The sequence below is a fragment of the Cyprinus carpio genome, chromosome B8 (assembly GCF_018340385.1).
Source record: "Cyprinus carpio isolate SPL01 chromosome B8, ASM1834038v1, whole genome shotgun sequence".
NCBI lineage: Eukaryota > Metazoa > Chordata > Actinopteri > Cypriniformes > Cyprinidae > Cyprinus > Cyprinus carpio.
This window is the reverse complement of record NC_056604.1, coordinates 19,732,401-19,876,579: the sequence shown is the minus strand read 5'-3', so window position 1 is coordinate 19,876,579 and position 144,179 is coordinate 19,732,401. Positions and strand designations below refer to the sequence as shown.

The 144,179-nt window shown below is 35.4% G+C and overlaps 6 protein-coding genes and 1 long non-coding RNA gene across 9 annotated transcripts; 2 read left to right on the top strand and 5 right to left on the bottom strand.

Annotated features, from left to right (window-relative positions):
- Window positions 1-42,793: 42,793 nt before the first annotated feature.
- si:ch211-158d24.2 (multiple epidermal growth factor-like domains protein 9) lies at window positions 42,794-72,364 on the bottom strand. Its single transcript, XM_042730039.1, has 7 exons — window positions 71,711-72,364; window positions 65,461-65,659; window positions 56,881-57,020; window positions 51,776-51,925; window positions 48,108-48,377; window positions 45,285-45,780; window positions 42,794-43,698 (listed from the first exon to the last, which is right to left on the bottom strand). Exons 1-6 carry the CDS (start codon window positions 72,153-72,155, stop codon window positions 45,293-45,295), a joined length of 1,692 nt encoding a protein of 563 aa, XP_042585973.1. The 5' UTR covers window positions 72,156-72,364; the 3' UTR covers window positions 42,794-43,698; window positions 45,285-45,292.
- A 4,942-nt stretch (window positions 72,365-77,306) lies between these two features.
- LOC109076955 (golgin subfamily A member 1-like) lies at window positions 77,307-94,074 on the top strand. Of its 3 annotated transcripts, XM_042730035.1 has the most exons (23): window positions 77,307-77,481; window positions 78,074-78,360; window positions 80,013-80,103; window positions 80,774-80,848; window positions 82,558-82,688; window positions 82,834-82,962; window positions 83,185-83,354; window positions 83,583-83,694; window positions 84,223-84,318; window positions 84,845-84,970; window positions 85,062-85,157; window positions 85,734-85,829; window positions 85,898-85,993; window positions 86,253-86,405; window positions 86,499-86,594; window positions 86,870-86,959; window positions 87,067-87,169; window positions 88,109-88,269; window positions 88,365-88,517; window positions 90,048-90,107; window positions 90,204-90,470; window positions 90,941-91,027; window positions 92,541-94,074. In XM_042730035.1, the coding sequence occupies exons 2-23, from the start codon at window positions 78,235-78,237 to the stop codon at window positions 92,616-92,618; spliced, it is 2,592 nt and encodes an 863-aa protein (XP_042585969.1). In that variant the 5' UTR covers window positions 77,307-77,481; window positions 78,074-78,234; the 3' UTR covers window positions 92,619-94,074. The 3 variants fall into 3 exon arrangements, with proteins under 3 accessions (XP_042585969.1, XP_042585971.1, XP_042585972.1); XM_042730037.1 differs by lacking the exon at window positions 80,774-80,848; XM_042730038.1 differs by lacking the exons at window positions 77,307-77,481; window positions 78,074-78,360; window positions 80,013-80,103; window positions 80,774-80,848 and adding an exon at window positions 82,187-82,227.
- A 1,916-nt stretch (window positions 94,075-95,990) lies between these two features.
- arpc5la (actin related protein 2/3 complex, subunit 5-like, a) lies at window positions 95,991-99,268 on the bottom strand. Its single transcript, XM_019069475.2, has 4 exons — window positions 98,929-99,268; window positions 97,272-97,344; window positions 96,663-96,839; window positions 95,991-96,582 (listed from the first exon to the last, which is right to left on the bottom strand). The coding sequence occupies exons 1-4, from the start codon at window positions 99,066-99,068 to the stop codon at window positions 96,520-96,522; spliced, it is 453 nt and encodes a 150-aa protein (XP_018925020.1). The 5' UTR covers window positions 99,069-99,268; the 3' UTR covers window positions 95,991-96,519.
- A 2,670-nt stretch (window positions 99,269-101,938) lies between these two features.
- LOC109104105 lies at window positions 101,939-105,408 on the bottom strand. The gene is made up of 2 exons (XM_042730034.1): window positions 105,087-105,408; window positions 101,939-102,686 (listed from the first exon to the last, which is right to left on the bottom strand). Exons 1-2 carry the CDS (start codon window positions 105,257-105,259, stop codon window positions 101,939-101,941), a joined length of 921 nt encoding a protein of 306 aa, XP_042585968.1. The 5' UTR covers window positions 105,260-105,408.
- Window positions 105,409-106,463: 1,055 nt separating this feature from the next.
- Window positions 106,464-108,399, bottom strand: LOC109104412. The gene is made up of 2 exons (XM_042729122.1): window positions 107,823-108,399; window positions 106,464-106,804 (listed from the first exon to the last, which is right to left on the bottom strand). The coding sequence occupies exons 1-2, from the start codon at window positions 108,145-108,147 to the stop codon at window positions 106,479-106,481; spliced, it is 651 nt and encodes a 216-aa protein (XP_042585056.1). The 5' UTR covers window positions 108,148-108,399; the 3' UTR covers window positions 106,464-106,478.
- A 1,879-nt stretch (window positions 108,400-110,278) lies between these two features.
- Window positions 110,279-122,136, top strand: LOC122138257. Its single transcript, XR_006155455.1, has 2 exons — window positions 110,279-113,177; window positions 120,739-122,136. It is a non-coding gene; the product is annotated as an uncharacterized LOC122138257 (long non-coding RNA).
- LOC109094906 (alpha-2-macroglobulin-like protein 1) lies at window positions 119,999-140,108 on the bottom strand. The gene is made up of 36 exons (XM_042730033.1): window positions 139,953-140,108; window positions 137,237-137,420; window positions 136,802-136,958; window positions 136,641-136,693; window positions 136,488-136,508; window positions 136,215-136,383; window positions 136,035-136,119; window positions 135,725-135,845; window positions 133,896-134,001; window positions 133,705-133,814; window positions 133,321-133,488; window positions 133,017-133,238; window positions 132,608-132,671; window positions 132,333-132,478; window positions 132,049-132,198; window positions 130,728-130,919; window positions 130,499-130,622; window positions 130,254-130,422; window positions 129,875-130,100; window positions 129,639-129,765; window positions 129,419-129,540; window positions 129,051-129,102; window positions 128,594-128,677; window positions 128,283-128,459; window positions 127,769-127,850; window positions 127,474-127,630; window positions 125,963-126,037; window positions 125,647-125,809; window positions 124,473-124,666; window positions 124,150-124,365; window positions 123,814-123,932; window positions 121,607-121,697; window positions 121,447-121,515; window positions 120,775-120,880; window positions 120,419-120,467; window positions 119,999-120,188 (listed from the first exon to the last, which is right to left on the bottom strand). The coding sequence occupies exons 1-35, from the start codon at window positions 140,024-140,026 to the stop codon at window positions 120,427-120,429; spliced, it is 4,416 nt and encodes a 1,471-aa protein (XP_042585967.1). The 5' UTR covers window positions 140,027-140,108; the 3' UTR covers window positions 119,999-120,188; window positions 120,419-120,426.
- Between the last annotated feature and the right edge of the window lie 4,071 nt (window positions 140,109-144,179).

Here is a 144,179-nt window from a genome sequence, read left to right as displayed (position 1 = left end):
ATTGGTTCACATAAATACAGTGATCTGATCATTAAAGTGATATTATTGTAAGAATTATTGTTTGTGTTTATTTATATTTCTGATTTTGAAAGCTGAGACTTCTATTAAAAGTAGGTCTATCAAAAGCACAAATCTTATTGCTATTGGGTGGCTGGCAAATAATGAATGCAATGGAAGATATGAAATATTATTTCCAAGCATAGTGTCCCCGCGAGTATGACACATGGTATGATTTCTGCTAATAATCCCACATATATTTGTAGTGTATAAAATATTAAAAAAGCGGTAAATAAGAGAGCTACAGGTGTCCCCCAAAGGAATGTCGATTGGGTGTGTGAGTTGATGTTAAGATAAAAAGTTGTTCCTGTTCAGTCTGTTAATAAATATCATATTCTTGATATTAAGCTGTTTCCATGTGTCCTTAAAATTGACCCTTTCTCATCCCAGTAAGATGCTGCAGCTGCTCGGACAAATCAATTCCGGTGGACTGCAACTTCTCCCGGTGCTCTCAATCTGGGCCATTTGCATGCGCAATAAAGGCCTACTCTCAAAATATTATGACTTTAATTTCTATGATTCAAATTCTCAAATCATTTCGACTTTATTCTCGTAGTATAATGACTTTATTCTCGTAATATTTCAACTTTATTCTCGAAGTATTTGGACTTTATTCTCGTAATATTTCGACTTTATTCTCGAAACATTTCGACTTCATTCTCATAATGTCAACTTTATTCTCGAAGTATTTTCGACTTTAATCTCGTAATCTTAGATTTTTTTTTTTTCAACGTGGCACTAAAACACTGTCGTACAATTTTTATAAACCTTTATATAATGTGGGTTTTTTTTCTGGATTTTTTGGTTGATATTCTGTCACTATTTGTTAAAATAAACCTACCATAAAAATAACAGACCCTTCATTTCTTTGTAAGTGGACAAACTTACAAAATCAGCAGGGCATCAAATAAATATTTTCCCCACTGTATTGTAACAAATCTGAGATTATGATAGGGCAGTGTTTCCCAACCCTGTTTCCGGAGGCATATCATCAGTACACATTCTGGAATTTCCCGTATCCAGTCCGTTTTTTTTTTTAGGTCTTTGATTCTCTGTTAATGAAATGATGGATTGAATCAGCTGTTTTTGATTTACAAAAGAGTTTGAAAATGATTGATGTGCCTCCAGGAACAAGGTTGGGAAACACTGGCTGCATCCAAAATCAAATACTTCCATACTATGTAGTAGTTTAAAATGAGTATTTGACAAAAGATATATCGGTAAATTCACAGTATTTTCACTATTGACATGCTTTCTACAGTCCTTATACGTTATGGTTATGTATACATAACAACAGTGTACTAAAACTTAAAAAAGTTTTTTCTTTGCATTTAAAAAAAATGCATATGGATACTAAAAATGCTTTCAGCATGTATAAAAACAACAGGAACAAAAGCCCAAAACGCCATCCTTTTATGGAATTATGGTATTTCGAAATCCTGGCTGGGAAAAGAGGTCAACCTAGTTATGAGGTTTGAGATCAAGTTACAAAGCTACAAAAACAAGTTACTGTGGTTTCAAGAAAAACATCATTGATTAGTATTTCACTTTCTCTTTTCTTATTATGTTTCCTAAGAGACAACACCAAGTAAAAAGGCCCAGGCCTTATCTCAGAATGCCGGTCTTTGTTGCAGTGCATGCTGGAATTTGTTTTATTTTGCAGATAGTTCACATAAAAATAAACATTCTGTAATTGTTTACTTACCATCATGTCATTCTAAATCTATATAACTTTTTTTGTACTATGAAATATATACATTTTGAAGAACGTTCCCACTGTTTTTGCCAATTGAAAGTGGCGTCCAAAATCACATAATAACAGTAACAATACAAATATTTTCTATTGCATCACATTCATCCCCAAAACAGTTTCATAAGGAAGGAATTGTAGTTTCTGTCATGCATTTCTGTCATAATCAAGGAAAAGATCAGCAAGCACAATCCTTCTACAGCATTTATTAATCTCAGTTAATGTTAATTTCAACATTTACTAATGCATTATTCAAATCAAAAGTTGAGCTTGTTAACATTAGTTAATGCACTGTGAATTTGCATGAACTAACAATGAATAACTATTTTCATTAACTAACATTAACAAACATTAATAAATACATTAATAAATGTATTGTTTATTGTTTGTCCATATTAGTTAATACATTAACTAACATTTACTAATGGAACCTTATTCTACAGTGTTACCTAATCTAGGTATTGAGTTTGTTTAGATATAAACAAACTGGAAACCATTATATTCTCATTACATAAGAAAATGTAGAGAATGCGGGGATTTCCGAATAAGCATGGGTAAAAATGTGACGCCCTTTAAACAGGACAGAGCTAATTGTGTTCCCACACCTACACACATGAATTTGCTTTATAGGAAGAGCATAGTTTAGACTAATGAATATTTTTAAAGGCTGTTTGATGCTTCCAACTTCAAAATTCCTTTCCTGGGAAAAGTCACTGATACTCTTATACAATACATTGAGAAATCAAGTTTCACTGAGTATACTCATATAAAAATGGTTTATAAAATATTTTCAATTAGAATTTGCTAGTAAATTTCACAGTTACAAAGAAATGGCAAGTAACATTAAATTAAACATCACATTTTGAAGTAGAAAAACTAATTGTAATTTATTATTTATTGTAAAAGATACTGCAAAAATCTTTTTGCTTTATTTACAGCTTTGAAATTTCATTAGTGCACACATGATGTTTGATAGTTTATATAGACAAAAATCTTTTGGCAGGAAAGGCATACTAATAGGTTATCCTGCACTAATGTGTACAACATTGCAACCTTTTTTTGTGCTTTTTTTGGGTTTAAATATTTAAAATTAAATACTGTAGAACTGTGGGAAGTAGTTAACCAGGGTTGTTATAAAATTATTATTAAATAAATTTCATAAACAAAATTAATGTACAAACTTTAACTTGTAGCAGGTAAAATAAATTTTCATCACAGTTTGACAAGGATTGCATAAAAAAAACAGATATTAGCAAGTGGTATCAACAAATGTCATTTATTTTAAAGAAACTCTTTTTTTTATTTAATTAAAAAAGTATGTTGTTTTGTTTTGCTTGAAATATTAAAAAAAAGTGTTCAAAACTATAACAAAATCTATATGGACACTTCAAATGTTTGCCAAACATTAGAGGCACATGGTTACAGTTATTTTGATGACTTCATACATGCAGCCAATAATAATTAAGAGACCAGCTGTTGTTATCTTATTTTGCAATCTAATTCATTGATAAATGTAAGTCCAGATACTGTATGTACTTTAGAATTCAAGTTTTTTATATATTTGAAAACAAATCACATTTGAATTTTGCACTTAAAGTATATATATATATATATATATATATATATATATAATATATATATATATATATATATATATATATATATATATATATATATATAATACCACACTATATATACACATATATATATAAAGATATTGAAGTAATATCCACAACAAAATTATTTCATCATGATTCTCACTGCATTATATCACAGATTCCTGATGTTGCTGGTCTGAAAGTATGGGGAATCCCCATAAGCAAAGCACAGGCCTTGAAGCAATTGTGTAGCCTTACAACTATACAGACACCTACACACAGTACAGTGACATGCAGAGTGATGGTTTCACTCATACTAGTTTCTGTTTTGTTCAAGTGCATTAAAAGAAAGTGCTTTGATTCAATCAGACAATCAGCACTGTAGGTGTACATTTTTCCTCAAAAAGCGAAACAATGTTTAGAATCCAGAGCATGTTATTACTGTAAGTGAAGTTTCTGGGACATTCATTCACAATGAAGGAATTTAGGATATTTTTTTAAACGAACGAATCTTAAAACCTTTTGATCTGAATGTTTGTTAGAATTGGTTACATGCCTTACCTAATGAGTTTCACATTTAGAGTGAACAGGAAAATACTTTAAATCTTTTGTTTCGAATAGATTAGAGTTATATTCATGTTGATTTCGTGTACTTTTGAAAAACTGCTACAAATTTCCGAAAAGTTTAATCAACATTATAACACCAAAAAAGCTCAAACACAAATGAAATTTCTATCTGTTACTCACTATAATGCCTTTTTAAACCTGTACGACAAATTGTGATGAGGAAATAACAGACTTTTGGGGCAAATGTCACCTTATACTAACTTATTGAACCTTGAATATCACTGTAACCCTTTATGCTATTTGTCTTTATTTTATCTACTAAAGTATTTAAAAATAAAAAAAGTAAAAAAAAATAAAAGGTTTATTTATTAATGTCAAATACAAAATAGAGTTGTAACAATAGAAATTATGACCATTTTAATCTTTGTGCATTTTTTGTGTGATGTTATATATCAAATACAAGTAGAATGTGATCAAAAATCATATTATAATCCAAATTAAATCAAGTTATAATCCAGACTTATTCACAGATTTATTTGTTATTACTTTTACAAAATTTTCAGTAACATCAGGGGAGTTGTGGTCTGTGTATATTCCCTGTCATTAATTTCCAAGTTCCTGTTTTTGCTCATTCACCTACATTCCCCAGTCCCCCACACAATACTGACAGTAAACTGCACGTATATTATATAATGTATACATTTTTTTATATCTTAAAATGCATCTTTAATGCAACAATAACACTTAATGTTATATCATATGATAGCAAATGTCAAAGTGTCTGCAAAAGCAATGCAGAAAGTATGTCATCTACAGCAGGATGTTATTGCATCACACCTTATAGTGACTCATGTGCTTGAAATCCTTTTCATGCCATTCCACACTAGAAAGGGAGTGTCACTTTTTAATTACTCAGTTCACCATGTCAGACAATGCAAACCTTTATCAGTCAGCTGTCTATGTATAAAGCTTTAAAAACTAAATTAAAAACACTAAGCCCCAGTTTCACAGAGAAGAAGTAAACCTAATCCCAGATGAAATGCATGTCTCAGCTCTGTCAACTGAATCAATCATCAGCTGAATCACATTCAATCATAACTTTGAGAAAACCATTCCAGAACGTTGCCAAAGTTCTGAGAACGCTCTGTTAGCTGGACCCCTCTTAACAACATCTCATATGAGATTGCATCAATTAGCAAACGACAACGATCCAATCAATTCCTGATGGACAAAACCAAATCCCATCGTTCATTTTTCATCTTTTGAGAAGCCATTCACTCTGATATACATCAGCATAGGGAAGAAAGATGACTTTATGCCAAATTTAAAGCCAAATTAGTGAAACTTAAACTTTTTGAAGTTCAAGTTTAGTGATGCATGAAGCAATGTTGGTCAGCATGATGAATTCACAAGTTCAAAGTTCAACTAACTTGAATCCAATGTGAAACCAGTGGAAAAGTTCCCAATCTCACATATTCTTTGACCGAAATGAGTTAAACTATTACATTCTCCCTGGGGAATTTTACAGCTCAAAGGGACATTCTAAACGACTATAAACAACCAGATCCCTTCAGGAAGGGCCCTTCTACAAGGTTGCTAGCTAATTTTACATGCAATGGTCACTTCAAGGAAGTAATTTGTAGTCAATTTGCCATTTGTAGTCATGTTGTGCAAAAGACCATGTTTAATTTAAATTTAATTTGATATAGTTGTTATAGTTGCACAGCAATCTATTTGATTATTGCATCTCCTGAGTAAGTGTGGTTCCAATACTCAGTGGAGAAATGACAAAGGTAAAGATACTGTGTCCATTGTACACTATCAAGGTGAGGCAGAATGAGGCCATCAAGCTGTGGATTGGTCATAAAGCATACAGACTGTGAGCAAACAGATGTTACAGGCCGATGTTGTGTGATTGGTTTGGAGTTCATTGGGATTCTACGTTGAATTTCCCTGTGTGCGTCATTAAAGACTGTAAGTGTTATTCATCGTTATCTGATATGTTGTTATTTGACATATTTCCTCAGTTATAAAAAGAAGTGCTGAAATATTATTTTTCACATATCTGGCTGTGTGAAGTGATAATGACTCAAAAGGGATCTTAGTAGAAAGTCATTATCTCATGATACATACAAGGATGCATATCCATGGATATCTGCCTAAGTCCCCACGCCTATCCCTTCCGTCAAGTGGGTGTTGCCTTTAAACTTTTGGGAATGAAAACTTTCATTTCCACTAACTCAATGTCAGAGCTGTTCTATGCTAACAAGTACAAGCTTGCGTAACTAGTACATTCTCAATTTGTGAATCTGTCATTACTCTAGCGCTTTACTCTTCTTCTGGTCACTGGACATTTGTTGGATATTCGGATTGGTACCATAACAGCACTTGTGCATCGTGCACTCTGTGTGATGAATACTGTGTGTCTTTCTAAACAAGAAAAAATGTGTCTTTATAAAAAAGGCTTTCAACATTATTATATATAAAATATATACCTTTTTGATAAAGCTCTAGTTGGTTTTTTTTTTGGAAATATGTTTCAAATTCATCCTGAATGCATTTATGACTGTAAAGCATATCTGTGTGTGTGTCAAAATCAATAAAATCGAAAAAAATTGAAATCGCAAAATCGTGTAAAAATCGAAATCGCAAAATTGATCAAAGAAATCGCGATTATGCATTTATGACTGTAAAGTATTTTTTTGTCACTATCGCACAGCCCTAGTTCATTCAATAAATACAGTTAACAATCTTGCTTCTGAGTACTAAGTTGTTAACCCAACAATAGCGGGGTCAGTTAATTTTTTTGCAGTGGGCCGCGCTAACATATGTGTTTGGCTGTGTGGGCCGCCAGTTGGAAAAGGTTGGGAACCATTGAGATATATATATATATATATATTGTGTTTGGCTTATATATATATATATATATAGATATATATATATATATATATACAAAGGATGAATAACATCATGTGTATGCATGTCCCATCTTTCCCCAGCAATTAACAACAAAGTTTGACATTTTATAATTGGAATTTTACAGTAATAGGAGGATGAAGTTAATCAACAACCAAATGGGATTTTCCAGCACACTCACCCAACCTCTATAATTATGACTGATTTTTCATTTGAGGATTGAAAAGTATGACTGTATTGCTTTGAAAAAAACAAGCAGCTAATTCCAGTTTTGAAATATTTGCATAACTGTGATTAAGTTATTAAAGGCAACAGTCATGCTGTTGATTTTTTCAATAAAATAATATATTCTGTTCTTGTGCTATTCACTGATTCTTTTACAATTACCTAACTGTGGGACATAGTATTTGTTTTAACTGTTTAACCCTATGAAGTGTGTAGGGTTTAGGCACCACAAAGGGGATCAGATAAGTTTCTAAGTAAGAGTTTCACCTCAACATTAAAGTGCAATCAAGGAAAATGGTTAAATAAATAAAGATAAAAATTACATTTCAACGTTAGAACATTGTGATTTCCTATGCATAATTCACTTTTCAAAAGAATTTTAGATTAACCTAGACGTGCTGAACACTCACAGTCCAAACATGATTGCAAAAAGTTGATCTTTCACCCAATCATTCATGTACTGTATATAGGTAAGTTTGTAGAGACTGATAATGTGTCACAAACAGCATTCATTTTGTGTCCGTTTTAGAAGTGTGTGAAGATCTGTGTTTCTGTTGGAAACAAAGCTTGTTTTTCCTGCTGGTTCTAAAGAATTTACTATCATTCACACTTGGGGAAAATAATCAGAGAGAGCAAAGCTGTTCCTGTTTTGGGGATCTCAGTGTTTGTTCTCCACTACAGGTTTGTCAACTTAAATGTAGGAAATATGCATCTGTTTATTTTCTACAGAAACCTGTTCCAATTCCAATTCATATTTCCCACTACAAAGGCTTATTGTATCATATTTGATACATTAATTTCTAAGGTCTCTAAATGATCTGAATGATCAAAACTGCCAAAACTGCTTATGTACTGTTGTAGATAATCCCCTTTTTGCAATTTGTTGTCTGATTGGTAGTAATTGATTGGTTTAGCAAGGCCTTTTAGTATGATTCTAAAAATCTCCCCCATTTTTTTATTTTTATCAGAGAAACTTAATAACTCTTATATATTTCAAGATTAACACTTACTTGCCTGAAGCAACTTAGGTTTACTTAATGACAACAGCTATTTTGCACTAGGCTAAGTGTAAATAGCGATAGATTCTATTTGCGCTATGTTAAAATAGCTAGATTTTCTGCTGTTTATAGGCTACTAGGCTACTTATTGCAAATAGTGGCAATTATCTGCACCTCAGTATTGTAGTACATTATAAAACATTATGCAATAGAAACTTATTGAGTTTCTAAGCCCTCCCTACACCTACCCTAACCATACCCGATACTTTATTTTCACATTTTTTTTATTATTTCCTTAATTTTTATTGAAAATAAATGCTTTTCTGATGTGATATAAGATTTGAAACTGATAGTTTATGAGCGTCTTCTGGAAGGTTGACTACTCCAGTCACATGTTGGTGGAGTTAGTGTACATGTCCTCTGCAACAAGGCGGGCTATTTTAATTTAGTGTAAATAAACACTCCGTTACTGAATTATACCCATACATAATTTCAAAATCATGTTAAAATTAATGAATTTGATACAACAGGCTTTTCAGAAATCTTTATTTGTACATCTCTCAAATATCATTGGATTGATTTTGATTATATATTTTGCCCACAATAAAAACAACAGGGCATCAATCATAAATCAAATATGATCTTATTAAGGCATATTATTGGGAGATATAGAGTGACAACTTATATGTGATGCGATCTGGGAAAACCCGTCGGATGTTGCACTGGGACATTGTCAGGAAATTAAAAAAAATAGGTCGAAAGGCAGTCTGTTATATGCATAGGTGTGTGAACAGTTACGCTGCACTCGCTTTTCTAAATGTAAACTTGTGTGTACAATATTCCTGCTGTCTAAACATACAAGGGGTGATCAAAAGTTCAGAGACTATGCCCATGATAAACAATGGAAAACTGTCCTCTTTAGGGTAGCATCAGTCTGTTTGTGTAATGATGCGGTATAACGCTCTTGAGACAGACAGCTCTCTATAACCCGTGAAGTGAAAGTGGAACCTGTCTCATTTTAACCCCTTTTTTCTTATTATTCCATTCCCGAAAAATCATAGCTATCAGCCAAATTCAGATAGCCATAAGTTTTGTTACGTTCAAGCTATGGACAAAATAAAATCAGTTTAGGAAAGGGCTTGAGCTTTCCAGCTTTCATATGAATCAAAACCTTTAAAATGTAAAATTTCACCATGTGGTGGGTTTTCCTAGATTGCATCACATATATCCTGTGGAATGCATAGGACCAAGAAATGTTCGTCCATTCAAAATGCTTGGTCCAAGTGTTTTAATTGGCTTTCCTACCTGCCTGTCAAATATGTATTAGCATACCTCTGTGCACCCTGTTCTTGCAGACATCATCAGCCCATTCTGCAGACAGAGCATGAATGGCAGGCAAACATCAACAACCTGATATTCCTTCCTGGTATTGTAATACTTTTACTAACTGTGCTATAAAGTTTTCTCACCAGTGAATGACACATGATGTATTGTAATAATTTTAGGCTTGTTCGAGATGAACTGCACTAGCCTGCCACGGGCTGCTGAGACCTGCCAGTTGTAGGCAGGGGAGGAGTAAAGAGACGGCCGTCAGGTCAGACATTTCGTGCTTTCCATACACTTCATGCTTTTCGTGCATATACAATAAGAATATATATTTACTAGATATCCTAATCTTAATTTTTGTTAATGTTTTGTGTGTTTGGTAACAAAACAAAACTTTTGTTTGAATATCAGATATATTCAATATCAAGATTGGTTAAATACAGGAACTTGTCTAAGAAAAAACACGCTACGCACATCGCCCTTGTCATCACAGAATCTGACCAATGAGAATCAAGTGTGTCATCATCAAGGCTTTCACAGCCGATTTTGAGCAACTGCAGTGCTTGACCTACTGTAGGTGGCTGGTCGTTTTGCTCTCACGGTACTTTGATGGCACGTGTGATCATAAAGGCTGATTTATACTCAACGCATCCGCAACTTCGCTTGGTTGTAATTGACGTCATTGCTGTGTTGGCAGAAGTTCCAAAGATGCATGAGTTAAAAGCAACTCTAGCCAATTTATACTCGACGTGTCTTACTTGATGTTAAGTTTAAACTCCGCCAGCGCGCACTCTCAGAGAACTTCCGCCAATATAGCGATGACATCATATTTGCCACGTGCACCCAAACAAATTTGCGGACGCGTCAAGTATAAATCAGCCTTCAGGTGGCTGCAGTAGGGGCGTGTCTACGTGGTGGCCAGGGGTGGCACCGGCCTCCCCTGAAATTTGGCTGGCCACTCCAGGTGCCCCCCTACCATATATCTTACGACAGGCTTGTTTCAAGTAAATTTCTAACTGCATCTGGCAGTAGCGGATCCTGGCATGTGGAGCTTCCTAGGACTAGGGCTGCTTTCTTCTCCTATTTAAACGTAATTTTAGACGGTTTCTATAGTGTGATAGCCTATATGACAAATATCGAGAGCGCTTAATGTTATGTGATCGTAATGCGCAAGAACGAAATATCTCCACTCACAAATGGATTTCCTTCACTCAAACAAAACTGGACACATGCTTTTAAATATAAATTGTTCTTTTATGAATTGGCTCTGTTCTCGCTCAGATATTACGTGTACGCTCAAATGTTGTCTTCGCATCAAGAGCTTTTTTTTCTAATTAAGGTGAGGAGTAGGCCTATCTCTCTAAATGGAAGTAAGCTGATTATAGTCAGCCTTCTCTAGTTATTTATTTTATTAATAGCCTACTTATTTTAGTTAAGTGCTTAAATTGTAAATATGCATTTATTCAAATATTTTATTTAGTGCATTTGTAGGCTGTTTTGTTGTTTTTTGTATATAGTTTTGCAATAAAAGTATATCAACCAGGTTCCAGAAATAATCACTAAGGGTGCTTCTGAAATTAGTGAGGGAGCACTAGGCTTAAAGGGGTCATATGATGCGATTTAAATTTTTCCTTTCTCTTTGGAGTGTTACAAGCTCTCTTAGTGCATAAAGAAGATCTGTAAAGTTGCAAAGACTAAAGTCTCAAATCCAAAGTGATACTCTTTATAAAAGTTAAGACTTGTCAAAGCCCTCCTAAAACGCCTCGTTTAAACATGCCCCCACATGTCCACATCACTGTGTAGGAAGATTTGCATAAATGTTCACACAAAGAAAGAAGGCATAACTTTTATTCTCGCTGTGGTATTGTTGTTGTCACCGCTGCCATGTTGTGGAGACGCTGTGTGTTTCATTGTGAAAGCGAAACTACTTTGTTTGGCCTTCCAAAAGAGGACGATATCCGCTTCGTTTCAAGATTCAAGATTTTTATTTGTCACATACATGGTTATATGTTGAGGATTTGTATTTGTGTGAAATGTAAGTCAGGTCTGCTCCATGGACAGTGCAATTATTAAAGAACACAAACACAAGAAAATTATACAAAAAAAAAATATGATATGGAAAAAGTAAGATAAAAAATAAGAATAAAATGCTTATAAAAAAAAAAATGTGCAGGACAGTATACTGAAGACTTAATAAATATTAAGATGAGCAGGAATGTACAAGAGGAGAATGTGCAAACAGGTTGTGCAGAGTATTTACATAGCAGCAATAGAGGTAAAAAAGTGAATCAATACACTTTCTATGGCCCCTGAATAGAAAGTTTTCAGGATTGCTGGTAAGACCCTGAATTTTCTCAGATGACACAGATGGTACAGTCTTTGTCTGGCTTTCTTAACCTGTGTTTAATTGTGGGTAGTCCAAGTCAGGTCCTCTGAGTTGTTTACACCAAGGTACTTGAAGCTCCTTACCCTCTCCAAAGGGGTCCCGCTGATCATAAGAGAAGCGTAAGGCTGCTGCTGTCTCTTCCTGAAGTCCACAATCAGCTCTTTAGTTTTACTCACATTCATAAAGAGACAATTGTCCTGGCACCATGATGTGAGTTTTTCTACCTCATCCAAGTATGCGGCTTCATTGTTGTTGGAAATGAGGCCCAGAACCACAGTATCATCAGCAAATTTGATAAAAGATGTGGAGCTGTGGGAAGACACGCAGTCATGTGTGTAGAGAGAGTAGAGCAGGGGACTCAGGACACAGCCCTGTGGAGCTCCCACGTTCAGGCTGATGGAGTTGGAGGTTTACTGGCCTACTTTTCATGACTGCATGGTCTTGTCAGTCATCTCTCCTTATTCTGGACCTGTGATCATCAAATCTAACTCCTGCAGCTCTGGTTGGATGCAGGGTTGCTAAGTCCGCGTTTTTTTCCACAGAATTGTCAAGTCAAGTCACTTTTATTGTCACAACACCACAGCACATGGGCCATGGTGAGTGAAATTCTTGGGAGCATGCTCCAGAAATTGCAGAAAAAATTTACATATAACCATACAGACTTCAACAGATGATAATGTGCAATATGCACATACATATAGTCAGTACACACAGTGTATTAGACATAAAAGCTGCAGGAGCTCCCACTAACACACTGGGTCATGCACCAGACACTTTGTACAGCACTGGTCTGCTCACTACCTCATTCAGCAGTTAACTGACCTCATTCAACCACCTCTTCTGTCAGTTTAAATAAAGAACTGCTCTCTGAGATTTTTGACACTTTAATCAGACTGAATAAGCTCTTTTGCACTACAATCATTATATCTGCACTGTTTACTTTACGGGTTTGCACTATATCTACCATGTGCCTTGTGCTGCTTTACTTATCTTTCTTTTTTACATGACTTATTTGTATATTTGTATAGTTGTACTTTATATTTTATTATCTGTATTTAATGTTTTACTGTTAGTGTTATCTGTATGCACCAAGGGTCTGAGAGTAACGCAATTTTAATTCTCTGTATGTATGTACTGTACATGTGGAAGAATTGACAATAAAGCAGATTTGACTTGACATACTTACAGTTAGCACTACACATTATACACTATACACAGTATGTACACATTCTACATTATGTAGACATATATACACATAAAAATATGCTAAGGTACAACAGATTATACATGAACTGGATACACAAAATGTCATGGATGTGCATTGGATGGTATCCAGTGGTAGCAGGTAGATTTTTGTATTAAATGCAGTGTGTATGTATAGTCTAGTGTTGAACTGTTGAAGTTAAAGTGCAGTGTGTTGCATATCATATTGTTGGAGTATGCTGTAGAGTGCTGTAGGGTGTATTAGTTTTGACTGTTCATTAGTCTGATAGCCTGAGGGAAAAAGCTATCCCTCAGTTGGCTAGTGCGGGATCAAATGCTGCAGAGATGTCTTCCTGAGGGCAGCAGAGAGAGCAGTCTGTGGGACGGGTGGCTGGAGTCACTGATGATCCTCCGGGCTTTCCTTATACACCGCCTGGTGTAGATGGCCTGAAGGGAGGGAAGTTCACCTCCAACAATGTGGCGGGCAGTTCACACGACCCTCTGTAGAGCTTTGCGGTTGTCAGTGTTGCTGTTTCCAAACCAGGCAGTGATGCAGCCAGTCAGGATGCTCTCCACAGTGTGGATGTAGAATGTTCTGAGGATGCTGGGACTCATTCCAAACTTCCTTAGCCGTCTCAGGAAGAAGAGGCGTTGATGTGCCTTCTTCAGCACTGCATCAGTGCGTGTAGACCAGGTGAGATTCTCACTGATGTTAACGCAGAGGAACTTAAAGCTGTTTACCCGTTCCCCAGGTGTCTTGTCAATGGTGATGGGTTTGTGTTCTCTGCTCTGTCTCCTGAAATCCACCACCAGCTCCTTGGTCTTGTCGTTGTTGAGTGAGAGAGGGTTCTCCTGTCACCATTTAGTCAGGGTGCTCACCTCCTCTCTGTAGGCCATCTCATCATTGTCGGTGATCAAGCCTATCACCGTTGTGTCGTCAGCGAATTTGACAATGATGTTGGAGCTGTGTGTGGCTGTACAGTCATGTGTGTACAGGGAGTACAGGAGTAAGCTGAGGATGCAGCCCTGATGAGCACCAGTGTTGAGGGTTAGCGGGGATGAAGTATTGTTGCCCATTCTGACCACCAGACTTCTGCCTGTCAGGACGTTCAGGATCCAGCTGTTTAGTCCCAGAGTCTGGAGCTTCGCAACAAGTGTGGCAGGCACTATGGTGTTAAATGCTGAGCTGTAGTCCACAAACAGCATTCTCACATAGGTGTTCTTATTTTCCAGGTGGGAGAGAGCAGTGTGTAGGGTGAAAGCAATAGCATCATCTGTAGAACAGTTGCTAAGATATGCAAATTGTAGCGGATCCAGTGAGGCAGGCAGCGCAGAGCAGATGTAGTCTCTCAAAACACTTGCTCAAGATGGGTGTAAGAGCAACATCCCTCCAGTCATTCAAGCATGTGATTTTTATTTTGCAATTGGTATGGGCACAATAGTGGATTTTTTGAAACATGAGGGAACCACAGACAGAGAGAGGGAGAGGCTGAAAATGTCTGTGAAAATACCGGCTAGTTAGAAATAGATGTGTCTTTAGATGTTGTAGCAGTTTAAAAATTGGGCTACTTTTAAACTGTTGCCATGGGTTGATTTTCCCAAGTGGGTTAAAGGTTTAAAATATTGCATAAATTAAATTTGACTGCAGTGCTTGTTTTGAAACATTTCGCATTCTGCCTATGATAAAACTGTCATGGACTTTTACATTAACTGTTTCCTCATGGTGGAATGATCTGCCCAACTCAATCCAAGCAGCTGAGTTCTTAATATTTTCAAGAAATGGTTGAAGACACATCACTTTCATATTCACTTGACCTTCTAACTCTACTCTAGTCTCAGTCTCAGACCTCACACTCACGGACCGTTGGCTAAACGTCTGATGCATATGGCACACTGTTAGATTATATTATGCTCTCTGCCAGATGTTTTTGTGCCTCTCTGCAATCCCTCCTCCCTTTCTGTGCTCTCCTCTCTCTCACACACTACTCTGTCTTACCTCTCTCTATCTCAATCTATACACACATGCGCACACATCTATATTTCCTCATGAGTTCAGATGTTCAGACCAGGACGGGGGCTATAGGCCCGAAGGTTATTGAGTTCGGTCTGTCCTTCTGCTCAGAGTTGAGGTATCCTTGGTCAAGTGTATGCCTAATATGTCCAGAACTTCCTGGCCATACTTCCATTCTATATAACATACAGATGTAATCTACATCCTATGGGCTCTAGAGGCAGCAGAAAGGAAAACCCATTGTTTGCTAGACATTCATATATGATGTAGTGTACAATGCTTATTGGATAATCCACTACACCACCCCTTGCAATGCAACTATATAATGTGTGAATGTAGTAATAAACGGGAAAGAAGTTTGTGAGCAGACTAAAAGGCTTCATGTTCATTTAGTTCTTTCCATGAGCTCATGCAAGGACTGTGAATGGTCGGACGGCATCGAAAAGATAAAGACAGAATTATGTGTTAACACACACAAAAGTTTTTTTTTTTTTTTTTTTTTTATGCTTTAAACGACATATACAAAACAATACAACAGACAAAATAAAGCCAGGGTAACAAAGGATAAAAATAAATGAAGTAATATAAAATAATAATTAAAAAAAAAAAAAATCCAATCATAGACAAGCATGACCTTTACAATACTCAAATAATTTTAAATATAGAACACAAACGGACCATTTTAATTGCCTTTCTATTAGTAATATGTTGGATAATACACAAGTAATTTTCCAACTCTTTATAAAACACTGTAAAACAGGTATTTTTTTTATTTATTTTTTTTAGAAAATTTACACTTATTAATGGGAAACTTAACTAACAAAATAAATGGATAAATAACAAAAACTTCGTTATTTACATTTCCATAATTAAAATATCCAAAAACTAAATTTTCGAAATGCAAATTAAAATGAAAGAGTACCTTATCTTTGATAAACAAAGAGACATCATACCATAATTTTTTAACATGACTACAGTGCCAAAAGATGTGGGGTACAGTTTCCAAGTTTAAAGAGCAAAAAGAGCAATTAACATCAATATCCTTCTTAAACTTATTAAGAAAATGTTTAACAGGATAGAATTTATGAATTATTTTGAAACCGATTTCTTTTACCTTGTTTGTAACAAAAAACTTGTGTGGTAGTAACCAAATACTTTCCCACTTAGGATTTCTAACAAATTTAGTCCAATAAGAAATAGAGCAAGGCTTGGAAGCAACCTCCTTTAAGAATAGAGAATGAATAGATTTGTTATTTTTAGTCTGTGAAAAACAAATTTTACCACATACTGTATCAGTTAGATTGACAATGGGCATATCAGTCAATATCACATTTCTAAATAAAGAAACTATAGCAGGTTTAATTGCAAATAAAACAAGAGAGAATTCCTTGGGAGTCACAGGAAAAGTGTGCAAGAAACTCATATGTCATAAGATATCCTTGAGTGTTAAACAAATGACACACTAAAATAATACCCTTATCAAACCAGCTTTTCAAAAAAAATACTTTTATGTTTAAACAAAATACAATGATCGTTCCAAATAAAATAACACTGCGGAGAAAAGTTGTGCTTGTAGATCAGTTTCCAAGCCAGCAGAGCTTGAGCATGAAAGGCAGATAGCTTCACTGGCAATTTCTCAATCTTATAATCACACATTAGTAAAAAAAGAAAGACCCCCGAGTTGGTCAAAAATAAAATTAGGAATAAAATTCCACATAGAAGGCTTATTCAAACAAAATTTTAACCAATTAATTTTGAGAGTGTTATTTAAAGTAAAGAAATCCAGAAAGTCTAGTCCACTTTTTTTAAGGGAATTTATGACAACAGATTTACGGATGTAGTGCACACGGTTCTTCCATAAAAAATTAAATAAAATCTGATTGATAGACTTTACAGTTTTATTGTCTAGATATATGGTTGAAGCAATATAGATTAATCTAGAAATTCCTTCTGCTTTTGACAGAAGAACTCTTCCTCTGAGAGACAAATCCCTTAATAACCAAAGATTAAATTTACTTTTAATCTTTTCAAATGCAGGGTTAAAATTCAAGGAAACTCTATCTTGTTCACTTTTCGAAATGACAATGCCTAAGTAATTAACAGTTTCTTTAACTGGAATTCCATCCACAGATAAAAGGGAGGATTTTTTTAAGACTAATATTTCACATTTTTTAATATTAAGGTACAAACCTGAAGCATTAGAAAACAACTGTATATTTTTAATTGCCTGATGGACCTGGCTTGAGTTTTTTTTAAATAAGGCTGTATCATCCGCTAGTTGATTAATTAAAATACTTCTACCAGCAATATGAATTCCTTCTAGATTACTATCCTTAATAAAATGACAAAAGGCTTGAGCTACAATAAGGAAGAGATATACGGAAGCTGGACAGCCTTGCCGAATACCCCTTTCTAAAAGAAATCTCTGTGTAGTACCATGTCCTAACTTCCCTGAGCTATTTCCCCCAGCATACAACGTTTTCATCGCATTACAAAAATAGAGCCCGAAACCAAAAGCACTCTAAACAGAAAAAATGAAAGGATGCTCAATAGTGTCAAAAGCTTTGAAGAAGTCCAAAAACAGAATTAAACTATCGTCCTCAATAAAGTCAGAGTAATCAATGAGGTCAAAGACAAGTCTAATGTTATTAAAAATATGACGATTATTCATGAAACCTGACAGATTTTCATCAATAATGGAATTCAAAACCAACTAAAAAGGCTTAGAAAAAATAAGGGCAAACAATTTATTATCATTATTAAGAAGGCTGATAGCTCTCCATTTATCTAAAAGAAGAGTGTCCTTCTGACTCAAGTCACCTCTACCTAGCCGTTCACGGTTTCGCGGGTACGGTATATGTCCGTTAATAATAATAATAAATAACATTCGTTATTTTGAATAGAAATCATCACTCATACAGCAGCCATTCATCTCATCTCCGGTTTATTTGTGTTCGTATACATACAATATCCATGATCTGCCAGGGCTATATAGTCCAATGGTGTGCACATTTGGAGAAATAATAATTTTATGACATGTTTTATGACATTAGCAATTGGAAAAAACTGTAATCGACAACTATTTTGATAATCGATTAGTCGGTTTGAGTCATTTTTTAAGACAAAAGTTAAAAATTCTTTGATTCCAGCTTGTTAAATGTGAATATGTTCTAGTGTCTTCTCTCCTCTGTGACAGTAAACTGAAAATCTTTGAGTTGTGGACAAAACGAGACATTTGAGGACCATTCCTGGGCTTTTGGGGAAACACTGATCCACATTTTTCTGACATATTATAGACCAAACAACTAACCGATTAATTGAGAAAATATTCAACAGATTAATCGACTATGAAAATAATCCCAAATCCCTAATCATTATGTACAAGTGCATTGCATTGGAACCCCTGGATATAAGCTTCCCTCTCTATCTCTCTTAAAAAATTTTGTTCTCTGTTTTGTCATTTAGTAAACTTTATAGATTTCTACCATTTTATTCCTTCTTGAGTCTCTTTAACAAGAACTTAGATTAATGTATGAATTGAATAGTGATTGTGTGACCTATATGAGGGAACAACCAGTGATACCCTTGGTAGTAATATCAAATGATAGCCTATAGCGATGTCATCAGGATACACATACACCGGTAGGCAGTGGCCCACCTTACCGTGACCATGATGTGGTCACCCAGAATTTATAGTTTACCCACCTCTTTTTTTACCACTACACCTCTGGAGCAGCTGTTGATCAGCTGTAGCAGCTGTTGATCAGTTTTGTTAATTGCTCTTTTCTTTATGACTGGCGATTTACTGAGGGTAATAGGCAATGCAGGGAACTCCTCTTCAGGTAAACTGAACATATCTTCCTCGCTCACGCAAGAAACAGTGTAATCATGGCCACTACTGGCTGGTGAACACGCGTTAATACTAACGCTAACCATCTTAGCATCAGACGACGAGTTGTTCGAATGACCACGTTTACGCCCCATGGCAACGCAATATAGGGGGAAATTTCGTCAAATACTTAGCAAAAAAAACAAACAAAAAAAACACGAACAGCATACAATTAATAAACAATTCTTTTTGCACTGTCTAAACAAAGTTGGTGCAGGAGCTCGTAAAAACACGTCTGATCAGGTAGCCATCTTGGACCCCCCCCCTCATGGCACACAAAAGTGGAAACACTTCAGGAGTGTCGAAGTCATCATCGGATTGGTTGAATTTTACAGGATTTCCACGTGACATGTGTGTCGCGTTCTTTAACGTTCCACCTGGAAACAAAGATACCGTGGCGCCAAACCCCCTGACGAAAGAAGAAAGCAATCGTGTTTACAACTGTGACGACGAGTGCTTATCAGGATCAACTAAATGCTGGATTTTCAAAAGTATGTGAAATATTTAAAGTTCGTGGCATAGAATCTGTTATTGTGGTGACATTTCCACACCTCTAAAGGTAACGATGAACGAAACGAACTGTGATTGGTTGTTTGACATGTCGGTCAAACGGCCTCATGGGTGGGCCTTGGCCAATGAAGAGACTAGGTGTGTCCCAGCCTTAAAGTAAGGACGGGGTTGACCTCGTTGCTATGGATGATGTCAGCATGTTTACTAACTATGCACACAGTGATTGGCTGAGAGGGGAAGGGACTCTGTCAGAGATTTATTCATAGAATATTGTAGAGCGCGATATTATGTTGCCATATTAAAATAAAGGTTTCACAATAAAAGTGATACCACATTCAAATAAAGATTTTAAGTTCAGCTAATAGTCAGCCTCTTACATGTGCACTTCTCATAAACAATTAGCGGATATGCATATAAACAGCCTTTTAATTAACAGAGTAGAATAATTTAATAATGGCTGATAGTAAAATATGCAAACGTAAAAGAAAACCAGATTCATCGCAAGAACAGCTGTAACTTCCCCAACTGGTTAATGAAAACATGGATATAATCAAAGGAAAATTTTGAGTTGGGATAACCTCCAAAAAACCAAAGGCAATATATTTTTAAAAGCTTGTTATTGTCAAATGTTTCTAAAATGTTTACATTCCGAGGCAGATTTCTGGCAACAGCCATTTGAGGATAGTTGTGATTAGTCCTCTTCACTACTAGTTTTAGCACTAAAACGCTTTGAGAAATACTCTTAGAGCAAAAATTTAGAAGTCCTAAATTTAGGACTGGCACACCCATTATTTTTTAAGATCTTCTCCTAAATCAGCATGTTATAAGCTACTTTTGGCCTTAAGATGTTTTGTGAATACAGGCGCTGGTGTTCAACAATAGGTAACTATGGAAACAAACGAGAACACACTAGAAACAGACTTTCTTTATTCTGTGGAATATAATAGAATATATAGGCAACAAAATACAAGAACTATTAACAATAAAACCAAATGAACAGAACAGAAACCAAAATGACACAAGCAATCAGAATTAGGTAGGTGGTACATGTCAAAGTAAAGATTGCCAGGACACAAGGTTACCCAGCAGAACATTGCCAAGAGCATAATGCTGCAGCCATCTCTTCTCCAGGTTAATGATGCACCCACCTGGCCATTCACAACTTAATGGCACTGTGTGTTCTGTCACCTTTCTATCATGTCAGTAGCTCTTTTTTGTCATGGGACCAGACAGTAGTCTTCACTCCCCACATGCATCAGTGAGCCTTGGTCACCCATGACCATTCAAGATTCAAGATTTTATTCGTCACATACACAATTATATAGAGAATATATAACCAGCAGTGAAATGTGAGTCAGGTCCGCTCCATGGACAGTGCAATTATTAAAGAATACAACACAGATGAAAATATACATAAATATAGCTATGAAAGAATGAAATAAAAGTAAACAATAAAAATAAGAATAAAATATATAAAAAAAGATGTATATTGTAGAATTAAATATAGAATGGAAAATAATGTGCATGAAAGTACGTGTAGTCTTAAATATTAAGATACACAGGAAAGTACAAGAGGCGAATGTGCATATGTGCATTATACTGTAGTCTTAAATATTAAGATACACAGGAATGTACAAGGAGCAAATGTGCAAACAGGTTGACACTGTCAGTATGTCAATGTGAGGTAGAGAATGATGAATATCTTACTGGTAAAGTGAATATTAAGTGGAGACATGAAGATGTTAAGAGGCTGATTTTGAGTTTAGGAGCCTGATGGCCTGGGGGAAGGAACTCCTCCTAAGTCTCTCAGTTTTTGCCATCAGGCTACGGAAGTGCTTACCAGATGGCAGCAAAGTGAAAAGATGGTTACTGGGGTGGATGGAGTCCTTGATGATTTTAACAGCTCTGCTTTTGCAGCGTTTGAGGTAGATGTCCTGTAGAGAGGGGATAGCAGACCCTGAGATGCGCTCTGCTAAGTGCACAACTCTCTGCAGGGTCTTGACTGGAGCTGTTCCCATACCACACTGATATACACTGAGTCAATACACTTTCTATGGCCCCTGAATAGAAAGTTTTCAGGATTGCTGGTGAGACCCTGAATTTCCTCAGCTGTTGCAGATAGTACAGTCTTTGCCTGGCTTTATTAACCTGTGTTTGAATGTGGGTAGTCCAAGTCAGGTCTTCGGAGATGTTTACACCAAGGTACTTGAAGCTGCTCACCCTCTCCACAGGGGTCACGCTGATCATAAGAGGAGTATAGGGCTGCTGTCTCTTCCTGAAGTCTACAATCAGCTCTTTAGTTTTGCTCACATTCAGAGACAACTGTCCCAGCACCATGATGTGAGTTTCTCTACCTCATCCAAGTATGCAGTCTCAAGATAATAATTGTTGTAAGATAATAACACTGATTTGCATTGTTCCTCCCTGCAGCACTTTTGGTAAGTACTAACCACTGCATACCAGGATGTCCCACAAGACTTGGTTATTTTGAGATGCTCTGACTCAGTTGTCTAGGCACCATTCAATGACTGCTCACTAATCTGATAATTTTTGGTTTAGTCTCTTTTCTCTTTTTTTTTTTTTAATTATATTTATGGGCTTTATATGCCTTTAGTGGGACAGGACAGTGGAGAGCTAACAGGAAAGCAGTGGGCGAAGAGATGGGGTGGGAATCAGCAAAGAACCTCAAGACAGGAAATTAAAATCAGATCGCCACAAGTTCAGTTGTGCTGTATAAACCTAATGTAAATGTATCATGTTTATTTAGAACCAATTGACTTGCCCTCAATGCAAACAGGGCTGCTTAGTAAGCAGATTATTGTGGGTTTAGTCTCTTTTCTGTCAGACAGCAATTCAGAAGCAAATGCCGTTAGAGCATTTTCTATCAGGAGGAGTTACAACTAATGTTTATGATACAGTGTTATTTAACAACGATAAACCATTTGTAAACCTAGACCTAATGTGTAAATAAACTATCCTGTATATTTTCTAATGCTGCATGAATGTCTAAAATATTATTCTTAAATTAAATATCTGCTGTCAAAAATCTCTGAAATTTAGCAGAAAAATATTCCTGATATACTGTACAAATTCTGAAAAATATTATGAAGACAAACAGCATTATGTAATAGTATTTATTGATTCTTCATGGTCAAAGAATAATGTCAGTATGAAGATGTATTCAAATACATGAAATTGTCTTTAATGCAAATCATTATGAAGGTCATATTTGGTGATTGCAAACCCATTTAATACAAAGTAACTTATAGCCTACAAATTCCAATGACAGCAACCATGATGCACCTTAAAAACACACTAGGGAACAAAGCAATATAGGGTATTGATCATTCTCTTCACTCTGTAATGTTACTGAACCTGTAACCTTTGCGTTAACAGCCCAAATCCTTAATCAGACAATAAAACATACAAAAGCATATAAAGAGTATGTGAATGCATACAACAGTATGTTATCGTACCAAATTCAATCAAAATGAAACAAAAATACAACTTCATTATTAAATTTCAATTCCTCCACAGTTGTAGTACTTAAAAATGTTTTAAAAACCCAAGCCATTGCCTGTTTTGTCCCCAGCCGTGAAGCAGAAGTCTTCTCATACAAAAGAAAATATCAAAAAATATTATGTTATCAGCATGCTGTTTTATATGTACCATGATATTCTTTAAAAACTACCCTAGAAGGAATTATTTTCAGTACTGTAGTTGATATCAAAGTATCCTGGTATTACCTTGTGACACTGTTACTGTACCACAGTATTTTTTCATAAGGGTTTTCTTCTGTACATACATTTGCTATTGATTATAGCACAAATAAATCTGAGATTCAAATTATTCTGTTGACAGAAGAAGAATCTGTTTAGACCACAAGGTCATCTCAGATGAATATGATACTTCAAGGCAGCTCTTTTGATTTTTATGCAAAGCTATAGAAGAAATGGCCTTTTTAGTGATTTCCATATTTGCCGTATCCTCAAAAGGAAAAATGAGGATACACCACAAAGGCTGTTTTTTGCGAAATTGTCCCTCCAACGTCAATGAGCTTCCGATTATTGGACCACACCTTGAGTCTGTCCCCAGATTTGAGAGAAAAAATACCCTCAGAGAACAGACTTTTCTTCCAGTATTTGAGGTTGACTGTTTCCCAGTGGACGAGCAGGGTCAGGGGCTTATCATATTCATCAGTATAATGATGAATATCATGTTGCAGAACTATTTCCTCTGTTTTTTCGCTGGATTTTCCGTACGTGATCTGAAGAGAAACCTTGTATGTTCCACCATGATGGACTCTCAGAGATTCATTATCGTCATCCAGGATGAAGTATCTGGTATGATTTGGTGTTGGATACTCTGGTGTATACATCCACGGCACATATCCTTCTTCTTTAGTGAACGTGACATTGTCTTTAACTAGAGAGAAGGGAAATGTGTGAATACACTTGGCCAAAATCTTTTTCACATTCATAAATATCTCTGAGTATGAAAATTGCATTGCACTTTTTTCTTTTGTCTGATTAAGAGTACAACTCTTTCTTACAATTCATCTTATCTTAATGGTAATTATGTTTTTATTCACTCTTACTTGTGCTTTAAGTCTTATTGCAGTCAGGCTATACTTCATACCTGTCAAGCGAGTGAAAGATGTGTGTCTTTTGTGTCAGGATTGTTTTTTCTCCGCTATGCGATTCAGCATCTTGATACTGCATTCCTATATGAATGAAAAATGCAAGGTTTTTATTACTGTGAATGTACATAACCATAATGTGGAAAACACTAAATTTAGTATTTTCAATAGAATTCAGCTTTATTCGTAAATAATGAACTTGCCAAATGTAGGTGCCTCCTTGGTTCCATTTTCCTACAAAAAGAGAGCAGTTGTAAACAGTTTAATATACACACACAATGAATCTTTAATTGATCAAGGTATTGATTCTATAACTATGCATTTCAGTTGTTTCAGAACTTTTTTTTAATTCACCGTTTGTTTGTTTTTTGATAGAGCACACAAAAAACACATTACAACATTTTTATAAACCACTACCCACCCTAATGCACCCCAGGACCCAGAGAAACACAAAAGTAAAACAATATAAAATCAAATAAATATATAAAAACATATAAAAACAGAATAGGTAAAAATATTAACAACAGAATGGCATCATTAGATCAAATGACAAAAATCTTAGAGACTATAGAAATCCAGTTTTTCCAAATAGATAGAGTATCAGGTTTTGCTTGATTAGTCCGTGCAGATGACAGTTCCAGATATAGTATTTCCAATAAGGAGTGAATCAATCCAGAACTTTTAAGTAATCAAATAGTGAGCAGCATATTTTTCCTAGTAACTACACTCATAAAAATAAAAGGTGCGTAAAAGGTTCTTCACAGCGATGCAAATAAAACTACAATTTTTGGTTCTACAAAGAACCATTCAGTCAAAGGTTTTTTAAAGAACCATCTCTTTCTTACATTTTGTAATCTGAAGAACCTTCTTTCGCCACAAAGAACCGTTTGTGAAAGACAAAAAGGTTCTACGGCATCGTGAAGCACCTTTATTTTTAAGAGTGTATGTATTATAACATATCTAATAAATGCTAGCACTTATTCCTTTTTTATTAGTCATTATCATACTACAAGTCATTATTATATGCCATTACTACTGTTAACACTTTTCAGTAATGGAGTGGCAATCGGGAGAGTCGGGACTTTTCCCGGTGGGCCGGTAGTGTTTTGAGACTCTTGAATTTGTCCTTCAGTGGTTGGCAGATTTCCTAGTTTTAAAATGAGTAACTTCCCTTGGCTGCTGCTGCTATGTTAATAGTATACGGATTATGATGTTAACACTAGCAGAAGCTAACGAGCAAGGTGTCGTGTCACGGTGAAAATGGACCCTTAAAAAATATGTATTTACATTTATAACACTATACTTTATATTATATTACCTTTTTATAAATGTACAAAAAACTAGTTAATGCTGCTGTGAGGGTTTCTAATACAGCGTCTGTGGGAATGATGACAAATTGACATATTTCTCTCTTCTGACTGCCGTTATCCATCTCTCGCAATTTTTTTCCTCTTTTTGAAAGTTGTGAAAAAACTATAGAGGAGTTTTTCTTTTGCTGTTTGAGCAAATGGGAACAAAAAAAATATATTTAATATATTCTCTCATTCACCGCTATAAAATTTAACCCAACTATAATGTCTTCCGCTTCAGAGAAACCCGGAAATGTGAAATTCTATTCTATGTCTATTCACGACATGTCTGTTGCATGTGGAATTCTATCACACAAGCTTATGTCCTGTCCCTGTTCTTTTTACCTCCCACATTATCATATTTTTTAAGTTTGTGTAAAAAACTATAGAGGAGTTTTTCTTTTGCTGTTTGAGCAAATGGGTCACAGGTGTGCACATTGCACAATGTTATTTATGAGTGCAACAAGGTAGAATGTAGTTCATGAGCAAAATGTAATATTGCAGAAGTGCATTGCTGAAAAATTTTCCTTAATGCACTTCTATGTCATCAATGCACTTCTGCAATATTATATTTTGCTCATGAAAAGTGAATTGAATGAATGTAGCATATGGAGAGATATAGGTAAAGGTGTGCTATAGTAGAAAAAAAATCTGAATTGTGTTCTATCATAACATCATTATGGTCAATTACTCTCAAACAACTATTGTTTAAATATTGTGTTCCTCAATGAGGTTACATTTAACTATGTAGTAGTAATACTGTTTTAAAGACCTCAGTTTATTTTTGCGGTTCCACCCCCAACAAACCCCAAAAAGAGCCCTACCAAATATTTTTTACACAAAAGATGGACTCATGTGAAGCAAGTCATGCAAGCCTGGAAGCACGTACATCAGAGGATTGAGGAGCATGAAAAAAGTAAAGTGCATAGGGACTGTGCAGAGGCTTGTTTCCTAATGGCAAGTAAAGGAGACATTGTGAGCAGAATAAGTGGAAACCAGCTTTCATTACATCGACAACAAGAGAAAATTAAATGGCAAGTGATGGATCGTGTTGTTAATGCTGTGAAAGTGTGCGCAAAGAATCACACAGGACATAACATTCCAATGATCAGTGCCCTGTCATCCTCAGATATGTGACAGATGCAATTCATAAAAGATTGGTTGCTGTGGTTGACTGCGAGGCATCTACTGGGCAGTATTTTGTGGAACTGCTGAAAAAAATTCTGCAAAAACTCAATCTAGATATAACATGTTGTGTATGCAGTGCAACGGATGGTGCAGCCAACATGCAGGGCCAGTACAAAGGTTTTTCTGCCTTTCTCAGTGAGCAGGCCCCTAACCAAATTCATGTGTGGTGCTATCCACACATTCTGAACTTAGTGTTGTCGGACACAACAGGCATTGTACTACAGAGTGCATCACTGTTCGGTTTACTAAATGATGTTGCTGTCTTCCTACATGAGTCGTGTAAAGGATGCAGAAGTGGCACGAAATAAGTGCAGAATCTGTGAACCGTCAAAGTAGACTTTGTCCAATTGGGCAAACACGCTGGTGGGCAAAGGATGCTGCTCTGAGAAAGGTGTTTGGGTGTTTTGGAAAGCCTGAAAGTGCCATGTTCATTGACCTGATCTTGACATTAGCAGCAATCGTAGAGGACAAAACAATGCAGTCAACTGCTAGGGTTAAGGCTACAGGATTCATGGAGGGCCTCCTGAAATACAAGACCATTCTCACAGCTCAAACTTTTCTTCATGTTTTTGAGCACACTGGACCCTTATCAAAATATCTCCAGACAAGCGGAATGGATCTACTCACAACACAGCATCTGGTTGTGGGCACGGCCGATGGCTTAAAGAAGTGTGAGGGATTTCAGTGGGGCCCAAAAAGCTGCGAGCCAATTTGTGGAGTGGGCCTATGACGAGCTTCTGGAAAAGGATTGTGAGATGGTGGTGCAGGTAGCCCTACCTGAAAAACGGGTGAGAAAGAAGAAGACCATGCCAGGAGAGTTGGCAGAAGGTGAACCACTTGAAGCAGATGAGAGAGACTTTGAGGTCAGAGTTTATAATGTAATAATGGACACTGTGATGGAGAGTATTCACCAGCGCTTTGCTGCAAGTGAAAACTCTGCCCTGATTTTGCCTGCCTTGACCCAAAAAACTTCCCTGAGTTAAGGGACAGGGGTCTTGTTCGATCAGCGATGCAGAACCTCAGCAACTGTTTGCTGAAATTTGATTCAAGGGCCACTGCTGGCACTTTGCAGGCTGAGGTGTTAAGCCTTGCCAGACAGAGGGAAAGATTGAAACTGTCCCCTCTGAAAGAACACCAGGTGAGGACATACACAGCGGATGATGCATCTGAAGGCAGTGGTAATGAAGACACACATGATGTGGAAGGGCCAGAGCTGGTTAACAAGAATGTCTGTATGTGTAAAAACTGTGCCATTTGTGTGTATCTTGTCCTGGCACAATACAGTCTGTTGATAGATGCATACCATGTCATTGGACTGGCCTACAAATTTCTGTTGACATTATCGACCACTCAAGTGGTCTGCGAGAGGAGCTTTTCCCACCCTTAAGTTTGTTAAAAACAGACTTAGAAGCACTCTAACACAAGAGCACTATGAAGCCTTTATGCTTATGTCAACAGAGAAAGACATTCTGATGTCCTTGGACTCTGATAAGGGTTATAAACAAGGTTGCAGAGACCAGTGACCTACTGCGACGGCAACTCATGTTTTGAGGGAGTGTGTGTGTGTGTGTGTGTGTGTGAGAGAGAGAGAGAGAGAGAGAGAGAGAGAGTGTGTGTGTGTGTGTGTGTGTGTGAGTGAGAGAGAGAGAGAGAGAGAGAGTGTGTGTGTGTGTGTGTGTGTGTGTGTATGTACACAGTGCTACAATGCCCAATACCACTTATGTTTGTGTATAGTCAAAGCATCTATATTAGCAACTGTTAAATGGTCTGTTTAGGTCTGTTCTAAACATGCATATGCATAGCACAATCCCTTTGGGGAAAAACGTGTCTGTCATTTATTTTTTTCTGTTATTACTGTATGTTGTTGTTGACGTCAAGATCTTTTAAATAATAATTATTAGACTTGGTATTTTATGTTGTTGTGCAGTCATTTCATTGTAATTTTAGATTTCAGCCATTTGCTTATTGACAGGGAACTTCACTGTTCACTATATAAGCTACAACGTCAACATGCATTTGTGCAGTGCAATCTAGTGGTGAGATTGCAGGGTATTAACTCTGTAGAACGCATAGAAACAAAACCTAAAACATGACGTGGCGTTGTCAAGGTAGCAATTTCACTGGATCTAAACAAATCAATCTAACTATAGATGAGACCAGTAGCGGTGGCTTTCTTAATATATATAACATGATTTTGCAAGGGTTCTTTGACGTTAGTAGTATATTTTTTAAGCATTTTTTTTCCCGGTAGATTTTTTTGGTCCCACTCCGCCCCTGACACTTATAAAAAATGTGATATAGAATTCTTTGTGCATCAGCGAATTACTTTTGACCAGCAATTCACCCCTGCCTACTTGTCATAGTTTACAAGTAACTTATTTCTTACTACTAGTGACAATGGTTATTAGTATCTACTTCAGGCTCAACTATTAGGCTACCTATACGAATTATAATCCAATTAACACTAACTACATTACCAATAAATAAATAAATCTGTAAAAATCAAGTAGTGTCTCATAAGTAGGCTAAGGTATTGACATCTAATATAAATATTGAGTAATGGAAAAAACTTAAGAAAAAACGTCATGGAAATAAAGACTAGGTAATTTGACACACTTTTTATATTTTATACAATCTGTGTCGAAACGGTTATAACATACTGTACTGTAGTGTTGCCATGTATTATTATTACATATAAATGAACTCCGTTTGCAAAGGTTTCTAAAACACTTTCAAAGGGTCACCGAGCAGTAGCGTGACTATTATGCGTCTTACCGTGCAGGTCGGCGGGAACGCGTGATAGCGGAGCGCGAGCAGGCAGCAGCTGAAGCAGAAGAGCACGCTGATGGACTGGATGAGGCACACCTGTCGCCGCAGTGAGTGGTACTTTGCCCTCAGACGGCTCACGGGCTCGGGCTCCATTAAAACTGCATGGACTTGACAGGCTGTCTCTTCGTTTGTCATCTCCATAACGGACAGTTTAAAAGCGCCGCTCCATGCCCTCAGACTCCTCTCTATATATGCATTTTCTACCCACGTGTTTTCTTCAACGCCCAATATAAACAGCCTACTCGTGGAGTTTCGATACTATGAAAACATGAGGCTCTCAGTCCAGTCCATCCAGTGTCACTTCCTGCTCATGCAAGACCTGCTTGACTTCGAGCCAAAATTCTTCCAGCCTGGGGAAATAAACAATTAAATGACGCTTCGTCATAGTGGTGTGTTTGAAGCTGTGTAAAGCAGTGCTTCTTCGCCTACACAGAGCCTGCACACCTCTATCTATCCAGGTCTCTAACCCAGGTCTATCTATCTATCCTGGTCCCTAACTGTTGATTATTATTCTGTTTTTTTAATAATATAAAATGAATTCCTGGTAAAAAAAAAAAAAAAACGTGTGAGCAAAGTCAGTATATGTTTTAGTCCAAGGCAATAACATTTTTGGAAAACAAAAAATAACCCCTCCAGGTCAAAATGATCAGAACACAAAATGAAAGTTAAGCCGTGCTTAATGACTCAAATATGAATTTGTGTTGGGATACAGAATCACAGATTGATTATTAACCTACATATGAGCCCTGTTAATATTATCAATCATTATGTTTTCTGTGGGGAGCCAAGTTCAAAAAAAGATACACTTCTTTGACCTTTTTTGACAACATGCATTAGTTTACACTATACATGGGGTAAGTTGTCACAGGGGAAATGGAGATATTGGAGATACAAAAAATACTGGAACTAGAAAAAAAATAAATTGTATAAGTTTTTAACTACATTAGGCTTGTTGTTTTTAGAGTACATCACAACAGCGTCCATCTTTTATTTTAATATGCAAAACTGCCAATCATAGAAATAGGCATTTGCTTCCAAGTCCTGAATGCAACACACCTATAAAAATCAAAAGAAAGTTTCAATGAAAGGGGCAAAACAGGATAGAAAATAGCCTACTTCTAAATGATGAATTTTTTTTTTTTTTTTTTTTTTTTTTTGATGAATCTTGCTTATATTGCAAGTGGACGTGAGAGAATATTTTAAAATTTTAGAAAGGCAGTTCATTACCCCTTTAAAGCTGTCTTCATCGTATTACCTCCTACTATATGCACAGATTGATGGGCGGGGCTAAAGAGCCAATGATGTAGAAGCAGGCATTGATCATCTGCGAAGGCGGCCTTTCCTCACACTATGACGTCATACTAAGATGAAAACGAAAACGTCTCATTTACTCAGATGTACGTCACAATTATGTTGCATATATATATATATACATACACATATACACATATATATACATATATACACATATATATACATATATACACATACATATATATATATAGCTATATATATATATATATATATATATATATATATATATATATATGAATATATATATATATATATATATATATATATATATATATATATATAATATATAATAATATATATATATATATATATATGAATATATGAATTACAGAGTTGTTTGGGGTGGGGAGAAATTAAACGCGATCTGCGATGACGTCATAGGTGTGTTGCATTGTGGTCTATAGAGCAGCCTGAAGTGTGCAGACTCACTCCCTCGGTCAAAATCGAGTGGTTCAGTGTATGTCCTCGTCCACTTCGGGAAGTGGAACACACTTCAAAATAGTGGCGTGGATTCTCCAGAGGGGTAGTGCTCAGGGATGGCGTTTTTTGTATTAATGAGGAAGTGCTGAGTTCTGAAACTGACAGGATGTTTTTATAGTACAGTGACCTCTTAGATGTTAGAAGATTTTGATTTCTCAATTCAGGATTCCAGTAAAGCACAACTAATAAGCATGTGAGTTGATTCACTTTACAAGCACCACTCAGAATATTAAATAGCTACAATATTTTTTCAAGCCAACATAATTTAAAAAAGAGAAATTTTAACACACAACTTGATATTTATAAACAATATGCTTGTCCACAGAACACATTATCTAGTTGACTCTTGCCTGAATGTAACCCTGTGTTGTTTAAAATGTTCTCAAAAATATTTACCATAACATATTTATGAAACACTATCATAGCCACAGAAGTCACATTAAGGTCCAAATAAAATTTGACCAAAAACTGCTAGATGCATAAATAATTGAACCTCTACTCCTTTTTTATTATTTTGCAGCAGGACTCTGGAGGAGTATAAAAAGATGTGTACAGGAATGGCACAAGACCAGGAATGACACGCATTGCATGAATCTTGCTTATATTGCAAGTGGACGTCAGAGAACATTATAAAATTTTAGAAAGGCAGTTCATGACCCCTTTAAAGCTGTCTCCATCGTATTACCTCCTACTATATGCACAGATTGATGGCGGGGCTAAAGAGCCAATGATGTAGAAGTAGGCATTGATCATCTGCGAAGGCGGCCTTTCCTCACACTGTGACGTCATACTAAGATGAAAACGAAACAAGGCTGCATTCTAGTTCATTTTTTTATGCACTTCACTCGCAAACTTCCCTCTGTCTCATTTACTCAGATGTACGTCATGATTATGTTGCATGCGTGCCCACTTCTGGCGGAACCCTTTCAATGGGCTGAACTGGAAAGTCCTAAGCCCTTCATCACTTAGAATCCACTATGGAGTTGGTTTATTGTTTACATTTTTCCCCTTACAAATTTGTTTGGTGCAGCACTCTATATGAATAGGTATGCTTGGGCTGTTATAAATGTAATATATGAATTACAGAGTTGTTTGGGGTGGGGAGAAATTAAACGCGATCTGCGATGACGTCATAGGTGTGTTGCATTGTGGTCTATAGAGCGGCCTGAAGTGTGCAGACTCGCTCCCTCGGTCAAAATCGAGGGGTCAAGTGTATGTCCACGTAAACTTCCCTCGTCCACTTCGCGAAGTGGAACACACTTCAAAATAGTGGCGTGGATTCTCCAGAGGGGTAGTGCTCAGGGATGGCGTTTTTTGTATTAATGAGGAAGTGCTGAGTTCTGAAACTGACAGGATGTTTTTATAGTACAGTGACCTCTTAGATGTTAGAAGATTTTGATTTCTCAATTCAGGATTTCCAGTAAAGCACAACTAATAAGCATGTGAGTTGATTCACTTTACAAGCACCACTCAGAATATTAAATAGCTACAATATTTTTTTCAAGCCACATAATTTAAAAAAAGAGAAATTTTAACACACAACTTGATATTTATAAACAATATGCTTGTCCACAGAACACATTATGTAGTTGACTCTTGCCTGAATGTAACCCTGTGTGTTGTTTAAAAATGTTCTCAAAAATATATACCATAACATATTTATGAAACACTATCATAGCCACAGAAGTCACATTAAGTTCCAAATAAAATTAGACCAAAAACTGCTAGATGCATAAATAATTGAACCTGTAACCCTTTTTTATTATTTTGGCAGCAGGACTCTGGAGGAGTATAGAAAAGATGTGTACAGGAATGGCACAAGACCAGGAATGACACGCATTGCATGAATCTTGCTTATATTGCAAGTGGACGTCAGAGAACATTATAAACTTTTAGAAAGGCAGTTCATGACCCCTTTAAAAGCTGTCTCCATCGCCAATATTACCTCCTACTATATGCACAGATTGATGGCGGGGCTAAAGAGCCAATGATGTAGAAGTAGGCATTGATCCATCTGCGAAAGGCGGCCTTTCCTCACACTGTGACGTCATACTAAGATTGAAAACGAAACAAGGCTGCATTCCTAGTTCCATTTTTTTATGCACTTCACTCGCAAACTTCCCTCTGTCTCATTTACTCAGATGTACGTCATGATTCTGTTTGCATGCGTGCCCACTTCTGGCGGAACCCTTTCAATGGGCTGAACTGGAAAGTTCCTAAGCCCTTCATCACTTAGAATCCACTATGGAGTTGGTTTTATTGTTTACATTTTCCCCTTACAAATTTGTTTGGTGCAGCACTCTATATGAATAGGTATGCTTGGGCTGTTATAAATGTAATATATGAATTACAGAGTTGTTTGGGGTGGGGAGAAATTAAACGCGATCTGCGATGACGTCATAGGTGTGTTGCATTGTGGTCTATAGAGCGGCCTGAAGTGTGCAGACTCGCTCCCTCGGTCAAAATCGAGGGGTCAAGTGTATGTCCACGTAAACTTCCCCTCGTCCACTTCGCGAAGTGGAAACACACTATCAAAATAGTGGCGTGGATTCTCCAGAGGGGTAGTGCTCAGGGATGGCGTTTTTTGTATTAATGAGGAAGTGCTGAGTTCTGAAACTGACAGGATGTTTTTATAGTACAGTGACCTCTTAGATGTTAGAAGATTTTGATTTCTCAATTCAGGATTCCAGTAAAGCACAACTAATAAGCATGTGAGTTGATTCACTTTACAAGCACCACTCAGAATATTAAATAGCTACAATATTTTTTCAAGCCACATAATTTTAAAAATAGAAAATTTAACACACAACTTGATATTTATAAACAATATGCTTGTCCACAGAACACATTATGTAGTTGACTCTTGCCTGAATGTAACCCTGTGTTGTTTAAAATGTATGTTATCAAAAATATATACCATAACATATTTATGAAACACTATTATAGCCACAGAAGTCACATTAAGTTCCAAATAAAATTAGACCAAAAACTGCTAGATGCATAAATAATTGAACCTGTAACCCTTTTTTATTATTTTGCAGCAGCACTCTGTAGGAGTATGAAAAAATGTGTACAGGAATGGCACAAGACCAGGAATGACACGCATTGCCATGCACGTAGGCTTTTAGATACGTCAAACAACTGCTGCAAAGAGAAAGTGTTGATTACATTATTGTTTGTATAAAGCTCAAAAACTGTTTTGTCAGGTTGTTTTTTAATGTTTGTCAAGGAAAAAAGACGTAGAAGTGTGAAGAAATTTTGTGAGTATTGGCATTTTCCCCTCCTTTCATTGGAAGGATTTAGGGAACTTTGGGAAATCACATCCTCAGGTATGTCCAAGTCTGCATTAAACAATTCATTTATGAGGGGATGCCTGGATGTTATTTTGCTTTCAAAGCAGCTTTCGTGTAACACATTTGACCTGGTTTCTTACTGGATATCTTTTTATTAAACATTTAAGACCTCATTTGTTTGTTATCAATTAGGTTGTGGGTCCTTTCATTAGAAGCAAAATATAAAAATGCTTTGTTTTTGTCTAATTGTCCTTTTTCCGCATTTATTCATTAAACATCCCCTGGTTTACTGTCTTTCACTTTGACTGGGCACATACAATATCTGTCGATACAGTGCTTGATACAATCAGGATGTTATCTCGGCCCAGACTTTCCATTTAGGTAATGGAAGCTTAGACCAGCTTGCAAAAAAAGGAATGCTGCTTTTCTGCTCTACTTCCTTCCTTTTTGTAGTTCAAAGTGTTTATTATCATTTTTAGACAAAAAATATTCAAACGTGAGTGCATGAGGTAGGCCATTCATAGCATTCTTGTTGCTAGTCGTGTCAGGTCTGAATGTAATTCCTAGTTTCTATGACATACTGATATACACAGATCAGTCGCGTTCAACTTCACCTCATTTGTTACAAAGTTTTCCAGCTATTCATCGCAGCTCTTATCGTGGCGATACCTTCAACTCTTAAATTACCCCTTTATTAGATTCAACAGGGTTAGTGCAGACACGCACAATAAAAAAGTGTGGCTGTATAACTATCAAGGCTGGTTTATTGAAGTGATTCAACACAGTTAAAATGTAAACCTAAGCTACAACTGCATACTTGGCACATTTTTCTTGCCTTTACTAATCTGCATTTGTGACGCAAATCATTGATTCAGTATGAAAAGTATAAGATCAAAAGTGCAAGTGTTGCATTTTTTTTTAGTTTGTGCTAACAATTTGATCAGAAATGTGCATATTCCATAAGTTTGTAAAAACCTGATAATCACATTGCCAGAATGACACGAGAATGATCCAAAGAGCGAGAACATCTGATCGTCCAAGTATCACAAATTTACTTATTTGATTGGTGACCTGGAAATAGTGCAGCATGCAGCATTTCTGCATTTACAGGTTTAAATTTGAATCCCAGATTATCCATGGGCTGGGGCACCACTTAGTTCCATTTAGTTCCGGTCTTTTAATTTGATTGATTGACTGAATGGCATTCCGAGAGTGCTGATATACAATCAAGCAACATTGGGATGCATGCTTTAATGGTGGGATACACGCTTTCATGACTCTTTCTGTAGGTTTCATATTTATATCAGTAGGTAGCGACAAATGACAAATGACAAAGTCATTGATTAGTTCACTTAACAGATTCATTGCTGATTTATTCAAGAATCAGACAGCATCACTGTTGCTTTGTATGGAACATCTTAGGTTGGCAGAACCAAACTAGCTCAAGTAAGTGACAGTATTTGTCTAAAATATAAATTACTCAGTATTAACTTACTGTTGAACTGTTGTATAAAAGCAATATCTCATACTACCATTTGAAGTCATATGTGACCCTGGACCACAAAACCAGTCTCAAGTCGGTGGGATATATTTTTGTAGCAATAGCCAAAAAAACATTGTATGGGTCAAAATGATCGATTTTTCTTTTATGCCAAAAATCATAAGGTTATTAAGTAAAGATATTAATATCATGTTACATGAAGATATTTTGTAAATTTCCTACCGTAAATATATCAAAATGTAATTGCTAAGAACTCATTTGGACAACTTTAAAGGCAATTTTCTCAGTATTTTGATTTTTTTTTTTTGCATCCTCAGATTCCAGATTTTTACTCATTCAGCTTTATGATGATCTATAAATCTCGATTTTGAAAAATTGACACTTAAGACTGGTTTTGTGGTCCAGGGTCACATATAAGACTTTGTATTTTTATTTTTGAAGTCTCTTATGGTCATCAAGTCTGCATTTATTTGTTTAATACAGTAATATTTTAAAATATTATTACAATTTACAATAAGTGTTATATATTTTTAATGTTTTGTTTTTTTTTCTTTTTATGTATATGCTGTGTTTTTTATTTATTTTTTTGGGTGTTGGAAACAGTTCAAATTTATTTTTTGTGTTGAATAAAGTTTTGTTTAAGATTTTGTTTTCTTATAATATTATAAAATATCTTGCCTCTGGATTTGTACTGTCAGTTTATAGTATGTTTTCTTTTTTATAGCCTGTCACTATCTGTCACTGACAAGTGCACAAAATGTGCTTGATATGCCTCTAAACGAAAGCAATTGAAAAACTTTGAATGATTCACATGTACCCATCAGGAAACAATTTCCGCATAATCAGTCAATATCATTCAGTCATATCAGTATAAAGATTCCTGACAGATGGCCACCATCCAACAGCTTTTGCGTAAAAAGAAAGGTTGGGTCAGAATTACTCTTAGCTGAGCTGGACGGAGCTACACCCTTTATGAATAAAGGTGATGAATATTTCCAAATGGCTAATTTTATTCAGTTCATTGTAAATTCAGGTGCCTTTTGATTAGCAGTTCTACAGTAGTTGTCTGAGTAATACTGGGAAAGTACAGTGAAACCTAAATACACAGCTGCAGGCTGATTGGAGATGCAACATGTTACAAGTTATTCTGTTAATGTGGTGTGCTTCTTTTGTTTTAAGAATTATGCAATTAAAAATTCAAGTATCTAAAATTACTTTTTTTCCTTTCAAATGGCAAAATCTTAGATTTGAGTCATGTTCACACGAAGGACAAAGGACTATAATGGTAATGATAAAGATATAGTTTTAACTAGATAGTAAAGTTCATAGACAAAATTTAAGTTGGCTTGAAAAAGCCTAACCGGAAAGTTTGTAAAAGTTTTAAAAGCTTGAAGTTTTAAGGTTTTCAGTTTGAAAGAGTTTGAAATTCTTAAAATAGTTTTAAAGATTAAAGTTTGAATGTTTTGAAGGCAATACAATCTATCAGAAGAACAGACATAGAAAAACAGATCGACTGGGTTCTTGGGGTGGCTTCTAGGGTGGTTGCTAGGGTAATCAAAGTGGTTGCTAGGGTGTTTCTAGGGTACATGGGGTAGTTGCTAAAGTATCGCTTTGTGATTGCTAGGTTACTGGGGTTGGGTGCTAGGCTGTTGCTCTGCAGTTGCTTAGGTGCCCGGGCATGTTGCTAGGGTGCTGCTATGCGGTTGCTAGGGTGTTCAGTGTGGTTGTTAGGTTGTTGCTATGCGGTTGCTAGAGTATTTAGGGTGGTTGCTAAGAGGTTGCTATGTAGTTGCTAAGGTATTCCTGGTGGTTGCTAAGGTGTTGCTAGGTGGTTACTAAGGTACCCGGGTGGTTGCTAAGGTGTTGATAGGCGGTTGTTAGGGTGTTGCTAGATGGTTGCTTTGGTACCCAGGCTGTTGCTAGGGTGTTACTATGTGGTTGCTAGGGTACCTGGGTTGGTTGCTAGGGTGTTGCTTTGTGGTTTTTATGGGACCCGGGGTGGTTGCTAAGGTGTTGCTATCTAGTTGCTAAGGTACCCAGGGCCGTTACTAGAGTTTTGTTATGCAGTTGTTAGGGCACCCAGAGTGGTTGCTAGATGTCACTTTCTGTTTGTTGCTGCCGTGTGTTTTGAGTTTGAGCTCCGTCAAGTTAATTCTTTATTGTCTATTTTTTTTTATCTTAAAATAAATTTAATACAACATCATTTTTGTTTCTATAACGTGAATATATCCCCTATCATATTCTACAACAAAAACAATCAGAGTTTTATTTTGATTTCCCGAAGTCCGCTAGTAGCTTATAGTCCATTAGCATTGCCAGCGTCGTTGCTGCTAATCTTGCTTACATTGCTAACACTCTATTCACACACATTACCATTGTTTTACTCACTGTTACTTGCTTTAATGGCAGGTGTGTGTCTACCTTTGATTGCAGGTGAGGACACGTTCGAGCTGCATTCGGTGCAGCTCCAGTTGGAGGCCGTGGAGAAGCAGATCCGCGACCTGGTGGAGAAGCAGGAACTCCTGCCGGACAACATCTCCAGGACGCTACACTTCATATGACTAGTAAGCCAGTTCTCAAATAACTGCTATGATTACTTTTCTTCTACCCACTTAAAAGATAGAGAAGTACTTGCACTGTCCAATCTATAAAGACTGTACCTTTTCCCCGAATAGTGAGGTCAAAATATAAATTAAATGCATTATCTAGAAAAAAAAAATCTGATCGTGATTAAACCAGAAAAATGTAAAAAACATGAGCCTCGTCAGACTGGTCATGGCGGTGGTGTTGCAACAATATAAAGTGATATTCTCAATGTTACTCAGAAAACAGGATACAGGTTTAACTCATTCGAAATACTTCTGCTTAATGTTACACTGTCAGATATGCAAAAGAAATCTATCGTATCTCTTGCTCTGGCTACTGTGTATAGACAACCAGGGCCGTATACAGATTTCCTAAAAGAATTAGCAGATTTCCTCTCAGACCTGTTGTTTACTGTTGATAAAGCGATTTGTGATTTATGGGTATTAATGGTTTTGTGTATGTTGCTTATTAGTTATATTATGTGTATGGCTATTGTTTATGGTATGGGAGGAACTATTGCAAATAACCTGCCTGATTTATCTCAACTGCTCTGTGTACCCATAAATACACATGAACTAGACAAAATCACTATCTTCTCTAATACATTAGAAGCTGTTGCCCCCATCAAATTGAAAAAGGTTAAAGGGAAAATTGTACTATGCCATGATACAACAGTAATACCCATTCTCTCAAGAAAGAAATTCTTAGTCTTGAGCGCAAATGGAGAAAAACTAACATGGAAGTTTTTAGAATTGTGCAGAAAAACAGTATGTCCAGCTAGAGACAGGCTCTAAAAGCTGTTAGGGCCGAGCATATCCACAAACTCATAGAAAATAACCAAAACAATTCAAGGTTTTTATTTAGCAGTGGCTAGATTAACAAATAACCAGACGCCTCCCGATCTAAATATTCCCTCACAGTTTAATAGTAATGACTTAATGAATTTCTTCACTGATAAAATAGATAATATCAGAAATACAATAACAAATGTAGATTCTACAGTGTCTTCAGATTCAGCCATTGCACCCAAAGATGAACTGCAGTGCTTTACAACTATAGGACAGGAAGAGCTAAATAAACTTATCAACGCATCTAAACCAACAACATGCCTGTTAGTGTCAGGGACCTGGCAAGCCCGGTCCCAGCCAATCCACAACGTTCTCGTTCCCCTGAGTACTAATCACCCTCACCTATTCATTATCAGCGATCTCATCAAGGCACTATAAAACACTCACCTCAAGATCAGTTCACCGTCAAGCCTCCAACAGGAACAGACCTCATGGTTCCAGCCCGCATCACAGCCGAAGAGCTCCACGATGTAACGTATACGTACTTTTGAAAACTAACCTCTGTGTCATTGTGCTACTGTCTCCAGGATTCCAGATAAATCCTAGTTCCCTGATTCCCCTTCGCTCTCTGGTGTCTCGTGTGTGTGCCGGGCAAGCTCGCTGGACAGATCTTCTTAAGGTCACATCCCAAAACCATTCAAGAAACCACAACTAGATCCTAGTGATCTGACAAATTACAGACCCATTTCAAATCTTCCGTTTATGTCTAAAATATTTGCAAAAGCTGTGTCTGCTCAATTGTGCTAATTCCTGCAAAAAAAAAAAAAAAAGATCTCTATGAAGATTCAGTCAGATTTCAGGCCGCATCATAGCACAGAAACTGGACTTGTTAAAATTACAAATGACTTGCTGCTTGCATCAGACCAAGGCTGCATCTCATTGCTAGTTTTACTTGATCTTAGTGCTACATTCGACACCATAGATAATGACATTCATAGATTGATTACAAAACTATACAGGTATTCAAGGGCAGGCTTTAAGATGGTTTAGATTTACTGATTAGGTAAATCGGTTTACTGATTGCTGCCACTTTGTTTTATTTAAATGGGGAGTCATCTCAATTATCACCAGTAAAATACGGAGTGCGACAAGGATCTGTCCTAGGTCCTCTGCTATTTTCAATATACATGTTGCCCCTTGGTAATATTATTAGAAAATACGGGATTAGTTTCCACTGTTATGCTGATTGTACTCAACTATATCTCAACAAGACCAGATGAAACTTCTAAATTATCTAAGCTAAAAAAAGTGTTAAAAATTTAAAAGATTGGATGACCAATAATTTTCTCCTATTAAATTTGTATAAGACAGAGATATTACTTATTATACCAAAAAACAGTACACAGAATCTTTTGGATTACAACTGCAACTAGATGGACGTACTGTTACTTCCTCTACAGTCAAAAATCTGGGTGTTATATTAGACAGCAACTTTTTTTTTTTTTGGAGAATCATATTTCCCATGTTACAAAAACAGCATTCTTCCATCTTAGAAACATTGCCAAACTACGAAATGTTACCTGTTTCTGATGCAGAAAAGCTAGTTCATGCATTCATGACCTCTAGACTGTACTATTGTAATGCACTGCTAGCTGGTTGTCCCACATCTTTAATAAAATGCTACAGGTACAGTAGTCCAAAATGCAGTGGCTAGAGTTCTTACCAGGTCAAGAAAATATGATCATACTACCCCAATTTTACAGTCTTTGCACTGGCTACCTATTAAGTTCTGTATCAATTACAAAACATTATTACTTACCTACAAGGCCATTAATGGTTTTGCTCCTGCATACCTAAATAGTCTTTTACCACAGTACAATCCATCACGCTCCCTAAGGTCACAAAACTCTGGACTTTTGGAAGTACCTAGGGTAGTAAAGTCCACTAAAGGATGTAGAGCTTTTTCACATTTGGCTCCCAAACTCTGGAATAGCCTTCCTGATAATGTCTGGGGTTCAGACACACTCTCTCTGTTTAAATTTAGATTAACGACTCTCTCTTTGGCCAAGCATTCAAATAATGCATCTCATTATTTTTGGACTGCAGTTATATCTGATCAAATGCACATTATTACTCTTTAGCTTGGGCTAAACAAATCAATTTTGCTTGGTTGGAACAGCAGCTACGCTAATTATGTCTTTATTTGTTTCTCAGTTTTTGCCACAGGATTGACATCCCGTGGTAACTAGGATTTACACAAGCTTCAGTCTGGATCCAGAACACCTGAGAAGAGATGACGCCGACCCCTCAGAGGACCTCAGATGATGCCAACCCTGAAACAACATACAGAACTACCAAATTTTGCTATAAGTTTGATTGCATAATTGCTGATAATAGTGTTAATCGTCTGTTTGTTTAGGTCTTTAATTGATTTTTCCGAACATTTCTGCCGTATGCACATAAACTGACAGTCATCAGTGATAAGCTACTACTAAATATTGTAGAAACGTAATTTTCTGTAAAGTTGCTTTGCAATGATTTGTATCTGGTATTTAAAATCTGGTCTCAGAAGTAGTAGTTTAAATAGGATTTCAGAAAGTTGTCTTTTTCAAGCCAACTTAACAATCATTCTAGATTTACCAGAGTCCACACCACAACTATAACGATAATAGCGCTGAATGATATAGTTGGAATAGCTTTCACAGTGATTTTTATTAATTTTTTTCTCCAGCTAATGAATGATAAAAACACTGACAGCCAATCAGAATCTATCCAGCTTTGAAGAGCTGGAGCATTTAAAGCAGTAGATGACAAAACTGTAACATGTTACAATAGACAAAACTTTATCATGCATTGTTATGGATGCTAATATAGTTATTGTTCTTGATGTGAACAGAACTTTAAAGGTAAAATGTGTAATTGCTTCAAAAATACTGACTATTTTTTAAAATGTTTTATATACATGTTGAACAGTTTCCATTGGTCTGTCAGACAGATAACACCACCAGAAACTCACGTGATTGGCTGAGCCGTTGCTGTGTCAGGCTTGTCGGACAAACTGCAATGTTTTGATAGCACCACAGATGCAACCAAATAAGAGTTGACTGTCCACATTAAAATGGGAAAAAAATGTTATTTTAAATTGATAGTTTATCCAAAAAAGTCAATTTGTCATCAATTTGTTTTTCCAGACCAATATGTTTAACTTGTTTGTCTGTATAAAGAAAAATCAGGGCCCACTGACTTTTATTGTATGGACAATATCTTCTTTCATGTTCCACAGAAGAAAACAGGTTTGGAGTGACATGATTTACAGAATTTCATTTTTGGTTTCCTGTTAACATCCAAAAGAGACACCCGCTCCCACAAGCCGTCTCAAAAAGTTTCATCTCAATGAAGAATAATCCTTTAATTTCAATCATTTGACCACTCAGGAACTCAGGAATGAGAAAATACAGTATTTTCCACTAACATCCCATTGTATACTGTGAATTATTAATGCACAACCTGACTAAATAAATTAGAAAGAAAATAAGAAGAGAAAATAAGACTTCCAAAACATATTTTGAGGTTGTGCTCACAACTCGGTCTACAGAGTTTGCATTCGGTATGGTACACTGTACAATGCAGCATGAAGATGGAAAAACATCAATAAAACAAGACCACAGAGACAAATACAAATGATAAATAAATAGGAATTAACAAGACAAATTTGAATTAAAAAAACAAACAAACAACACACAATATTTCAAACACCGGTTGTTTGTCCAAATCATCAAAATGATGCTGAATCACATTTAAAAGGGTCCTTGCAGATAAATGGAGGAAAAAAACGAAGCGTGTCCATCGTCGTACCTTATAGGTTCCCAAAAACAGTCTTTCCACTTCACAAAGCCCTCTAAACACGCTCCTCCTGGGTCATATTACGCTTACATGGCTTTCATTTCTACAATATTGTGTCAAACGTTTGATCAGTTTTCGTGAAAATATGCAGCAGAATCAATCCAGTCTTTTTGTACATTCCTGCGTAGAATCCAGCTCTACACAGTTAGATCTGAAACTGTTCCCACACACAACACCAGCTCTCTCTCTCACTCTCCCATGCATGCACATACACATCCACCCACTCGCGCATAAATACAATAAGGCTGAAACAGGTGCTAGTGGTACAGGTATGACTGTTATGTTGCATGTTCAGTTTGATACCAATCCGTGACAGGAATCGTGTAAAGAGGAAATCGAAGCGAGACTGCATTCCAAAGAAATCCAAAGTGCCGCCATTGTATGAATAGTATCTGTCAAAGACACGCACACACACACACACACACACACACACGGGACTTGAAACTGGCAGTCTTTGTTTCCTTTACAAAAGCCTTGCAGATGAATGAACTTCTGATTTCCATTGAAAATTGCAAAGCAAAAGTGAATTTCCCAGGTGGTGCAATTGGGACAGACTGAAACCTTGTGAGTTTTCTATACAAAAAGCAGTTTTGGGTGAAATTATCTTGGCATGTAGGTCCAAAGGTCTTTCAGTTGCCTCTGAAATAGTGAAATTCCCTTTCATGTACCTAATAACTGAAGTTTAGAATCCTTAAACTCAAATGCACACAGTTCAGAGGCTCATTTAAGAGGCAATGCATTCGCATTTTATCATTTTTGTGTCTAACGAGTAACATGTTAATGGCTTGTCTTGTATTTCCTTGAGTCCTCTCTGAAATATTACAGGAAATATTGTACGTGAAAACACTTTGCATGAGGACATCACATAGGAAGCAATGGGGAGCTAAATAGGGTGTAGAATCAAATAAAGTTTTGGCTCCCAGGCTACCTTCTTTCAGTAATCATCTAAATTAACAGGATAGTTCACCAGAAAATGAAAATTTGGTTCTTTACTCACCATTACAGGGTTAGTTCACCCAAAAATAAAATTTCGGTCATTAATTACTCACCCTGATGTCGTTCCAAACCCATGTTTTGTTTATCTTCGGAACACAAATTAAGATATTTTTGATGTAATCCGAGAGCTTCCTGACAGCAACGCAACTACCAAGTTCAGTGTCCATAAAGGTAGTAAGGACATCTTTAAAACAGTCTATATGACATCAGTCGTTCAACCTTAATTTTATTAAGCTACAAGAATATTTTGGTGCACAAAGAAAACAAAAATACAGACTTTATTCAACAGTCTCTCTTCGATGCACGTTCACGAGAGCCGGCGTTCTGATGTGGAACCCAGATACACTGTGCCTTGTTTATAAGCAGAGAAAGATGCATGCTGTACATAAAACAGTCTTCGTAAACATGTCTGAAGATTTCATCAGAGAATGACTTGCAATTTTTTACCCAGCCTCACTTACTCGAACCAGTATACACAGGCTTAATAGCTAAGAGAGATGGATATTCTACATCAGAATGCTGTGAACGCACCTCGAAGACTGACACGGAAGAGAAGAAATTGTTGAATAAAGTCGTTATTTTTGTTTTCTTTCTGCACAAAAAGTATTCTCGTAGCTTCATAACATTACGGTTGAACCACTGATGTCACATGGACTATTTTAACAATGTCCTTACTACCTTTCTGGGCCTTGAACGTGGTAGTTACATTGCTGTCTATGCAGGCTCAGAAAACTCTCGGATTTCATCAAAAACATCTTTATTTGTGTTCCAAAGATGAACAAAGGTCTTACAGGTTTGCAACAACATAAGGGTGAGAAATGAATTACAGAATTTTAATTTTTGGGTGAACTACCCCTTTAATATCATCCCAAACATGTATGACTTAAGAAAGTCAGGTTTGGAATGACACAAGAATGAGAAAATGATAACAGAATGTCCATTTTTGGCCGAACTATCCCTTTAAGAAAAGATACAATCATACCGATGACTTCACGCTTTGTACATGTTGGCGGCACTGGCGAGCGCTAACTGCCCGTTGGCCGCGACCACACATGGCTCCTCCTCCAATAGTCCATTGGGGTCGGCGTGCGGGATGCTGTCGTGGTAGCTGCTGAAGCTGATGTTGTCTTCCTTCAGCTCAATGGTCCAAAACGGGGCATTGAGTTTCCGATTGCGGTACTCACGATACGTAAACACGCCTCCGACGAAGCCCATGAGGAGAACGACCACCACGATGATGACGGCCAGGATGATGATGTTAAACTGCGTCCAGGACACTACTGTCAGGGCAGAGGCCGTGCTGTTGCGTCCTGAGGAGTCTCCCGTGCCGGACTGAAGGGTCGGTAGGCTTGGGTGGGTGGTAGGGGAGAAGGAGAAAGTGAGAAGGCGGGAAGCAGGTGTAGAAGCAATAGAACGTGTGGATTTGGGGATTTCTGCAGTGGAGGTCTTGATGTCTTGAGTCGGGAGGATTCTCACAGCTGAGGGAGAAAGAGAGTCAATGATTTAATTGGTTAGTGTGTCTAAACAGATGATAAAGGTTATAAATGAAAAATGATTAACTAAGAACATCAGCTGAATAAGTATTCAAGATGAATCGCAAATCAGCCAATAAACCAAACAAATTAGGATAAGGACTGCATCAATAAATTCATCAATTATAAAAAGTTCAATTCAGTGATAAGCAGTTTCACATAATGTAATAATAGTGCTGTCATTGTTGAACGCTCCCATTAAAATCAACATAAATGGGAAATGTATCCTCCAGCACACTGTCATGACAGCTTGTTATAGTTTGTACAGACTGTCACAATAGTATGGCATATGTAATTTATTAAAAATGTGAATAACTGCTTAGTTTTTCATGCTGCTATGAGGGTCATGAGGGTCAGTGTAAAGTGGTCCACTTGGGCCACATCAAAAAGAGCTAAATAAATTAATTTAGGAACACAGTTTTTAGCTCCTTTTTGTGTGTGTGTGTATATATATATAGTGTGTTTGTTAAATTATTTTTGTATATATGTTTTTGGTTTCTTTTTGTTTGTGTGTGTTTATCACATCCAAAATAAAAGTTTTGTTTACATAATATATGTATGTGTCCCGGGTATATTGTATTATGTATATATAAATACACACACATAAATTATATATTTAGAAAATATTTACATGTATATACATTTATAGATTTATATTTTTTATATTTTATATTATATATAAATATATTTAATATATAAACAAAACAAATTCTTCTTAAATATATACATGCATGTATATGCATTTATATATACATAATAAATATACACAGTATACACACATATATTATGTAAACAAAACTTTTATTTTGGATGTGATTAATCGTGATTAATCATTTGACAGCCCTAATATATATATATATATATATATATACACAAAAAGGCAGTCAGTTTAAGTTTAAGTCAGTTGCTTCTATCAGAAATATCAGTTTACATTTCCAAACATTAATTTTCCCATTAATTGTAATAATTCAGTGAGAATTTTTTTTATTTTTTATTATTATAATTTTTTTGTACAGCAAAGAACGCAGGTGTTGACCATAAACAAAAATACCCATTACATTTTTTTCCAGTAAACTGAAAAAAAAAAACATGAAAAGATAAAAAAAGGAAATTGCTCTGTGGTGTGGCTGTTCGTATGATGAAAATCTGGATAAAATGCAATTCTTTTAAAATTCTTTTATTAGAAAGTATTTTGTAATCAATTATTGCATCATGTGACTCACACACACACAAAAAAAATCCATTTCAAAATAACCTAAATTTAAAGGGAAAAAATTAAAAAAAGCACCCCAACAGGAAGCAGATAAGACACTTCAAGCATGTCAAGTTTATTAATCACATTTGTAATATATGACACATGACCTTTATTAATATTTTCAGTACTGTGGTCTGAGCCTCCACATGACGGAAAACATTAATGCATTAACAAGCATTAAATATGATAAAACTTTGCTGATTTGTGTGGATTCAACATATAGGTGTCTAACTGTTAAAATCTGTAGAAGAAAAATGCAAATATAAACATTTAACTTGACAAACCTTGTCATATGTATGTCCATGTCCACTTGTCATCTACCCTAAAGTTAATCTAATATCTATCTAATATTAGAATACTTTTAATAAGGCATTGTCAAAAGCATAGAGTGCCCTGGAAGTCTACACTGACCATAAACAACTGCCTCAACAAGGATCCTTATCCTTAGTTAAGGTAAAAGTGCGAACGGTATAATAAAATCATTAAATATTATCCAGACTACATCAAAGCTTGCATTCATTATTCATGACTCATGTGACGGGATCCCGGCAACCATTTCAGCAACAAATGCACCCACATATCTTTGACGTGACAACATTATGAGTTACTGATCAAAAATGTAGTGACGCATGCCATTTCATCAGTGGGATGAAATCAGTGCAATTCCAGTGTCTATTCAATGACCACCTGATAAATATTGCACACAAAACCACAAGCACTTACTAAAATCCTCCATTCGGATGAATCAGCATATTAGAATGATTCCTGAAGATCATGTGACACTGAAGACTGAAGTAATTAATGCTGAGAATTCAGCTTTGATATCACAGGAATATATTACATTTTGAAAATATATTAAGATATAAAACAGTTTTTAAATTGTAATCATATTTCACAATATTACTATTTTAATTGCATTTTTGATCAAATAAACGCAGACTTGGTAAGCGTAAGATATGTTTAAAATCATTTAAAGCAATCCAAATGTCTGAGCAGTAGTGTAAAGTTTCCAGAGTACCTCTCAGGGTGCAGTTGTGGTAGCGGGCGTCCCCCGTGTACCCACGAGTGCAGATCTCACAGTGTGCTCCCGCTGTGTGGTTGATGCAGCGGTGGCAGTGGCCAGTCTCAGGGTGGCAGATTTGTGGCATGGAGCGAGGGTCGGCGTTCCCATTACAGTCGCAGGGCACACACACGCCTGCGGATTTAAATAAACCATCCGTGCACACGTTGCATGTCGGGCCGGAGAAGCCAGCCTTACATTGGTCACATACAGGTCGTCCACTGGAATCTGTAAATGTAGTTGAACAGACCTGATCAAAAACTAGAGTTACATTATGACACAAATGTGCAAACAAGGGATTTGTAGTTTATTTTATGAAGCATTAGACAGTAATATTTTAGTTTCCTCATGCAAAGCCTTCAGATCCCTTTCTAATCCTGGATTCATTTTAATGTACAGTGGGCCAAACGATAGTTGTGCCATACATACTTGAAAATTAGTATGAATGCCATTACATAATGCAACAAAATATATATTTTGTAAGACACCTGTGTGAAGTTGAAGGGAACTGACTTTATACATTCTTTTCACAGGGTTTTTGTTTGTATTTGTCTTTGGCTAAAAAAATTAAATAAAAAAAAATATTTTTATTTAGTCTTATTTGTCATGTCATATTCATTAATGTATTCCATGAAAATAACATTTTAATTGACAATTTTAGTTGTAGAAGAACATTTCGAACTGTAACCACATTTAAGTAAACATGAACACAGCAAACAAATCAAGATTTTATCAACATGAAAAAAAGAAGTATCAGATAACAAGCATATCCTTTCTAGATTTTTCTTCTAAACACACACATTGTTATTCTTGCTGAACTTTTGGCATTTGTTACGGTGAACAGTACTATTTTTGAGATAAAGTAACTGAATTATTGTCACAATGGATTTTCTCATCTTGTCTTTGTTATTGTTGATGAAATGATAAGAAATTGTCAATCAACCCCTTTTTAAATGATTATTTGTACAAAATAAAATATACATATTTAAAACACTTGCAAGATGCTATATATATATATATATATATCTATATATATATATATATATATATATATATATATATATATATATAGTCCCTGAAAATTGAAGATAAGTACTCTTACAAGTGTTTTTTAAGTAGCCAGTGTTAAATATTTAAAGGGACAACTTGTAGTTCCAACTCCGACAACTAGGTGGCGCAACTGCACCCAAATTTCAATCCTCACACTATATTCTACAGAAATGCAGAATAAAACGGCATAATGAAGTGGTCTCGTCTCGTTATATATATATATATATATATATATATATATATATATATATATATATATATATATATATATATATATATATATATATATATATATATATATATATATATATATATATATATATTATATATATATATTCAAAGCCAAAATGGCACAGTGATAGTATCTGATGGAAATAGATGCAAACACTATGGTACCTCAATGTTTCTATGGTACTTAATAATTGCCATACTCATGGTATTTACATGGTACTGGAAGATACTTAAAAATGTAGGTATTACAAAAGGTATTACCATGGTGCTATACCCAGAAACCATGGTATTGGCATGATGTGCTTGCAAGTGGAATAAGGAGGAAGTGTGTTCAACACCCCCCCACACACACAACCGGTGTCATCAATGAAATATTCATGATTGTAAAGAAAGCCAGTTAGCAGGATGTGTGAATGACTGTGCTGGATTAACATCCTGACCTGCCTGACTGCTGCAGCACTCACTGACTGAGCTACAATCGCCTGCTAGCAGAAACATCATGCAGTAATGCAAGCTTCTACAGTTTCCATATTCATGACACCGCTGATCCGTTTTCTCAATGGCCACTGTTGCCAGGACAACCCCTCCCTGAAGCAGATCTCCCCCACACTGACCCCCTCGCTGCCACGGCCTGTGACACGAGACGGAGACACACTGCCGGCCAGTGACAGAAGGAAGCGACCAGAAGGCAGAGGAATTCATTTCAGCACTCCTCCAGTTCCTGCCATGAGATCTCGTGGGCCGTGCCTGTGCCAGCCTCATGCTCCAGCTACAGACAACAGACGAGGCTTCACCACCTTCAGCGTCCCCAGCGTCTATCTATCATCATTTTTCACAGTGCATATCTTATTATATCATATTTTCTAACCAGTAAAAAGTAGTTAAATGTATATATTTTTTACAGTCTATGGTATAAACCTGAAGAGACTTTTTTCTCATGATTTTCTACCTCTCTAAAAAGCAAATTTAAACACTACTGATGTCAAATCCTATATTTTAGCTTATTTTGTCATTTTGTATTATTTTATTTTTGTTTTTATTTTATCACTTTGATTTATTTGTCAGTATTATGTTAATCAATTATTTTATTTATAAATATTATAATCAATTATGTTCAAATTATTTAATTTTTTATTAGTATTTTATCCAGTTATTTATTTATTTATTATAAATATTCTATTAATTAAAGATTTTATTTAAATTATTTATTAACATATATTGTTAAATAATTGTATTTACATTTTGTTTATTAATTATTTATTTAAATGTAGTTATTAAATACTTTTATTAAAAAATTTTGCACAATTTTTCTCTGAGCTTTTCGGTGGATACCCAGCTTAATAGGTAGTTATTTAGCAGATCGATGGAAATTTACATGCGCACACTTGTATAGGAGTAGCCTGGGTTCAGTCATTATTATTATGGGAGTAATGTTGGTTTGGTGGTTCTTGCAGGATTTAAATCTACAACCTTTCAGTCATTAGCCCAAATGTATCACTATTACACCACTCCACAAAATGAAAACTTGAAATGAACCATCTTTTGTGGACAGTGAAAGACAGCCGTGGGTCTGTTGACACACTGTTGACTTCTGTACTGCTTCAGCTCCCTCATCTCCCACTCTCTTGCATTTTCCATCTCCCTCCTTTATAAGATAATAAAATCATTTAAACTCAAATAAATATTTTGTGTCCACATACATATTTATTTGTTGGTTTGTTAAGTAGTAATAGCTGGCATAATTTACAGTCTGACGATCATTATCAATACAAATATAATGATCGGTTGACTGTACATTATACATTACATATTTGGCCTATAAATATATAAATAATACTGAGTACACTTATATAAGAGTTCTGAACTTTCAGTGCCCTTTCTCTTCCTCACGCTGGCTCATTGACTTTCCTCCTCAGGCTCCAGTGACCGTAAATGTAAAGTGACAACCGAAAGTCACATCACCATAGCTGTTGCTGTGCAATTGCATCCAATGGAAAGGCAGCTGAGATGGAAACAAAGCCTCTGATTGGCTCTTCAGTACCATACAAATTTTTAGCTGTGACAAAGATTCAATAACAGATTTTGTATAAATGACAAAAACATCAAAAGATCCTTATTATTCCAGACGTTTGACCGGAAATGTAAAAGTCCTGGTCCTCTTGTACATTATCCATCAGTACATGTTATACAAAAAGGAAAAATGTTTATGACATCTCACAACAAACTTCCTGTGCCTACTATTGTTCTGCCCTGCTGAATAATTCCCAGTCACTTTCAGGACATCATGTGTTGAGCGCAGAAGCTGCCCTGACCCCTGTCAGCGTGTCACAGAGACACAGACTCACCGAGATGGCAGCTGCCGCTGGAGCTCTCGGAGGAACAGGGACAAGGCAGACAGGTGTCCGAGGACCCCTCACCATGACGCCGGTAGAAGTTGGGCAGACACTCCTCACAGTTGTGGCCCTGAGTGTTGTCCTGACAGTCCAAACAAATACCTGAGGAAGAGAAGGAGAATATACAGAAAAACTAATCATTAGCAATAGTATAGACTGAACATCAGACTTCCTGAGAATCTTTGGGCTAGTTTAGCACAGCGAGCCTTGAAAACTCTTTCTAAAACAAAGAAATCTGCTTTTTCAGAGAAGAACCTATCACCAGATTAAAGCTTATGTTTTAAATGGCACTAGGTATTTTCTTGATGATTAGGCCTCAATCTATGAAATGCTGTACTGGAGATCTAGTTAACATTCAAGATCAGGGTTTTCAAGGGGAGAGATATAAACCAAAGGAGTTTCTGTCAGTGCTGTTAATGTCAACAAAAACTATTAATTTTATTTTTGTTAATTGAAATTAAGATGAACCAAAATATAAATATGTTGTTATTTTCAGTAAAAATATTAAGTTTAAGTGTTAAATTTATAAGTAAAATATAAATAAAAAATGAGTAAAGCAAAATCTAAATAGAAATATTTAAAATAAATTATAAAAATGAAAACTTAAAATCTAAAAATAAAGGCTAATTTAAAGTACTAATAAATAGGATAGTGGTATATAATAAAACTAAAATAACACTAGCTTCTGACATTTTTCATTCATGACACTTAACATAACTTAAGTACAACTAGCACGGCATAAATTTAGATAAATCAGTTTGGCAACTAGTTTATTAGTCATAATTGTTTAAAGCTATGTTAAATATTCCACTATTTAATTTGAATTTTAAAACTCTCTCTCTATACACACACACACACACACACACAAGTGTAGCTAATCTGTTAACAGGTAAGCAGTTTATTTATATTAAAAAATTATATTATATTATAAACCAAAGTTGCATGTAATTTCAAGTATATTAATTGAAATTAACAGAAAATATTAAGCATTATGTACTTTTTATTATAATAATGTTTATAAATGTTAATGGCAGCCTAAAATTATTACAGAAAACAAAGTGTGTGTATTACTACCTTAAAGGGATAGTTCACCCAAAAATGAAAATTATGTCATTAATGACTCACCCTCATGTCGTTCCAAACCCGTAAGACCTCCGTTCATCTTCGGAACACAGTTTAAGATATTTTAGATTTAGTCCGAGAGCTTTCTGTTCCTCCATTGAAAATGTATGTACGGTATACTGTCCACGTCCAGAAAGGTAATAAAAAACATCTTCAAAGTAGTCCATGTGACATCAGAGGGTCCGTTAGAATTTTCTGAAGCATCGAAAATACATTTTGGTCCAAAAATATCAAAAACTACGACTTTATTCAGCATTGTCTTCTCTCCCGGGTCTGTTAGGAGCGCGTTCACAACACTGCAGTTTAGTGATATCCGGTTCGCGAACGAATCAGTCGATGTAACCGGATCTTCTTGAACCAGTTCACCAAATCGAACTGAATCGTTTGAAAGGGTTCGCGTCTACAATAAGCATTAATCCACAAATGACTTAAGCTGTTAACTATTTTAACATGGCTGACAGTCCCTCTGAGTTCAAATAAACCAATATCCCGGAGTAATTCATTTACTCAAACAGTACACTGACTGAACTGCTGTGAAGACTGAAGTGACGAGCCGAGTCAGATAACGAACGAAACATTGACTCGTTCTCGAGTCAAGAACCGGTTGCATCGGTTTTCGGATCACCAGTAGTGATGGGAAGTTCTGTTCTTTTCCGCGAACTGGTTCTTTCGGACAGTTTGATTCAATAAACCGGTTGCCGAAAACGGTTCACCAGTTCTTTTGCGCTCGACGTAATGACTTCATTGGCGATGATTGCCGTTGATTCAAGCCTTCGGTTTACCCGCGCTCATAACATTAGCACAGAATCAGTTCAGAATCAATCACCAAAAGAACCAGTTCAGTTCAGACGCGCTGTGTGTCAGTCTGAATCACGCATGCGCAGTATCATCAGCTCCTCGGTCCTCGAACCGGACGCGTCCGACAGAAACGGTTCTTGACTCGAGAACGAGTCAATGTTTCGTTCGTTATCTGGCTCGGATCGGTGTTCATCTTCAGTTCTCTCTTCACAGCAGTTCAGTCAGCGTTTGAGTAAATGAATTACTCCGGGATATTGGTTTATTTGAACTCAGAGGGACTGTCAGCCATGTTAAAAAAGTTAACAGCTTAAGTCATTTGTGGATTAATGCTTATTGTAGACGCGAACCCTTTCAAACGATTCAGTTCGATTTGGTGAACTGGTTCAAGAAGATCCGGTTACATCGAGTGATTCGTTCGCGAACCGGATATCACTAAACTGCAGTGTTGTGAACGCGCTCCTAACAGACACGGGAGAGAAGACAACGCTGAATAAAGTCGTAGTTTTTGATATTTTTGGACCAAAATGTATTTTCGATGCTTCAGAAAATTCTAACGGACCCTCTGATGTCACATGGACTACTTTGATGATGTTTTTATTACCTTTCTGGACGTGGACAGTATACCGTACATACATTTTCAATGGAGGAACAGAAAGCTCTCGGACTAAATCTAAAATATCTTAAACTGTGTTCTGAAGATGAACGGAGGTCTTAGGGGTTTGGAACGACATGAGGGTGAGTCATTAATGACATAATTTTCATTTTTGGGTGAACTATCCCTTTAATAGTACATATTTGTACATGTTTTGTACATGTATGATACATATTGTGGTTGATGAAAATATACAATCTTGTGTCGGTATATCTTTGTTATGTTGGAGAGATTTTGTCTATGGTTTAATTATGTTCCCTCTTAATTTCAGAGTTTATATTTTTCTTCTTTGTTCTTGGTTACAATTACATGAATGCACTGCATTTGGTTTGGGCTTTATCACATTTGAAGCTGTAAGTTACAGTTTTCCAGTAGGAGTTTTGTGTGGACATTGACAACACAATCAAACTGGCCAAAGACCAAAAGCCTTTGTGTACTTTGCACACTATTGTTTTGGCTCTGTGAGTTACGGTGTTTATCTTGTGTTTGTGAGTTTAGAATTGACTTTCTGTGTGTGTGTGTGTGTGTGTGTGTGTGTGTGGTATTATGCTGCAGGGTGGCTGTGAGTCTATGAACTGTCAGCAGTCTCTGGAGATGCTGATTGGGTTTTATGACTGAGGAGGGCTGTAAATCTGACTGTGGCTCTCCGCATTGAGGAAAGGTTACCAGCTACCATCTGCACACACACACCGCAGAAACAGAAAGACAGAGACAGATGGGTTCCTAGACACACACGCGCACATGCACTTGAACAAGCAGTTGACAAACACGTCTGTGACTTTAGTAGACTGAGGTGAGGGTGAAATGATTTAAGAAAAACACGTCTACACTTCTCAGATGTCAGCAGGTTTGCTTAACAAATTAACACACACACACACACAAACACACACACACACGCCAGCATGAGCACTATGTTGATAAGGTTTTTTGGTCCTGATTCAAATTGAGGTTAATTAAGTCCAGGTTGCCTAGGATACAGGGAAGAAGAGAGAAAAAGAGAGGGGAAGTGTGGAGGATGTTGTGATGAATCGCTCTAGGTGAGTCAATCTCAAATCTGGTGATATCATTTTAAAGGAACAATTCACCCAAAAAAAGAAATTTTGCATTTATTCATGTCATTCCAAAACAAAAGTATCATAATATTCTTGTATGAATTCTATATGAATTTGTAAAAACATAATAATAAAAAAATACAAATAAATGTTTTATATTAAAAATATTTTTCTAAGAGTAGTTAATTTTTTACTAATTATTTTAACAGATAAGTAGTTTGTTTTTGTACTACAAATATATTATATAATATTTTATTATATTATTAAGTCACATGCAACTTTACAAGTATATAAATGTAAATTAACAGCATTAAACATGATTTATTAAATGTTAATGATGCCTTCAAATTGAGAAACAAACAGAATATTCAGGAGAATGTTATGTTCTGGGAGTAGGCCTTTCTTTCTTTCTTGTTTGATTGTTTGTCCATATTATGCTTTATGGTGATATATTAATATGAAGTATATTTGTAGTATATTTGTTATTCCCAGTCTTCTAAAGAGAAAGTATAGCTTGACTGAAATATAGACAATCTTCACCTGCAGACAATTGAACACAAGATCCAGATCAGTTCAGTTCTTTGTCAAGGTGGATGATCTTATGGAAATAATTCCTGTTTTTGAAGTTGTAGTTGAGACATTAAACTACATTTTCTAAGATTTTAACAGAGATATTTCATTTAATTATTTATTTATTTGCACAATGTCAGCAGACAATGTTAGATTAGCATCCACTAATTTTTATTGTAGGAGAAACTAGTTAATTTGGAGCTTTTTTGTGCTTTTTTCATCTTCCAGGTTTAAAATCTTTTTCGTGTTAACTATAGCGTGTGTTATGTAAATTTTCTCACACTTATGGTGATGCTTCACTATGACAGTTGCTTCAAACTGAGATCATGAACGATGTGTGAGAAATCCGTACATAGATCACCAGTGATAGTTTGTTTTCACTTTGTAAGAGTTCTGAGTGGCATAAATTCATCATATATTCCATGATCCATCCATACCACGAGTGTAACCCGTCTTTAGAACTTCTTGATATAACTGATCAAACAGCTTGAATAAACACGGAAAAATAACAGTTCCAACAGTTATTAAAAATGCAACAGTGTGCTCATATATAGTTCTGCAGTGTACAAATGCATAATGCATTAAACTATAGCTGTATGCAGAGGTGGACAGTAATGAAGTATTTTTACTTTACTCGAGTCAATTTAAAAAGTATCTGTACTTTATCAGAGTGTTTTTCTTTGGAATGACATGAGGGTGAGTAATTCATGGCAGAAATTTCATTTTTGGGTGAACTATTAAGTTATGAAACTTGCAGAATTTCTCAATCATACAAAGACCTCTTCTGTATCAAAAGATCAAGGGAAATTTGATTTCTCACATCATGACCCCTTTAAATGATGCTGACCGTGTGCTGGACTGACCTGACTGAGGGTGGCAGTAGGTGGAGTGGTTGTTGCATTGGCACGGTTGGCATCCTGTGCTGCTGAAGTGAAAGAATCCAGGATGGCAGTCGTCACACTTGGGCCCGTATACACCTGTCTTACACTTACACAGCCCTGAGCTGCAAGAGAGAAACACACATGAAAAACACTAAATCACTGCTTGACAACATTTATGACACTGGCAGCCTGGGAATTTTGTGTCCTCCTTGTGCATCCAGTTCCTGTGGTATCTGATCACACACATGGCTTTGCCCTAGACAGCTAACAATCCTGGTTTAAAATGCAGTCATGCACATTTAAAGCAGTCTAGACCTTTCATTTTTAATTCCACCATCTCTACATGTGGGTACACATGAGGGACCTGTGGCCCAGACCACATTTGAAAACCATCTGCTGCTTCAGACAGATTCCAGGAATCCCTCTGCATCTCTCTCTCTCTCTCTCTCTCTCACACACACACACACACACACACACACACACACACACACACACACACACACACACACAAACTGTATTTAATCTCAGTGTGCCTGTGTTGTCAACCCATAATAACAGCAGTTTGACACACACACACACACACACACACACACAAACTGTATTTAGTATGTAAGAAAGTTCAAGTATATTTAGTTTTTGTAAGTATAAGTCAAGTATACTTAAATGTCCAAAGTATATTTCTGAGAAGTACATAAAGCCCATTTCTGAGAGTACATAAAACGTAAACTAAAAGCATACTTTCCTATTTTTAGTTTAAAAGAAGTATACTGGCAGCTGGCTTGAATAAACTTCTTTTTCGTAAGGGTACTGAAACTACAGAAGCTGTTGGAAGTGTTACTGTATGTAGGAAATCACAGAACCAACCAACAGAGGAAACCCACAGAGGATGATAGCTAAGTATGTTTTGAAGCATGGCAGCTGGTTTGAGCTAGTTTAAGATGGTCTTTAGTTGGTCGTGAGCTGGTTTAAGCTGGACCTGAGCTGGCTATGAGCTGGTCCTGAGGAGGAGCTAGTTGCTCAGGACCAGCTTAGAACCAGCTCAGGACCAGCCTAAACCAGCTGCCATGCTTCAAAACATACCTAACCAGCATGCGGGTTTTGTCAACAGAGATCAGAAACCCACAAAAAAAAAAAAAAACACTGCCAGAGAAGGATCACCTTACAGTTCATCTATTTATGTAGAACCCAAATCACACAACCACTAATTATACAATATTTTTACATTTTCTTAAGTGTCACATGGCAACTGCTGCTCAAGTGATTGGCCGAAACTAAGCATCCATTAGCAAAAGATGGCAGATTTCAAACTATACTTCCAGCAGCTCCTGTGCCCACAGAGAAACTACCACTGAGATAAAGTCCCAAACACTATGTTTAAGCAATAGCAATAGGGATGCTTGCATACGCAAGTCCACTAATGACCCCTTAACCTTTATACTCTTTCATTTAGTGATTTTGCTGATCATGATGTCATTTAATGGATGCTTTAGTCCTCATTCTGGTAAAACAGTCATTAGTCTATTCCCCAAACACATAAACTCGCCTCCATATCCCCCAATCACACACACACTCTCACACCACAGGGCTGTTGCGTCAGGTCTGGGGTGAAGGTTAAGGTGAGGCGGGGTTTCCAGGGGTTGTGTGATTGGTTCTTGTGTGTGTGTAGAGCAAGTGATAGATGAGAGGGGCATATGATGACACCCATGGGACAAGCTTAAAGCGCTCAGCCATGCTGACAGGAGCTCAACGCTGGGGACCCCAGAAAAACAACAACAGCAGCGATAAAAGAGCCCACGGATGAAGCACAAAAGAAAAAGGAGATTTGAGAGGAAGTAAGAAGATTTCAAAAGAGGGAGACAGAAACAAAGGGATGTTTTTTTCTCCAATGGGCAGTTAGTTTGATGCCTTAAGAAATATTAATGAAATAAAAAAAGACATTAATATAAATAAAGCATCAGACTTTTTTATTTAATTTTTTAATGATTTTTTTATGTAATACTGTTGTGATTTGTAAAGGTGATGTGTGTGTATGTTGTTTAAAATAGGGACAGGATCAACATCATCAATGTCATCGTCATCATCATCCACCCACATTTACAGGCGAGTTGTCAACATAACATATGGAAATTGTGACACTTGAGTTTCGCACAGATGCTTCCTGCAATGCATTGAAGAATCACACCTGCCCTGCACCTTCATACACTCACACAGTGTGCAATCTGAATGAATAAATACAGACACACTTCTTAAATTATACATAACTAGCCTAGAGGAAGCAGGGGAGTGAAAAAAACCAGAAAGAGAGACTGAGGGAAAAAAGTCAAAGAGTGCTATACCCTGTCTTAGTCAGAGAAGATACATTTTTAATATGATGCAAGTGAAAATGAGCTAGTGAGAACCAGATGCAAAATATGTTGTACTGTATCTTTCAATTTGTGTAAAAAATAGTCACAATGTAAAAAAAAGTGTTTCAAATATTATACTCTTTATATACACACACACTATATAAATAATACAATAAAATAAATAAATATAACACATACATATACTTTACAACACACATATATACACGTATCAATACAAATATAACCTCTATATAATTATAGATAATAGTTATATTATTTTCATGACAATTTTTCCTGATTTACAATAGCCATGTGTACATTATAAAAGATCTTATCATTATTGCAATATTTTTGTAAACATTTTGCTTAAATATAATTGTAAATATACTTGAATATAAAACATTCATCAGAATATATGCATGTCTTATTTGATATACTATAATTTAATGCTAACTTTAATAAAAAATTATCAGAATGATTTTCATATATTCTTATATACTATTTTTCCTAAATACTAATTTTATATAATAAAATAATGAAAATGTGCGTAATTGTGAAAAAAAAAAATGAATAATTGTCATCTAACTGAATGAATGAATATATCATATTTAAAAATGCAATATATCATATCTTGTATCTTGAATATGGCATCTACTCTGATTAAAATCCATATCAAGTTGGTTGCTGTAGTTTCCATTCACTGGAAATGGTGTAACACCTCCTAACACATCCTAATGTGTGCTGCCACCATAGATATATGTTAAAAGAAGAAAAAAAAACTCGGCATTGTTACCTAACACACATCCTTTTAACATTAGTGGGGTGTTAGTAGATACATTTGCACTTGCTGTGGCAGAGCGTGTGGGTGGGAGCGTGTAAACTGTATGTGGATGTGCACGGGCCAATAGACAGGTTGCCATGGCGACGGTTCAGTTCCCAGAGCATTCTGGGGAATGAGAGTGAGGTGTGACATATATGACCTATCAATCCCAATCTCCAGAGAAAGAGCAAAGGAGATCAAGAAACAGAGAAAAAGGCCGCCTGTTAACACTTTAATGCAACCAGAAAAAAGTGTTCTTGTGGCAGATGTAAAACACAAACATCTGCCCTTCCTAAAAACACTATGGACTCAAAAAAATGAGTCAATGAGAGCATATAAAGAAGACTGTTTCCCAAACACACCCACACACACAATCAGAGTGATTATCAAGGTCAGATAATGATCAATCACACCCTGTCTGATGGCCTTCCCTTGCATTGACATTCATTAGCAGACAGAGCCATCATCTGTGTGTCTCTAAAGCCAGCTGTTGAACAGAACCATTCATTAGGGCGGCACATTTAGCATTTCTGTAAACACCAAACAGGGCAGCGTTTTATAGCTGTTAGCATCAAGATGCTTATCTAAATGCATCCACCCCCATTCCAGAGCAATAAATGTAGCCTATTAAAAAAGCCAAGTGTATGGAAAGAAACACAGCCCTCTGTATTAGGAAAAGCTGGTAAATGCGGCTTAAAACACATTTTTAAATGATATTTTAAAGCATGATATAAATCCAGGCTGGCAAAGGATATAGGTTATTTGTTGTCATAATATAAGTGAAAATACCTGTAATACCAGAAATAAACCTGTCTAGTAATTAGCACCACCTCAGCTGTGTGAGCATGGCATGATGGTATTGACAGATCATTTGTAATATGATACTCAAGTCACTTAAGACTCATGGCACGTTGAAATTAAATTAAATTAAATTAAAAATATTAATATATTAAAATATTAGCTATAATAATAATCCAAAAAATTAAAATACTACTGCATGTGAAATAAATTGAGGTCCATGGTAAAATTATTCAAGCGCTATGAATTATGGCGCAACATAAGCAACATATTAGAATGATTTCTGAAGGATCATGTGACACTGAAGACTGGAATAATGCCGCTGAAAATTCAGCTTTGCATAACAGAAATAAACTAAATGATACAATATATTAATATAGAAAAGAGTTTTGATCAAATAAATGAAGCATTGGTAAGCATACTGTAAGTTACTTGGTACATGGTATTTAAAGTAATGTTTAATTAGGATCACATTGTGAATTAATGAAAAATGAAACTGAATTTAATAATTGGAGATTGAGGAATTAATATAAAACTGTATTAATTAAAATGATTTAATTACTTATGAGTGACTGTGCTTGTTTCATTTGTGACCCCTATAATCCGCATACTAAAATGTTGTTTGATAAAATAAAAGCAAAAATGGACCAGCATCAGGCAGCACAGCCAGTTTTTAGCACTCCAACACTGCTGGATTGACACTTAATATATCATAATACCATCACCAGGGGCTTCCTTAATCATTTGGATTGGTTGTGTATGTGTGTGTACGAGTGTGACGAACTGCGTTGTGCAGGCAGCAGTAGCAGAAAGCTCATTAATGTTTCAGAGACCCTGGGGAAGATCAGCTGCATATCAACTAGGTCAGTGTTACACAATGACTGGACCCCCCTTCCCTCGCTCTCTCTCTCCTGCCCTGGAGATGCCAGCATCATTCTCCTGCCTGCATCCTTCACATCCATGACAACCGTGGAACTGGGCTGCTCTAAAACTCGCCTGATGCTTTCAAAGTGAAAGATTTAGATGTTTTCCTAAAGGGAGAAGAATGCATGAAAGATCTGGTTTCTAAGCAACTGATGCTGTGCAGATACTAAAACCTTCACTTTCATCATACTTTACTGACTTAAATCACACAGCACTCTATATTTTTGGCATGCAATGAATGCTAATTGGTGACTGATTTGCGGTTTTTATAGAACAGTACATTCCAGTTCTTTAATCTGATTGGCCAAGCAGCGCTACTGGAGCGAGACTTTGTACTGTTTGTGTATTTTTCCATTCCAGACTTAAGTTTCCTTTTTGAAATAATGTCAAATTAAAAGTTTTACTTTAAAGCACATATGAAATCATAATGTCTAGCAGTCTTTTGTTGTTGTTACTTAAACATGTACACTTATTTTGATGTGTTGACTAATATTCTAAAGCACATTAAAGTACTTGATTATAATTATAACTGTAACGTTATTCAGTATTACATTTAAGGTTAATATTTTAAATGTAGTAAATTGCAAATTCATCATTACAAATGTTTAATTACATTTTAATAAATTAGATTTTAATACATGGAATTTTTCAGTAGTACTGACATTAATGTATATTTTAATTTACCATAAATGTTTGTCAGTACATTCACAGTACACTTCAACCATACATCAATATAAGTAATTTTGAAATGATATATAAAGTTGTACTTTTTACAAAGTACACACTGAATTACATATGAATTTTCTAAGTAAAATGACTGAAATAGTATTTTCTTGTAAAATATACTACAATAATCTTTGTTCAATTTATAACTTCAAAAAATATTACAGTGTACTTACATGGGTCAAAAAAACCACTAAAGTTCAGCTAACTGCATTTAATATAAATTTGAAAAAAAATAAAAAATATATGTAATAAATTGTATAGCTACATAATACATATAATACATGTAATTAAATGTTAAAAACATTTAATTTAGTTCGCACTAAAATATATTATTTCCATAATAACTCTTTTATTATTATTTTTAAAATGCTTATAATGCTAATAATGGAGACGTAGAACTGACGATTTAGCTCCCATACTAGTTAAATCAGATTAAAATAATATAATCCTCTCCTATAGGAACTGTCCATACAATTTTTGTACATCACAAATTTAATTTTAAATGTGTAGATGCACCTTAACTTGGGCACTATGGGAAGCTAATCTCTACTGAAGAACAAAAAAGCATTGCATGTTCAGTTTTGATACAGCCGGCCATTAGGATATGCTAATATAAGAATTCATAATACGCCCTGGATTCATATTGGCTGTTATAATTTCCCTGAGGAGCTCTAGGATGGAGGATGGTCTTACCAGACCAGTGATTCCACACACAAAACTCAAACCTTCCAAGTACAGTATAATGAGAATTAATATTAAGAAGCTTCATTTCAAAGATCACACAACATCAAAGCTGTATTACTGATTTAAAATATGGTGGTCCACCTGAATAGCTAGACATTAAATATTTCTCCAGTGTGACAATACATGAGAGCAAATGCTTGGGTGCTTTTTGAGAAGGTATAAAACTGATCATAAAATATGACCTTCATAGTGTGAGGCTGTAGCATCTAATATGCTGCAGTTCCCATATTGCTTCATTTTCTTAACTGTAGCCAACAGAACTGTACATGCGTCCTGAAAGATATGTTAAAATTCAGGCTTAATCCTGATTTTGGTTATGGTTTCGCGCCCCTGTCCCAAAACAAAGCCAGGATCTCAACAATCTGCTCCCTGCAGGGAATGCAATTTAATAAGGCTCAAACTGGCGTTACCCAGCATGCCTCACTGTAAACCTACTAAACAATTAAAGCACAGGAGAAATATGCCAACGGGAAACTGATACGTCCTCAAGGTTTTGAGTGAGAGAAACAATACAGGATTGAGCTAATCTGCCTGATTATCTGTTTACTTATATACTTCAGGGAGAAAATTAGCTAATTCTGACTAAAATCTTCCTCTGGGGAAAACAATCTCAAAGTTAAAAATGATTCATAAATAAAGCAAATGTTATTTTTGGTTACACTTTATTTCAATAGTCCACTTTAGACATTCTACTAACTATAAGTAACTTTGTAACTACGTCAACTACATGTCAACTAGTTCTCATTAATTTGCTACTACATGTCTACTAACTCTCAGGGTAGACTGTTAGGGTAGGTTAAGGGTTAGTGTTAGGGGTAGGTTTAGGGTTAGTATAAGCTGACAATAAGTTGACAAAGAAAGATATTAAGCAGACAGTCTACAAATACTCTACTAACTGCTTGTTGACATGTAGTTGCAAAGTTACTTACTGTTAGTAGAATGTCTAAAGTGGACTATCGAAATAAAGTGTTACCTTATTTTTAATCTAAAGATTTTTGCAAGATTGAGATCCAGTTAGTGTGTAATAATTAGAATTAGATTTATCGTGTAAAAGGTTTTTGTCCATGTTTCTGTTTTAAAAGGACAAGTGACATAAATGAGAAATTGTTAAAGGGATACTCCACCCCAAAATATTTTTTTTGTCATTAATCACTTACATCCATGTCGTTACAAACCCGTAAAAGCTTTGTTCGTCTTTGGAACACAATTAAGATATTTTGGATGAAAATCGGGAGGCTTGTGACTGTCCCATACACTGCCAAATAAATTACACTCTCGAGGTCCAGAAAAGTATGAAAAGCATCGTCAGAATAGTCCATCTGCCATCAGTGATTCAACCGTAACATTATGAAGCAACCATAATTATTTTTGTATGCTAATTGTATGCTTGCGTTCAGTGGATATTCTCCAAAATGGCGCTACGCTGATATGGAGAGACACAGAGCAGACAAATTGTTGAATAAAGTCGTTATTTTTTTGTTTTATTCGCATACAAAAAGTATTGTTGTCGCTTCATAAGGTTACGGTTGAACCACTGATGGCAGACGGACTATTCTGACGATGTCCTTCATATTTTTCTGGACCTTGACAGTGTAAGTTACTTGGCATTCTATGGGACAGTCACAAGCCTCCCGGTTTTCATCCAAAATATCGTAAATTGTGTTTCGAAGACAAACTAAGCATTTATGTGTTTGTAACGACATGGGGGTAAGTGATTAATGACAAAATTTTCATTTTGGGGTGGAGTAACCCTTTAAAGAAATCTGTTGTAGTGAAAACTAATTCATAATTTAAGGCTTAAAAAATAATTCTTTCAGAGCTGCTGGAAGAAATAGAAGTTGCATAAAAAATTTTAAGAAAATACCAGCCCAAAACTGTAATTTCATACATATTTGTAAATGGCTGAGCAGATACACTATGTAGTACCTTTTTTGTAATATATAAATTATATACAAGAAATAAGTACTTCCATTAAACAAGGATTCATTAAACTGATCAAAAGTGACAGTAAATACATTTATAATATCACAGAAGATTTCTAATTCTGTACTTTCGATCTTTCTATTCATGAAAAATATATATATCCAAGAATAACAATAAGAAATGTTTCTGTTGTTTTTGTTGTCTATTTTGTAAATCTGCACTGTCCAAACAACTCCTATAGCAAGACACATAAGAATGCATTTTTCCCACAATGCCTCTCACCTGTCACAGCTGGAGCCGTCAGCACCGAAGGAGTCACATGCGCAGGGCAGGCAGCCGATGGTGCCGTTGGTGAAGTGATCTTCCTCACACTCTTCACACTGCAGCCCGGTGTAACCCGGCATACAGTCACACTGACCCGTCTCATGGTCACACTCGTCAGGGTCCGCCACTCCTTCACCACTGCAGGTACACACCAGCTCCAGAGAAAAAAACACACAAAAATTTCTGATGAAGCACCAACAAAGTCATCCTTTAGGCATCTGCTCTCCCTAATATCTTAATGTTTAAGACAGCGTTTTTTAGCCATTATTGATGGTTTGTTTATTTATTTATTTGTATTTTTTTGTCTTACAAACCCACAGGCTATTAAGTATGGCTCAAGAATACCTTAATTAACATCAAACCAGTAATGTGTTCAGATTTTGACATAACTTAATAATTTAACATATAATAAATAACAAGAAGTACTCAAAAACTTGCACATATATTGCAACGAATGTCATTCATATAAAAATACACTTTTTGTTTTACATTTGATTTCCTTTACAAATCCATAATTGCACATTAAAAATATAAGATAATTCATGTTTCTTTATTTAAAAAAAAAAAAAAAAAAAAACAGGCAGCTGCGAATGCCATAATTTTACCATACAAATATATAGCAGTAATATTTTAGGATTTACTGATTGAACTTAAATTTACTGTTAAGAAAAAACACCAAACTAAGAATAAGAGAATATGAATAAACATCAAAGTGTCCACAAGGAATTCAGGGAATGTAAATTAACTTCTTTTTTTTTTCAGTAGAATTTATAAATTGACTTGTTCGCTTTCATAAACTGTATATAATAAAAACGGTCATTTTTACTGTAAATATTAAGTGAACTTACCAATAAACAATTATTATTATTATAATTTTTTAGCGTTGTACAGTCTTTACAGTTAAAATCTTTTTTTTACAGTTGTTGATCATTTCTACAGTTTCTCATAGGGTCATATTGGTTTTATACAGTGGAAGAAAAAAAATGAACTTTATGCAAAAACATCTAACTTTATTGATTTTAAACTTAATTTAAACATATAATTTAATGTCAAAAATAGTTTTAACTATCAGTGAACCAACCTAATTATATTACGTTACAACAACAAAACTAAATGTAAGAGTTGAAATAGCTCTGTATGGCAACAACTGCTACTGTTTTTTACAACGTGGGTTTAACAAAGCAAAAACTTTCCAAGTGGTCCTTTGGAATACACATACTGAATACTAATGGAGAAATCCATGAGAAACTGTCACCTGTACAGCAGTTCAAACATAAAGTCTTGTTAATGCAGCACTGCTGCTCTGTAGTAAATTTCTTCTTCAAGTTCAAGTCTGCTACACATCACACTACTCCATCTTGCTGATCTCTGCCTGCTGTAATAAATGACTCCCCGCAGCCTGACTCTGATAGCTCATTAAGGCTTCATGTCAGTCTCTTCCTTCTTTATTATATCTTTCTGCTCTATTAATTGACTCCCCGCAATTTGTGCTCTGCATTTAACCCATCCGAAGTGCACACACACAGAGCAGTGAACACACACACACTGTGAACACACACCCGGAGCAGTGGGCAGCCATTTATGCTGCGGCGCCCGGGGAGCAGTTGGGGTTCAGTGCCTTGCTCAAGGGCACCTAAGTCGTGGTATTGAGGGTGTGCGGCGCCCGGGGAGCAGTTGGGGTTCAGTGCCTTGTTCATGGGGGCCTGAGTCTTGGTCTCACAGGTATTGGATTGGGAGTCCGACTCTCTAACCATTAGGCCACGACTTCCCCTAAAGATGTTTTTAGATTGGGGATCTTTTTTATGTAGGGGAGTATTTTTGTGAGTGTAGAAAAATCTTGGGATTTAAAGTTAGTTAAGTTGAATTCCGGCTGCTGGGAACAACGGAAGCTTGTGTAATTCCAAATCTGTATCAAAACAAAGATGATTTTCCAGTTGCTGCATTTAAAAAAAATCGATCTGAATTAGTTGACCAGCAACATCTGGATATGGAGACCAGCTGCAATTAGATCTAGAATAAAATATAGTTGGTTCGTATATGTTCTTTTCTTTTATTTATTTACATACAACTGATAGAAACCATAGAAAGAGCCAGATTTGAATCTGCCTTTCCCACATGAACACCACAGCATGTGCTAACTGCTAGGCCACAGCTCCTCTATGTTTGCTCATGATCAAATGCGTTTCATTTCAAAAAGCAAAGTGGCCTATGTTTATAAAAATGTAAATTTGAAAGAGCACATTTGAATCCATCTTTCATGTAATACATGTTTTTATTCATCAGCCTTTGTTCATGCACATGTCCCAGAAGCAACCTCTTATCCCTAAGAGAGGACGGCTTTTTCCCTTTGGTGGGTCATTTAGTTCAAGGGAGAGAAATCAAAGCCACGCGAAGTGTTGGAGGAACAGTTAATCCAAAAATGTAAATTCTGTCATCATTTATTCACCGTCATGTTGTTCCAAAGCCTGACTTTGTTCAAAGCCTGAATTTTAGTCAATCTTTTTTATACAATTAGTTCACATGGATACAAAGGCTTCAAAAATGAAGAAAAGACAGCATAAAAAGGTATTCATACAACTCATGCACTATATTTTAAATCTTCTGAAGATATTTGAAAGGCTCTATGTGAAGAACAGACTGAAATTTAAGATGTTGTTTGATGATAATCCAGTGAGCTGTAACCGGATCACTGAACGAACCCAAGTGAATTTGAGAATCAGATCAGTCTGACTGATGAGCAAATCATTCAGACTGATTCTGTGATCTGGATTCAAAAAATAAAAAGAGTCATCTGTTCTTAAAACACACATTGATTGTCATATACATGATCCCAAGATAAAAGAAAAAAGAAATGGGTTTGGAATGAGAATGAGAATTTTTTTTTTCTTTTGGATCATTAAATGTTCTAATCATTATTGCAATTCCATTACAAGCATCATTGTCCTCCCTGCAATATAAACTGCTGTTCAGAAGTTTGGGGTCAGTATGTTTTTTTGTTTTTTAGGAAATTAATTATTCTGTCCTTTTCAATGTTTTATTCATCAAAGAATCCTAAAAACAAAAATGTAGCATGGTTTTTATAAAAAATATTAAACAGCACTGTTCTGGGTCTTTTTTAAATAAATGAATGCTTAAATTAATGCAATAATGTATTAAATTGATCAAAATAATAATAAAAACACAATTTTACAAAATATGTCTATTGCATTGTTGAGAACGAGAGAACACTGATAATGGTAGTGTATATATAACAACTGAATAATCAATGCACTCAGTCACCTCTATTAACAAACACAGCAAATGTAATGTTACCAATAACATTGAGAATGGGATATTCAATGTGCAGTTTAATGCATATGACTGAAGATTCAGATCAATAAACTCCATTAAGAGCCAGACGTCTTTCTGTGAATCTCTTATGAGTTAGTCGTCTTTATGTGATTTTATTATGTTTATTTCACTAGGTCACCAGAGGGGCACCTGCCGAAAGGGGAAAACATCATTTGTATGCCGGGACAGAAACACGTTCTACCACATGGAGCTGTGGAGTATGTTCGTAAACCCCTACTGCTCCTGAGGGGGGCTGTGGAGGGCGCGGATAAGAAGCTTACACATCCCAGTCTGACAGATTATACATACATCCACGTAAATGAGGCTGCCGACCAGACTCATCGCTATATGACAATATTATGAAAATATTAAGAATGACAGAGCGATTACAACTGAACCAGATGAGAGGATGAACCTTTGATGTGATGTGGCTTCATTGACCTCAGGCGTGATGTGGTAATGAACTGTCAGCAAATAAACACAGGAACTAAATGATTTGTTTATTTTGAAGAAGGGTGCCACTTTATATTTAGGGGTTGTTCAGTGTTGGATATGAAGCTAAAAGAAAAGACGGACACTGAGTGTCAGACAACAAAAGAAAAAACTTGACAAAGGAGTCTCGGTGTGAAAGAGTGAGACACATCTTTCAGGCAAAAATATTCTTCTTTCCATTAGCTCCAGTGGAAACGGCACTCATCCCACTCCAGCATACAGACTCGAGTGCAGGGGGTAGAGAGAGTTCACTGGGCCATCTAATGCACAGCTGTTATGATCTAGGTCAAAGTCACTCACCTCTACAATCATAAAGGATTTATCTTTTTCCATTACTATATCTGAGATGTGCAGTCAGATGCCCCTCTAGCTGAAGTCTTATTCATAAGAGGAAAGCTCACTGCAAATGCATCTGAATTAGTAAAAGAAACATGTAAACAGATGTCGATTCTAGAATTGAATTGCCTTTTAGGAATGCCTTTTAAAATTCCACATTAATTCTTGAATTTGAATTTATGTATCAAACTGAATTGTAATTTTAAGAAAGTCAAATTTATAATTAAACACAAAAATGTAAGATAAATTAAATACATAATTAATAATTATTTCATTTTTCTTTATGAACTACCCATGTTATCATATACAAAACTTGGAGTGTATATATATATATATATATATATATATATATATATATATATATATATATATATATATATATATATATATTCTGACATTCAAAATTGCACAAGTCTAACAACAACAAAATGTAATCTAATTCAAATTCCAGTGCAATATTCAGTTTGCAAATGGATGTGAAAAACTCATGAATGTAAAGAGAGTCAATTCTTAAATTCTGAATTTGCCCAACCCTGGTCTCTTCACAATAAAAAATGCCTTCTGGACATTATAGACACTTTTTTTTTACAAGATGCCTGTATTAAACTGAAGAATATCAATCTAAATGGAAGTATATTTCCATATAGTTGATATTCTTGATTTCTAGCCTACTTTCTCTGGCCCTCAGGCTGTTATCTAAAGGGCCCCCCTAACACTTCCTGTGTCCTAATAGAGGCAGGCTTAGACACAGTCCATGCTTTTCTGAACATTGTCTCCCGATTATAACCTCAGCATCAGGAACAATGGCTGTGGAATGGCCAATCACAATGGCAGGGCAGAGATGCGTTAAACATTTGTACATGCTGCTTGTTTCTTTCTTTTAGAAATATGCTTGGTGTTTTTTTTTTTTTTTTTTAAGATAAACGTGTGCAAACATCTATGCAGTGAAAAATCACTGGGGTCAGTGACGCCTATGTCAGTAACTGTTGGTTTTGTTATCTTGGGGATTTAGCAATATTATAGAAAAGTAGGCCAAGTCTATAGATACATCCATATGAACAATTGGTGCACCCAAACAACCATTTCATGCAAATGCAAGATTTATGTCGACCTCACTCTCATTAACAGTGTGACCTGGTTTTTTAACACATACACACAATGGATAATCTGTGGCCTTTATTTCCTACCAGCAACACACTTATGAAACCATTCTAACAGAAATGCAAATAATCTCAGCTGGATATACCAGGAAAATACTGGCTGACGGTGTCCTTTAACTGACACAGCCCACAGGTCGTGAATCTGTTTGTAGTGATGGGGTGAAGTCAGGACAGATAAACAACTGACTAGTTAGGACAAGTACCCTGCAGCTCAATCGATGAAGGGCCTGTATGGGCACATTACAATACTTGCCATATTATATCAATGAACAGGCACTTACCCAGCATTAGACATCAGCCTGTTGTATAATAATTTTATTCAAATAAAATAAACGTCAAGCTGTATGTTAAATCAATGTGTGGGTGGATGGATGAAAGGATAGATTGGATAAGATTTAAGGCCAAGCACAGTAACTATAAAGATAAAGATATAGTTCTAAAAACAGACAGACAGACAGACAGACAGACAGACAGAGAGAGAGATAGAAAGATAGATAAATAGATAGATAGATAGACAGACAGACAGATAGACAGATAGATAGATAGACAGACAGACAGACAGATAGACAGATAGATAGATAGATAGATAGATACCGGTAAAGTATACATGCTATTGATTTTACCTCATCAATATATCATGTTGCATGGCTATGACTGCTAATGAAGTGATTGCTGAGAGGCAGACGGCGGACTGCAGGAATTATGTTTTTGGTACAGTACGAGATTAAAATGACAAGATCATGAAGCAGAAGGCAGCAAAGGCCTGATAATCGCATATAATTGATTAGATAGGCTAAACAGAAACAACATTCTGATTTTAAATAGCATGTCTGTTGCCAGAAATGTGATTTCTAAATTTCAGTATTCCGCTATTTCCCATTTTAACTCACCTTGAGAATTGTCAGAGGTTGTGCTAAAGTCGGGCACGACGCCCGATCTGTCCGCTTCATTATCAGACATCTGCGATTCTTTCATCTGTGTTTCAACAGAGCTGAGCTTCCTCCGAGCAAATGCGGCCATGTAGCTGGGATTAGACAGGGAAGGGGTGGTGGGCTCCGTTGTTGGTGATTTAATGGTGGCTGCTGGTGCTGCGACATTTATCTGTTTTCTAGCCGATGCGATCGTGGGCGCTGGTGTTAATGCGACAATACCGAGCCGGTACCCTGGAAACCCGTTCTCGCTCGTATTATAATGCTCTTCGGCGATTATACGAGATTTCCTTATTACTAAAGGCAGCGCATCGTAGGAATGCACCGCCTCGGATAACCCCATGCACACAAAAACGATGAATGGGAAAGCCGGAGATGTAAACATCATTAAGGCAAGCCACCACATAATAATAATCTCAACGCTCCATGAAAACCTCCTCGAGACGGACTTTGCAAGGCCCCCGTCCTCCAATTTCCATCGGGTTATTCCAAACCAGGTGGTTTCCAGTCCGCCCCGATGTAGCCTACTCCACCATATCCGAGAGAGACCCCCTTTTTCTCAATGGCTTTGAACCGACTGCAAGGTGTTTGAGCCGCACCGACCTGTAGTAGTAGCGAAGCGCAATGGAGTGGCACACTCACTGGCCAATCAGAATGCAGGACGAGACAACCGCTGTGGTGACATGTGTGTTTTTTCTCTGCGCTTGATAGACGGCGAGGCCTCTGATTGGTTAAAATCAGGTGCATCGAAACCTCTCTGGCTGGTTCTTGCAGTCAGGCGATCATTATAATATTTTCATTTTATAGCCTATTGTTGAATCAACCGTGTATAAAAAAATAAGAAAACACGTTGTAAAATATTTAAGGACTTTCAAAACAACAACATCATACAATGCTACTTCATTCTGCTTCTCTGTGAGCAATATTCGTGTATTATTGCCATCATAGGCGAACTAAAGGTTGTCTAACGGGATTTTTATATACGATACACTGAACAACGACTAATTTAATTATTTTATTTTATTGTTATTTTTATATAAATAATTTGAATCTATATTTTGGTGTTTATGTTATTACATATATGTGTGTGTGTGTGTGTGTGTGTGTGTGTATATATATATAATATATATATATATATATATATATATATATATAGATAGATATAGATATGTGTGTGTGTGTGTGTGTGTGTGTGTGTGTTTGTTTGTTCATTTATTGTTGTTTGTGGTGGTATTTGGAGCTCTGGGTTGATTTTCTGCGGCATCAATTGCTGAGCATTGTCAGTATAGGTTATTATCATCAGCAGCACCATCTTCTGGTGGTGCAAAAATAAATCTGAAAAAATGAGGAATAATTTTGCAGATTTCCTGTGGTGGGATTGTGATACTATCCTGAGCCATCAATATTTGCAAGACTGTAAAATAGCTTTCAATAACAGAAACCTCTTCAAATTACAGTAATAACTGCAATTTAATAATTGACTATGCATTTTTTTTTCTTTTGCATATCTCAATTTAGCATTTGTGTATAAATAATGAAAATGTTTTGCGCATTTATTTTAAAGATACTAAATAAATTAGTGTAATGGATCTCCTGCTACATGCAGTATCTAAAACCTGAATGACCACAATGTAAAAAACATGCACAATTTAAGAAGAAAAAATAAGTAAATAAAACAACATTATTTCCAAGATTTTATAGTCCTACAACAGAGTCTCTATTACGCTTCACCCACATTCCTGCTGTTTTGAGACCTCATCAAGGTGAAGGCCAACATCCATATGGACATCTCATGGATGTGTGGACGAACACCTGGGGGTCGGGGCAGTGAGCTGTGACAATGTACAGGTGGAGACACAGAATCATGATAACCAGAAAAATTGCTTTTGATATGGGTCTTCTTAATGTTATTACAACGAGAGAAAAAAAAGGTAGATGACAAAACAAAAGGAGGCAGGTGGATACACTACAGACAATGTAAATATTTATAGAATTAACATTGTTATGGAATGTGTTGTTGTAGGCTCATCTATTTACATTGATCCTTTCCTCCCTTTAAATTTTAGAGCAGTGCATGTACAGTATATTTAGCACTGACTATAAGGTAGCCACATTGATATATCTTCAAAGTGATTCTCCAAACAAGTTATGAATGTGTAGGAGTGTACTTTTGTCATTTATCAAAATTACTCTTAATTGTTTTTAAATTATTTAGAGCTAAAAGATGCTTTCAGGTTATGGTTATTATAATAAACCAATTAAAGAGTCCCAAATTGCATTGTAAATTATGCACAATGTTAACAGCTGTTTCTCAGAATACTGATGTGTAACATGCAGGACTTGCCAACAAATGACAATAAATGATGGCTATGTTGGAGGTGATTACACAACCCATATGAGAACCATCTTAAAGGGCATGTAGGCCTATTCAGTGAGGACTGTGCATGGAGGCAACCTTAAAGCTATAGTTCACTCAAAAAATAAAAATTCTGTCATCTTTCACTCATCCTTAAGTTGTGCCAAACCTGTATGAGTTTCTTTCTTCTGCTGAGCACAAAAGAAGATATTTTGAAGAATGTTGGTCACCAAACAGTTCATGGTAGCCACTTACTTTCATAGTAAAGGAAAAATGTTATGGAAATATCATTAATCAACTGTTTTGAACAAGTGAATGGTGGCTGAGTTAATGACAGAATTTTCTTTTATTTTTATTTTTTTCTCAGTTAAACTATCACTTTAAACTGTCCAATAAATAAATAAATAAACAAATCAGCCTGCTTTTATTGCAGTGGTTCTCAACTCCAGGCCTCGGGACCCACTGCTCTGCACATTTTGAATGTTTCTGAATCTGACACACTCAGTTCAGTTCATGGATCTCTCTCCTAATGAGCTGATGATCTGAATCAATAAATAAGGGAGACAAACAAAATGTGCAGAGCAGTGGGTCCCCTGCTTGACTGGAGTTGAGAACCACTACATTTCAACCTGAAAATCCATATAGGTGCGTTAATTGGCTATTTTATAATAAAGGTGAGTTTGCATTTATTCTTTTACCTACAAATAACAGGCTAGCCTATCTAGGTATGTGATTACATAGTGAAAGCTCATGTTCAGATTTATATGTAGTAAGAAACAAAATAGCAAGTTATTATTCAGGAGTTGCTTTCAAGTGGCTTTAAAGGATTTTTGTGTATAGTTTTGGTAAGAAATAAAGTAGTAATTTATTTTTCATACCAGATGGGGGCAGTATGCCTCAATAAAGTGAATTGGTCTACTCTAGAGTAACAAACGAGAAACGGCATAGTCTCTATGCTCCGCCCCTACCTTCACAACAACCCTAGAGCAGGGGGCAAGGAAGTCGACCGGAAGTTGAAGTCGGCCGCGTGCCGCCATCTTGTAGCAGAACTTCACTTGCGTTAGCATCCCATTGACTCCCATTCATTTTTGCGTCACTTTGACAGTGAATAACTTTACATCTGAGGCGTTTAAAGACTCCATTTGTCCATTATTTATTTCTAAAGATACACGACAATGTATAAAGGGCTCCATTACCTTCTATGTTACATTATGGCCCCGTAGAAACAGTTTTTGTAAAAATAGGCTAACGATTGCGTAATAAACACTCAACTCTCTATCGCACAGTAGAGAAATTACCGTACAGACAGGAGGAGAAGCTCGCAGGCAATCGGGGAGACGTCAAGAGATATGGCGTACTGGCATTACATTTTAAAATACTATACAAAATAATTAATCAGAATACTTACTCCTGCTCACTCACGCTAAAGAACTCCCCGCTCAAGCTCGCCGTCTCTGCAAGATTAACGATGGCAGTTTGCACGCACAGCTACTAGAAGATTTACATCTGTCAGACAGGTTGCTGACGTCATCAAGCTTAGTTTGAGTCTGCGCGTCAGAAACGGAAGTTCTAAAAATCGCTAAAAACGGGCTTCACTTGTCTCAATTGAGTTCCAATGGGGTCGCTGTGTCCATTTCTTTTACTGTCTATGCCCTAGAGCCATAGCCGAAGCCTAAAGGACGTTTTGCCTCCAGAGGAACGTTGGGTGATGTCAAGTGATTTCGAAACATGACATCTTTCAAGCTACTCCCCTTCACCTTTACCAGTGAATATGTTCATATTCGTTTTGTTCATATTACATTTTGAGTTGTATATACACATTATTTGAATTAAATTAATTTGACAGACAGCATTCTGTCAGCATCATTGGATCATTGGTCAACATCAGACAGCTGATGTTGACCAAGCTAGCGCCAACCAACGTAACCAGAGCTGCCAACTCTCAAGCATTCACCGTGAGACACACGCAATTGACTCTTTTCACACGCTTTCAAAAACTTGACCGCTCTGAATATAGTGAGTGAGTGCGCGCGCGCGCGGCCGGGGCGCTCTCCCTCTCCATCTCCCTCTCTCTCTCTCTCTCTCTCGGGTTCATTATCATCGAAGACATTTCAAGCTTCTTAGGTAATGTTACATTTTAGCATCAGCTTGGTAGAGACGGGCTTTGGTAGATAACAGGTGAAAACCGGATCGGATCTGTGGGTAAGTTATAGCTAGCTAATTATCAAACGCAGCTACGGTTAGCCATCGCTAACATTAGCACGTTTATCGAACAGCCTTCGATACATTTCTATGTTATAACTTCCCGAAAAAAATACGCAAACATATAAAACAAACTTCTAGCGAAATACTAACAGCATCTTACTTACCAATCCAAAAGAAATGTTGCAAGTTCGGAGTCGAACCTAATTTCTTTCAAGTCCATCAGTTGTCTCCAGCGATGGAAAGCAGTGCCGATGTTTACTCTGGTTCGGCTCCTTTTCTTATCGGATTTGATTTGTGATTCCGAGCGCGGTTATTTCCCTGTAGCGGGTGGTGGTGGTAGGTGTTTCTTGCCAAGGGCTTCAGCCATCCTTCCGCTCTCTTCCCTGAACTGAAATAAAGTAGTTGGCTGTACCTTCCACACGATTGACATCAGCTTCAAGTACGCCCACAAGCCGTGCGAGTTATTCGTGTATTGCAGGTTGGCTGGTGGTTATGTTGCCCGCATACCGCCTCCCATGGCCGAGACTGGTATTACGACACCTGTCGGGCCGTGGCTAGTAATGCTAATGCTAATTAAGGTTGATATCTCTGCAGCACTATAACTTGACATTTTTTTAATGACATCATCGCCCTTATTTCTTCTCATTCTTTTGATGCGTGTAGGTCATTTTTTGGATATTTTTACCTCAATTTTTACACATGGCACATTTAGTGTGATTTTTAATGGAAAGTTATTTTTAAGGTTTTGATTTAAGTTGGAGTGATATCCAATCAATAATTATTATTTTAATATCTTATAAATGTAAACACATTCATATGACAACATACATGTTAAAAATATTATGCGTCTAATTTATCAATGCGGCACAGGACTAATACTGTGACCCTTTGTGAGTATGACAGGTTTCAAGATTGACATGAAATCACGCGAACCTGTAGCCACGCCTCCCTCTTCTTGTCGCCCTATTAGCGACGAGCACAATCGCCAAGCTGTTCCTGGAACGTCATCAGGAATCTGGTGACTGAAGATTACGTGTGAAGTTAGTTAGCCAGCTGCTAGCCGCGACAAAAACAACACACACAGATGTAACGCCTGGAGAAATATTAGCGTTAAACGTGATTTCCATTACAATGAACCTCAGCTCTGTCAGACTCTATGGAGTTTTTTACGGTAGGTTTACGCTCGTCTGTTTTGTTGGTTTAGTAATGGAGATGGATGAGAGCTAAAATTAGCTAGCTGTGTTTACGGTTTTTCTGTTATTGCTCGGCTCTGGGCTTTTTATCGAGAGCTTTGGGGTGGATGTTGTCATACACTGTCAGCATGTGATGGATGAATGCTTCTGCCATCAAGCTTACGTGTCATAATCAAATCTGACACCCGTTAGCTTACTACAATGTAGCATATCAAGCCATGTAAACATTGAGTCTCTTGGCACATTCAGTCTATTCTAAAACATAAAAACGCATAAGAATTTAGTTGATATTAGTATTTAATTGCACTGTATTGTCCATATCTTGCTTAAAGACAATTCATCTGCTTTAAATAATCCTGAACTTGAGTATCAATAATGTAAGTGTAGTACTATTTTGAAATGTAAGCTCCACTAACTATATAAACGGGTACAGATGTACACTAGATGTACTAAGCAGTTCACAAAACTATTTCATTCAGAAAAGTATCTGATGGTTAAAAGCCATGTTTGATTGGATTAGTTGGACCACTAGAAGTTAATGTAGTCCTAATGCTGTGATTTTCTCCGCAGAGTCATGGCAGCTGAGAGTAACACCAGAATGAGATCTGCTTACGCTGTGAATAAAAGCCGTTCTGCTTTCCGAGGACCCTAAAGTGTCCTGTTGACTGTTGGGGAGACGTTCAAATCATAGCTTTACACACACAGCTATACGCTACATCTACACTACAGAGATGTTCGCAAAGTTGAAGAAGAAGCTGGCGGAGGAGGCCGCCACCACCCCTCGATCAGGCCGCATCCCTCGCTCCATGAGCAAAGAGTCCATCACTTCTATGGGCGCAGATTCTGGCGATGACTTTGTGAGTAGATCTTTCTCTGCTTTTGTGTAGTTCTCAGTCTCCAGCTTCTTGTGATATCATATCTTCGTGCAATATTGAGACCCATAAAGTTGTTGGGTCTGTTTTAATTTTCTAGCTGGTGATATTACCAGGATATCTTGATCGTAGTAGGATGTTACGGTTTTATTCGTATTTAATGTATAGCCTTCTTTTTCAAACGTTAATGTATTGAGTGCTTTTATCTGCTGCACCGATTATTAGTGCATTTCACTATCATTCAAAAGTTTGGGGTTCGTAAGATTTTTGGTAAGATCAAGGATGCATTTATTTGTTTAAATACAGTTAATTGAAATAAATGTTTTCTATTTTAATTTATGTTAAAATATTTTTATTTTTTTTCCTGTGATGGCGAAGCTAAATATTAAGCATCCACTGTACTGTTTATTCTTGGCTTATTTAGAGTTTGGATTATGGTCAAAAAGTAATAATTTTGTGTTCTATTCCTCTCAGGCTTTTTTTTACAAAAAAAATCTCAAAAATATTATCATGAAAAATGCTACTAAAATGTTATGAGAATATTAATAGAATATTGTAATCATTCAAATTATCCTTTTAGAACAAAAATAATTTATGCCTGCCAAGTGTACTTTCACATCTAGGTATCAGTGAAGTTCCAGATGACGCATTTTGATAAGCTGACATCATTTCCTATTACAAAAGCAGAAGGGCCCTTATAAATCAGCATAGTAATTATTCCTGCATCATATGACAGGCATATTTACAGTATCCATTCTAGAGAAAGTTATATGACTGTGTACTGAACAACCTGGTAGTATGATGAAGTTTATTACTAGAGTGTTGTGCTATGCTTCCTGGGAAACCAGTGAGTGCTAAATTATGTCACATGCTTCGACAAACCAATGTAACCTGACACTCTTGTCCTCTAGCAATTAATGGCAAGCTCAAGGTTAGGTTCAGGTTGTCTTTCGCCCTAAATAATTAACGCTGTAGGCTGGTTGGAGGATGAGAGCAGTATCAGTAACAGGTCTAAATCAAAGCCACACTTATATACTAGATGTTTTGCTGAGAGAAACCAGTGGGTTTGGACCCCAACGACAAATGTAAATGAATTTATTTTTATTTATTTTATTTTTTTTAAACCACATGAATGAACATCTCCCTTTTGCATTCTGTAGTTCTTATAAAGGAGGAATTATATCTCTGATATTAGTTATTTGTGTTTTCCTAATTTATTGGCATTGGTCAATATTGTATATTAAATTGTTCATGCTAATTTCCACAGTTTTTACATTTAGACATTAAGACTAAGTCTCTGCTGTCATTTAATGCTCAAAGTGAATATTTGCCTCATTGTTAAAATCTTTAGACATTTTTTAAAATAATATTTTTTTTTTTACTGTACATTATTTTTTGCTACCTACAACTGATAATTTTTTTTTTTTTTTTACTTCAATCTTAGCAATTCTTCTAATATTTCTCTAATAAATCCTATTAGTTATTGGCTGTAACACTGGAATAACTAATACTAGAAAATACTATAAATAATATATAATCAGTACTAAATGATAAACAATACTAATCAGTATTAGCCAGATTTTTACCCTATGGTATATTTTAAAATAAATGTCTCCATCTCTGTCATTCACTCTTAGGCTTCTGATGGCAGCAGCTCCAGAGACGATGTTTCCTCTCAGATTCAGCGCAGAAATGATCAGATACGAAAGCTGGAGGCCAAACTCTCAGGTATCGCCAACACAATACAGTGAAGCTCATGTAAACACAACAAGAGAAAAAGACTGAAAGGAGGAAAAAAGATATGAAAGGGCAATGTCAAGGCTTTACAAAACGTCAGTGGAAATCAAAGAGAAAAGGAAAAACTAGAGACAGTCCTTCTCACCTGCCACTTTTACGTGCCAAGTCTATTTCAGTCTGTATTTGGACACCTCTAAACCCTTTATACCTTTTGCTAAAGTTGCAATGTATAAAGCACATGACATTTGACAGATTTGCCACAAAACAAGCCAGGAATGAATGCAAATGTCTCTACTGTAACGGCCTGGAAAGATCCGCATAAATAATAGATTCCTGGCTCTCACTATCAGCCTTCCATGGTATGTGATTACATAGCCTGATCTAGAAAGTCCTTTAACCCTAAATGAGCAGTTCTAGATAAGACATTGCATAATTGACCTGATCTGTTAGTGTAAAGGTCAAAGGTGAGTCATTGTTCAGCCTCACAATCAGTCTGGTTTTCTCATCTCAGAAAATCATTCTGTTTTTCCCTCCATTTGTTTATCTTCTCAATCATATTTATCCCCTTGTTTTGTCCCTCCTCCCACCCTCCCCCTCATCCCCCTCTGCCTCCCTCCGGGTGTGTTTTTGTGTGTGTCGGTATCCCATTCCCCAACCCTAGACTACGCTGAGCAGCTTCGGCTAATGCAGAAGACCAAGGAGAAGCTTGAGATTGCATTAGAGAAGTATCAGGATTGTACGTACCGTTCTTTTCCTCCCATTTTCACCTCCTCTTCTTTTGGCTTTCTCTCCTCTGCTCTGTTTTCCATTCGTTTGTCCAGTGCTTTTACACAAACCTCACACAATTCAAACATACATTTTTATAGACAAATAAAGTTGGTTCTTGATCAGAAAGCAAAAAATGAAGATAGTTCATTCGCTCATTTTCTTCTAATTGATTGTTTTATCACCAATGTCTTCAGGATTTAATATAAGTTCAGCTTTTATATAACGTTGATTATCATCAAATATTATTTCTCCCCAGATGTTCAAAAAAGACATGACTACTGTAATATAATGTTATGTCAGATGTTCATCTGCAATGTTCTCACTTCAAAAAGAACTATTTACACTATTATTATTATTACAGCTTAATTATAATAATTATTTTTGTTACTGTAGCAGTACGTTTTGCTTTTTTTTTAATAAATAAATAAATAAATATGCAGATAAAGAGGCATCAATGATTTTCTTTGGAGAATTATTTAAAAATATCTCACAAATGCTGCTGGTAGAGCTTGACTTGTGTTGAACCTGGACTATTTCTTTAAGCTCTTTCTTTGGGAGTTTTCTACGCCTGGGAAATATGTGTCTGGAAGTGTTATTAATCTCTAAAAGTCTCAGATCCCATTTCTAGACATACCCAAAGTAAAAGGAAAAATACACTGATTATAATCTACTAAAAAATACTTGTGTATATACTAACAATCTGTTTTACAGCTGTACTAACAAGGACATCTGGACATTACTGGCAATGTTGTTCTTTTTTCCAATAAAGTTTGATTAATGAAACTAACAAAGATAGCAAAATGAATATTTTATGTATTGATATGTAAGGTACTTTACGTACTGTATGTTGGGTCTAACATTACCATCTGTGGTAACACCTAACCCTTTATTTTATGTGACATTTATCTGTTTTAAAAGAATAGTTCACCCAAAAATGAAAATCTGCTGAAAATGTACTCGGGCCATTCAGGATGTAGTTAAGTTAGTGTCTTCTTTGGAACAGATTTGGAGAAATTTAGCATTCCATCACTTGCTCATCAGTCCTCTCCAGTAAACAGGTGCCATCAGAATAAGAGTCCAAAGAGCTAATAAATGCAACACAATAATCAACAAGTGTAATGTAATTATGGATTATGGACTGGTGTTTTAGCCTGAAGCAATGGTTTAAAGTTAAAATGTCTTAAGGATGGATTTGTTTCTTACAAGCTTGCAGTTTTTTGCTTCACAGATTATTGTGATGTTTTTATAAGCTGTTTGGACTCTCATTCTGACGGCACCCATTGCAAGTGATGTAATGCTCTCCAAATCTATTCTGATGAACTCATTTACATCTTGCATGGCCTAAAGGTGAGAAAACTCTTAGTAAGTTTTCATTTTTGGGTGAACTATTCCTTTAAGGGTTATAGAAATAAACATATTTTTACTGAATTAATATTTAATGTACTTTAATATAAATATAAGCTGTAATTTCTCTTTCCTGCTTAACTGCCAATGCAAGTATATTTAAGTAAACATGTTTGCTGCTAGTTTGCACACGCTGAGGAACATATTTAAATGATCATCTGTGAAAACTAAGCGTGCAGCATAGATGCAGCCTATAGATATTAAGCTGAAAATGATCTGGAATATGTCTTTAAGAAAGATTAAATCTTTTGTTTTATTTCTGTGTTCAATCAGCATCCATGCGCAAACTTCAGGACCAGAACGAAGCTTTCCAGTCCAACAGAGCCAAGATGGCAGAAGGCATGGCCTTAGCATTAGAGAAGAAGGACCAGGAGTGGATAGAAAAGCTAGCTACTCTGGAGCAGGTAAAGATCCTTTGTAACATATTGGATAAAGGTTTTATGAAGGACTGTCGAGCCTGACTAGTCACTTTCAGTTTAAAAGCATCCGATAAATGATTATTTCAGACATCAGTGTTTTATAACCTATTGTCTTCTTACTCTCGAACAGGAGAAGTTGTCACTGGCAGCTCGGCTAGATGAGATGACGGAGCAGAGTTTAAGTCTGTTCCAGAAGAGAGATGACCTGGATGAGCTGGAGGGCTTTCAGCAGCAGGAACTGGCCAAAGTCAAACACATGGTCAGCACAGTGTATTCTTTTATTAGTAGCATTAAAACAGACTTACACACATCACCTTCCTTCACATTCCTGCACGCAACACTATTTTTTACATATTTAAGTTAAAGAAATATCTAATCTAACACCCAGAAAACACAGACTCATATACACTGCAGAATAGACAAGAGGTTCCATCTTATTCCCAAACTGTTTAAGAGGCCTGATCATAAATTTGTCCTGCAGCTACTGAGGCGAGAGGAACAGCTAAGTCAGCGGGAGAAAGAGCTCAAACTGAGAGGAGAGGAGCTGAACACAGCAAGACTGACCCTGAGCCAAACCCAAGACAAGCTGTATGAGCTGGGAGAGGAACACGAGGAGATGTGCAGAGTCAACTCGCAGCTACAGGCCCAGAGGTGCGTGAAGAAACACAGAAGAACTTGACTTCACGCCCTGATTCACTCCTACTGCAAAATATTTGGAATGGGATGGAAATGTTTCAAACGCTGTTGAGACATCCATTAAACATTTAACCTCTTTGGCTTTGAAGGAATTCTTCTTTCTGAAGAAGTTTCTTTCAGAAAACATAATAATATCTAAAGGATGAGAATCAAACCTCCAGTTTGTCCACCTGTCTTTCTCAGGGATGAGTTGTTGAGTGAGAGAACGGAGGCTGAGAGGAGGGTTGTGGCTCTGGAGAGGAGAGAGCAGGAGTTACAGCAGCTGATCCAGCAGGTGTCACAGGACTTCCAGAAGGTGAGCACTTGGCAACCTTCAGCTCAGAAGCCAAGAGGGTCACTTTTGAGAACAGAGCCACACCTCCCTTCAAAGTGTTTTCAGTCCACCTTGCACTTTATCAATTCCTTCACTTTTATATATGTTGTATTTATACACTTATAACAGTGTTATAGCATTGCTCATGATTTCTTTAATGGATAGTTCTTGGCTTGTTTTATTAAACCCAAATAATATATTCTTGCTAATAATTCCATGTTATTGTTTTGTTGCAATATGTGTGCAATCAAATGTTAGGCTTGCTGTGGTTTGAATTTTAGAATTTGCTATTGAATTTTGGGATTTTTGGATTTTTAAATTTTTAAATTTAGAATTTTATGTTATTTTTTTACATTTAAACCCTTCCTTTCGTAAATTGCCCCTGAAGTAACCATACACTCCTGAGGATAACAGTCAAGATCTGTTTTAAGAATATGAAATATTTTTTTCAGTTTTGCATGAATGGTATGATAAAAATCATTCCCACATTGTTTCTTCTTTGTTTTCCAGGCACAAAACAATGCACAGGCACTAGAGAAATCAATGGAGCAGCTCCAGTCTGAACACAATAAGCTGAAGCTACAGCACGAGCAGCACAAGAACAAGGTCTGATTGACTCAACAAAGACACCATTGATACTAAAGCCTTCTCGCATTTGCAAGTGAAAATTACTGTCTGCCAATGTGCTAAATTATGCAGGCACACACGTGAGTGGCATCTAATCGAAACCTGTAGGCTATATAATTACATCAAAACAAACGCTGCCTAATTATTAGGACCTAAAAAAATCTAACTATATATGCAAATTACATTTGCTTTTCATTTTATATTCAAGTGGTTTTTAAGACGGCGTATAAAGATACAAATAAACTTGACAATGCATTTTGAGATACTGTCACTGCACTGCATCTAGCTGTTCTTATTAATTAATTTTAATAAGATTATTTTAATCTTTACTTATGGTAGTTATTGGTATATATTGCATACTAGGTATTTTCAGGTATTCTCATGAAGAGATTAGTCAGGGTTGCTGTTGATTCGGTGTGACGTGTATATGAGAAATATGTCTTATTGTGCCCGAACAACATTATCACATTGTTAGAAGTCTTCATACCTTACTGTGATTGGTCAGGTTGCAGTGACAGAAGAGGAGAGAGAGCGTCTATTGGCTGATCTGCAGGAGAAGGCTGCTTCCTTAGAGAGGAGACTAGAAGCGAATCTCTCTCAAGATGAGCACTTACAGGAACTGTTCAAGGAGGTCAGAGGACACAATATATAGTACACACCTATCATCTTACTGCAGTTTCAGTCATCTAATATCTGAATGCTGGGTTTGTGCGTGTGTGTAGAAGTCTTCATTACAGCAGAGGTTAGAGGAGGCCAGAGGAGAGTTACTAGAGGAAAGAACAAATCACACCACTGTGATCAGTTCACTGGAGGCCCAGGTAAACCCCAGCATCTAAACTCATGCTGCTCTACATAATGTTTTTACAATTGTGATTAAATTTGTGAAAAAAAATAAAATAAAAAATTATAGTCAAATATGGAAAATGTAAAAGTATTTTGTTGACACATTGCAATCATGTAGAATGTATGCAAAAATACAGGAAAAATAGTCATTTGTGAAATATTCTAATGTAAAATAACTGTTTTATATTTTATTAAATATTTTTAAATGTAATTTATTCCTGTGATGCAAGGCTGATTTGACTCTTTTGATCAATTTAATACATCCTTTCTCAAAAGTATTAATTCTTTAAAATGTTCTAAATGCATTTTTAAAAATACAAAATTGAATCATGAATCAAATCAAATTTCATTGTGAATTGAATAAGATTGAACTGAATTTGCGAAAACCCTTATGAATTGAATTGAAAAATGTAATCTTATCGTTTTGAAATATTCACACTCCTAATACTGCACTCTGCTCTACTATATATACACTATCTTGTTCTTTACACCTTTTGTACTGTAATAACTTTAATTCAATGACAAAATTTCAGTTTCTCGTTTGTTTCCAGATCTCACGGCAGAAAGCCAATATCACAGACTTGCAGACTCTCGTCAAGCACAAAGATGATTCGTCCAAAGCTTACAGAGAGAGGACAGACGCACAGGTAAGTTAACCCACAGTTAACCCACACATCACGTGACTAAATGATCTAAATGATGTGTGTTGTGTCAGATATCAGATCTGGAGCAGAGGCTGGCTGACTGCACTGAGATGATGAAGAGTCTGCAACAGCAACATGAAGACAGCAAAACGCATGCAGAAAAGCTGGTGCGTGATGTTGGTCAATGGACATAGTCTCACATAACGTCCCAGTCTCTGGCTCAGTTTGGGTCTCAGTTTGTCACAGACCGTTTCTGCTGAAATGTCGCCCCCTTCTGTCAGATACCAGTCATACCTACTCAGACACTAGGAAAAGAACTTATGGGGTTTAGAGTTATTAAACAGTTGGTTTTTAGGAAACTTAGTGACTGGTTAAATCCTTTTAGTTTTGCTTTAGAGTGTTGACCTCTAACCTTTGGTCCCACAGCAGGCAGAGTGGGCCGAGGAGAGAGAGAGACTACAGCAGCAGGTCTCGACACAGAGACAGAGAGGCTTGGAGAAAACAGCCAGGCTGGAGGAGGAACTTCTTGCACTACAGAGAGAGAGAAAAACAGAGGCAAGCAAGCATCAGGACAACCTGGTGTGTGAAACATCACTGGTCTTTCTTTAATTATTATTCAGTTAACATAGGAACGTTATTAAAAGTTATCTGATGCTTGTCTCTTTTTCTCAAAGGTTACTGGAGGAGGAAAAAGCCTCGCTGTTGAAGAGCAAAGCTGAGGTTGACAGCACTGTAGAGAGACTGACAGCAGAACTAGAGCAGTCCAGAGTGAGAATCATCTGCCGCTTTTTAAATACGTTTTTACTCTCAGTTTTGATCAATTTAATATGTCCTTGCTAAATAATTATATAATATGAAATATTCATAAAAGTATTAATTTCGTTCAAACTAATTCTAACTGACCCCAAACATATGAAAGGTGTAGTGAAAGTTAAAATCAAAAGAAAGTAAAGTAATATTATAAAACAGTCACGCAATATCCGAGCTTGAGTTATGTCGCAGACCATTATGACATTTATGTGACACGTTTGTCGATGTTACAGGCGGAGCTGATCAGCAGACAGACGGTAAGCGTTGAAATCGCCAAAGCTCTGGAGGAAACCAGAAAACAGAGAGAAGAACTCCAACAGCAGGTTAATTCACTGACTTATCAAACATGCATCCATTTTTCACATGCACTTTTTACTCATAAAGCCATTTATCTGTGTTAGGAAATTGATGTTTTGCTTGACTTTGATAGGTCAGCAAAATGACAGCGTCTCTTGAAAAGGCGGAAAATGAAGTGAGTCGTCTTTCTCAGAATTTAGAAGCAAAGGAGGAGGAACTAAACATGCTGAAGGAAGGTGAGGGACCAGTTGTGTTTTGGTAGCCCCTGTCCACCCCTCAGAAACCTTCAGAACTGCTTCAAACCAGGGCTATTATAGTTAAAGTTTACAGGGGTAAGCCCCGTTCACATCACGAACGATAACTATAAGGATAATGATATTAGCATCCACACCTGCGGACGATATCGTCTGTTTATTCTTAGCACAAGATTGTCTGCCGCTTTAAATTCTCAAACTCGTTATAGCAGGATGGATTCTGATTGGGTGTCAGAGTTTTTATCATTCATCAACTGGAAAAATAGTTTTGAAAGCGATTTCAATAATATGATAAATGTGCCTTTATCATTATAGCTGTGGTGTGGACTCTGCTATTCTTTAATATTGAGAACGATTTTTAGAACTATATCTTTATCGTTATATTTCTATTTATAGTTATCGTCCTTGGTGTGAATGCCTTTATACTGTTTCATCTATGTTGCTAATTTTAACTTGATGTACTAAACTAACTAAAACTATAAAACTGAATATATAAAAATAAAAACTACTAAAAATGACAAAAACATGTAACACAATTGCTAAAACTTTGAAATTATAATGAAAATGGACGATACAAAAATAAAGCAGTTCATTTTATTTTTTAGACATGTCCAAAAGTAATGTTTTTCAGTGAGTAGGTTGGATTTAGTAACTGTTTTGACTCATTCATTTGATTCAGTGAAAGATTTGTTAAAATGATTTAATTTTATGAGCTGTGAGTCTTGAGCAATGTATTTAAAATCCTACTTAGGAACTTCACTTCTTTGATAAATGGACTACAGTCATGATTTGTTTGACTGAAGACAATAAAACAGACAGATGTGTTAGGCACTGTAGATTAAATCCAGTGATGCTAACAACCTTTCTGTGCTTCATAATGGTTGCATTAAAAGGCTTCTGTTTCTTATTATTGTGTGTCAGAGCTGCAGGCGGCCCGTAGCAGTCTGTCTTCTCTGCAGGCTGAGTGCGAGTCTCGTCGTTTGGAGGCTGAGGAGCGAGAGCGAGAACACAACTCTCAGCTGACGTCACTACAGCAGGAAATCCTAACAAAAACACAACAACTCTCTACTTACCAGTCACGGGTCCGTGTGTGCTTCATCTCAGCTGCCTGTTGCTGTTAGGTACATTGTCTTACCAATTTGATGTTTTTGTATTTCCGTATTTTATTGTGTAACAGGTGTCTGATCTCGAGGGTGAGGTGTTGAGTTTAACCTCACAGTTACATGATGAGTGCGATGGTGAGCAGAACGGGACGGTTACTGTAAGTGATCTTGACCAGTTACAAAAGGTCAATAAAGACCTGGAGCAACAGCTGGCCGAAAAGAACAAGGTGAGAGCAAAGAAACCACTGAAATGATAGAACATAAGCTGAACTCTTTCCCTGCCAAACATGGAATTTTCTGTTATTCATGAGACAACGCTTCCCTGCCGAACACGAAATTTTCTGGGTTTCTGTGTTTTCACTGTTATACCCTCGGGAGCGCTATTACACATTTCCTGAATGAGTCTAGAATGTGCTGATCAAAAACACAGACCAGGAAGACACAGAAACGAGCGTATGCATATGAAAAACAATGCGATCATCAACCGTAACCGCATATAAATGAAAACTGCTTTATGTTATAGAGTGAAATGTCAATCCAGAAAGTGGTAAAGGCCTGTGCAAGCTTTGGGAATACTGATGGAAGCCATCTACTGCATCTTTGCATTAATAATATTACTGAATATGATCCAGATGTAGTATTTGATAAAAATGCGATTTTCTCAGCTTGTTGCTAAAAATGCTTTTTTTATGAAACCTGCCTACGTTCAAGTGTTGATTAAAAAGAAAACAATTCTTGAAGCTAGAATAAAAGTTTTTTTTTTTTTTTTTTTTTTTTTTTTTTTTTGAGAAAGTAGAGGTTCTGATCTTTATTTTGATGTATTGCAAGTTTAGATAAATATTTCGAGGGCCATGAAATTTTAGTGAAAATCAGCAAAAACGCTGGCGGTGACTGGCAACTTTTTTCAAAGACGCTGGCGGGGAAAGAGTTCAACATTTTAAAATTATGAACTATAAATGAATTATAAACTTTAATTCAAATGTAAGAACATAATTAAATGGAGAACATATTTTTATATATACTCTTATAACTTCAGTTTTTACTTATTTTACTTTTATAATTATAGAAAACATATTTTACAAGAATAAATAATTTCAAATAATTACATCAATCATTTGTATGGAGAAGGTTTTTATGGGCTTTAAAATCCAACATGAATGTTATAAAAAATTGTTTTCTTAATAAATGTGTCTAGTTTTATAGTGCACTATTCATTTGTACATATTATTTTACATTTCAAATACATTTTACAAATAAAATGATTGATTTTAAACAAAAACTTTCATTACAAATGTAACAGTATTTTCTGCAAAAAATTTGCTAACATAACCAATCATGCAATGGATGCAAAAAAATAATATTTACAAATTATTTCAAGTCACTCTACATTGTTTTAATTATAATGTGAAAACGGTATATTCTGTTGCACCTAATCATGCAATGGATGCAAAAAAATAATATTTACAAATGAAAACATTTAGTATCAGAATATATTATTTGAATATATATATATATTATATATATATATATATATATATGTATATATATAATATATGTGTAAAAATTCTACACATATATATATATATATATATATATAATATATATATATATATATATGAATTTTTATAATATATATTATATATATATATATATATATATATATATATTAGTATATATGTGTGAATTTTAAAAATATATTATATTATATTTCTAAATATATATTTTATTATTTTATTTATTAATTTATTTTTTGTTAGACAATAAAGCAGCTACAGCAGAGACTTGCAGAACTGAAGAGGACATTACAGAAAGAGCTGGTGAGTGTTTTTATTCAGAAGCATTATGTCAGTGTATGCAACTCAGTCCACGTCAGCTGTCGGAAAGCAATTCCTCGCAATGTGTTTATGCAACAGAAACTGAAGCCAGATCCTGACTCAGAGACGAAGGAGAGACTCCAGGAAAGCAGGCAGGAGAAATCAACCGATAAGACGATCTCAGAGACACCGATGCCCGCCACAGCTCCAACCCCAGCCCCAGGACTCCCTCAAACTTCAGGCCCGCCTCCCATCACCTCCAACACCACAGTCACCAACAGTTCAGACCTCACAGACACAAGAGAGATCAACTTTGAGTACCTCAAACACGTGGTGCTGAAGTTCATGTCATCCAGAGAGGCAGAGGTGAGGGCTCGATCGGTATCTGACCTGTTAGTGTTTCTTGCTAACCTGTGACACTTTTACTGCTGTTCCTTCTTGGAGTTAGGGGTTAGAACTTTAGTTTGTAATCTGGCAGAAGATTAAGTGACAAAGTAAAAACATATACTAAAGTTCAGAAGCTTGAGGTCAGTTTTTTTTTTTTTTCTTAAATAAATTTTATTACGCATATCCAGTCATCTTTTGTTGCAGTAGCATTTGGTATGTAATGCAGATTATTGACGCAACAGTGTCCTATAAAAGATTCTCTGATACATTATTGACACTAATTCACCTTTCAGAAAAATCCAATTGGTGTGTGCATCGCTGATTTTCGAACACTAGAGAGTCCTCTGCTAGCTCTTGTCTATAGCAGCATAAGTGATGCTGGTATGAATTCTCCCATGAGAGGTTACCTCTCTCTGTCTCTCTCTCTCTCTCTCTCTCTCTCTCTCCAGGCTTTCCAGCTCATCAGAGCCATTTCTGTTCTTCTGCATTTCACAAAAGAAGAGGAGGACATGCTCAAGCAGACACTGGAGTACAAGGTGTGTGAGAAAAACAAATCTATATGTATAAAGCTGGAGAACGACACGTGGAAAGGTCAGCGTGTGTTCTTCTCAATCCTCATCACACCCAGCAGCGCTCTCCTCCGCACCCGGGAGCTAACTAGGCCACTCTGCTAAGGCAGCTAACAGTGTGGGTCAGGATATCTGGCTCACTGCTCTGAATCAAACCATTAGCACTCAGTGACATGGTCAGGAATAGATGCTAGGTATTTATAGCTCACCCCAGCAACTGTGCTGGAAATCACTGCACATCACTGTGCTACATTATGCTCACCGCTTCACTCCCTGACGCCCCATTTCAGAGGTGCCCTGTGGTCTATGTGGGGGATTAGAAGAAAAAGTTGATTGTTTTGTTACAGAAGTTTAACCTTATTTGAAATGGGGTTAAATGTCACTATGGATGTACATATTATCAGTTTTTTGAAGGGTCATTATTATTTTTCACTTCTTTCCCTTTCTTTGTGACATCCCAAAACAGAAAGTGGTATTCATCTGTTCTGCTATAGACTTATGATTTGACATTTAAATTCATTTCAAGTGTCTGAAATTGTAGATTGAAGCTGTTGTGTTGGTACTGTGTATCATATTATCAAAAATCAGTTTGTCATATTAGTTACAGGCCAAAACATGAAAATGATAAATCAAATAATCAGCTATTGGCATCAAAAAGGGGATATTTAATGACCACCCATGTTAATAATTGTTGTTAATAAACATTAATAAAGTCATAATAAAGTGTAGTCTTAATTGTAATAATTAACAGCAATAATACATTTACTATTAATAATGATAATTTATTGAGCATATTGACAGTTAATTACTCAGAAGAATGTTTTCAGTAATTACATGCCTTTACATAGAGAAGTCTCATACTATAAACAAAGCTGCAATTATTTGGTCAAAAATACACTAAAAATTGAATGTATTTGAATGTATTTAAAAATGTAATTTATTTATTTGATGGAAAAGCTGTAATTTCAACATCATTCCTCCAGTCTTCAGTGTCACATGATCGTTCAGAAATCATTCTCATATGATTTGGTGCTGAAGAAGAATTTTATTAATGTTGGTGGGGGGGGTATTTATTTATTTTTTACTTTTTTAGGATTCTTTGAATAGAAAGTGCAAGATACCAGCATATATGGCACCATATATGTGTGTGTGTGTGTGTGTGTGTGTGTGTGTGTGAAAATTAACTAAGAATAAAGTGTTTTTTCATATATAATAATAAATAGTTTCTTTTGTTTTATAATATATTTTAATGTTTATTATAAATTATATTTATTTTGTATTATTTACTTCAAATACTGTGAACTGCAACTGTTTTATTATTTTAAAAAAATTATCTAATACAATTTACTAAAAAAACTATGAAACATTTATGAAGTTCCTGAACATTTCTATATCAGTGCATTCACATCTTGTGCAACAACAGAATGAAGCTTGCATGATGGAAGCACTGTTTGAGTCTCATGTTTTGTGTGTGTTTCAGATGTCGTGGTTTGGTTCCAAGCCCACACCCAAAGGTATCATACGGCCTTCCATCTCAGGAACCTCAAGTTGGAGCTGAAAGACAAAGTGAAAGAGGGAACAGTGAATAATCTCAGTAGAAAACTACTGGCGTCTGAAGGGAGCAATTGTCAACTCCGCAGTTTCAATCTCTGCCTCAAAAGTTCCTATGTAGCTCGTGCCCTTTAAACAACAGGACGCATACAACTCAATCCATTTTTCACTAAAATATCGCAGGGACTGGAAACAAATGCTTTATGAACATCATCTTTTTGTGATATTTTAAATAATGGTCACCCGTCTCACTCATGTACTCTGTAGTCTGCTGTTTCCAACATCCTTCAACTGGAACAGGATGGAAAACGCTTCTTACTTTTATTTAATTTTTTTTTTTTTTTTTTTTAACTCCAATCTGAGCTCTTTGAAATCAAGGTTGGGCAAATCATATCCACCAGTCCATTTCAGTGGTACCTAATAAAGACAATAAACAACTCTCCTTTTCCTCCAGTACTGGACATCAGGAATGGGACGTCACATTATACTGTCGTGATTTTGAATATGTGGAAGCATCTTACTTTAATCTGCCTTGTTTATGTGTAAATTACAGTTATGTACATTCCATACAAGTATTTATATATGAATACCTGTATATACAGTAAGTTATAAGAGGATTTATAAATCAGTGGATACATAACTTATGTTTTTTTTTTTTTTTTGTCATCATACACATGCATTGGTAACAAATCTGTTCATATGAGTGTGTATGTATATGTGTGAGAAATTCTTCACTGTGGGCTTGAAACTGTAATATCGAGGCATATATGCACAGACTGAGGAAACGAGCATGCATGCCTTATACCGAATGCTTTGATTGTACATTGGTTTTGAGTGTATACTGAAGCATTTGAGTACACTTGAAGCCTTAACATTCAAGGCTAACTGCATTTGTATTTCTCTGAGAACATGTCAATAGAAACATCTTTCCTTTATACCTATGGAAACAAAGTGGTTTTCGGTCAAAGCCAGTGTTTTGCTGTCAGAACAATGTAATTTTGTGTGTTTTAACACTTTAAGGCCACAGCAGCAGCTCTAAGGTTAACACTCTGAATGACAGACTCTTTTGGTAAAAACAGCTGACTAGAGACTTGAACATCTCTGCAGGATGCTTAACATGTTTCCTGTTTTTAGAAAAAGAAACCCAAAGATTTCTGTTTTGTGTGTAAATACTGATTTCATTTATGAAGCTTGAATCAGTTGATTCAGAGAATTTGTTGTGCTCTAAATGAAGTTTAATGGCCTGTGTATGAACTGCTTAGGAATGAGATTTCTATTGAAAGATCCAAATTGCACTTTTCTAAAACTGTATTCATGTTTTGTTTGATGTTATGATACTGTAGCCGTCACAGTAGCCATTGCCTCTGCTTTCAGTGAAGTACCACTACATCCTTACTTTGATTTCACTTCATGGTATGTCAGGAATATCAAAACTTGATCAAAATTAAAATCTTTCTCAGTGACTTTGTCTGAAGAAGCGTTTGTGCTTCTGTGTGGTTACCAGTGGTGACTTCAGTGCTTCTAACAGTGGATCTGAAAGTGATGAGACAAAGCATTTCTGACCTTTGTAAGATCAAGTAAAGAAAACAGAAAAATATGTCAGTGGCATTTTCTAAACTTAAATGTCTTGGGAGTGCTCAATGAATTGTAATAACGACACTGCAAAATGTGAAAATACAGCTTCCAACAAATCCACATTGCTTTTTAATTTATCCCACCCCAAAAAACAACCTTGACTAGCTGTGATCCCAAACACTAGAATATGGAAATAACGTTTTATCAAATGAAGTGAGTTTATGATTTTAACCAGAACAAATATCTACCAATAAGCACAGAAAAAGTCGTTTTCATACCCTATTGACAGATATTTGTTCGTTTCAAGCATATACTCTTAATTTTTAGTTTCTCAAAAAAAAAAAAAAAAAAAAACCCAAACAAAAAAAAGATTAAATATCTTCATTTTGCATCTCAAGTAAATGTATCTTGATTTAAAAATGTTTACATACTTGAACTGGAAAAAAATTCTGAGAAAGATATTTTAATTTAATTTTTATTATTTATTTTAGTATTATTTGTATGTTTTTGGTAGCACGTGTAACTTAAGTATATGACTATGAATTTAAGACTTCCTAAACCTATTTAAGACCTTTTTAAGGCATTAATTTGTAAAAGGTTGACCTATAAGACATTTCAAGATGCACAGAAACCCTCTACGTGGTGGTAACTAGTAAGTTTTAACTTTGACATTACTCAGTCCGCACCATAGGGTATGTGAACGATGCCTCAAATCATGCTTTCTGAGGAATGCATATTACTATTCCAAATAACGGGACAGAGCAAAATAGGTTAAAATTATCCCATATGATGTTTGACGAGCCCAGGGACCACAATTTCAAAGAGACTTTATCAGGTAAACCAGGAAGATTATAACAATACAACTGCAATGTTACTTGTTTTAAAGAGCCCCTATTATGGGTAATGGAAACTTCATATTTTGGTTTTGGGAGTCCACAACAACAGGTTGACATGCATGCAAGGTCAAAAAACACTTTCATTGTCTTATAATATGCATTTTTTTTTTTTTACCTTATTTGTTCAACAACTCCCAAACAATTCGCTCAACGATACATTTTTCCAAACCCCTTCTTTGCGTGACACTAATCTGCGGTGATTGGTCTCATTTTCCTTTTATAATAAAAGCTGCGTTTGTGAGCGCAGTGCTGCTTTGTGTACAGCGTTACCGGGAAACAGCTGTTTTTACCACACCAAAAGCTGTACCCAGTGGCAAAGAATGAATTTGCATTTTCATTCAGACCAACATGAAAAGACCAACAAGCAGGTGGGCAATATGCTAATGTTTCATGTTGATGCCAACATGAAACGGCTTGGGACTCGTTTCAATGATTCAGTCGACTCTTTCGTTTGAGAGACAATAACTTTATACACGGTGCACTTTCAGATTTAAAACTTTGCAGGGTGTGTTCATTCACTTAGAGCTGTTACACACTGCATGAAAGGTACTTTTCAAAAATTCATAATAGGGGCACTTTAAAACTCCAAAATAAAGAACCAGACATATGCATATTAGGACATCATTTCAGATTAAAAAAAAATAATAAAAATTCTAATAAAGCCTAATGTGTCTAAAAATGGCCATAAGAAGTCACTGATATACTATTAGACTTTTTATTAGTTTTTATTTTTAGATTTCCTGTTTTCATTTAAGTTGTAGTAATGTTGTGTTTTTGTCTTTTAATTTGTTTTATTTTTTGTTATTTTAGTACATCAAGTTAAAGGAAATGAAAATGAGAAATGCTAATCAATTAGCTGAAATAAAAAAGTTTTGATTTTTTTTTAAACTACAGTCAAAGAAAAGAAATACACTCTTAATGTTCTTTATTGCACCAGGCACTTCACAATAACCCGACCAGACCCGACCCAACCCCACACTACGATTTGAATCATAAATCCACCACCTAAATACTATATACTGTATTAAACATCATCCTCTTTCTGTACAATAAGAAAAAATGAGAACCAGAACTAAAGAAATGAGAACTACATATCGGAGAGTGCCAACTAAGTAAAACAAGCCAATACAACTTTCATATCCGTCACAGTATTTCATTCCCTGAAACTGGAGCAAAGTCTGGTCACGAGACTCCTCGTCCTTCCGTCGCACAACCGTTCACCTTCATTAGTCGAGAATCGTGTCTTCCGTAACAACATATTGATGAATCAATAACTTACATTAAATATCATACAATATCTCTGTTTTTGAGTGAAATAATCGGTTGAGCATGAGTGGTTTTTCTTCGGATAAGGTTGAGCTGTGAGAGAGGAAGCTGTCCTTGTCTAAGAAAGAGAAACAAATCCCGTGGCTGGTTATCTCTGTTTCTTGCGGCTCCTCAGACAGATTTTCTCGCAGTCAGCACTCGTACGATGGACCCCAGACCCCCCACAGCGAAAGCCTGAGTGAGAAGACAATAACAGACATGTGAGATTAAAAACAGACACCAAGGACATCAAGTCTCTTTATTCCAAGAGCAACCTTTTCGTGCCACTGGAGCAGGATGGCGCTGCTGTTGTCTGAGGGCTTCTCGAAGCCTCTGTAGATGTACTTCATCAGCAGGTCCACTCCGTTCCTGTCCAGAGACTTCACGGCCGGCTCGATATCGCTGCTCTTGAATGCAGTCAGCACTCGTAACACCACCGTCTGTGCCCGCTCCTGAGAGAGGAGGTGGAGGGAGCGCAACAAACAAGTGAAGGAGGCGTAAAAGACAAACACTAATCAAAAACACAATGTCTATACCTACTTGATGGGTTAATCTATAAATTAAGATATGTTAATGTACTCATATATTTATATAATGATGTTTAGAAATTGGCCCGGTTCACTTCCACTGACAACATAGCCCTTTTTTAGAGAAAAGGAGGGACAAGCGGGTGTTATTTTTGTGGTAATCAACATTTTGCAGTGAACCCGTAATATTCCCTTAAACCATTCAGAGAGCTGAATTTCACACCCTCAAGGCAAATCAACAACACATTCCAGACACACGATGAGATTTCTGTGACAACCTGTTATGTACAAATAGGGCCCCTAATAACATCTGAAAGCAATACATCAAGCTGTCTGAGCAACAGAACTGGCTCTTACTTTCACTGCCGGATTCTTGGAGTTGATTGGTGGATTCCTCAAGGCGATGTGAAATGCTGTCATCATGTCCCCTGTGCATCACAGTTAGTTAAGGAAAGCTGAGCAACCAACCAGTCGCTCCTAAAAACCCTGAAGAGCATTCTTTAGATGTGGAGAACATCTTATTTTTAGTGTGGTAGTATTAGTATTAGAAAAGTTGACAGAGAAGCTGGTGTTATGCACATATCTGGCATTGTCTCACTGGCTGTTTACATATGTACATTTTTTTAGTGTGCCAGGGAGACGACTAAAAATAAACCATTTACAGGTAGGTTTCTTTGAAAAGTGTAAACTGTTTCTCTGTCTCATATAAAAACATTGCCAATCATCCTGAACAGCCCAAAACAGCAACACTTAATTTGAAGTGGGACTATGTTTCCTGTCCGACCAATGGAAGATGAGGAGAGAGTGTTCAGAAACCAGTTTGAAAACAATCATTATTACACACTCAACTACTCAACTTAAAGATTTTAGAGATCTGAGTCTTACTATTCACTACCTCCTTTAAAGAAACCAATAATGACCAAAAGAAAATACAAACAAACATCTAAACGGTATCTAAACAATATGCCGAAGGCACAAACATGCAATTCATGTCTTTATCGTATTAGTGGAGATGTCAGAGTCAGTCCTCTTTAAAGCTCTTACAGTCTAAAAATGTGCCTCTGAGCACCAAAAATGGATCATTCCAGTCACAACCGCTGATGACCTGATTAAATAAATGACATCACACACAGGTGGGGGGAATGAGGGGGAGTTTTTTCTTCGAAACAAAATATTTGTTTACTTTCTGATTTGGTGTTGCTTAAAAAACACAACAAAAGATTATATATATATATATATATATATATCACGTCAAAACTGCATGGCCCTATGGCCCTGTCATATTCAAGGTTATTCAGAGGTTATTTAAAGGATGTAGTTATAAAAAAAATAATAATAATAAATAAAATGAAACCAAAATTTCAGTGGCACCAAAAAGTAAATAAATTATTTTCAAAAAGGGAATGAAAATAATTACTTATTCTCAGTCAGTGTGTTAACATAACAGCCCTTTAAGGATATTAAATCAAAATTTACACCATAAAATAACTTTGATCTATAACAGCTAAAAGCTGAAGCTAACTAAACCGAAACCAGAAAAAAAAAAATTAACGAGATCAACTAAAATCTACTGTACAGAACAATAAAACAGAAATAAAATAAAACTGAACCTATAAAATATTAAGACATAATTTTAAATTTCTAGAAAAAAGTAATCAGCACCACCAGTAACTCCACTAAATAAATGGCTACTTTTAATACAAAAACAAAACATTAATAATTTGGAATAAATCTAAAGCTGCCCCACATCACACTCAATGTGCAACTATTTGACAAATTCACTCTTATTAACATTGACTCTATGCCTGTGAACTGTCTATCTAGACACCGGACAGTACTTCTGGACATCACAGGGGTAGGCAGCAGAATGTGTTTGAGACACAACCTGTGCCTAAATATCTAAACTAGGACAAGGTTGTTTTTGGGTGACCTTAAGAGAGATGAACTTAACGTTACTCCAGGCATGTTTAAGAGAGATGATGTATAACCGATCACGGTCTGATCTGAAGGATATTGCCTGATGAGATCGTCCACCTCGCACGCGTCCGGTCCCTGCAGCTCGGCCGCCTCGTCCTGCTCGTCCACGAATTTATTCTCGTCGTATTCGTCGATGTCGACTCCCCGGAATCGTGAGGACAGGGTGTTTTTCGCCATGAGGAGGAGCAGCTTCAGTCAATCAATGTGCGGTAACGGGACCGATGCGCAGCCGCGCGGATGCGAGTGTGTCAGTGCCGGGAGCCGAAGGCACGGAGCGCCGTTCCTGCGTTCATCTGTCAGCAGCACGCTGCGGCTGTTCCCTCTCCCCCAGCGACAGCATCTCCACACATTCCTGTACAGCGCACAAAAATCCCGACTGGAGGGGAAACGGAATTACACACCATGGTTACGCTGTCACACGGTGTTTCCGTTTCCTGTGATGCAACGATGGAACGGGCATCTTATATATTAAGGTATGGATAAAAAGAATGAACAACAACAACAACAAAAAGTGTTACATTTGTGAAACTGTTTGACAATCTGAATGAATTTGAATCACTACCTTCTTGTTTTACTTCGTTTCTTATTTTACTGTATTTTCATATTCATTTAGAAAGAAAAGAAAAGAAAAGAAAAGAAAAGAAAAGAAAAGAAAAGAAAAGAAAAGAAAAGAAAAAGAAAGGTATGCATATTATGGACTATTAAATAAAGAATACCGAGATAAATATTTATTCGTAATATACAATAGATACTGTTTTCATTCATCATTTTATATATTAATTAATTAATTAATTTACAATAATATTATCAGCATAATAATCATAATAATACATTTTCTAATGTCCCTTTTACATTAGGCCTATATGTAAATAGAACTTCTCTAATAATATAAGTAGCTATATACATTTTATACACTTTAAAAAAAATGTATTTATTTATTTTATCATAATCAAAATACATAATTAATATCCTTTTTGTTTTCATTTGATGTATCTACATTTTCTCTAATAATATTCATGTACAATATTTTTGTTCTATCCAGTGGTCACTGAAATATATTATTACATTTTAATATATTATTTTTTTATCAATAATACTAATCTTCATAATACATGCTCTAATATATTTTTGTTTTCGTTTTACATATACATAATTCTAATCATATTAATAACTGTGCAATATATATATTTTATTATTATTATTATTATTTAATTGCCATTGAAATATATATGGTATCTTCCAGCCGCAAACTATGTTCATTTTTATTTTTATTTATTTTTTTGTTATTAACATATTCTATTTGACGAGCTTATCTGTTGTTTTCCAAGCTGTTTGGAAATATAATCTTTAAACTGCTAAGTCTGGAGAATTTGGGACAAATACCATAATAATAATAAAGAATAATAATAATATAATAATAATAAAAAATACATTTAAGATTGAACATGGTATATCTTAAAGTTTACTAGGCAGTTGGAGAAACGACTACAAATGACCACTAGAGGACAGCAGATGTTTTCATATTAATGCTTTACATTTCTTCCTAGTACGTCTACTGTGTATTACATTACAGATGGATCATAAATCAAACCAGTACACCATCTTGAACAAATTTGTTTGCAAAATATTCAAAACCTTTCTTCTTTTTATGCTGTTTGACATTGTAAGACATGCAGCTTGATGACGCCATTCATTGCCTCATAATAAATAATTGGATTCATTAAAACACAAACTTAAAACAAGCAAATAAACTAATTAATCAAGCAAATAGAATCTAAAAAAGATGCTTAGCTGACATTTTACTTTCATGAAATAGCATGCAGATCACTGAGAGCGTCTGTTTCCATACCATCCATTCATTTTCATGACATCAGTGTAAATACTTTCAGTGCTTTTTTTACTTCTACATGTATGTTTTGCTTTTTTATTGTTTCTTGTGCCTTGCAGCTAAGTAATGTGTATGCACAGGCTTTATCAATACCCGGCTAACATCCTCTCTCTCATTTTCTTAGGGCAATGCAAATATTTACTCAGTCTGAACTGGAAGGGAATGCTGGGAGACAGAGACTTCTGGGTATTTCCACACAACCCTGCTGCTTTATAGTGTTCATTTAATCAGATCATCTACGGCATCGATAAGAGCCTCAAGTTACACTCTTTGAACATGTTCAAAATCTGAATAATTCATTCAACATTTAACAGTGTAGCGTATGGATGCAATGAAAGAATGACTTTGATTTAGGGAAGAAATGCTGTTCTTATTTCACAACATTATTGTTTTTGCTGTATTTTGTTCAAATAAATGCAGGCTTGCTGAGCATAAGACACTGACCGACCCAAAACTTTTGAACACTGTATATTGATATATTATAAGGATATGTTCACAAAACAACTCATGAAACTAATATCAAACTATCAGTAACTGACGTTTTATTGTGTGCACTATACATCACTTAAATGTACCACTTTTGTTTCAAAATCAACAGCTGTAAAGGCATTTGTCTTTTCGGCCTTCAAAAGTCTTATGTAACGTCATTCCCCAGTGTTGAAAGACAGTCACCAGACATGATTTTTGGATGGAGTTACATATTTTAGAAGATGTACTAGTTTTATATCAAACCGAGAGAGAGAGAGAGAGAGAGAGAGAGAGAGAGAGAGAGGAAGAAAACACCAAAACCTGCAGGGATTTAATTTTGAGGAATCATAATAATGTGTCAATACAGCTTAAGCGACTTTAACTGAGGAAGATCATATAAGTGACAGAAAGAAAACCTAAAAAGTCTATCACTCTTTCTCGCTGGACTTAACTCAACATCACAGCCTGTGCTAAAGCCATTCTTCTCAAAGCCATAAGACATTTAAGTTGTTAGACACAAATTGGTCTAGCATGCCAGTCTGCAAAGCAGATTTTCTGTATTGGAAAGGAATAAAGGGCCACACACAATTGTGCCGTCAAATCATTCTCAGACCTAATCCAGGCTTCTCCACCTGTTCACAGGACTATGTAGCTCACACACTGTCTTAGTCTCTAGAGGCCCCTCTGGTCCTCACAAAAACGTCTTGGTGGTTTTGATTTTACGAGGCTGGGACCCCCTCTCAGGGCTCATTATTTTGGGGTGGGGGCTGACTGGCACTCCAGCCTTTGTTTTCAATAAGCAGGGTTTTCCTTTTATTTCTATGGTATGTCGCATGTCATTCATGGGCTCTCTAGATCTGTTGTCATCACAGGCTTCTCTGGTCCTTGTTTTGGATCGGCAGGGCTCAGATGTGGTTCTGATGCGATATCCAAATGAAGTTCCATAAAATGATGGCAGGATGCTGAGAGTGGGAGAGGGATTTCTGTCCATCAGGGGAGACGGGAACGTTAGCGCTGTAGCTGTGGCCGGGTAACGTGTTTTGATTCTGTGTTTGAGATCAGAAGATTTGTATGAACTTCTATTCAATTTGATTCTCCTATATTCGCCTTCAGTCTTCTCTGTAATGTCATATTCTTGCTTGTCCTCTACAATATTAAACGATCTGTCAATGTCACATTGATTTTCTATGATTTTCTGTTGTCTGTTGTCATCTGTGACGTCTTGTGGACGTTTTTCGTCAATCTTGTCATTCTCAAACATTTCCTCAGGAGTGTCATTCTCACAGGTATCTGTATTATCATATCGCATACCATCTGTGAAATCATTTTGTCCTTCATCTGCTGTTTTATTGACGGTGATGTCTTGTTTTTGGCTCTCCATGGTGATGTCATGCTCTCTGAGTTCCTCTGTGACGTCTTGCCTCTCATGTACCTCTGAGCTCTTATAAGGAAAACAAATTGTCAACACTTGAAGGAAAAAGGTGTTCACACCACATCTTGTTTAACCTAAAAGAAAATTCCAGCCAAGTAACATGCAATGCATGTGGACTATATTTGTTCACAGATTAAAAGACTGTTTGTCTGCAGGGCAAAATAATTTTACAGCATATTACTTTTAAAACTATGAGGTTTCAGATGTCCAAACATCATAAAGAATGATTACATCCTAAGGCTAAGTAAGCCAGAAATCCTTTCTTGATTGCTGCACCCTGGAGACCTATGTTCAGAGAAATGAGTTTTGCTAGCCTGGAACATGAGTGAAACCTGCAAATACCAAATGTGAAATTATATTTGCAGCCTGACCTTCAGCTATATTACAGCTGCTATGATACTAAGATACAGAAAAACTGAAAACATGCAGTGCACAAGGTAGTCATGGGAAACTGAAAACATCTACATGAAAATATACACAACTGTCCATAGTAATTTGAGAAGATTGGAGAATTTACACACTATTAGTTCTCTGAAAATGCTTTGAGTGTATCCTGGCCAAATGAATAGCTTGTGTCATAGAAGACCTTAGTGGGACCCCCTCACCAAAGGGACTGAGACAATATTCCTACCTTGACAACGGCCTGCAGTTAGTAATGTCTGTTGGGAGCAGTTGTTGAGTTAAATTTACTTCATCTGTGAGCACCAGGTAAATGTCATTTTTAGCATGAGTTACTCTAGTCTGGCCTCCTCTATTGTGAGTTTCACACTGTCACCAGCACTAACCACACAGATCACAATGGCACTTAATACAGCCTCAGTGGCACAGACGACTCATCATATCACTCATGAATCCTCATTAACTGCTCAAGGGGATGGATGAACGATTCCATTATTTTTTGCATTTGAATATGCTAGCCATCTATTTCGTTTCATGTAGTTTCTACATTACAAGCACTTTAGCCTCAACATGTTCTCACTCCCAAGGCATCTAATACCACTGCATGTTTAAGAGACATGCTGTCAATGAGAAACATTTGCAGTTGATAGAGTGCTGTGCAGCCTTCAAGGATGGTTTTATGATAAGTGTAGTAACCATAGTATTTTGGCATATTGATTACCAGTTGTATAAAAACCACAGTTTTATTACAAATACCATGGTTAAACTATGATTAGTGTAGCGAAACCATGGTTAATTTGTGGTTACCATAGTTTAACTATAGTAACCACGTCTTTTTTTTTTTTTTTTTTTGGTTTTGTTTGTAGTACAACCATGGTTAATTTTTGTAAGGGGTATTTTTTTTGTAGGCCAACCCAGAAATTAGCATCACTCTGGTATTTGCATTGCAGAAAATAACCTCAGTGACCAACAAACATGTGATTCTTACAAAGAATGTCATGTTCATTGTACCCAACAACATTTAGTTGCTACTTGTTAGCAATCACGTTTTCAATAAAAGTATCTAATATAAAATAAATACCTTAAGCGTGTAGCCTATTAACCACAGACCTTATTTCATGCATTTAACAAAAACTCATTGAAACCCCATTGACTCTTGGATGATGGAACCTGATGGGCTAAAATACTAGCTCATTTTTTTGGTGTTTTAGCCTACAAAAAATGTCAGGGGAATTTTATTGTTGTGAAATTATGATTGGGGAATAATTATGTCACCATGACAAGATGTTGAGGTTTTTCATTTGAACATCTAACCAACAAAATCAAACTCAATGTACAGTAAAACACATAACATACAGCTAAAAGTAAAGCAGACCCAAATAGTTGATTATGGCATCCAAGCACCAGTTTCATCTTAAACTGCCACCTGTAGAAGCGTGTAAAGGGCACCTATTGTGCAAAATCCACTTTTACATGGTTGTATTAACATAAATACGTGTTAGCAGTGTGTGAACACAACCACCCTACAATTATAAAAATCAATCCACTCCTTATTTTTTAATCCCCATTAAACCAAATCGTTTTGATTCTCCAAGCAATATGACATCACATTGCTTAGGCCCCGCCCACAGTATGACATTTTCCAGATGTCATAATAAATGATCTGTGGGGTATTTTGAGCTGAAACTTCACAGGCATTCTGGGACACCCAAGACCAATATTACATCTTGATTTCATGATCGTGAAATGCTATATTTCTTACCGCATTTGAATGAGGAAGATGCTTTTCATGTCGCTATACTGGTGCGTTTTTATATAGCATTTTCAGATGGGATTGTTTAATTTGGTTAAATATTATCAAGTAAGTGGAATGTTCTGTAAGTGTTGTCACTTGTCCATTTCATTATGTGCTTGATCAGACTCTCTTTTTAAAGTTGTAGGCCTAGATCTGTTTTAAAAATGGTGTTTTTCTAAGGATGATGTTCTACTAGTTATGTATTAGTTTTACCTATTTTCCTGTCCCGCTGCTGTGTCTTCTCTCTGCCCCTGCAGCTGATATGATGAAGGCAGGTAGAGATGTAGTAAGGGGGTTAGACTGAGATTCTCATCTTCAGTAAAATGTTGAGGTCTATCTTGAAGGACATTTTGGTCATCTTTTCTTCTCCAGAGAATCTTACACATGGGTGTTTCTCCATAAAGAATGAGATAATTGAGAATTAGTGTGTGAGAAATGGACTGTGAAGAATATCTTTACATTGACACTATTTATTTTGAGAAGGAGAACATAGCAATAAGTTCTTCCGCTAGTTTAAAACTTTGATCATGAGACCTTCAAGATAATATAAACAATCTCAGATGCCATACAAATCTCTCGGTGTGCCTTAATTACAGAATAACTGTTGAATCACAGAAAAAAATACATTTCTGTAGGAGTCAGTTTTGTATTTTCAGTATTTAATTGCATTTATTTTAGAAAGATGATTTCATTTTTTAAAAAAGTAAAAAGCACATTTCCTGAACCAAGAGGTCAAACCAATATAGTTTTTCTTTTTCTTTTTAAATATACAAACAAATAACATTATTTCTTATGTCAAATGCAAAACAAGATGTTATGCAGAATAAAGAATAAAATGAGTTTATTTCTTCATCCAAACAGATTTGGTGAAATTTAGCATTACATGACTTGCTCACCAATGGAGGGCAGCATCTCAATAATCCACAATTAATGTCTTGTGAAGCAAAAAGATGGATGTTTGTAGCAAACAAATCCATCATTAAGATTTTTTTATTTTTTTTTGTTTGTTTTGTATTTGTTTTTAACGGTTGCTTCCCGGTAAAATTCAAGTCCTCTTTCCATAATATTGCTTTCTCCAATGAAAAAAGTTATCATGTCTGAATCAGGAGAGAAATAAGCACATATCAAGCATCGTTTAAACAGTACGAAACATTTCTAAATAAATATGTTGGTGGATTTTGATGTGAGAGAACAATAGGGGACTGACTTTTTAACTGGGGGAAGCATTATTATGAATTATGGACTGGTATTTTGGCCAGAAGTGATGGTTTAAAGATAAAATGCTTCAATGATGGATTTGCATCTTACAAACACACAGCTTTTCACTTCACAAGACATTAACTGATGGACTGGAGTCGTGTGGATGCATTGTGGATTATTGTGATGTTTTTATCAGCTGTTTGGACTCTCATTCTGACGGCACCCATTCACTGCAGAGGATCCATTGGTGAGCAAGTGATGTATTGCTACATTTCTCCAAATCTGTTGCGATGAAAAAACAAACTCATCTATTTTGGATGGCCTGAGAGTGAGTAAATTTTCAATTTTTAAAGAACTATTCCTTTAAACAAAAAACAATTCAGTTCAGTTTGTGCTCTAAATGGTTCAATAAGTGGTATAGGCCTCACCTGGTGTGCTTAGTGCTCGGCGTCCCGTCTGATTCTCCAGTGGGACAGTGGAAGGCCGGTGGCTTAAATCCAGCGGGACTCTCTGTCTGTGTATACTGCTCCTCGCTCTTTCTCTCTCCCCTCGTCTTTTAATCAAAGTGTATTCATCCCATACTTTCAGTTCAGTCTTTGTTTCAACACAGTCTCTACTGCATTTCTGTTCTTCTGCAGAGATGGAATGAGCTCTGCCGTTCTCGTCTTTATGGGGTGATGATGTGGAGCAGTTAGAGGGTCGTGGTGACAGGACACATCGCACTCCACATGCTGTGAGAACATAAACAGAGATCTTGATTAATAGGGTTTAAATGGCTTTAACTGCACCCGCTTCCAGCAACAACTGAATCCCGGTAAACCACTAGACAACTTTGTTAACTGTTAAGTAGCTGAATAATAAGCAGAATAATGTGCAGTTCTATGGTTATTATTGCAAAATAAACCTCTTTAATATGATCACCCTTATGGGTTTTATTTTGCGGTAATCACCAGCTGACTGTGCATTATCCCTTACATAATAAGTAAGGAATAATAGAAGGTGTTGAATTATTGAAAAATTATGATAAAAAAAAATAATGCAGTATAAGTGAAATCCAGATAATAAATGTATCATTATCTATTATCTATCTATTATTATTATTATCCTATTATTAGTCATATCTGTTTGCTTGGTCTGTTTCTTTGTGAGCTTTAGTTAATTTGCTTATATAGTATAATAATAATAATTGATAATATAATATAATAATTAAATTGTATATAATTAATAATATTAATAATAAATATTTGATCATGTGCAAGACATAATATGTATTAAACACATTGCAAACAGATACTAATGGAAATATAATATAATATAATATAATATAATATAATATAATATAATATAATATAATATAATATAATATAATATAATATAATATAATATAATATATGTAACTATATATAATTGGTAATGTGCAAGACATAATGCTTTAAACACATTACAAACAAATACTTATGGTTAATATATATATATATATATATATATATATATATATATATATATATATATATATATATATATATATATATATATATATATATATATATATATATATAATAGATAATGCATAATTTGTTTTGAACTTATTCTGAAGAGATACTTCTGGTCAAATTTAATATAAGATATTATAAAATAATATAATACACGGTATCTGTTTAATTGGTGTGTACAAAACCTGTATTATGTAGTGTTTAAATATATAATTTATCCTTTGCTTAACATTTTAGAGAAGCATTGACAAATTACCTATGAGCAGAGCTTTTTTGGCTGTGAATGATTTCCTGGCCTTTTTTTCAGAGAGGATTCTTGAGTCACTAAGGGACCTCCCCTGAAGCATGCTGTTGCTATAGGCACCAGTGTTTGGAGAAGATGATCCATGTTGATGTACTGGAAATGTTTTAAGAGGTGGGACCCCTCTCTGGTTTGTGACTTGGAGCTGTAGTCTTTGTTCCACTATGGAGTCCCATGCCATTGAGCCTGCTGTTCTGATGGGTCCTGTGTGCTCTCTGAAACTTCTCACGGGACAGAAATGCATCGCATGGCTCTGCGCATTTTTCTCACGGGTCAGCATGGGGCACCTTGCTGAATCTAATGTGATTGCTTACAAGTTACACCTAGAGAATGTAAGAAGAAGAACGACAGAGAAAACATACAGTGAATAATGAACATAAATCATGTGTTGGGTCATTTCTGTTACGCATTATCATTTGAACTGTGTACTTTAACTTTAACAAAATTACTATGCCCTTAAGGATATATTTCTATAATTATGCCAGACTTCCAAAAATATGTTCTGGTCAAACTCAACTTTAATAATGATGACTTGATTATTTACACAACAGAAAGAAAATAAACATGATGCAATCTAACAAGTTCAAAATAAAGAGATGAATGTACCCATTGATATTTTTTTTTTCATTGCCTTTGAAATTTTATCATTATCATACCAATAAACAGGTTGGAATGTACAGAGCATCTAAAGGAAAAAAAAAAATTCCATTACTCCGAGAAAATTTTTGTTCTCTTTCGAAACATTTGAATTATCTCGCAAAACTTTTGTATGCAAATGCAAAATTGGTAATGGATACAATGTGAAATGGTAGGAAAAATTATATTTAGTTTTTTGTGTGTGTTTGTTTGCAAAACTTTTGAGTTTGAATGCAAAACAATAAAAGACAGAAGAAAATATTCTATTTCAATGCTTTTGTGTTTGTTTGCAACTTTGCATGTGTTCACTTCCCAAATATTTAGTTTTGCAAATGAATGCTTTTGCAAGAAAATGCAAATTAAGATCGAAGGAAAAACTATATTTCAATGCATTTGTGAGTGAGCACAAGTTTCTTGTGTTAGCGCTGAACTTTTACAAGAGAATGTGAATGTTTTACAAGTGAATGTAAAGTTTCTGGATGGATGAAAAGTTTTAAAAATAAATAAATAAAAGAAGGATGCTAAAAGAATCAAACTTTGAAATTAATACCAAATAAAACAATTTTCATAAATTTCAAACAAAAAATATGGAGAATTATATGAAATTTCATAAAAATATTTTTTTATATTTTTCATGTTAGAGATTAGCGCAGTACCCAGGGACATGACAAAAATGACATTTGATAAATAATAATTGTATTGTAATATAATACTAACTAAAATGGTCTCCATGTTAAAAAATTGTGGGTTTACTATTTTATCTTGCATATTAAGACATAAAACAGGGTCATGAAAAATGAGGAATGGCCCTTCTAAAATGGGATTATCTATCAGTGTGTGCCAGCATGACTCTTTTAAGGAATGTAGATCACAGCTGCATCTGCTGTACATAACCCATGTGTTCTCTGCGTCCAACCCTCTGGCTCAGCGTTTTGATGTTTTATGATTTTGGACAGTCAGTTAGGCTATAATCCCATGATGAAAAGGTTTCTGGATGGCATATGGAATGTGAGGTCAACAGTACACCAATAAGGGCATCATCATTAGTCTATAATTAGCTCATCGTGTGAAGTTTGGTGGGATAGTGTGGGTTTTAATTTTCTCTCTTTGCCCCATGTTGCAGCAAGACCTTCAGACAAGCTTTAGGCACTTAACTATAGTTCTGTTCCTTATATGATTAACATGATAAAAAGCAGTTGTACTGTATGTTACACAACTGCTTTCCCAGATTGTGAACTGCTTATCTTTTGCATGCATCCATATGCTCATCATATATACAGCCTGACTTGAAGGACACAGCCTGAAAAGAAGGACACTTAAGAAGGCTTAAAAGAAGGCATGCATTTAAAACTGTAAAGACAATTGGGTAACACTTTATTTTAAGGTGTTCTTATTACACATGTGACATGTGCTTACTATTATAATAACAATAAATTATGCATAATTACATGCAAGTAACCCTAATCCTATATAGGAAGTACGTTCATTAATATTACTCAGTACTTAAATGTATAATAAAACTGTAACAAGGACACCTTAAAATAAAGTGTAACTGAAAACTGATTAAAAGAATGTACTTAAGTGTGTATTGAATTGCATATTGCATGTTATTTGCAATAAAATAAAAAAATTATTATAGATTAAATCCATATTGAATGCAATTAGTTATACTTAAGAGCGTTTTTGACACTTAAATAGGAATTAATCTTTATATGTTACTCCATATTTACTTCTATTGTCTTTGAAATATGGTCATACTGTGGACTAACAAGCAGTTTTGTTAAATTAAAATATACTTTAATGTCTATTGAAACTTGTGTGTTATTTAAATATATTCATAATTGCACATTAATGATGGAGTTGCTATTTAGTACATTTAAATTATATTAACTTTAAATGTAATATTCAAATTATGATCCTGACTTATATTGTTTACACAAGCAACCAGAAGCTAGATTTGACAATGTATCTAATCTGTGATGTTCAAAATGGGAGGAAATACATGAAGAAGGGCCCTCATTAAACCATTCCCATGCTCCCACAAATACACAACATCTGTAAATCCTTAAATGATCCACCAGCCAGAGAGATACATACATTCTCTTTCATGTGGCCCAACCCTGAAAAGGGATTGTTCATGAAAACCCCTTCGGTTCCTTTGAGAAACAGAGAAATGTGTAGGAAGATTTCCTCACAGACTTTAATCTGTTGTTTGAGGAGGTTGCTCTCTTACCTGCCTGTAAAATTCAGGTCCAGATTGATTCTTCTGCTTTTACACAGTGTTTTAAACTCCAGTTTGAAAGTGTAAATGTCTCTTCGTTGAGGTTTGACCACCTTTGGAGTTTCCTAGGGAACTTGAAACTTTGGTTTGTGGTTTGTTTAGAGTCTGGTGGCAAAGGTGAATGAGCAAGACCTATTATGTAGTCAATGGATACAACAACAAAACCTTGTTTGAGCTCTATGTAATTATGTGTTTCAGTGTTAAACCAGGGCACCATTTCAAAGTAAGAATGCTCAGCGTTTCCATGATTTCTTTTCTGATTTCGTTCCAGACCAAATGTGTTCACATGTGCAGCATGATTGATCCTTGCATCTGTAATCCACATTCTGCTCATTGTGTTATTCAAAAGCTGTAGTGAATTGCAAAAACACCATCTAAAGTTTGTGAAACACATCACAGATGGATTGACATTCTCTTTCCTGTTCCCCTCCCCAGCCTCTCGCCCATTGTTAAACTGTCAGGGCATGATGATGGCTGCTAGCTAAAGAAAAGCATGTTTTAGATTTATAAGCATGTGTAGTCATTCCAACAGCATGTACCTTTGTTTCAAATAAAAATAATGCTTTGTCCATCTATTACAATTATGAATAAGTGGCCTGATAGTCAGAATTTTGATTTGAATGTTATCATAAGTCTCAATTTTGCGACTCAAATCTTGAGTCTCATTTACTCGCCAAATGTGCCCTGTCTTTCTGTCAGCACATTGGCCAGTGCAAGCCCCCATGATCCTTTGGTGCCGCTAACTTACTTGTGTCTGTTCTACAAAAGTACATTACCTTGCAGCACAGGTGATGTAATGTCCATCGAGAGTACGCTTGCAAAACAAGTTTAAATAGTTGAACTGGAATATGATTTAAAATTTTGGCTTTTCAAATAGAAAGCATAATAAAATCACTCTGTTTGATGGGTTTTACAATGAGGCAAATGTGTTTTAATAATTTTAAGCTCTTCAGAAATGGCTGGTTTCGTTCTTTCAACACCCTAGAATAAATATATATATTTCTGTCAGGACTACTATCATCAAAGATAACTTACAATTAGCATAGATTTTAGATTGGGGGTACAATTCTGTTCTGGAAAACACTCCCTGCCTATCCAGCACCCCCCAACCCCCCACCCCCACAACTATATAATTGAAGCCTAGTTTGCCAGTTTACATCAAACACAGCATACTGCAGCTGTAGAAGTGAGCAAATGAACTGGTTTAGAGATCACAGATTCTACCTGGCCTAAAGCCAAGGAAATAATTTTTACTTGTCTAGAAAATCCTTCTTGATTTAAGAATTTTTAGATATCTGGGCTAGAAACAAGACAAAAAATCTAAGTAATAAAAGCTTCTTTTTTTTGCAGTGTAGCAAACATGTTACTGAACAACTAGCCTTAAACAATGAGCAAAATTTGATTATAGCATATTTGCCAACTTAGCATTATGCAATGAGAATGAAATAAGAAACTTAGCTTCATTTCGTGAAGACATTCAGAGATGAATAAAGGGTGAAATGGCCAGTTGTTACGTGGATGCTTTAACCCTTCTTGATATCTTGCTTCTTCCAGCGGGGACAACAGATCTTGTGTAAAAGTGTTGTTGATGCAGTCACATTAGCACAACTTCAGCAAGGAATTGTGGGCAAAGTGTCTATGTCAATCGCGAGAAGCAGTGCTCGCTCAGGTCACTTGCAAGTCTATCGTCTTATATCAATCAACGCGGCGAATTTGTTCTCAAGTTCCCGAACTGGTGAGATACTCCGATGGAAATGAACCCCTGGAATTTGTAGTCTGATTAGCTCCTGTGCAAAGCGATAGCTGCTGAATAATGACTGATATATGTATATACAACCTAAATGAAAGAGAAATATTGTAATTTTTTCTCTCAAAAGTCTGTCTCGTTGTGCTCTTTGTATAATAAGAACATTCCCAACATTAGCCAACTATAACATTAACTTTATAAAGTGAATGTCTCAGCATATTATGGATTTACACTTTATCCTGCGACAGGAGCGGGTCCCGTTTTTGCTTTACATCAAAGAGCTCTTTCTTTTCTCCATTCTTCTGTTGATTTTCACATATGGAGCCAAGCTTACTGCTATATAAACATGCTATCATGTGTATTAGCAGAACCATGTTGCATTAAAATTGCCCACTAGCAGGGAAAACAGATACTAACCGCTCCAACCAAGCTCTTCAGTGATCTTCTTTGTTATTTTAGCAGTAAAGCATGATAACATGGATTCTTGTGATTTGCTTGGTGCTGTGTTTGTGTTGGATTATATCAATGAGAACCAAATGTTGTACAGTTTATGCTGACTGTGTCAGCTGCTCACTCATTCTTCTTCTACATTTTAGATGGATCAAAGAAGACAGTTGATGATGGATTCTCCAAGGGAACTCCCAGGGTAAGGAATGCAACGAATACTCGGTTTATTGACTTCAATATCATCTAAAAAAATAAAAAATAAATGGTTTGGTGCTGTAGAAATTTAAGCAGCACTTTTTCAACACTCAGTTTGAGGTCTAAAACACATTTTCTCCATTGACTGACCTCCTTGAATAGATTTAACATCCAATATGTTCAGGCTCAGAAAGAAGATCATAAGCCATATAACAGTGTTTCCTATTCCTGCTCTAAAGGTTCTCAACTGTAGAGCCTCATGGGACATGGGAACGGGAAACACTCAACTAAAAACTTTAAAACATACTTGTTAAAGGAGTAAAGATACCTGAATGGGTCTTACTAAGCCAACAAAAAGTTTAAATTCATGCAGTCTAATAAATTTCCAGCTGTAATTTAATGAGATAAAATCAAAACTTTTCTACTGAAATTAGTAGGATAGTTATTCAGAATATTATTGCATAATATGTTTACAAATTTTTGGTTCATGCCATTGACTTATCTTTAGACAGAATAAAAATGTATATATATTTTTGAAAATTGATTTCATATTTCCCATTTGTACATCCATGGTCTTTATAATCTATTTTGTAAATCTTTGTAATTTTCTTAACTAAATGTCATAACTTTTTTCCTCTGAAAAAATGATGTCACAATTTTTCAATTCCTAATCAAAAGAGTCCAGAATAGGCCTATGGAAATTTGAGTCTTTAAAGAGATACTCCAAGACAGGTTTGCGTAAAACTTTTTGCAATATTTTATAAATGTCGATCGTGAAATGACAGCATTTCCATTAACCAATGATATGCAACTAAAATAATTTTTCCTCTCATGATAAGTAATGCTGACAGATGTTGGTGTATATATACTTTGAGAGCAGCCTCGTGTGAGGTGTTTATTGGAGGTTATTGTATATTAAAGAATGATCATGTGACTTTTGTGTACACCAGGTGACCTGTAAGTGCAAAAAATAAAATAAACTTGTTTACATTGTAGTTTTGCGAAATTACTTTTCCGAATTGCCTAAAAAACAACCTCATGCGAGCGTAAAAACTTTTTTTGTGATATACCATAGTGTTTGCAAAAGTGACGTGTTTCCATTGGCCATATTTTCAGGAAATACACGCTAGGTGATGGTGGAAAAAAATATTTTAAAAGTTAATGGGCCAGATTTAGTAAACAGGGCAAATTAGCGTTAGAGCACAATTCCATAAAAATGCTGATGGGAGGAGAAAATTCTGCGAGTGATTTACTGACAATGTGCATATTAAAGATCAGACGCAGCCAGATCATTTCCATAATGACCAGCACTATCTACCAAGAGCTGCACAAATTACCGCCTGCTTTAAGACTTGCTTTTTTTGGGCGTGAAATAATGACGCAAATACCAGTAATATGACGAGCTCAAACGTTGTGTTGCATGATTAGTAAATCCTGATAGTAGCAAGATGTTAGTAAATCTGGACCTTAAACTATAAATCATTGCTTCCAGCCAGCAGGCCAGCAATGTTTTTTAAGTTTATTAGGTTTAAAACTTTCATTGAGGGACTGTCAGTGTTGAGGGTCATATGCACTTGCATTATATAGACACAGAGATGGATTGTTTTTATAAAAATCTCTGTGTTTCACAGAAGAAAGAAAGTACATATACATGTAAGACAGCATGAGGGTGAGGAAATGATGAGAGAGTTTTCATTTTTGTGTGGAATATCACTTTCATCCTACAGATATCGGGTCTTAGAAAGTTGCCAATGAAAAGCTAAATTCATCTTTCTCTCATATTCAGAAATTCATATTGCATATTTATCACTAAATACAGGCCCTGATTTCAAACATACAAGGATTATTAGGACAGAAGCATTTTAACATTGTTTGAAGCTGGGTTATAAGTAGCACTGAAGTAGCTGTCTTTGGCTAAGTGGAACATATTTAATAAACAGCACAGGAACAGCACATATTTCAAGTTGTCACATTGTTGTAAGTTTACGCTTGTTCACATTCATCTTCTCAACAACCTCAGGCAGTTGTTCCTTAAAAAAAAAAAATCATATTTGCTACAATTGGCAGCCCATAGGTAATACAAAACAGAAGTATTTAACGAATAACTTCACTTCATGGCTCTTCCATGGCGTTGCCCCCTCATTAAGACAAACCATGGAATGACAATGAACTGAAGGCCTATGTATCCGCTGTAATGTATCCACTCTCTAAATAACTCTCCAGTGCTGCTGGATTCAGAGATGCTGCTATTTCCTTTATAAAAACCCAACAGGCAGTTCCATGGAATGAGCGTATTCCCGCTCAAATTTTACAAGTCAAATGGAATCATGCCCTGCCAACATCTGCTCTGTGGAAGACACCAGCAAATCCATTTTTATATTGGCTCTTTATCTTTCTACCCAACACATGCAGATACTGCTGTCCACCTCATCTGCTGGAGGAGAGGTATGAGCGAAATAGAGATACTAGAATTTCAGAGCTTTATATGTTTGCAAACGAGCCGGACAAACTGTATCAGTTCCATTGTTTTTGTCATTTGGGCCTTTTATATGATTGTTAAAGGAATAGTCCATCCACCTTCAATATACAGTATCATGTATATGACTTGTGTGATGTATTCCAAGTCTTCCAAAATCATACAATATAACTCTGTGGAAGAAACTGATCAAAATGTAAGTCTGATTATGTAAAAAAATCTAGTTCTTTTTGTTGCATTCATGAGTTTCTGAGGGAAAGAGTGATGTCTGATTTCATGAAATTATCAGTCTGCATATCAGTTGAATATTTTCAATGCAAAGGAATATAGTGCAAAAATATCAATGCAAAAATCATACTTGCATGATACTTATGGTGTGTCCTTTTGAAGCTTAAATAATAATAAATAAATAAAATAATGAATGTACATATCTATCTCTCAATAACGTACATTGTATAATGTACTTTTTATTATTATATTTTATTTTATGTATCTACTTTAATAAATAATGCAAAATACTATATATAAATATATTTAAAGATAAAATCTACTTAATATATATATATATATATATATATATATATATATATATATATATATATATATATATATATATATATATATATATATTTTTTTTTTTTTTTTTTTTTATGTATTTTTTATGTTTCAATTTTATAATTTAGTTTTGTTAGTTTTTTTTATGCACATTTCTAGATGTGTTTCTAGAGTTTTGCATTTTATTTTGCTTTAAGGAAAACTATTGTGAGGTGATCGGTAACATGACAATAATGTATGTGCACATTTAAGTCTCATGCCAAAGAGCGACCGGTACAGTTTTGTGCTCTCCAGAAGAAAGAAAGTCATATAGAACTGAAATTTGAGTGTGATTTAATGGCATTGATTTTTGGCTATTCTTTACTTATCCACTCTCTCCAGACTCTAACGCTCACAAATATCAGCCTTCAGACTCAGTTCCGGGTGATAGCACAGTTTCCTTCTCACCCCATGTTTGCATTGGCGCAGCATCTGAATCTCATCAGCTTCAAAGTCAGTTGCAGAGCGAGGCGTAACAATCAATTACAAAATGAGCCACACTCATCAGAGATGCAGGAGGATCTGATTTCACAACATATGGTATCACCTGTTCTCAAGCATATCGCTCATCCCAGCGTATCCCACTCAAACATCTGTGGCCAATTATCATTCTCACATTAAACAGAGGATTTTTCAGATGCCTGACCGAATCTGCTCTCGAACCCATAATGCACCGAATCCTGTTATATCACTCACAGCATATCTCAGCATGTCATAGAGAGAAATGTAATAGTACACCCTATTTTTGACCCAATTTATGGAGAGTGGGTTGGTTAATGTATTAAATAAATGTGTATTTGATTTTCTCAGTGTTTTTGACCTGCGGATCAGATTTTATATTTGTTAAAACGTTGGGGAAATTGGTTATTACACTGGGAGTTATTACAAGGAAGTTGTAAACTATTACAAAATCTCAGTATATGCAATTAAATCATACTAGCATATATTCAAAAACGGGTCAAGTTATCAGATGCTTTAAATGTTATAAATTTAAATTAATATTATTAATAACATTTTGCACAGTACACTAACATTCAAAAATAATAAGAAAATATTTTTAAAAGAAATGAATAGGCTTTTATTAGGACTTTTATTCAGCGAGGATATATTAAATGATCAAAAGTGACAGCAAAGATATTTATAATATTCTAAATAATAGTTCTGTAATGTTCTATTTCAAATACAGGCTGTTCACTTGAATTTTTCTCAAAGAAAACAAAAATGAAACAGCACAACTGTTTTCATTATCGATAATAATACGAAATGTTCCTTAAGCAGCAAATCAGCAGATTAGAATGATTTCTGAAGGATCATGTGACACTGAAGACTGAAGTAATGGCGCTCAAAAATCAGCTTTGCATCACAGGAATAAATTACATTTTAAAATACATTCAAATAGAGAAGAATTATTTAAAATTCAAATTATATTTTGAAGTATCACTATTTAATTGTATTTTTTGATCAAATAAATGCACCCTTGGTGAGTGTAAAATACTTATTTCAAAAACAATATTAATCATACTGACCTTTTTCACGTTTCATAAATTGTTTACTGTTCGAATTTTAATGAAAAGCCAAAAACTATTCAAAGAACTGTATCTTTTTTCCTGGGAAATATTGGTGGAAATATTTAATAGTTAACAATTTAAGCTATGTGTAAATAATAACATTCACAAATACACCTTCCTAAAGAAATATTTACTTGAGTAAGAAATGACAACTACCCACAAAATTCAACTGAGCAATGGATCACACACATAAAAATAAATAAAAGCTGAAATAAGAAAATAGTTGCTCATGTGTGCCGTTTGAAATCACAGTGGGCCAGATGAAGGGTTTTATTTACTTTTAAAGGCCTCCGCCTTTTATGGCTTATATCAGCATCACCTGGGGCATTGGGTGATGTCATCAGGCCTTTTTCTGAGTGACTCTTAAAGGCATTAGTTAGAATAATAAATGTAAGTGCATGTTATGGGTTCAGGTTACTGGGTTGTTTCCTAACACTGGGTCTGGACAGGAAAAGGGCCAGAACAGGAAACAAATGATTAGTGTTTTTGTCGAATATTGTACACGTACTCTGACCTTGCACAGGAAATTAGTCTTTAGTGATAGAATTTTATTTTTGAAAAAGCTAAAATTAATGCAATAATAATTCTGCAGTATTGGGTGCAATAAAACGCTATTGCATACTATTTATTGCTAGAGATTCAATGTCGTTTCTCTTTTTAAAAAGTTATCCTGAAACACAAATTAATTTACAGAATGAGTGAAATAATTATTTTTATTAAAAAATTGTGATGCACAAGAGAATAAAAGAATGATTCCAACAAATGATTTTAGTTTTATGGCAGAGCACATGCCCATGGGGACTGCTGTTGTTGACAGCCTTTTCATAAGTATTTTCCCAATGCTCAGAGCAATGATAAGTTTTGATAGGATTCCGATAACTCATGCGTAATGAGAGCAAAAAACAGGGAAAATATCTCAACAGTCCACTGCTTTCCAAACAAATGAAAGAACATTTCTGCCGAGGAATAACACACATTTCAGCAGGGCTGCTGAGAGCAACACTTTCTGTTTTTCTTGTCTGTTATATTAAAAACAAACAGTCCAAAGCTGCATCAAAATTCACATCTGTGATTGTTTTCTATAATGTTTCAGCTCTTTCCAGTTCTAACAGGATTTCTCTCTCTCTCTCTCTCTCTCTCTCTCTCTCTCTCTCTCTCTCAGCTATATATGCTACAAATAAGTACTAACTTCCAACTGGATTTAACAGTAGTGGTGTTAAAGTACCAACAACTTTAAGTCCTTTTTTAATAATAAGTGAATTCATAACACACATAAAACTCTAGGCGACATGTAACTTAGCAAAAAAGCGTTTTCGCTTGTAACTTCATGAAACATGCATATAACAGAGAAAATGGCACAGCATTATTTTCAGAAAATTCTTTTTATTAAAAAGAGTCCAAACTCACCATAATCCATCATCTAAATATATTCCTCACAGAACTATAACACATAAAACCAGACTGGCCACAAGTGAGGCGCAGCAAAAACAACAACAAACAACTGTATCTTTCATGTGGCACTTTAGTTTGAAACATGCATAGATTGTGGAAAATTGCATGACATTATTTTTAGAAAATTCAGTTGAAAAGTCCAAACTCACCATAATCTGTCATTTAGAACTAAAGATATTCCTTATGTTGTTATATCACACATAAAACTGCTTTAAAAAAAAAAATCTAAAATGAAACTACTGATTCTAAAATGATATTACTGAAATTAACAGGCATTTTAAAAGATGAATACTTTTTGCTAAGCAGAGATATCAAGCATCTGAGTGGTTTGGAAACCGTTTTTAACTGTGCTACTTTTAAACACTTATTGGGTGTTACAACAGCAAACAAAATGTCTGAAAGCAGCTTTCATGTGTTGGTGATAAAGCCATGTTTAAAACTTTAGGTACTAAACCAGAAGAAGAGTTGAAATGATCCACACCAACATATCAGTTCTACTACAGTTCGAAAATATAGAGTGCTTTGAAATGTAATATTTTGGATTACAGACTGGAAAACTGACATACTATTGTAAACATTTGCAACTGGCAGATGCACTTTTTTCAAAATACATAACTGGGTAGGGAACGATTTAAAACTTGAAACTAGGATTTAATATATTCTTATAAGATCCAGATATTTGCATATGTACCGTAATAATAAATCTAGATAACAAATAATCACCAGACACAAATATTTCAGATGCAGAAACTGTCAAACTGTTCAATAGCAACTAAACTGCATATTACAGAAATGACAGATTTATTTAGACGTATTTAAGAAAACAATAAGATTTTAGAAGAACAGAAAAGGTGTCAGTATTAAATCCGTCTTGCCATATATTCCAGTTTACAGTTCTTCAGTCTTAAGCACTTCTGATCATCCCCTGAAAAACAATAGCTCAATCAACCTTTTATCAAGCAGCATCACATATTCATATCTGTCCTTCATACATCATTCTAATATGATGATCTGGTGCTCAAGAAAAAAATCTTATTATTTCTTTGACATGTAAATGTCTTTATGGATTCAGGTATTAGTACAATTATTAAAATATACAAATAGAGTTTTAGATAAAATTGTGTTTAAAACTAAAAAAAGAATTACTGTACTTACAGTGGTTTTTACACACATGGGGATGTGTAGTCAGTCATAGACAGTTCACCTGGAGGAACAGAAACACAACCTAGTTTTTTTGTGCACTACATTCATGAGCTTGCCTCAATAAAATTTAAAATGCATTATGGTTAAGAGTAAATAAGGCTTGTAAAGCACAATTACGCAATGCTTATATCATGATGTAACTAAGATTTATAAAAAATGAAAGTCTTAAACATTAAAAGGGAAATAGGTTTTCCCAATTTTATTTATTTGATTTTTATTTATTATATTTTGCTGGGTTTATAATAAAAACCTCATATTGTATTTTATTTCAGACTCTTCAGAGTCCACAGTGATGAACAAACACGTACTGGTCTTGTAATAGTCATAGACGTTCACTACAGCTGGTTTCAAGTTCTGCACCAGGACTTCCTGCACAAGCTTCAGGCTGATGGACTTCTCCTCATTCTTTTTCAACTGGAAAGGAAGAGAAAGTTATTAAATTATGATTAAGGAGAGATTTGTTTTTTATTGGGGATGGACATAAAAGAATGTGTTTAAGGAATAGTTCACCCCAAAACTAAAATTTGTTTCTTCATATGAACAGTTTTAGAGAAATTTAGCATGACATTGCTTGCTCACAAATGGATCTTCTGCAGTGAATGGGTGCTGTCAGAATGAGAGTACAAAAAGCTGATGAAAACATCCCAATAATCCACAAGCAATAAACACAACTCCAGATTAATGATGGATTTATTACAAACGTGCAGCTTTTCACAACTCAAGATGTTAACTCGTGGACTGGAGTGTTTTTATCAGCTGTATGGACTCTCATTCTGACGGCACCCATTCACTGCAGAGCATGTGATGCAATACTACATTTCTCCAACTCTGTTCTGATGAAGAAAAAAACTTGTCAATATCTTGATTGGACTGAACTATTCCTTTAAGTAATCAGGGTCAGTTTATCGCTTATATTGTCAAAATATCTGCAATCCCAAAAAGGTTTTCAACTCCTCAAGGTATTTGAATAAAACATTTACACTATCCAAATAGAAAAAGACACGATCCTCATCCAGATCCAGACGTTTGATGGTGGGGTCTTCCCTCAGCTGTGGAGACAGAGGAGCGAATGAAAATGAATCAAATGCTGGTTGCACAACTTGATCAAAAGAGGACCAGAGCCGTTCAAGTGTCACTCACAGCCTGCAGAGACGTCTCATCCGGCTTAAACCCAGACAGGAGCCTGACGTTAATGATCACCATGTTGGTCTCCTCTCGTGTGCCGCTATACCTGTAATACAATCGTTCCAACAATCACAAAGAGGGTTCGCAATCATACATTGTTCTGTATGTAGTCTGACAGACAGCAAAGAGTCTATTAGGGCCATAATGTACGCTAAATCTTTCTTCATTCTTTCCCTATAGAGTCAGATGGATAGGTTACATGGATATGGAAACTGGGCCATTCGATGCAATTAGTACATTCTGGGTAAATACCAGTTATTATTGTATCGATGAAATTTTTAAGTGTTGGAGAAGAATTTGCAGAGTGATGAAAATCAGTGATCAGGTGATGGTTTGTTTAAGAGAAATAGCAAGAGATCCAGATTTTAAACCAAATACTTTTGATGATGTCTTTAAGGTTTGGGCTAACAAAGGACTTAAAAGATTTGATCAAATTTATGGAGACCATGAGATGGTGACATTTGAGAATATAGAGAAAAAATATGTATTGTCTGGGAAATTATTTTTTTAAATTTTTTAAATTTATTAGTTTTATTAGTTATGTGAGTGATGTGAGTAATTTAGAAGATTTGGAATATGTTATATGCCTCTAGACTAGTAGACTAGATAATAGACTAGATAATTTGATAGGACGAATGAATTATATATTCAAAGAAATTAAGGATGGGGGTTTATATAATATTAAGACAAAATGGGAAATTGAATTAGACAATAAAATAACAGAAGGAGATTGGAAACAAAGTTTAAAAGAAAATCTAAGGACTAAGCAATCTCCATATTGGCAACAGTATGCTTGGAAAATTAGTATGCAATATTTCATAACACCAGGAGTATCTTCCAAATATAATGATTTATCTTCAGGATGTTGGAGAAGTTGCACTCATATATTGTAGAATAGTAATAATAATAATAAAAAAATCTGGACAGACGTAATACATGTAATAGAAAAAAATCTTAAGAAATCAAATATAAAAAAGATGCAAAATATAGTTTTGGGTATACAGTAGGACATATGCTACTTAGTAAAGATGAGTTATACTTATTTAGAATTTTGAGAATTAAGCTTTTAAAGCAAAAACTAATTTTCAGGGAAGGCAAGAATCCGCAGCTATAAGTGATTGTTTAGATTTAGTTTCTAAGGTACACTCTATGGAAAGGATATCATATGAAATCAAAAGAAAAATACACATTTTGAAAAGTAAGGGAACCCTTAAAATCAAAGTATGTACTATAACACAAAATATATTACTTACCCTTTTACATAATCCTCATTCTTTCTTGATTTATTAATTTACTGTTTTATTTAATTATTTAATATTATCATCAATTGAGTTTTAAAAGTATTATTTGAATGACTTACTAGAAATTAGATGTCATAAGAGTTTTGATATAAATATGTGACGGTGTTCTGTATTTTATTTTATTTATTTATTTATTTATTTTTGCTTATTGTTCATATGTAAAAGTGTTTATGTATGTAATTCTTTTATATTTATATTTTTGCTGTGTATTTTATGTTATATTTTTTCAGGATTCCTTGATGAATAGAAACAGAATTTATTTGAAATATTAATATTTTGTAACATTTATAATGTCTTTACTGCCACTTTTCAGCAATGCAAATCTTACTCGTACTTGATGAGTAATTTCTTTCTTTATTTCAAAAAAATAAAAAATAAATAAAAAATAATTCTTACTGACCCCAAATCTTTGAGCAATAGTGTATGTATTTCATGTTTATTATGATATTTTTATTATGAGTTTTTTTTTTTTTTTTTTTAACATCCAATTAAAAATTGATGATACTTTTTGCTAGTTTGTAGTATTTAAATTACTTTTTTAAGCTAATGCTTGGCCACAATTTTCTTTCTTTTTTTTTTCTTTTTTTTTGGAATGGAAAAGAGCTGTGTCTCTTTTTTGTTTGTTTGTTTCAGAGAAGAAACAAAGTCATACATGTTTGCAAGGACATGATAATGTCCCTTTAAATAATGTCAGCATGCATACAGTAGTAAGTATTTAAAAGAATGATAAATAATGATAAAAATTAAATTACATTTGTGCAAAAAAAAATCACATGTTGAAAGTATTGTATGCATTAATGGCTGTTTCCCTGAATGAAGACGGTAATTGTAACTGGTTTTTTAAATAGAGGTGTGGCTCACCTTACAGTAGTGGTTAATGTAAAAGCTGGGTTCTCTGTGTTGCTGCAAACCCCAGTATTTGCTTTGATTTCGAAGGCCAAAGAGTCTGGAGGGGGCGGGATATTGTAGTGCAAGGCAAACTGAGAGACAAAAAACACACAATACTGTCAAAGACGAGGCAATTTATATCACTTTTATACACATTACGCATCCTTATGTAATTCCTCTGATCCATTGAAGAAAGAAAATCACACAAGTTTGAACTGACATGAGGGTGAGTACATGATGAAAACATTCATTCCTAGATGAACTATTTCTTGGACTCAAAATGTGTATCAAAAGAGGCAGTGCACAGACCTGCACAAACACACAGCCTTTGCCTTCTGCCCTGAGCTCGTATGTGCCAGTAGCTTCCTGCAGCTGTTTCTCCTGGTAAAGCAGCCTGTTGTCCTGGTTCACGGTGAACTGGTTTCTCTGGCCTGAGGGGGAGGTCACGGTTATGCTAATGAATCCTTCTGCATTGTAGGTGGCAGCACTGTACTTAGCAAGTGCCTGGAGTGCTACTACAGTATCCTGTTCACAGAAAGAGAGGGAGCGACACCACTTAGAGTCAATAATATTAAAACACACTATAAAGACTCAGAGGGTTTAAAAAAGCTGCATGAGATAAATAACATTACCTGTGTAGAGGAGAAGCCTCCATTCGCATTCTGCTGCTTGCTTAGCCAGTGCACGATGCCAGCAGAGTAGTTCAGTCCAAATCCAGGCAGTGAGGGTCCAGAGAGCAGCGCCAGCAACACATAGGCACTCGTCTCTACCTCCACAGACCCCATCGGTTGTGCATTATTAGCCAGAGTCCAATACCGTCCCACACCTGAAATAACCAGGGCAAGAAAACTGGAACATTGAAGGATGGTGATTGTGGTTTTTATTAAAAGCAGCAGGATAATCTAGATCAGGGGTTTTCAAACTGGGGCCCAGAGAAATTTGTACTGGGGGTACACAAAAAAAAATAAAAAATAAAAAATAAACCAGCAAAAAGTTGTTCAAAAGTTAACAAGTTCCTTATTTAATTTGCAGTGTTTTTTTTTTTTAATTTTTTTTTTCTTTCTTTTTTTTTAAGAAATTGTATTTTTATTATTATGATTTTTTCTGGGTTTTCGCCTTTACATTACAATTTCTATACAGTAGTTTATGCCTTATTGTATTTCTTTTTAGGGAGTTTCTATTTTTGTTAAAAAGTGCTATACAAAGCACATGACATGGAGAAAAAAAGATATTACAAGATATTATGGCAGTGAATTAACGATTCATTTCCTCGGTTTAGTTAAATTCTGACCACAATAAAACGAAATTAAAACATGTGAACTAATTAGTAAGTAGTGGCCACAACTGAACTAAAACGAGAGAACAAATTAATAAAATGTGGTCACAAATGAATAAGTTATGGGAAAAAAAATTCTTAACTCATGGTCATTTCTTTTTGCAGCTCACGTGTGGGGTTCTGTACTATATAAAGCAATTCTGAATTTAATTAATAATTGAAATAATTAAAGTAAATTAATTCATTAAAAGCTAAATATTTAATTTGGCAAAGAAAATATAAAGGCCTTTATGAAAAATAAAAAATATAGGAGCTTTTCTATTTAATATATAGTAATGTAATGTATATGTATACAAATATATATATATATATATATATATATATATATATATATATATATATATATATATATATATATATATATATATATATATATATAAAAATCTTTTTGGAAAATATACATTTTGCAAATCCTTAAAAAGTATTTTAGTATGGTTATTTGTCTTATTTAATCTAAATTTGAATGGTACCTTCTCTCTTAGCCTGCTTGTCCAGATTGGAGAGGAGGGTCTGTCTCATCTCTTCATCTCCAGCAAGAGTGAATGTGTAGGACAGCAAGGCGGTCACATATGTGTTGTCGATGTTATGGGAAGATTCCTTCAGACACGCAAGACTTTTTGCCACCACGGGATCTTACAAAGCACACAAAAGACAAGATGAATGTTTTCTTCCTTCATTCGTCACATTATCTCTATTGACTTGACTGATTTTAATTTATCTGTGACTAGTCCATAATTTATCTGTGAGAGTCCATCTCTTAGGACCCATAAAGAGGGTTTTACTTACAGTTTCCTGAATGCCTAACTCCAGCAGCGCAGCAGTGATGTACGCAGAGAGAGTGACTTCGTCATTGACGCCACCCTGGGAAAGCAGAAGCATCATCACAGATCATTCCAACCCTCAGAATTTCAATCTCCCCACTTTATTGTCAATTAACAGACATTTCCAAAGTGTGAAATCCAGAACCACCGGAGTAAGGAGCAGTTTTCTATTTATTATTTATTTATTATGTTTGAAGCTCTAATCATTACTTATTTTGTTCTTTCCTAAGCATCGAGAGATTTTAGAGATGCTGCTCAAAACACATGTATTATTAATAATAATGTTGTAAACAGTTGTGCTGCTTAATATTTTGGTGGAACCGCTCCAGGATTCTTTAAAGTACCAGAAACTTCAAAAGAACAGCTAATTATTTTTAATCTATTCGTGACATTTTTATGTATGTACTGTCAATTTCAGTCAATTTAATGCAAACTTTCAGAATAAAAGTATACATTTATAAAAATAAAAAAAATTAATGAACCTAAATTTTTCAACCATAATCATATGTAAAGATACACATATTTGATCTATATACTTCTTGTAAATGTTAAAACTTGTTTTAAGATATTTCAAATGCAAAAGATAAAACTATGTGAACCTGGACCACAAGACCAGTCATAAGTAGCACGGATATATTTGTAGCAATAGCCAAAAATACATTGTATGGGTCAAAATGATTGATTTTTCTTTTATGCCAAAAATCATTAGGATAATAATTAAAGATCATATTCCATTAAGATATTTTGTAAATTTCCTAACGTAAACATATTAGAACTTAATTTTTGGTTAGTAATATGCATTGCTAAGAAGTTTATTTGGACAACTTTAAAGGTGATTTTATGAATATTTTGATTTTTTTGCACCCTCAGATTCCAGATTAGCAAGAAGTAGTTGTATAACGACCAAATACTTCCTATCCTAACAAACATACATCAATGCAAAGCTTATTTATTTAGCTTCCAGATGATGTATAAATCTCAATTTCAAAATATTGACCCTTATGACTGGTTTTGTGGTCCATGGTCACACACACAAACACACACACACACACACACACACAGTATAATATTAAAGCATCAGGGATCTCAGCTCCCAATAGTCCTCTCACACATCTACAAACAAACACAAACACTCCTATTTCATAATACATGGTAGGCTAATCACACAATTTAGCTCCTCCTGCAAACTGAAAGCAAAAGAAAAAAAGCCCTACAGATACCAATGTTCAGTCCAGGTGCACTGTCAGAATATCCCTGCTAAAACAACAACAACAACAACAACAACATCTAAACCAGTCTAAACTGCTTTCATCTGGTCTAGCTTAAGCTGGACTTTCATCTGGTCTAGCTTAAGCTGGACTTTCATCTGGTCTTCTAGCTTAACCAAGCTAGTCTTTAGCTGGTCTTTTAGCCTGACAAGTCGGGAGACCAGCTAGACCAGATAAAACCACATGCAGGACCTAAAAGGATCCTCACCTTCAACATGTTATTGAAGAGTTTCCCCACAGAGGCGAAGCAGCCGTTGCTCTGCTGTTGTTGACCGAGCCAATTCTTTGCCTGGTCGATGTTGGCCTGATCTATAAATATATACTTCTTTGCTCCACTGAAAGACTTCATCACAAATGCGGTTAACCTGGACACACAAGCAACAGAAATTGCTGTCAAATACCCATAATTCAGTAAATCTGCCTTAATACTTTTCAGTAATTCTATGTGGACTAGGATAAGTAAAGTGACAGAATGATTTCATTTAGCTCAGTGCCACACTCACCAGGTGTTTCCAGAAGGATCATTCCTCCCAAAAGCGCTGTAAGATCCATCATCATGCTTGTATGTCAGCTCTCTCTGGTAGCCTGCAAAAAAAAAAAAAAAGTAAAATCTGATATACTGGGCTGCTGAAAAGTGGGACACCTGGACCTTTTGTTTTTTGATATAAAAATGCAAGTTAATATCATTAAAGTTATTTATCAGAGTTCAATATTTCTGTCATTAAATGACAATTTATCACTTTGAAATTGATGATTCTATCAATCAGTCATCAGCTCTGTGGCGAGTTAGTTTGAAAAAAAAAAAAACTTCAATTAATTGTCTGTAAGTTGGTATATTGTTGTTTTACGAGTTTAACTAAAAATAAAAATAAAAATAAACTAAAAACTAAACAGACTGCAAACAGTAATTTTCTAATTTTTGCCAGGAATCAAATACTCCAACATTTGTATTTCTAAATAGTATTTACTGCACGGTAAGATACACAATAATCAGAATTTCACAGCAGTTTTCCTCACCGCTCTCCAGAAAGGTTATGGCTTGGTCTTTAATCTCAGGAGTGAGCTGCCCGCTGCTCTCCAGGTACTGAAGGATGTAGATATTGGGCGCAAAACGCAGCATGTTCTGCTCTCCACAGCCATATGGCATAGCCAACAGATCACCGATGTTCTTCAGAGCACGACCCATAAGATCACCTGTGGCCAAAAAAGCAATATAACCATCAGTATGATTAAAAACTGAAAACTACTCAATGAGAGCAATTCTGTTGTATTTCAAATATTTATACTTATATTATGGAGAAATTCTGCCAGCATATTTTTAGGCTCACCTAGAACAGTGACAAAGCTTTTGGCAGAATCCTTGACAAAGACTGTGGGCAGAGTGAGAGAGACCGATGTCTCCTGTGGCTGGTCTAATAGAACAGAGAAAAAAAAAAAAAAATCAGGTACAAATCATAATGTACTTTACCATGGAAAATCATTTTCTTTATCTGGGAATACTACACAGGGTTTAAAAGCTGGAATTGGAAGCTTTTTTGTTAAAGCCTTTTTGAAATGTTGAGTAAATTTATCATTTATCCAGTGCAATACCTAGCATCATAGACTTTCAGTGTAAATGCATTACTGTAAACAGGATTCTTGTTTACTTTTACACACTGAATGTCAAAATTATTGTCTGTGGTATGTGGTAAATGACATATTAGCTTCTGTTAAAGTTGGAATAATTGAAATTCTTTATGTTTTCCTTTTTTAATAGACAACACAACACACTGTAATGCCACAAACCTGTTAAGCAGATGAGTTCATTCTGAGTGACTGACTGTTCGGTTCCCTCTGCCTGAGAAATGCGAGTAATAACAGTGTCAATTGTAGTTTTAAAGCGAAGCAAAACAAAAAGCAAATTTATAGATAGAAAGATAGATTTTAAGACTCAAAACAATACCCAAATAGCTATATTTAATGGGTATGTTAGCTATATAATAGCTATATTAAATAGCTAAGTGTTTTTTCAACACAGTTATGACCAGAAATATGTATTAAAAAAAGTGATTATAGTACGTTTTTATTTCCTGTTGACTTGTTGGCTTATTGATGTTGAAGAGTGAGTCACATGGTTTCTGAAAGCTCACATACAGTTACATACAATCACGTACCTCCACCAGAACGCTCTGCATCACAGTATCAGTTCTGCCTTTGTCTGGCAATGTCACCACTTCATTGTCACACAGTACTTTGCTCCGCACCGCCCCAGTGCGCACTGTAATATTCACCTTTCCTGTAAAACACACACACACACTATAGTAAAGACCTGCAATAGTAAACAAATCTGTGACACAATGACTGCTCATGCAGAAGTCAAAGCATCTGGCTTACCCAGTTCAGAGGGTGCAACAGTCCACTGGAAGGTTTTGCTCTCTTCAGAACAAACACACTGAGTGTAAGTGCAGCCTCTGCATGGCTGAGCGGTGAACTGTGGTGAGTCTGCCAGCGTGACCTTCACCTTTATTAAAAGACAGAGATTTGTACGGTTTTTTTGAGGGAGTGACTTTAATATTTATTATTTGAAAGACGCTCCAGGTTTGGCATGAAAATACATTATGGGGGCTTACCATGATACATTTGGGGAGGTAGTTGAACACAGTAGCTTTGAGAGTGAACGTCTCCCCACGAATAACAGAGTAAGGGAGGGTGAGGCTCACAAAGAAGGGCTTGAAAGCAGTGAGATCAGTCTTGGGGGCCACTCCAAACCCGACACGGGATGTGCAGAAAGCCCCTGCTGCCCATTTAGTAATAGTGTCCGGGACAGTCTTTGCAAGGTCTACATATCCTGATTTCCTGGTCAATGAAAAAACTATGAATTTTATATTCAAAAAAGTTTTTAAAATATGAATAAGCTCTGAAGCAGTTGTTACATTTTTGTCTGCATAATTAAAAAGGACTGTAATGTAGGATATACAGTACAGTAACGCCATGGTGCAAAATACATACCCCACAGGTATCAGATCCCATATCCAGGTTTCTGGAAAGAATTTGCGTATCTTCTGAGTACGTTTTTCCACATTTGGACCAAGCCCCATCTCTGGCCCCATCTCTGGCCTCATCTCTGGCCTCATCTCTGGCTCGACCAAATCCACAGGCCCACTTTCTTCCATAGTAGCTGTTTGAATTGATAGTTTGTAAATAAAATCAGATAAAAAGGGCATTTCCAAATCCTAAAAAAAATCAATACTTACAAAACATAGACATTCCCTCCCCATAACCTATACCAATCGGGCCCATCATATACACTGGCCCAGAATAAGCACAAACAACAGGTGCTTTCACATCAGAATTGGTAGCGATTTTGATTCCAACTCCCTAGAAAAAAGCAAAAGTTGCAGTTTGTTACTGTGTGCAAGATGAATAGTGTACAGTGAGATACTGGAGGACCTCATGAGAAATGGGACGTGTTGTGTGTCTTACTTTGAAGATATTGTAGACGTCGTTGTCGTCGAAGTTGTTGTAGTATTGAGGGTAATAGAAGCGGGAGCGTTTGCGCCTTGCCCCTACAGCAAACCCGAATACCCTTTCGGGATATGGGCAGGGGTTAGGCTCCCACTCCTCAATATTGTATGGGTAACCTGACAAAATCTGAACTGGTAACATTCCAAGGACCTGTAGAATAATAACAGTTATTGAGCAGTTGCAGTGACAAGGCAATTTCCTATTAAAAAATTTAAATTTGTCAGGGTTCTGCCCTGACACCCTGTTTGTTTTGTCTTTGTTTCATGTGTCTATACTTGTCTTCATTACTTGTACAAGTATTGTCATATACTTGTCTTGTGATAGCACATGGCTTTGTTGTTTTTGTCAGCCATATGCTTCTCTAGCCCCTCCTCCTTGTTTTCTCTTCACCACACCCTCTTGTAAGCCCTTGTGGAGTCCTTTTTTGTCTAATTGCTCTCACCTGTTCTTCGTGTGCCTTGTTTTGGCAAAATTACAATTTAATGATTCTAAAAATGTCATGTAGTGTAGCCACCAAGTAAGAATTAATAATAACTTATTTACATTACACCATATTAATTTTGTTTTTCAAAATATTAATAAGCACTGAAGCAATATTTTTTAAAATGTTTTTTTTTTATATTAAAATAATGTTTAAATATTTTTAAAATAAAAATATTTCTTAATGTCATGTGGTGTGCTCACCAAGTAAAAAAATAAAAAAATAAAAATAATATATATATATTTTTTCCCGACCTCATATGAGTTTTTTTTATTTGAATAAGCAGTGAATTATGTTAAATTTTCTTTTTCAAATAATGAAATGTCATATAATTTATTTCTATTATTATTTATAGTATTTCTATAAAAAAAATACATGTAGACATTTTTTAATTAACAAATTGAAAATCAATTTAGTTTAAATATTTAAAATATATTTATAATATTGTTAAAATATTAATTGATATAAAAGAATATGTTAATCTACTTAAAAGTTTCTTATAAAAAAAATCACCTGAAATTAATCGGGATTTTTTTTGTTCAATATAATATCAGGACAGTTGTATCACTAACATTTTTTACTTCACACTGACATTTTAACTTTTACTTCCAAAAAAAAAACATTAAAAATGAATTTTCATTGCGAAAAACATGCTTATTATGAAAGAAGCGCATATAACTCATTTTCTGCAAATTACTCAAAATTGATACTTATATAGTGCTACATCCCTGACCCATCTCACATAAATAAAGATTATCTACTAGTCATAGTTGTAATGTACATTATGGTTTAACATACAGTGGCTGCATCCAGCTCGGCCTCTGGTTTCAACAGCAGCACACTCTCATCAATGGCCCGCACAGAGCACAAGGAGCCAGGGCTGGCTTCCAGGTTAAGAGATGTCCTCTCTCCAGGTAGTTCAGTGGGAGATGAGAACTTTAAGGACACCTGTAAAAGCACAGTAATGCTCTCATCACACATTAAAGATAAGAATGAATGAATGCTTTAAAAAAAAAATTAAGGTTAAAAGCTTAAAGGGCACATTGAGTTCTAAAATAAGATTTTATGTGGGATTTTCTGACCTTGTTTGGCAAACATTCTTCAATGGGGAAATCCATACTGTCTGCTACAGCTTCTCCATTGGGAAGAACTGTGTAAACCACCACCTGAGCGTATGGAGTCAGAGCTGCCGTCTTCTTCATTGTGAAAGTCAGTTCTCCTGTGTTTTCTTTTATGAAAACAAAATGTGTTTTTGTTCGGAAACAAAAAAGCGCATGCTGAAGCACAATACACACCGTAAAGATACACTTAGACAATAAGACAACAAAGTGATTGTTAATGTAAAAGAGCTGTTTACCTTTCTCAGCATTCACACTCACAGACAGACGACCATTTTGAGCCATGCTTCCTCTGGACAAGACCTGGAGTGCAGGTAGATGATTACTGTATGACAATTTATGTGATGCATAAACAGCTTTCCTAGCATTGTGGGTTTTATTTTTATTTCTCCTTTGTGATAACGGCTACAAGATTTAGGAAACCTTCAAGAAAACCACAGATAGTACAGTCCTGCTAATTATTTTCATAATATGGAAGCAAAAAATGGTCAGTATATTAAAAGTCTGGACTATTTACCAAAATAATCTCTAAAAAAAGTTACAGTATGAAAAAGTACAGTATGAAAAAACAAACAAACAAATGACAAAGCAATTGATAGGCAAAAAAAAAAAAAAAAAAAAAAAAAAGAGTGTCAGTGTTAAACGTACAATGTAGAAGAAGTCCAAGGTTTTCTGGCCTGTTTTCAGTGCATTGCCCTGAATGATGTAACTGGCCATCACTGTAGCATCACTGTTACAGCTGAGCTTCCCTGGAGCCTTCGTCAACATCAGGAAACTTTTGCTTTTGGAGTAAAAGGGTCTGACGTATAAATAGGCTGATGGGTTATATGCATAATCCTGAAAATCAGTCTGTTCTCCCATATAATAGACCTAATAAAAAAAAAAGAGTTTGAAAATCTATACCTGAATTACATATATAAACATCATGTTAGAAAACAAAAACCCTACTAACCCGTAATGACACAGATTGTTCTGACCAATCCAGAGTGTTGAAGGAGAAGTAGACAATACCATTGACATCTGTCTTCAGGATCACACTGACACTTTCATAACCATAATATGCCTTTACAAACACTGTCTCATTTATGATTGGTTTGGATTGTGAATTAGTGACCACACACTGTTAAAAAAAGAAGAAAAAAAAAAAGCTCACAAACTTTTCATGTACACAATATTAATATTGCATTATTCAAAGTCAGACATAAATAGCAGTTATCGTACAGTTATGAACTTTTCATGAAGATGATTATAAAAACACACGTGGATTGTAGAGTTACTTTTGGAGCATTCACTCAATAATTAGTAGCAAAGCTTATGACTTCAAGCTAGCTGTTACCTTTCCGTTAAAGAGCATGCCAGGCCTGTATGAATCTGGTGTGTCCTCAAAGTTAACATTGACATAAACCTTGGTAAACTCAGCTGAGGCAGAATCCTGCATAGTTATCCCTGGAGGAACAGAAGACCATCTTTCATTACTCTGTTTTGGAGAATAAAAATGGACAACAGCCGTTTGTTTTATATTCTCACCTGTTCCGGTCTCTTCCACATTACAATTCACTGTAAAATACCCCCTGGAACTTATGCCAAATTCTGTCACATGTATCACCTGAGACCCACAGCCAGTCTTGTCAGTCTGAATGAATAATAATGAAAAGAAAATGGTTATTTAGACTTCTAAAATACAGTATGTTGCAATATGGACCCTTGTGAAAAAGTACACTTTGGCATACATCTAATGTTAAAGACATACTCATAACAGAAATATATACACTACCAGTCAAAAGTTTTGGAACAGTAAGATTTTTTATGTTTTAAAAGAAGTCTCTTCTGCTCACCAAGTCTGCATTTATTTGATCCAAAGTACAGCAGAAGCAGTAATATTGTGAAATATTTTACTATTTAAAATAACTGCTTTATATTGGAATATATTTTAAAATGTAATTTATTCCTGTGATTTCAAAACTGAATTTTTAGCATCATTGCTCCAGTCACATGATCCTTCAGAAATCATTCTCATTTTCTGATTTGCTGTTTAGAAAAATAAATAAAATAAAATAAAATAAAATAAAATAAAATAATTAAATAAAATAAATTATTATTATTATTATTATTATTATTATTATTATTATTATTATTATTATTATTATTATTATTATTATTATGTTGAAAACAGCTAAGTAGATTTTTTTTTTCAGGTTCCTTTAATGAATAGAAAGTTCAGAAGAACAGCATTTATCTGAAATAGAAATCTTTTGTAACATTATAAATGTCTTTATCATCACTTTTGGCCAATTTAAAGCATCCTTGCTAAATAAAAGTATTAATTTCTAGAATTCTACGATTCTATAATAATAATAATAATAATAATAATAATAATAATAATAAATTATACTGACTCCAAGCTTTTGAATGGTATAGTGTATAATGTTACAAAAGATTTTTATTTCAGATAAATGCTGGTCTTTGGATCTTTCTATTCATCAAAGAATCCAAAAAAAATAAAAAATTACTCAACTGTTTTAAATACAGATGATGATGATGATAATAATAATAATAATAATAATAATAATAATAATAATAATAATAATAATAATAATTCTAGAACAGAAAATCATCATATTAGAACGATTTCTGAAGGATCATGTGACACTGAAGACTGGAGTAATGATGCTGAATATTTCGCTTTGATCAAGAAAGTAATTACATTTTAAAGTATATTCAAATAGAAAGCTGTTATTATAAATAGTAAAAATATTTATAACTTATTTAATAAAACAATTTGCTGTATTTTGGATCAAATAAATGCAGGCTTGGTGGGCAGAATAGACTTCTTTAAACATTAAGAATCTTACTGTTCAAAAACTTTTGACTGGTAGTGTAAATGTACTTTATATAACCTTAATTCCAAAAAGTTGGAAAAAAGCGCTCCAACTTATTTGGAATTGGAGTTGTAAGAATACACTTAAGTGCAAACTGAATGTGATTAAATGAAATGATGAATGTTTTATAGTTTCAGTTATTATATATATATATACACTAAAAAAGTGTTATATGTAATTTCGTAATTACTTCTGTTGTCTTTGAAATATGGTTAAAGACTTTAACATTTTAACTTGAAGTGTACTGCCAAAAGCACCGACAAGCATTATGGAAGTTGCCTAAATGCGATTTGAATAAGGGTCCTAAACGACAGTGGCACAGTTATATTGAATACTACAATACAGTAATATCAGCTCATTGTTATTAATTTAATTGTAATTGGGACCCTAAGATATATGTTAAGGAGGATTAATGCAGTGTTTTTAGGATTACAAGCCCAAAAGGTAACAGTTTTGTGTGTGCAAAGGGCAACGCACCATCATTGAATATTTCTTGCATACGTCAGGATCAGAATCAGGTCTCCAATCATAGTAATCATAGCTTTGCCCACACACTTCAGCAATCACAGACCCCAGCACAGGCTTGCCATAAGTGTATCTAAAGACATTGGGGAAAAAAAGTATTTCATCAGTGAACATGGTACTGTAACACAGGTATGCATCTCATTTGTCTGCAAAGAAATAAATATTATCTGTAAAAAAAAAAAAAAAAAAAAAAAAAAAAATATATATATATATATATATATATATATATATATATATATATATATATATCTATCTATCTTACTTAGCACAAACTTTCAGAGTGACCTCTTCCTCCTGCGAGGTTATAATGGACGGAAAATCGATGTTCACTTCATATTTTGGCAGAACTGAAAGAGACGTGGAAAAAAAAATACTTTCAAAAATTTTACACCTAAAAAGCTGATCAGTATTGGACTGACAAAAGTTGAATCCTGGTTCTGACCATATTCTTTAATTTCAAAGGTGTGTGATATTTTTTGGTTCTTATCATCCCAAGCAGTGATCATGTAGAAACCCTGAGCAGCTTCTGGAGACATGGAGTGGGACAGATCCAAAATGCCAATCCTTGTGGTCTGATTCAACCACTGACCAATGCGATTTGAATTAGGGTCCTAAACAAGAGCGGCACATAATAAAAGAGCCTACAGTGGAATCAACTCGCATTTAAGTAAAGTAACAATCAATGAACAGATCATGGCTTCTTTAAGGCTTTTACCTGGAGTTCTACAGTTCCAAACTGCAAGAGTCAGAGAGAAGAAAATTAGTTTAGTTAGATCAAAAGAGTATAAATATATTTTGCCAGCACTTCAACTGAAAAAATAAAATAAAATAAAATAAAGAATTTTCACATAAATTAAATTAAATTTACCACTTGATTGTGAGGCAGGAGATTGGAATCCAGAGACACAATGCGAAATTTAACTGGGGAAGAAAAACATTGAGACACAATATTAACACAAACAGTATACAATGCGGACAGAGCACTGACAACTGTTTAACTGTTTTTGGAAGAATTTACAAAGACATTACTTGTTTGTCCAGGCTTATATATAGGCTTGTCTGATTGGATGAAAAGAAGATTTTGGGGGGGATTTATGAGGATCTCAGTGGTTTTCTTCAGGGATGTTTCAGCCCCTAGGATTGCAACATCTATGGATGCCACAGACTTTACAGTGACTACAGGGACCTGGAAAATACAAATCAAGAAAATACTGAGTGTTTAACTCCACTTACAGACTGCAAACTATAGGGTTGAAAGCATCATCAAGACTGCAGTGATCGCCGAACAATTCAGTAGTGGAAATTACATGCAAGATGAATGATAAATGCAAGTTTTAGGGTTTTACTTGCAAATGAATATGTCTCATTTTGGAAAGGCCCTTTAACCTTAATGTCATGTTATATGTTTTGTGCACACACAATGTATAGGAAGAAGCTATGCTCCAGTATATTGAGTTCACTGACCTTAAAATTAACACATTTGTAGAAATTATTATTAATGGAGCCCTGTTGTAGAATGGTCAGGTAGCGATCGTCATTCCTCAAAGTTACCACTATAGAAAGTGTTTCTTTGGGCTCATGGATATGTGCACACAGAGTCTCTGTGTTGCCACCCACTGCCTGGGATGTGACTGTCACCAAGTATATGCTGAAAGAAGACAAAACACAAAGAAATACATTCAGAGACTTGCATAAAGCATCCAATGACAATAAAATGGTTTTAAAAGCATGAGTTTAGTGTTGCATGAGCCTAAGGTTGTTTTGGGTTAATACACAGTTGAGGAAGTGACTTGGAAGTTCTATGTGTCTGGAATCTTCACTGGGTTTCTTTATGGAAGAGTGCACTTACAGAAAAAAAAAAAGGGTAACCGTTGAGAAAGTGGTTGGTGCTGTATAAATGTGACACCTATAGAAATAACCTTAGAATTAAAAAAAAATTTATATATATATATATATATATATATATATATATATATATAATGTTTTTGAAAGAAGTCTCAAAGTCCCCAAGGCTGTACTTATTTAATTATTATTATTTAATCCTGCTTCAGTTTGCCATCAAAATAATAAATTAAAACATATTCAAATAGAAAACAGATCTATTAAATTGTAATAATATTTCACAATATTATCGCTTTTTTCTGAATTTTTGATGCAGTCTTGGTGAGCAAACTAATAAAAGGTAAAGTTTTATAATTTATTGGGCATTCCCAGAATTCCGTGCACATACATTCTATTCTATACATTGATTCTTTTTTGTATTTTTAGTTATTAGTTTAGCATTAATTAGTGTTATGTGTGATACTGATGGTATTCTGTGTTTGTGTGCAGGGTTAGACTGGGGCTAAAAAGTGGTCCTGATCTTTCTGGAACAGAGCAGCCCACCACACCCGGTCTGCAACACACCACAACATAAACCCACCAGCTCGAGCAATTTTTAACACCACTTACTAACATGAAAATATAACACAATACAGAAATAAAAAGGCATTTTTTTTTTTTTTTTTTTTTGAAAATCTTAACATTAACATCAATGAATAACTGACATATTTCTTAACATTACAATTTGTCTTTCCTGCTGTATATAACAAATAGTAAATAATTTAGAAGAATTAAATCTCTTAGAGGGACAGTTTCGCTAAGGTTAAATGGCTATAATATCAGTCCATATGACACAATGTTTTGCTCTGCTCTAGAAGACTTGGAATGTAGTGCAGAATGTGGATTGTTTTTATGGTGCCTTTCTATTGGTCTTTCAGAAATCATCCTAATATGCTGATTTGCTGCTCAAGGAACATTTCTGATATTTACCAATGTTGAAAATAGTTGTGGTGCTTCATATTTTTGGTGGAAAATGTGTAACATTACCATTCAGTCTAGGATAAGATTAAAAAAACATAAATTAATTAATGATTTATTTAATTATTTAAGCATTAATTTAATTATTCAACAAGATTGTGTTAAATTGATTTAAGTGACAGTAAAGACATTTATACTTATAACAAATTATTTATATTTCAAGTAAATGGTGTTTTTTTTTTGTATAATCCTGAAAAAGGATTTCCAATATATATATATATATATATATATATATATATATATATATATATATATATATATATATATATATATATATATATATATATATATATATATTATATATATATATTAGCAAAAACTGTTTTCAGTATTGATAATAATAAGAACCATTAGTAGTAAGTGATCAAAATAATAACTGATCCACCATGTTTACTATGGTAATGGCTAGTGCATAGACTTTTGCATCGCTTATAAATATGTCTGCCTTGTATGGTGATCATAATCCACATCGGATCTCAAACAGAAGTTATTTCAAACACTCCCTGCTGTCTGAAAGTGTGTTTTGAGCTAAAATTATTTCAAAAGTCCTTAATTCTGGTGTTATAGCTTTTAACTATATGAAATAATCTGCAGCGCTGATGCTCTCCAGATGTGGATTAACTCCGCCTTTGTTCATAGCCACTCCTCATGCCCGAGGTGGCCCGCTTTGGCCCAAGGTTTTCGGCGGGCCAAAAAAACCTGGCCGTTGGCCCGAGGAAGCCCAGACGAGGCACGATCAAGCCTCGGAAGTGACAATGGAAACGCAACTGGCCCTGGCACACACTAGCATGCCCGCTTTTGGCCCGACATTGGAAACATTGGCTAATGTGCTGTCTGTCTCTTTATGTTTTTATTGTTGTTGGATAGGCCAATATTTCTTTAACTCACAGATGTAATAGCTGAAACGGCATATTTTAGTTACGGTCACCAAAATTCTTCCCATAATGCTTGCAACATCATTACTGTGTCTCTCTTCCAGTAAGTATTCACCACAAATCAGTCAGCGTCAATAGCTTCGTGAGCAGCGTGCCAAAAACACAGCGTCATTGCTCAATGGGCGTCCCGAGTTCGAGTCCCGGCTGTCATGATAAATTCAATTGAAAAAAAAAAAGGGCAAAAAAATGACCTCAAATCTAAAATAAAATGTTTACAGTGTGTCGCATGTGAGAACACAAAAATACGCTTGTCCTAAACTTTTCATCAGTGTCTGCTATAGTGTTGGGGAAGACATTCGTCTGGTCCTCAACCTGTGGTTTTCTTCGTTACTCTCTACCTTGTGTTATCTGGTATTAGTGAAGATAATAATCATAAAGTCTCTTACGGATCGGTGGCTTCACTCGTTTCAGAGCATTGCAGCAGCAGCAGCAGTGGCAGCGGCAGCAGTGACAGCAGCATCCTGAGAAGTCAGTCCGGCACATGCGCAGAGAACCCGAACACTGATCCCATCAAACAGGAGCGCTCTCTTATACACCTCTGCCTCCTCCCTGTCCTACCACACCAAGAGAAGGAATGTTGAGTAACTGGTATGAGGAGCTGGATAAATTGGGATCAACATATTTCCTCCTGTGTTGTGTAACAAGTTAAGTGGACAGTAATTCACTTTCAGTGAAATTTCAAAGTTCAAAGAGGCTGAAAGAGTTTCACCTTTTGTAAAAAGTTCACAGAGGCTGAATGAAGGAGTTCACCTTTTGCAAAGATTACTTTGACAAACAAGCTAATCATTCAAGTTATTTGACAGTTAGGAATTTTTTCATTGCAAACAATAAATACCATAAATAAAATAAATTAAGTTTATTAAGTCTTAAAAATACAATTTTAAAACTTTCAATAAAAGTCTTGGAAACTGCCTTTTTTTCGGCAGTCACTAATTATTTCAATTACTTTTAATCCTTGTTTCTCAAGCATCTTAAACTATTAAAATCCATACTAAAATATGGTTATAGTTTAAAGACTATGATAAATTATACAATAAAAGGAAACAATAAAGTATTAGATTAAATTAAAATAAATTAAATGAAGGTCACATTAAAAGTCTCAGAATCTTTTTTTATCAGGCAGTCATAACTTTCATGACTTAACCCTTGTCTGACGCCCCTGGACTGTCTGTGTGTGTTTTTGTCCCCGTGTGCTCCCCGTGACCCAGTTTCTGCGTTGTTTGATTGTGTTCATTTGATTCAGGGTCTATTACCCTCATTTAGTTTAGTATATAAAGTGTTGTCTGTTCTATGGTTCCTTTGTCCAGTGTTAAACATCAAGTTGTAAGCAACCATGACACCTTGTTTTCAAACTTTTAAAATTCCTTATAAAAATATTGTTATATTTTGAAAGCTATATATAAGCTATATATATAAGCTTGTGTTTGTAAATGGCACAGCTTTGTAAATATCTGAAAGTACACTCTCCACATCAGTCAGTCAAGCATTATAATATTATTATAATAATCAAGCATTATTTAATGATAGAGCATTTTTAATTAGAATTAAAACTTGGTAACCATGTATGAATGCATATTTGTCATTTTAACTGAGCTTATGACTGGTGGTGGTGCTTAAAAAATTGTTGGTCATTCAGTGTTTCTGTAAAAAAATGGGGGCGGGGGACTAAAAATAATACTGATAAGATAATAATACTAATAGCTATGAATTCTACTACTAATAAACCATATAAAACACACTAAGGATTCATGATCTGCTGAGTTCATAAATGTTAACCATGTTGTCTGCATGTGTTTGAACTGATTTGCTAAAATCAAAACCGGGACAATAATAGGTGACCGCCAACCAATGAGATTGGTGCAATATCTTACAGTTGTTCTTAAAAGCTGAAGAATTCCAAATGAACTCAAAGAAAATTGTTTACATGTAGCGCATCAAATCTGCATGGTCTCTGTCTCTTTCTTTGTGTGTTTGAGAAACATTGCTCACTGCAAAGTGATGATGAGTTGTGCGCCTTCATATAGTTTGATCTACGTTAATTTAGTTGATGATATCACCGTTTTCATACTTTGGCTATTTGGTTGTTTCTTTTCTATGTTTTTGAAGATGACAGAAATTGTTTATCACAGCAGGAAAGCTAATTTAGAAGGCTTGCCTTTGTTTCTTTGAGAATACCCAATCAAGCTTTTCAAGAAATGTAAAGTATGTACCAAAAACTTCAAAAGGCTCAAAGTATAGGGGTGCCCAAACCTGCTTCTGCAAGGCCAGTGCCCTGCACAGTAGCTAACCTGGAAATTCTGGTAATACTGAAGACTTTGATTAGCAGGTTAACATCTTTAACCCCCTGAGGTTGGCAAATGCGCCAACAAGTTTTGTGACATTTTTTTCCTGATAACGCCAAATAGAACTTAAATTACTCCATAACTTTTGATCGTACAGATAAAAGTAATACATAATTTGAATCTTAAAAAAGTGTCTACATTTATTTCTATACATTTCTAATAACAACAAATGCTGTACTTTTGTTTAGTTTCTTAAAGGGATATTTGACCCAGAAATGAAAATTTGGTCATTTATTACTCCCCTCATGTAGTTCCAAACCCATAAGACCTTTGTTCATCTTTGGATCACAAATAATAATAAGTTTTATTTATGTAGTGCCTTTCCAGTGCCTTTTCAACAAGAAAAGAATGACACTGAAACGGTAGACAATGATGACAAACAATAGTATAAAACAGTAAAAGAGTATTATATAGACGGGGCAACATATAGCAGAAAAGAATCAACCACAACAAATACAAAACTTAAAGATGGTAACATTCAGAAAATAAGTGAGTTTTGAGTAATGATTTAAATTCATAACTATTATTAACAAAACAGAGTGAGCGGGGGAGAGAATTCCAGAGTTTTGGTGCAACAAAACTGAATGATCTGCCCCTTATGGAAGAGAGGTGATGCCGAGGGATAACAAGAAGGCCAGAGTCCGAATATCGTAGTGAACGATTCGAAGTGTAGGGGAGAAGCAGGTTACAAAGATATTGGGGAGTCAAGCTGTGCAATGATTTGAAAGTGAGCAGAATTTTGAATTAAATACGATATGCTACATGAAGTCAGTGGAGATCTTACAAAATTGGGGTGATATACGCTTGGTGTGGGTAAGTATTCTAGCTGCAGAGTTTTGAATAATCTGGAAAATAAGATGGCAGGTAAACCAGTGAAGAGGCCATTAGTTTCAGTGTCTTTAACACTGATGAAGGGTAATGGGATGTAGATGAAAGAATGTTGATTTGCTGATAGAGTTTATATAAGCCTGAAAGGAGAGAGAGGAATCAAAGATTTCACCTAAATATTTAACTTGATGGTTTGATGTAAGAACCAGCAATCTCACCGGTGAAATTAGTAGGAATATTGCTAGTAAGTGACGGAGTTCCAATAAAAATTATCTCAGTTTTGTCCATTTTAGGTTTCAGAAAATTTAAGTTAAGCCAATATTTTATTTCCTTCACACAAATAGACTGTGAAATGACAATAAAATGACAGCACCTAGTGACAACAGTCCAGTTCGGAGATCAGGAGATCAGCAGTGAACAATGGAGTAATCCAAACAGAATTCCTATAAATATAATCCAAACAGAACTGTGATAAACATGTAAATAAAACACACAAGCAGTCCAAGTGCGAAGCAGCAGCACAGTGTTCTCGTCCCGGAAGTAACAGCAATGTAACCGAAATGTTCCCAGGCCCAGAAAACGTAGTAAGGACATCGGTAAAACAGTCCATGTGACATCAGTGGCTCAACTTCAAATGGGAAGATATAAGAATACTTTTTGTGCGCAAAGAAAACAAAAAATACTTGACAATTATTCTTCTCCAAATCACCTCTTCCGTCATATTCAAGAGTACCTCTGCATGTAACTAGGCATGCGTGGTGCTACTTACGAAGAACGCGCATGCACTGCACCTTGTTTTTGTGCAGAGTCTTAAGTCATTTAATGGCTCGCTAAATATCCCATTCAGAATTCCTCATGTATTGAAATCTTCCTACAAAGCTGTTTTATAGGCTATAGACAAAATATATGATCTATGATGGGTTTTTTTTTTTATGTATTTTTTTTTTTAAAGAGGTGTTAAGATGTAATGTTAATGTACATCCAGGCTGAAAAAAGCAAATCATTATTTTACAAGTTCCATTTATTTGTTTCTCAGTTTTTGCTGTTGCACTGTATACATACATTTTGAATAATGAAAATTAACAAATGTTTAAATTTAACTTGGAAAAAAAGCTTGCAGAAAATATATTTTTGTGGGAATCATCCTCAATCTTGAACTTGGTAAAACAATTATCTTAATTTAAATTGTTTCAAATCTTAATACTTATCCTTTTGTTATACTGGAATAAATCATAATGGTATTTATGCTAACAATGTTGGATGTGGCGCCCTACCAAAAAAATTTTCCACCAGCCACTGCTCTTGATAATGGCGGAAGATGTGATTTCAAGGGGAAGGATTTTTGAATAATGTCATTATTTTTGTTTTCTTTGCACACAAAAAAGTATTCTCATAACCTAAAATTATGGTTGAACCACTGATGTCAGATGGACTGTTTCACCG

Bases quoted from the DNA above. Each gene is read 5' to 3' on its own strand.
- arpc5la (XM_019069475.2), bottom strand. From the start codon at position 99,068: ATGGCGAAAAACACCCTGTCCTCACGATTCCGGGGAGTCGACATCGAC. The intron at 97,345-98,928 runs ATATCCTTCAGA...ACTGTGATGCAC, and splicing joins GTGGACGATCTCATCAGGCA to AGGGGACATGATGACAGCAT. The intron at 96,583-96,662 runs GTTGCTCTTGGA...CTTCTCACTCAG, and splicing joins TGCTCCAGTGGCACGAAAAG to GCTTTCGCTGTGGGGGGTCT.
- LOC109076955 (XM_042730035.1), top strand. From the start codon at position 78,235: ATGTTCGCAAAGTTGAAGAAGAAGCTGGCGGAGGAGGCCGCCACCACC. The intron at 86,595-86,869 runs GTGAGAATCATC...TCGATGTTACAG, and splicing joins CAGAACTAGAGCAGTCCAGA to GCGGAGCTGATCAGCAGACA. The intron at 91,028-92,540 runs GTGTGTGAGAAA...TGTGTGTTTCAG, and splicing joins AGCAGACACTGGAGTACAAG to ATGTCGTGGTTTGGTTCCAA.
- LOC109094906 (XM_042730033.1), bottom strand. From the start codon at position 140,026: ATGCTGCTGTCACTGCTGCCGCTGCCACTGCTGCTGCTGCTGCAATGC. The intron at 134,002-135,724 runs GTGCGTTGCCCT...TTATTCATTCAG, and splicing joins GCAAGAAATATTCAATGATG to ACTGACAAGACTGGCTGTGG. The intron at 132,199-132,332 runs GTCAGAAAATCC...GTGCTTTTACAG, and splicing joins AAGAATGTTTGCCAAACAAG to GTGTCCTTAAAGTTCTCATC.
- LOC109104412 (XM_042729122.1), bottom strand. From the start codon at position 108,147: ATGCTGACCCGTGAGAAAAATGCGCAGAGCCATGCGATGCATTTCTGT. The intron at 106,805-107,822 runs GTAATTTGTCAA...ATGTTCTCACAG, and splicing joins CAAAAAAGCTCTGCTCATAG to CATGTGGAGTGCGATGTGTC.
- LOC109104105 (XM_042730034.1), bottom strand. From the start codon at position 105,259: ATGTGTAAGATTCTCTGGAGAAGAAAAGATGACCAAAATGTCCTTCAA. The intron at 102,687-105,086 runs GTAAAACTAATA...TCCTTATAAGAG, and splicing joins GCAGCGGGACAGGAAAATAG to CTCAGAGGTACATGAGAGGC.
- si:ch211-158d24.2 (XM_042730039.1), bottom strand. From the start codon at position 72,155: ATGTGGTGGCTTGCCTTAATGATGTTTACATCTCCGGCTTTCCCATTC. The intron at 65,660-71,710 runs GTGAGTTAAAAT...TTTTTTCTCTGG, and splicing joins AACCTCTGACAATTCTCAAG to AGCTGGTGTGTACCTGCAGT. The intron at 48,378-51,775 runs GTGAGTCTGTGT...CTACATTTACAG, and splicing joins CAGCGGCAGCTGCCATCTCG to ATTCCAGTGGACGACCTGTA.